The sequence below is a fragment of the Manis pentadactyla genome, chromosome 14 (assembly GCF_030020395.1).
Source record: "Manis pentadactyla isolate mManPen7 chromosome 14, mManPen7.hap1, whole genome shotgun sequence".
Taxonomy (NCBI): Eukaryota; Metazoa; Chordata; class Mammalia; order Pholidota; family Manidae; genus Manis; species Manis pentadactyla.
Window position 1 is genome coordinate 38,393,948 of NC_080032.1, and position 144,179 is coordinate 38,538,126.

The 144,179-nt window shown below is 39.4% G+C and overlaps 2 long non-coding RNA genes across 3 annotated transcripts; both read left to right on the forward strand.

Annotated features, from left to right (window-relative positions):
• The first annotated feature begins 23,147 nt into the window (after positions 1 to 23,147).
• On the forward strand, positions 23,148 to 84,563 carry LOC118912735 (uncharacterized). 2 transcript variants are annotated; one of them, XR_008993689.1, is made up of 5 exons: positions 23,148 to 23,303; positions 39,544 to 39,604; positions 72,302 to 72,403; positions 81,863 to 82,012; positions 82,478 to 84,563. It is a non-coding gene; the product is annotated as an uncharacterized LOC118912735 (long non-coding RNA). The 2 variants fall into 2 exon arrangements; XR_008993690.1 differs by lacking the exon at positions 81,863 to 82,012 and having other exon boundaries at positions 72,302 to 72,499.
• Positions 84,564 to 88,064: 3,501 nt separating this feature from the next.
• Positions 88,065 to 89,488, forward strand: LOC130680654 (uncharacterized). The gene is made up of 2 exons (XR_008993691.1): positions 88,065 to 88,411; positions 88,531 to 89,488. It is a non-coding gene; the product is annotated as an uncharacterized LOC130680654 (long non-coding RNA).
• Positions 89,489 to 144,179: the final 54,691 nt, after the last annotated feature.

Sequence of the window (144,179 nt, forward strand, 5' to 3'; positions counted from 1 at the left end):
GTGCTCAACTTCTAGCAAAAGCTTTAATAGCCATTGCATTTTCTTTCTTCTACCTTGCACCTGTCTGGATAGGAGTTGTTCATTTAGTCTGGGTCCTGAGATGAAGAAAGTATGTAGCTGAACCTCAGCATGGTTAGAATGAGAAAGAAATGAAATGTGTGATTATGAGCCTCAGAATCTTTAAGGTCTTTTTTTGTACAGCAGCATGGCTGACCCATTCTGACAAATACCTGTATGTAAAAGTAAGCTGTTGAGGGGAAACAACAAATAAACAATATATGTGGTACTGACTTTGTGTCTGGGCAGAGAATAGCAGGGAAACTGTTCCTGTGGCCACAAAGATGGCATCCAATTTCTGCAGCAGTGGGACATTTGATGAAATGGTAAGCAATAGTTTGAAAGGCAGAGTCCAAAATGGTGGTGTAGGAAGATTCTGAATTTACCTCCTCCCGTGGACACACCAAAGCTTCAGCTACTTACAGAACAATTCCCTCTGAAAAAGACCTGAAAATGAGCTGAACAGCTCACCTACAACAAAAGCCAGGTAAGAGAGGAGGGGAGCCAGTGTCATCCCAAATCCCACCCCTGGTGTGGTGACCCACAATCAGAAGGGATCTCACAAAGCAGGCGCTTCTCCTCAGGAGTGAGGGGTTTGTGCCCCACAGCGGGCACCCCGACCCTTGGGACTTGCATCAGAAAGACAAGCCCTCAAAGCATCTAGCTTTGAAAAGGAGTGGGTGATGTCCAGGAGACCCAAAATGCTATAAGGAAGTGACTTTGCTCTTAAAGGGCTCCCCCATGACCCTGGGCAAAAATAATAGTTTGAAAAGTGTCTAGACTATTTATGAAGGAGATCCATTTCCTAATCTTCGAGCATCTGCCAGAAGGCCAAGAGTCTGTTGGGGGACTCTCCCAGGGAGAGAGGCATCTACGGGAGCCATTCTGCACTCTCCCTCTACTCTGCTAACTCAGGTGGGCATGTACGGCTCGTTCCCTCTCCCACTGACCTGCTATAGCCATGGGGTCTGCACTGCACCCTCCAGCTGCCTTGATAAGCCACTGGGCACACACAGACCACACAGGGACTGTTGCTGATTGCCCAGCTCCGGTGGTCAGGGACACTTATGTTTCTGAGTCCTGTGATACTATAATAATTGGACAGACATTTCTCAGCAGGCTACCATCCAATGCCCTATTCAGACAGCAGATTGAAACATACCCCCTGTCTTCTTGTGAAAAAGGTGTATTACTTGTTCTGGAGCTTCAGGACAGACTGTGGGGCAGACTTCTGGTGTTCCCACTCTCAGGGAACACAAGCTGTAGAATGCCATCTTTGTGCTCTCCCTGGGTCTCGCTACAGCTCACTGGTACCTTCCAGAAAGGAGCTTAAATACTCATTTGGTGCCCTGATTTTTGCAACTGCTGCTCAGGATACCTCCAGATTACCTGGTCTGCAGCCCATCAGGATTTACGATTATGGTACCATAGCACTGTATATGTTGGCATACTTGAAAAGCTGTGGCCTGAGAGTTTGGTTTCCCATCAGCCTAAAATTAGGTGCTTACTAAGAACTACCCTTTGAAACACTTATAAGTCTTGCACACCCTCTATAACTGGGGCCTATCAATAATATATCAGGCTGCTTAGATAATCACAAAGGTTTCAGAGGCAACAAAGAGTTAGGGCAAGGTTGAATGACAAGTTTTATTTCTTACACAAACCTACTTCATCAAGACTGGAAGAGGTGGCTGTTTCACCTAATACGTAGGAACGAAGAGAGTCAAACAAAATGAGGAAACAGAAGAAGAGGTTCCAAATGAGAAAGCAAGATAAAATCTTAGAAAAAAGTCTTAATGAAACAGAGATAACTAATTAACCTGATAAAGAGTTCAAAGTTATGGTCATAAAGATGCTTACTGTACCTGGGAGAGGCATGGATGAACACAGTGAGAACTTCAATGATGAAATAGAAAATATAAGAAAATACCAAACAGAAGTCACAGAGTTGAACTGAAAAATACACTAGAGGGCTTCAATAGCAGACTAGATAAGCAGAAGACAGGATCAGTGAACTCAGAGACAGGGCTGTGGAACTAAGTTAAACAGAGCAGCAAAGTGAAAAAAAAAATTTTTTTTAAGTGAAGATAGTTGAAGGGCTCCATGAGACAACATCAAGCAGAATAAAATTTACATTATCTCAGAATGATGAGAGAAAGATAAGGGCAGAAAATATATTGAAAAAATAATGGCTGAAAACTTCCCTAACCTGGGGAAGGAAATAGATAGATACCCAGGCCCTGGAAGCTCAGAGACCTCCAAATAAGATGAACCCAGAGAATATCCACACCAAGACATTATAATTAAAATGTTAAAGTTGAAGATAAAGAGAGAATCTTAAAAGCAACAAGAGGAAAACAACTTGTTACATAAAAGGGATCCCCCTCCATAAAAATATCAAGGTTTGAAGCAGAAACTTTGCTGACAGAAGGGAGTTGGCATGATAAATTCAAAGGGCTGAAAGGTAAAAATTTCCAGCTAAGAATATTCTTTCAGCCAAGGTTATTGTTCAGAATGAAGGAGAGGTAAAGAACTTTCCAGATAAATAAAAGCTAAAGGAGCTCATCACTAAGCTAAACTTAGTTTATTAACACCCGGCCTGAAAAGGAATGTTAAAGGAAACTTCTTTAAACTGAAAAGCAAGGTACTAATTAGTAACAAGAAAACATATGAAAGTTTGAAAGTATAAATACCACTGATAACAGTGAATATGTAATAAACATAGTGGGTGAACCACTTTTAAGGCTAATATGAAGGTTAAAAGGCAAAAGTAGTAAAAATATAACTTCACATAATTAGTTAAGGGATGCACAAAATAAAAATGTAAAATGTGACAATGAAAACATAAAACATGGGGATTGGAGAGTAAAGATGTAGAGTTTTAGAATGGGTTCAAATTTAAGTTGCTATCAACTAAAAATAGACTGTTACATATATATAGGTTGTTATTTGTGAGCCTCATGGCAAAGCAAAACAAAAACCTACAGTAGATACACGAAAGATAATGAGAAAGAAATCTAAGCATAACACTAAAGAACTAAGGTCTGGAAGCTCAGAGACCTCCAAATAAGATGAATCCAGAGAATATCCACACCAAGGTCCTGGAAGCTCCTTGAGTAGAGAGCAAGAAAGGAAGTAAGGAACAGAGTGAAACTGAAAAATGACCAAAAAACATTTAATAAGACATTAATAAGTACACATATATCATTAATGACTTTAAATGTAAATGGACTAAATTCTCCAATCAAAAGACAGAGTGGCTGAATGGATAGGGGAATAAAAAAAGATCCATCTATATGCTGCCGACAAGAGACTCACTTCATATGTAAGGACACACACAGATTGAAAGCAAAAGGAAGAAGGTGTTCCATGCAAAGGAAACCAAATGATTTGGAAAGCAGATAGGCTAAATGAACTTGTGGCTTTAAGTGAAGAAGATGGCAAATAAAATATTAATAGCCTGACTTGGTACTATTGGCTGAATTCATTATAAAGAGGTGAACTCAGAAAAATCATCAGCTGGTTTGCAAGTAGGAATGGAAGGGGGAAAAAAAAAGGCCAGAAATCTCAGGACTTGCAGTGCTGAAAAACCTTGCTTTATAATGACAGAAAGAGAGGACCCTTATCTTCAAATGGTACTCTGAAGCTACCATAGCTTCCCTGACTATTTAATTCAGAGTTATTTTACACGGAAAAGGAGAGCAAATTTTATCGTTTTAAAGTTACTGGAATTTCTGGTCTATTACTAATATCTGGGAATGCAGTATTAAAGCAGATATATAACAGTCAGAAGACTCAAAGGACTGTTTGTTCCAGGGCACTCTGACAACTCTGGTGAGCATGGTCTGGATTTGATCAATGTTCATTCACTAGGGAGGGTCTAGAGTCAGGGTGGCGTTGGGCTGAGAGATGGAACATGCACCCCCACGACAGCACATGCCGCACAACAGCTTAAGGAAGGGGCAGGAACAAGAAACTGACAGCTGGGCTACCAATGGGCAGAAACACCTGCCATTCGTCATTTTTATGCTTGCCTAATAATGTCACATGTAGGGCTCTGGTGGAGGAAGTTTCATTGTCTGCCAATCAGTCTAAGAGACCCTTCAGCACTAAGGGTTATTCTCCTTGTCATTTTCATAGCAATCCTCCCTGTGATTATTTGTAGCAAAATATGAGATAAGAGCTCACTTTTGTTATTATCCATCGCTTCCTTCTGCTCTTCCCCAAGGGAAGTCAATTTGAATGCATTTTAACAGAAATCGGATGAAAATCATGGAACCCCATAACAGAACTTGGTGACGATCAGCTTCATGTTCTGGACAAAGGAATGCTTGCCCCGCACACCCGTAGGCCTGATTTAGGGCACGTATGGATTCCTTCACTGATGCTGAAGTTCAGCTTTCCCTGAATGAACACCTCCTTTAGCAGCGAGACTGACAGGGCTGTAAAAGCATTAACATGCTTGTCCAAATGTACAATAAACCTTCTTTTTCCAGGGTTCATTAATCATTTGCAAAGAATGACCATGTTTGCTTCATAAAGAAAACCTCAATAAATCCCCAGTAGCAGAAATTCTAAAACCAATCCTGTCTGGCTATTTAGTATTCAGACTTCAAAATGTTTGAATTAAATTTTTACAACAAGTAAATGTCAGGGGGAAAAAGTGAAGGGGCTACTTCTGTAGACTAAAAAGACTTAATAACCAAAAATAAAGAACTAATCTTGTTTACATTCTGATTTAAACAACCAGATTGTTAAAAGATATTTTTGAGACAGTCGGGCCAAATTAATTATGGATTAAGAATTAGGTAGCACCAAGGAATTCTCATGGATTTTGCTGGGTGATAATGGCACTGATTCTTCCTTCCATAACTTAAATGCTCCTAATATGAGACTCATAAGAGAAAGCTTGTTGAGTGGTGGGCAGAAGATTTGGCTACTGTGGATGATCAGTCACAGCCTGGCCCTTATCACGTCGCCAGCCCCATCTGGGACCATCATAATGGTGTATGTACTAGTCAGGGAGCTGCCCTTGAAATTCCTCACACACTGACCTCTTTCAGAATTCCATACCTTTGCAAAAGCTGTTCCCAGGACTTTGTGTGCAACCTTGCAGCCCTTCACCTGGAAAAAATATTCTGTAAGATTCAGCTGGAAAATTGCCTTTTTGTATTCTTCTCTCAGCAAATGTGGCACACATGTCCTGTGTTAACATATTTTTATAACACTTAGACTGTGTTGATTTCTTGGAACATCTGTCTTTCCCCACTGTGCCCTGTATATCCCTCCAGATGTCACCTTTGTCTGTCCATTTCTTTCAAAAGAGAATGGTCTCTGTTTACTGTCTTCATTTTCCTACCTTCCTTTTCTCCACAATTTATTTTAATCTTGCTTCCCCTCCCAACATTCGGGTGAATTAATGAACAGTAATCTCCACATTTCCTAATCTTGCATGACCTCTATGTGGTCTTTGAAAGTGTTCACCAATATTTTCTTACTTATTTGTGGGTTTTTAAAATTGCTTCACTATAGGGGTATGTGGGAGGGACTTGGTGAAGGGGGGAGCCTAGTAAACATAATGTTCTTCATGTACTTGTAGATTAATGATACCAAAATAAAAAAATAAAACATAAAAAATAAATTAAAGGAAAAAAAATTGCTTCACTATGACATGTTATAACATAGCTTCCTCCTAAAAGCAGATGATGAAACAAAGGCTTGTGGGCCAGGAGTTCATGTTAGGGAATGATGCCAAGAAACATGGGAGTGATTTGGAAGAACGAAAACAAAGGAGAAAAAGCTGACCCAAACACCTTGACTAAAGAAACCATGGGACTCCATCTTGGCCAAAACAATCTAAGGAGCTGTGAAAATGCATTTGAGAATGTTTCTCCTAGGGTTTGGGAGAGGAGAACATTTGTAAAGCATTTCCCATCCCCCACTGGTCAAGGGTGGTCCACAAGTGGTCGGCAACTTTGTGCTTCCGCATTTGCACGAGTGGGAGAATAGCTGAGTGGACTCCTGCAGGTGCCCGTGTTGATGGCAGCAAATCCCAAAAGCAAACATCTCCAGTTACTTGGTGCAGTTGTGACAAGATACTTTCAGATTATATTGGAGCTCAACTGGTTGTTTCAAAATGACAAGATTAAGAAACTGCAGGATGTGAAGCAGGACACACAAGATGTTCAATACTCTGTTTTCATTCCTGGGTCCTTTTCTTCTACAGTTCACTTAAATATCGGTGCTCCCCAAGGCTAGTCCTCATCCAAATTCTACATATTCATTCACTCATTTAGGAAATATTTATTGAGTTCTTATTTTCTAGGCACTTGGGATTCATCAAGCAACAGATGAAGATCTACACCTTTGGGCTCAACTTTAGATTGTTACATAATAAATAAGCAAGTTAACTAGTGTATTAGAAGTGTTATAGAAAAAAATTAAAAGAAGATAAGAGAAATCAGCAGCTCTGGGGGCAGGGGTGGGTTTTCCAGGGTAGATTGCAATGAGGAGGGGATATTTGAGCAAAGGCTTAAAGGAGGCTACTGAATGATCAGTCAAGAAATCTGGAGGAAGAACTTCCCTGAAAGAGGGATGAGCTAGTTCAGCAGCATGACTGGCATATCTGAAGATTAGTAAGGAAGCCAGTGTGCGTGGAGCAGACTGAGTAATGGAGAAAGTGATGAGAGACAAGACCAGAGACATAATAGGGGCTGGGTCAGGCAGAGCGTGGAAAGTCACTGCAGGACTTTGGCTTTGACTCAGGGTGAAGTATGAGCTATTGCAGCGTTTTTAGGAGAGGGGTGACATAACCTGACTTACAAAAAACCACTCCAGCTTCTGTGTTGACAACAGGCTGCCAGAGACCAAATATGGTAGCAGGTTAACCAGAGAAGAGGCTGTGGCAGGCAGGCTTCTAAGAAAGCCCTAAATTATTCCCACTTCCTAGAATTCACAGTTTTGGTGGCATCCCTTCCCTGATGAATGGACTATGGCAAAATAATGGACGTCACTTCCCAGATTAGGTTATAAATAATGGTGATTTCTGCTTTGCTCACACATTTTTCTTTGGTTCTTCTCACGTGCTCTGGTGAAGCAAGATGACATATTGTGAGCCACCCAATAGAGGGGTTCATGTGACAAGGAACTGAGGAGGCTTTTTCTCCATAGACCTTGAGAAACTGAATCTTGCTGGCAACCTTATGAATAAGCTCAGAAGTGGATCCTTCCACCATTGTGCTGTGATGGTGGTCCCAATTGACACAAGCCTGTGAGAGACTCTGTAAGTCTGGGAAGAGGAAATCCCAGGGCAAAATACATCTAAAAACCGAAATCAGTCAAAGGGAGAAATAAAGTTTAAAATCCATTTATTGTTCACAAAGTGCAGTCCTGGGCCGTCTCTCCTTCCTGCTCCAGCAGAAGCAAAACTGGCCCTCCCCTCACCTCTCGGGTACTGGTAAGCCCTCCTTGCCCAGGTAATTATCCACTGATGTGGAGACGAACTTTTCTCCACCCATGAGGAATGATGCAAATGCACTAAAGCCATACTTCTTTCTACCTCTGAACACCTTTTGATATGCAGATGTACTAAAGCCAGGCGAGATATTCTGAAATGTTACAATTTTATCCACAGACTCAAAGTCGCGATATCAGCTAAGCTACATCTGTATTCCTGACCTACAAAAACTATGAGATGATAAATGTTACTGTTTCAAGCCATTAGAGTTTGGGGAAATTTGTTATACAGCAATAGGTAACGAATACAAATGTTACACTATATTCCAACAAATAAGAGGTGATCATGGCTTAGATCAGGATGGTAGCAGTGGGGGTGATGAGAAGTGGTCAATATGGCTTTGGAGGAAGAGTCAGGAGGGTATGGGGTATGATGAGTAAAAGAGGCAAGAGTGATATGCAAAGAGTCAAGTGGCATCAGTGACAAGACCACTAAGGCATGCGGGGTCCCTGTTGCTGGGTGGTCTGGGGACGGATGTGTTGGGGTGGGGAAGCAGCTGGATTGGCTCTAAGAGAAGCACCTCTCTCTCCTCTCACCCTCCGTTGTACAAGGCAAGAGTGAGGACAGTCTTGTCAGTGAGGATAAATGGATCCCTTAGGCATCAAACAGTCTGATTCTAGGTCACAGATGTTTACAAAAACTTGCTTGAAGGCCGACTGCTAACATCTGACAAGGTTAAGGGAAGCTGAGTTTGGGTGTGATCCATTTTACTCCATGAGAGTGGATCAAAAAAGGTTGGAAAATGGAAGAAATAACAGGTTTTCCAATGACAGGATCCAGTAGAGGGGAAAAATCTGATAAGAAAAAGGAGAATTGCTGGAACCAAGTCCATGAATAGGGAATGGGGATGGGATATGGTACTGGGCTTGGTTTTAGATAGGCATGCACACTATTTCAACATTTTCATTCGACGTGCTCTCTCCTGGTAATGCAGCAGCAAGGAAATCAGACTAAATGCATCCGTGAGACTGTGGTTTGCAGGAGAAAACCCACGTTGCCTGTAAGAGTCACTTTTTAGACAGTCTAAGCTCCAGCCAATTGTTGACAGCTCAGGAATGTAGAGAAGCACTTCTAGGTCTTCTAATTTTCAAAAGCCTATAACCCTGATTTTATGTGAAAGCTTCCAATTTTTAAATGCTCACAAGTAATGCAGAATTAAATTTCAAAAAAAGGACTCGCAGGCCAGAGCACATTAGCAGGTCAAATTGAATTGTGGTGTTTGCCCTAGGTAATCACACCCTGGTTCACTATTTTAATTAACATCTCATTCTCCACAACAGTAGCTGGGGTGAGTTTTTAAAGTACAAATCTGATTGTATCACTACCTTGTGAAAACCCTTAAGTGGCTTTCTCTTGCACACTGGATAAAGTTGAAACTATAGAACAGCTTTTACCATGAACATGGCTGAGCTAAGCATCCCCTGCTCCGCTCTTGCCAGTCCCTCCTGCACTTGACACTCCAGCCAGTGGAACCTCCCTCTACCCCTCAAGAGTGCCTTGCTGCCTGGTTACTGTACGTTCAGCTTCTGCTGCTTGGAAAGTTCTTCTCTTCTCTTTTCTACTAACTCTTCAGTTTCTATTTACTCCTAGGTCTTATCTTCATTTCTTTGTTTTCTAGGCTGCTTGTCTACTCCCCCAACTCCCTGGGCCACCTCAGGACCATGTCTTTGTCTTGAGCTTCCTCTCTGCTCTCCTTACACCTGCACTTCCTCCAAGAGCCCTGAGTATTCTGTATACATTTTTCCTCTTTGTAAATCCCATGGATTCTAAAAACTTTAAAAAAGGAACTTTTCCGTCTTGTCCACTCAGTCTAGCTTAGTGACTCTTATGTAGAAGGCTTTATTTTAAATCAGTAGGTGACAGAATTTGATGCTATGTATATCTTGACATTGGCTGTCTCTCCTAAAAGCTCTTTATAGAGACTCCAAATAATTATCTCTGGTTATTTGGATGTCTACCAGCCTCTCAACTTCAGCATACCCCTCTTCTTATTCTCATCAGCTGATGACACCCAAATCCCCTTAGTTATGTGAGCCAGAGGATTGACATCACTTCCAGCTCTCGCTTCAGTCACTACCGTAATGGTGGTGTTTGTTTAGTGAATGTGTCTGTGAATGTCTAGTGAATGTTTCTGGAACATCTCTTAAGTTAAGCTGTTTCCTGTCTTACTACTGCCTTAGGTAAAATCCTCTTTATTTCTCATCTGTACTGTTCTTATATACTCAAAAACAACTCCCTGTATCTGTCATCCACTCATCTTTGCCTTCTCACCGCTCAGCCCTGCTTCCCAGCCCAGATGGATTTCCTCTCCTCCAAATGTTTCATCACTCCTAATGGGCACCAAGGTCTAGATCAAAGGCTGGGAGACAGTCTGACTATTAAATGGCTACTCCTTCATGATCTACCCTAGCTTATATTTTTTGTGGCCTCTCCCTTACACATTATGTCCCATCTTACACATTATGCTCTGAAAATACTAGGTCTCTTATAGTATCCTAAGCATAGTTTCCACACCATGCTCTAAGTGTATTCACACATATTGTTATGTCTGCCAAAATTCTATTTCATTTCTCTAGAGGGACTGTTATTCATCTTCTCATTTCAGCTCAAGTATCTCCCTTTCCAAGAATTGCTTCTTCAGTACCTCCCTCTAAGAGTTACTCACTTCCTATGACCTACTGTTGATCCTTGTTTTATATTTCTATTGTACTTACTTATACACCTGCTTCTTCTAGACTGAGTTCTTTAAGAACAGAAACTGGACTTCACTCAGCTCCATTGACCCAATGATGAGCACCGCACCTGATGAACTGTAGTTGGGTATATACATTGTTTGAATGAATAAATAGTGGCCATTCTTTATCACATGCAGCTCAAATACACCACTGATTCTGAGCATGTTAAGTAACCTGGTTTGTAGTTAAACCATTTTCCAAAGTATTTGGTTTTTAACTCACAAGGAAATAAGTAAACAGAAAGGAACCTGTTGCTCTGATCTCAAAGTCAAGAAGCATTTGCTGTTCACATCTGCGGCAGAGTAGCCAGACCAGTCCAAGTGAAAATGTGAGGAAATTGAAGTCGCTGTTGATATCTTCCCAGCTTCCTTTCAGAGGTAATTCTTTCCTTCTGAAAAGTTTTTGTCTTCTAACCTTCTTCCTTCCCCACATCATGCTCACTCCATTTCCTACTCCTAAGGCACTTTATTTTCTGGTTTTTATCAGAATCACACTGGTTAGTAATAATCTTTAGAGTACATCGAGATTCTTTTGTGAACACCTGGTCTAATAAGAATGACATTACTGAGGAGAGCAAAGGAATAGAATGTTTAAAATGGAGTCACTTCCAGCAGATGGATAATTTTTTTGCTGTGTAACCAGAGATGACTTCACTTCACAGTTCTTTTTGTGGATGAGAAAGACAAAGCCCTCAGACACCACCCACCACCACGTGGCCACTCACAAATTCTCCTCAGGTGTTAGCACAGAAGAGCAGAGTTTTTTGGCTACATTCCCAGAGGACACTCTTGACGTGAGAATACCACATAGGACTTAGAAAAATAAATCTGTAATTCTTTATACAAGCTGAGGGAACACCGCATGTTGTTTAATCACAGGTGTATTATTTTTATTGAATCACAGATTCTGTACGGTATGTAGAAAAATACAAAATCACACTGACTTTCCATACTTTCCCTGTTTGGAATCTCAGGACTGAAAGAGTGAGCACACAAAAGGTGTTCTTGTTTTCATGTAGATTAATTTGTGAAGACACATTAAAGGAAATCCCTGTGGTCACTAGAATTGATCTGGGAGGTTTCTTTCTTCCCTTTAGATGAACAACAGATATTGAGGGTATCCTTTGAAGAAGACAACAATGGAAGGTTCTCCTACAGCTGATGCCTGAGATGCTACAGATGAGAGAAAAAAGCTGACAAGAATTTGAAGTTGTGGCTAATCTACAGGTCTGGCCTTGATAACTGTAGTGAGTGTCAAGCTGTAGATTTTACTGATCGTATCCCCTGTCTGGGAACCACACACTCTGTCTCATATTTAGTGGTAACAGTATTAATAATCCTAACAAACACCTTCCTCCAACTTTTTTTTCTTTTTAACTTCAGTAGGTATTTTTCCCATGTTTTCTCTCTAGAGTTGGAGTTAGATAACATAAATGATCAACACCAAATACCAGTTAGATGCTAGGCACCGTGAAATGCATATTATTTCACTTCATTATTAAATAAGCTACCCTAAAGCCCACACCCCATCTACAGATATAGAGGCTGAGGCAAATAGAGTTCACCTAATTTGCCAGAGGTCACAACAACTGGTAAGCATGGTCCAATGGACCACAGTGCACATCTTTGGCAAGTTATTTTTTGGTGGGGATAGAGGTGTATAGTGGGTAGAAGCCCCATTTCACAAATGGAGATGTGCAAGAAACATCAGCCATTTTCCACAGGGAACACAACTTCCATTATAAACCTCCATCTGGCCAGTTGGTGGAAACCTGAGCTCAGGCCATTCTGTGTTCCTCCCCTTGCCCTTGCCTTGGAGTGGTGGGAATTTATTTTGGTCTGTTCCTCTTCCCTTGCTCCTTCCCTGGGGTGGTGTTTAAGTTCTGGTGGGCTTCTGTAATGATGTCAAGGCTCCAGGAGAAGCAAGCAGGCCGGGCCATCAGTGCTCCATGCTGACACCCACTGGGGTGTCCTCATTCCTGCCTGCCTTTAGTGCTGACCCAGGCAGGTGCTTCCTGGGTTGGTCCCAGTAACCAGGCTTCACCCCAAAAGCTAGGTTCCTTTGGATCAAGCTCATTGGAATTATTCTCCAAATATGGGTCACATTATGACTAGGAAACTTGGTTTGATCTCCTCTGAACCCCCCTTTATCCTTTCCATGTTCCTTTGGATGTGGGCATACTACTATGGCTCCTGTGTCACACTGGGTCAGTGGGTAACTGTGAGGCTGTCTGAAAGTTGTGTACCTGAACATAGCACACTGTCATTTCTATTCTGATATCGTTCCATTTCTCTGGGGCCTGCCGATGAGAGCGAGCATAGATTTCCCCTGTACTGGAATCTCCAAAATTATCTAAAGTTCCTGTTATATCTTTGTACTCCCAACTAAAGCCCGAGGGGCAGGTTCCAGCACAATTCATATCTCAGTAGTCTACACTGCCACTCCATCCCTTGATAATTCTTTCAATCCTCTCTTCCACAACATCAAGGTGGTTTTGGTTTGGGGAGGGTAATGTATCCTGAGTCTTCATCTCCTAAAACCTGCATTTTCTCCCAATACTTCTGTATATTTGATGCATATCAATTTTCCTCTTGAAAATCTAGATCTTTGAAAGAAAGAATATATTTCTTTATTTAATCTTTTTTAGCATTCCCATCCCTTCCTTGAGGCAAGGACCATAGACCTTTCTAACATCTGTCTAAACATCTCCAAGAGATGGAAAAGCACATTTGTTAATCTTTCAAAAATATTATTGTACCATGTCCCAACATAAAGGAACTAGCCATAAGGAGCTAAGACTGGACTGTGGTGGGAATGGAAGGGAACTACAGGCATATGACACAAATAAAATTAAAATAGATTCTAGAGAACAGTATATGTAAACCTAGAGACATAGGGGTGGGGACATGGCCCACAAAAACAATGAAGCCCAAGTATGTGTGGGCCTGCTACCACTTAAGCACCTATTTTAGGTCATGCTCAATGCTATGTACTTTTTAAAAAATTACCTTTTATCCCCTTCACAAATATACTAGGCAGGTTTCATTATCTCCATTTTGCAGTTGAGGGAGATTGAAATCTAGAGAGAGAAAATTAGTTGTTCAAACTCACCCTGCATAATATCACCAGAGCTAGAAGAGTTTAGAGGAGCAGATACTCGTCACATACAAATTCTTCCAAAAATAAGAATAAAAGGAAAATTACCCCTTTCAAGAAGCTAGAATTCCAAGACAGGCTAAGAGTAAAAGACATAAAATGATCAGTTCACTTCACTTACAATAATGTATGTAAACATTTTTTAAGAGAACACTGAGTCTAATGGAGTATTAAAAATGCATCACAATCAATGAGGGCTTATTCAAGGAGAGGAAAGAAAGTTGAACATTAGAACATGTGTCCATGTTAATCACCTTCATGTTGGGACTGCAGCATCTAGAGGCACTCAAAGCTGAGCGCCTCCTTACATTTTGTGTCCTATGCACTTCACTTGCCTAGGGAATGAAGGAAACATTCACATGAATACCTCATCTGCTATATAAACAATGTTAAACTTTGACATCTATTTATATGAGAAACTCTCAGAAAATGATGATCAAAAGGGATGTACTTTTCATTCATAAAAGCCATACATCCAGAACTTAGACAAATATCAAACACCACAGAGAAATGTTAGAAGTATTTTCTTTTAGAATCCAGAAGAAGACAAAGACTTTTGTCTTTACTTTACACTACTAATGCTCAACACGGTTTTGGAGACTCAGTCCAATTAAATTACTAAATGTTACGAGCATGGGAAAGGGAAAGACAAAAATATTATTAATTTTTAGATGACTTAATCATCTACATAGAACACTGCAAAACCAAGAACTTATTAGAATTAATAAGGGAGTTAGCAAGGTTGCAGTAGATAAGTCAGAAACTAACAGTGTTCTTTTTATAGTAATAATAATAATCAACAGGAAGTTATAAATGAAAATAATATACCATTCTTAATACTAACAAAAGCATTACAGTATTTAGGAATTAACTTAAAGATAACAAAAGAAGTATAGGGAGGAAATTCATACGCTTTACAGTAAGACATTGATGAGTAACTTGAATGAATGTAGAGCTATACATTGTTTACATTTGCAATGACTTAACACTATCAAGATGTCAAGTCTCCAAAATCGGTCTATAAATTCAGTAAAATCCCAACAAGATTTTTTTCAAAGAAAATGATAGGCTTATTTTGAAATTCATATGGAAGAATTGAGCCTAACAATTTGAAAAATAAGAACAAAGAATAGGGGCTCATCTGACCAAGGTCTTGGTGACAGCATGGTATGAAAGGATTTCATAAGGAAACACTGCCTTCCCTGTAACAAATTACAGAGAAAAATTTGATTAACTTGATTTCATGAAAACTAAAAGTTTATGTTCAATAAGGGATACAACAAATACAGTTGACAGGAAGACAGTTGACATACTGAGAGATGATATTGGCAAAAAATGACAGTAAGTAGTCAGAATATATCAAGAATATTTCTAATCGACAGGAGGAAGGCAAAGAAAGGCTAGTGGAGATGTGAGCAAAGGATTAGAATGGGCAGTTGGCCAAAGGTTGAATAAGGACACAATATTGGAAGACAGCATTGCCTGGGGAGAAAAAGCCAAAGAGAGTAGGATCTAAAGGCATAAATTTAATTTGTCTTGAAACTCTGACATGTAGCTGGCATATAAAGGTTTTAATGATTAATGTTTGCAGCTGTTTCCCCATAGCATGCACTACTGGGGCAGCAGTTGAAAGCAACCCTTACCTTGACAGGGGGGTCTAATTTGGAATGCATAGACCGGGCAACACTGAACTTACCCTCCCACCACAAGGGGTCCGTTTATATTTACTTACATTTGTGTCTCCCATGTGGATGAGGGATTTCGCTAAGAGAGGGGACTACCATTTACACTTATAATTCTACCAAGAACCTAGTATTTTCCACAATGTGTTTGTGCATGTAGTTTGAAAAACCATAAAATTCCATATTGATTAAAGATGAAGAAAGGACCCCTTCAGAATGGCCTTTGATTTTGTACTTATTATACATCACTTACTAACAAAATAAATAATTTTGCATTTTTCCCTTAAGTAGCAACATGCTCTATTCCATTTTTTTTTACATTGAAATAGAGTTGATATACAACACTGTATTGGTTTTGGGTGTATAATATCATGATTTAACAATTATACACATTACTAAAAGCTCACCGCCAAAAGTGTAGTTACCGTCTGTCACTATACAAAGAAATGACAATATTCTTGGTTATATTCCCTATGCTGTACTTCCATCCTTGTGACTAATTTATTTTATAACTTGAAGCCTGTACCTCTTTAACTCCTTCACCTGCTTCACCCACCTCCCACCCCTTCCCCTTTGGCAACTACCAGTCCTTTTTGAATGGACATATACCAGGCTAAACAGTTACGTGAAGTACTAATGTAACACATTCTCTGAAATAATCTAACAGTTCCACCTGCTGTATATTTATTTACTTTGCAAAGCTGTGTAAGAGTATGTTAATATTATCATGAGCTATTTTAAGTTAAAATATTAAGATTTACATGCATTTAAAATAGTTTTGTACCCTTTATTTCATGAAGTTTATTTGTAGATTATAAATCTCCTGAAGAAAGTATATCACATAATTATGTATATGGACATATACCTAAACACATAATATATAGTATTAAATTATAACAGTTGTGTATGCAATATGTTACTAAATACTCAAATGTATACAAATATGTCTATATACCTACACATATTTTTTTCTTTTTTCCTTCAGCTCCCAATATAATAATGAACCAGGAATCATTGAATATATTGATTGAGTTCCTCTAGGGTGAAACACTAACCAGGTTAACAGCTCCTTTTAGGACCTAAGTCTTCTATTTTTACTTTTTTAGATTAAGTGCCTGATATGCCCTGCCCATGAAACCATAGATGGTCTTGAGCAAAGGGTGAAGCTGTGCTCACAATAAATATTTTTATGCTCAAGTCCATGCCAGTTCATGTGGCAAACAATGTGAGGGGAACATAATTAACATTCTTGGTTTCATATCAATGCCTAGGTCATTGTCCTGGGAGGGAAGATGGTCTATGTGGCAAAGTCGTTATGAAATCACTTTTGAAAAGTTGAAAAGACTAAGAAGCAAAACCAAAAGCAGGGCAAAAGCAGTATTTCAGTGGCTAGTGGAGTCTGAAAACAAATTTGCATTCAGCACTGTTGCAAGTAGCCTGTTGAGTACTGAATATACAGAGAACGGTATTAACGTATATCCCACTTCCCCACCCATGTTAACCACACAGCCTAACAAATGCAGAATTAGAAGTGAAATAGCTGAAGCCTTAACAATGCATGAAGCAAGCAATCACGCCATTGTAAAAACCCTTGTGATTTTAAGAGATGACCAAATCTCTTAGCTCTGTCTTAGCTCTGCTGTCTGAAAGGGCTGGAACACCCTGGGTGTGGCTTACTCCCTTCCAAAATAAAGAAAACAAAAACTTAAAAAACAATTTACATGAATAGGCCATATTTTCTTCAAGATAAACATGTGGTTTATCAACCCTATTTCATTATATTTACAAATAGTTTCACTTTTCTTCAAAGACAGGATGCACTGAATGTCAGTGTGGGATAGGAAGAACAAAGCAAGAAGTATTTTCCAGCAATTCTATACTTTTTGTTCTCCAATAAATGTTTTAATATTTCTCATTTGTCAAAGAGGGAGTATTTTCAGCTATGATGGATTTTGAAGATTTCTATCTGGAAAGCTACACTAAGGACAAGTATTTAGGAAGTTTGGTACAATCTAAACTGAAACAGTGGGGTCCTGACTCTCCACAAATCCACTCCACCAGGCAACATTTGTCACTTGTTACCCAGGTAGAATTCTAGATCATGTCGCTTGTCCCTCTGTGGTCACTGAATTGCCTAAGATAAGGTGACTGGCTTATTTTCCATGTCTTTTTTAAAAATTAAAATAAAGTTTATATACAGTATTATATTGGTTTCAGAAGAACTTAGTGATTCATTAATTATATACATTACTAAATGTTCACCATGATAAGTATAGTTATCATACAAAGATATTACAATATTATGAGCTATATCCCCTATGCTATACTTTCATCCCTGTGACTAAATTATTTCGTAATTTGAAGTTTCTACCTTTTTATCCCCTTCACTTATTGCAGCTATTCTCCTCAACTCCATCTTACCCAACCACCCATTCTCTGTGTTTATGAATCTATTTCGCTTTTGTTTGTTTGTTCATTTGTTTTGTTTGTTAGCATCCACACATAAGTGAAGCCATAAAGTATTCCTCTTTCTCTGACTGGCTTATTCCACTTAGCATAATACCCTCTAGTTCTACCCATGTTGTTGGTGTTGGCAAGATTTCTTTCTTTTTTATGGCTGAATAATATTCAAGTATATGTATGTACTGCATCTTCTTTACCCATTCATCTATTGATGGACTCCTTGGTTGCTTCCGTATTGTGGCTATTGTGAATAATGCTGCAATAAACAGAGAGGTGCATATATCTATTAGAATTAAAGATTTCATTTTCTTTGGGTAGATTCCCAGAAGTGGAATTGCTGGGTTGTATGGTATTTCTATTTTTAGTTTTTGAGAAACCTCTGTATTGTTTTCCATAGTGACTGAATAAATTTGCAGCCCCACTAGCAGTGCACAGGGTTCCCTTTTCTGCACATCCTTACCAACACTTGTTATTTCTTGTCTTATTGACAGTAGCCATTTTGACTGGTGTGAAGTGATAGTTCATTGTGGTTTTGATTTCCATTTCCCTCATGATTAGTGATATTGAACATTTTTTCATATGCCTATTGGCCATCTGTATGTCCTCTGGAAAAATGCCTATTTAGGTCCTCTGCCTATTTTATAGTCTGAGTATTTGTTTTTTTTTTGGTGTTGAGTTGTATGAGTTCTTTATATATTTTGGATATAGGTATAGTTTTAAAAGTTTCATATATATATATATATATATATATATATAATTTGCAAATATATTCTCCCATACAGTATGTTGCCTTGTTGTTTTATTGATGGTTTCCTTTGCTGTGAAGAATCTTTTTAGTTTGATGTGGTCCCACTTGTTTGTATTTGCTTTTTTTTTGCTTTGCCTGGAGAGACATATCCAGAAAAAAAATTCTAATGTTGATGTTCAAGAGTTTACTGCATATATTTTTCTCCTACTAGTGTTATGGTTTCAGGTTTTATATTTAGGTCTTTAATCCATTTTGAGTTTATTTTTGTGTATGATGTAAGACAATGACCCAGTTTCATTCTTAGGCACATGGTTGTCCTGCTGTATCTTTATAATGAGTATTTCTGCCAGAATAATCGTGAGGCATCCAATATTGGGTAATGTTTTTCTACTTGTAGTATGGGTTTCAAAACAACTTCCCCCCCTCCAAATTCTTTAGCAACTAATGAAATATTTCTCCCACCTTTTCACTCATTTTAAGTATAAAAGCAATCTGATATGTAGCCCAAATACCAGTACTAGGAAAGGAACCTTTTCTAATTAGGGAAAATAATAGTAATCTGGACAGTCAGACTTGAATTTTACCCTGAGTGGTCCTCTTATTAGCTGTGTGACCTTGACCAACACACTTTTCAGATTTCTGATTTTTTTTTTTTTCACTCTAAACACTGCAAAGCTTATAACTAGCTGTAATTGAGTATTGGCTTAGACCCGTTCTTACTACTCCCTTCTGTCTTCACCTCTCATCCAGTAGATGTTTCCCCATTTAAAAAAATTAATTAATTGATCACTCTAGTGACATACTGTTAAAGGAAATTTTCTTAGACAAAGTGATCTCAAGCCCAAATCAAAAGTCAGGGCTCATTAACAGGGAACTGGTGAATATTCAAAAGAAGGAGAGGAAACAGATGTGTACCTAGATGATAGAATGTTTATACACATCACTGGACAGTTAAACATAGATACTAGTTTATTTCACAGAGCTGTAAAACCACCATTTCTTTTATAATTGACATGGATTCGTATTTGGGACATGTGTGATCTGGAGCCATACATAGATGTAAATGAACCATTTATCAGCAAAAAAAAAGTAATCCATCTGAGATGTAATGATAAATAAATTGGTCTGTGGCTGGTAATTTGGAATATCAAGCAACAGAGATGTATCCCTGGGACAGTGATACATATGCATTCCAAATAATGTGAAATGAAGTTCAGTTGACAAAAGCATAGGGTCCTGATATTTCTCAACCAACTATCAGAATTTTCTCCGGCAGCCAATTAAATTTGTCAAGCCCAGTTTGATTATGCTCAGTTCAGATTTGAATATATTTTTACAACATCTATCACCCCAGAAATCTATCTGTATTTCTGTGTTTCTCATATTTGTATGAAAACATGAAATTATACTGAAAAGTGGGCAAAGAAGTACACGACTCATTGAGTTTCTACAAATGGAGCACACCCGTGTAAAAAATGGGTTACTTGTACTCCAGAAGTCTTGCTCCCTTTGTGTTCCTTCCAGACATGCCACACTCCCACGTTAACCATTATCATGATTTTAAATACCTTTGATTGCGTCTGCTTGTTCTTTGAGCTTCGTATACATGGAATCATAAAACAAATCTTTTTATGTCTAGTTTCCCTCACATATCATATCGGATTCAATCCTAGTTTCAAGTGTAGCTGTAAATTTTCTGTTTCCATTCATATTTCATCACATAAAAACACCACAATTTATTTATGCATTCTACTGTCAGCAGACTCTTGGGTCGTTTCCAGTAGAGGGCTATTATAAACAGTGTCTCCATAAATATTCTTGTACATTGTTTTAGGTGTACAAATGAGTGCATATCTGCTGAGGGTCCTGTATTCCTAGAGTCTTAAGAGGGTTCCCGTGGGCTAAGTTATGCAGACCCCCACGATCCACTTCCAGGGGCTGCCCTCATAATCCTGTTTGAGGCAGACATTGCCTCAGCCTTAAAGTGTCCTTGAATTGTGCTCCTAAGGGTGTCCCTGCTCTTCTGATGTCCTGCCTGCCAGGACCCTCTTCACTGTCTTGATCCCAGCCATCCGCACACTCTCTCTCACCTGCCTGCTTGCTGGCTCTGCTGCACTCATGACATTAGCAATTAGTTGCTAAGCCCTGCCCTTCTCCTGTCCTCGTTTGTCATCTTTGGCTATAGGACTCCTGTGCCGTCAATGGTCCCAAGTCAGTTCTTTAGACTTTGGCATGTTAGAAGTTAAAATGACTACTGTGTCATGCTCTAGTCATGTGGGAGACTGGAGAACACAGAAGCTAAAAGCACAGGCTTGGAAGTCAGATTTCCTGGGTGTAGGTACTGGTTGCCATTTGCCAGCTGCAAAATAGTGGCAAATTTTCTCTGTGATTAAATTTTCATATGGGAACAGGATGGGAACTTCTTCCCAGTCACGGCTGTAGTAAACTTCTCTTTTCTGTAACCTACTTTTATTTTTCTTGGCTCTATCTTGCCTTTCTGGTTGTTTTATATTAATAACTCTTCTTCTATCTTGCTTACCTAATGTTGTGTTCACCTCATTTCTTTTTACAGGAATATCTCAATTAACATTATCCTGCATAACCATCCCTTCAGGCTTGTTAACCAAAAAAGCATCTGTTTTGTGAACAATACCACACCATACCATGTGCTGCCCAATTTAGGGCATATTGGCTATATTTGTTTCCTGTTTCTTCTATAACAAATTGCTGCACACATAAAGGCTTAAAACCACAGAATGTATTATCTCACAGTTCTTCAAGTTGTATGTGCCAAAGAAGTCTCAGGGACATAACATCAAGGTGTCAGAAGAGGTGCGTTCCTTCTGGAATCCCTTGGAAGAATCTGTTTCTTTGCCTCTTCCAGCTTCTAGAGGCATCTGGAATGCCCTAGCTTGTGGCCTCTCCCTTCATCTTCAAAGCTCATCACCCAACCTGTGTTTATGTCATTACATCTCTCTCTGACCTTGATTCTTCTGACTGCTTCCTCTGAGGACCCCTGTGATTGCATTAGGTCCACCTGGATAATTCAGGATAATCTTCCTATATCAAGAGCCTTAATTTAGTCACCTCAGCAAAGTCCTTTTTTTCACCAAAGATGATATATTTATAGGTTTTGGGGACTAGGACATAGATGTCTTTGGGCCAGGTGTGGGGGCATTATTCAGTCTGCCAACTTGTCAAACCATTTGTTTTATTTACCTAAGGTAGTGTTCATGTTACATCCTTCCCCTCAGGACAGTCTTAGATTCACAGAAAATTATTTGCTTTTCAAAGAATAAAAAACTAGTAATATGGCATTATTTCAATGACTAAAGTGTTTGCTAGATATTAAAATTTAATTATTGCTACAATCTGGCAGGTGAGCATCAGGAGAATGTAGGTTATGCTCTAGGCCTGGCTGTGCCCACCACTTGAGTAATACTAACCAATGGGCAGATTATAAAGACATCAGCCAGCAAGCATTTGATTCCCTATGTTATGAATTGAGCATGTGGGAACCCATAAGGTTTACATCATGATGCCTCTACTAGCCTTATTCAGTTAACTCCACACAAAGCCCCACAGCTGAATGAGAGGGGCCTGTGTCTTTTTGCTCTGTTTACTGTATACAGTCATAACTTTTAGGAACATCTTTTAGGAAATTTGATTGCCCCAGAAGGCCCAGGATGAGATAATCTCCACGCATTTTCCCATTTGTGGAATCTATTCCTTTTTTTATTTTAGAGCATGTTTTTGGCCAAGGCACCAAAAAGAAAAATGTAACTAATTCCTCCCTAACTCCACCTCTGCTTCATCTGAGACTAGGCTTCTTGATTCCTGCTATTTAATAAAGAACTCCAGAAGATCTCTTAGACCACTGATCTGACCCAGGTTTTTGATGTACATCTGGTGGCTTCCAGGAAATAAGCATTAGAGAAAGTATCTAACAAATGAACTAAGTTATTGAAATATGGACTGCAGACAGAATAACTTCTTGCTCACTTTTTTCCTGGGGACCTAGAAAACTTTTCTCTGAATTTGTAGAGACACAAGGTTTTCCAGGGAAGCCAGTTGCATGAAGTATGGTGCTCACTTTTGTATAATACCTGGTCCAGAGGATGGGGTTTGAGACGTGATATTGGGAAATAAGAGAACAGAAAAATACCTATTTCTGCCACAAGCCAACCCTTTAGATTATCTACATGGAAAGAGCGGAATAGAAAGACTTCAGTAATTAATAAGAAGATTCAATTACAAAACTTGATAATCACATGTGATCTAAAAAAACAAACCTAACTCGCAGATACAGAGAACAGATAGGTGGCTGCCAGAGCTGCAGGATGGGGTGGGCAAAACTGGTGAAGAGGGTCAAAAATACAAACCTCCAGTTATATACAAATAAATATATATAAAAAAAGTAAAATAAATAAAACTGAATGCCTATATGAAAGCTGCTAAGGAGTACATCCTAAAAGTTCTCATCACAAGAGAAAAAAATGTGTAACTGTGTGCTGATGGATGTTAACTAGACTTAACTATGATCATTTCACAGTATATATTGTAGAGAAAATGGAAGTTGCCATGGCCAGGATCCTCACCTGAACTTAATCTACTTGATGATATAATTGGCCTACTGCTAGGCTAATGCTTACACACCCACAGGCAAAAGCCAATATTGCCTGAGCTGCTGTATAAAGAGCCCCTCCCAATGCTTGGGGCAGAACAGAGGCTGGAGGTGAAGACAGGCCCTCCAGACCCTTGGAGCAGAGAGCAGAACCTGGAGCAGGGCCAAGCCTGGAGGAGAGAGCACGGGAGAGCCAGGAGCGGAGGCAAGGGCTGCAAAGCTCCGAGAGGCCTGGAGGCAGAGACCAGCTTGCTGCCTGCAGACTGCTCTGGAGGTGGATGGGACTCTATCTAGCTCTTGACCTGCCATCATGAGAATAAAGGTTGGTATGAACCCTTTTACCCCCATGATTCCTTGTCATTTTCCAGTCTCATTGAATCCAGAGTGAACTTGCCCAGGATTGAAACCCTCAGGAGAGACAATATCAGTATTGAATCATTAAGTTATACACCTGAAATTTATATAATGTTATATGTCAGGGATATCTCAATTTTTTAAAAATGTGATTTTTAGATTTTTTCCCCCAACATTTTCTATTTCAGAAAATTGTACTCAAGTGTGAGGTGTCAGCAGCACTATAATAAGAATGATATGGGAGTACTTGTGAAAAAGGAAGCTTCCTGGTTCAAGGCACCTGTACTTCTGGAAGCAGGTGTGGGGAATTTTAAGTTATTCTGACTCAAGTTAAAGTTTGACATGCCCTGGTTTAAGGGAAGTTGTGTGGTTGTGAAGGTAGACAACTGAGCTTGAATTTTTTATTAAATGATGATTTCCTCACCTGCTTCAGTGAAATATTTGTGAAATTTGTACAACAAAAACAGTTGTTAAATAATGGTAATGTTTCCACTTCAGATAAAATCCTTAATTGCCACAATTTATGTCAGCACCGAAGATGGTTTTCCCAGTTTGAAATAACCTCAGTAATTCTCTACGAACATATCAAATCAATCTGTTAGGGTCTACTGAATGTGAACCCAATAGAAAATAGGATAAAAATATGGAAAACATAAAAAACAAGGTAATTTAAAAAGCACTTTATAATTCATTAGTGTTTACATAATACTACCAATACTGATAATAATGGCATTCATTAGTAATGATATTTATTTGCCTATAGATTATTAATCATTTTCTAGCTTTACCTTATGTAGTTCTTACAAACTCAGGAGGTAAAAAGTATCAATACCAACATTTTTATAAAGAAATTAAATCTAAAGGATTGTAACTAAATTCTCAGTGTCCCGTAACTGCTAATTCATGGAGCTTATATTAAAATCCAGACGTATGTGACTCCAGATTCTATAGTCTTACCCAGTGCATTGGACAGTTCCAGATAAATTTCCATTTTTGAGAGCCACATGACATATATTAAGGCTCTACCTTTGGTGGGGACAGACTGAGGAACAGGAGTCCCTGTTGAAAAATGAGTACCCTAAGGCCAGGTGGTTTGGAATTCAGGACAAGTTTGATAGTGATTAAGTCGAATCTAGAATTACGATGACATTATAATACATCAAGTTGAAAGCTTAATGTAAGGACCCAGATAGGAACAAAAAATGAGATCAGAAGTCGGGAGCATAAAAATACTAATTAGAATGGGACAAAGATGTGAAGAATGGGTTGGAGCTCAGGGCTCAGATGAAAGGCTGTATTCTCTGAGAACTACAAAAGAGTTAAATAGTAGCCCTGGGCTAGACTATGTAGACCTGAATGATGGGGAAAAGTCTTGGGCTTCAGAGTTATTACAGAATGAGGTTGTTTTTACCTGGGTGTTTGCTTATTCTCTATTTGCTCAGGTAATGAGAAGAAGAGAGGTCTATTTTGAAAACTGATTATTATTGTTAGAGTCACACTGTATCTTTCCTTCTCACCTCAGACTTTCCTTCTTTTTAATGCTCTCCAGAGCACTGATGTCCTGCAGTTTGGAGGGCTGTCTCTGTGTAACTGGAATTAGAAACAAACCGGTGTGGAGCATCTTATTAAGTATGGCAAGAAGTTAGAGAATCCACTGTTCTGTATGGAAGTGATTGAACTGTGTAGGTTTACAGCCCAACATAAGGTCATGTCTGAAAATCAAACACTGCTGTTCACATTCCAAATGAGAGTGTTATTCAGTAGATTATCCAAAGATGAAAATTAAAACAGCTTTGTGGCTTTTTTGCTGCAAATGCACATGAAGCTGTTAGAAGTGGTGGGTAACCAAGGCTGTTTGGGCAGGGGTCTCCCCCAGTTGTTTTGCACATCTTCAGTCATTGGGGTGTGACAGGTGGACCTTAAAAAAATCACGGGAAATGAAGAGGAATAAACTAATTTTTCCTCGTTGTATAAATAGGTACAAAACAAGTAAAAAGGCATAATAACAAGTAAATAGCACATATCCACATGCAGAGAAGTTGAGCTTTATAGAGTGACTACTCAACAGCTCATTCCAAATGACTTGCGATTTTTTACAAAGATTTAAGAATTTGTTTTAACTACCTTAAATTCATACACAAGCAGGTAGAGGATACAATAATGAATTAAATACAAAACAAAAAAAAACCTGAGTCTGAGAGAAGACTTCGTACACTCTGCTGCCCTGGCTGGGAACCCCCTCCCTGTTCTACCCCCACTGCTTCTCTTCCAAATCTCACTCTCCATTTAGATGTTTCTGACTCCAGGATGGCTTCTGGACTCTCTGGGCATTGGTAGGTTTTTTCCCCCACTTGTATTGTGCAATTACATATTTACAGGTACAGATAAATATGTATACACAAATAATGCATAATGTAGTATATATAATACATATTATAAATAACATGTATTATTACATATGTAATATATGAAATATACATAGCATCTCGGCTTATCTCCCACTAGACCTTGGGGAGCAGGTGGCCCCAGGGCTTCCATCCCCAAGTCCTGTTCACAATGATACCCTTTAACACTCAGTACAGACCTAAACTATAGGAGCTGCTCCAGAAATATCCAATAAATATGGGAAGGAAACCAGATCATTTCCCTCTTTTATTGGTTAAAGAAAATGAGATAAGAAGTCACACTGTATCTGAAGACAGTAGGAGAGATTGTCAGAACAAATAAAGGAACAGAGGTACACGTTTTCAGAAAAGGGTAAAAGGAAAAAAAATCTAGCAGAAGAGCTGTGGCTGCTATTAGCTCTTATAAAATTTCATTTCCCATTATGTAACACTGGTCAGTGTGCTCAATGATGTCGTTGCCTCCAAGTGAGAGGCTCCGCATGTTACCGAGTGGAGGCAATGACCTTGAGAGAAGCTCTATGGACGGCAACAGAGAGCGTTCCACAGCTCCCTGAGCGTGCCACACCGCCCGTGCACAGAGAGTCCTGCTGCCCTCCTTGTCATCCAGCAGGGATATTTTCCTCTTCCGGAGCTTGGGGGCTTAAAAATGTGCTCAAGATTTCAGGCAGGTCAGTTTGCAAATGATGTTTCAACATAACCACATCAATGTCTAAAAATAACATTCATCTAAAGCTGGACAATATTGGAATGAGTGAAAAGAAGTTGAAACATGAGAATCAAGGGCAAATAATGATTTGGGAACATCAAATTACAGAGCTGATACCCGGGCCCTGGGTTTCCTGTCGGCTGGGTGGATTCATCAAGGAATTTACATTTACGTGGTTTGGAAATCATTACAGCTATCTCCTCTCTCTCAATTTTGATATTTACTTTCTATGAATTGAATAACTAGGAGACTTGGTCTTTGAATTAGGGGAAAAAACTAAGTTAGCATCTTTGTGATAGTTTTTAAAACTGTCCACAGATTTTTTTGACTCTGTTCTCATCAAGAATAAGGACCCGTGTTTCCTCTCCTTAACTCCGGCGGGCTATGGCTGCCTCAACCAACGGAGCATGGTTTCTCAAGCTGGGCGCTATTGACATATTGGGCCACAGATTCTTCTCTGTGGAGGGCAATTCTGTGCGTTGTGCAGTATATCGCAGCATCCGTGGGCCAGTAGGCCCCCAGCCCCCAGCTGTGCAAAGCAGAATTGTGTTCAGACACCACCAAACAAATTGCAGCAACCAAAATTGCCCCTAGTTGAGAACCACTGCAAAAGGCTGGAAATGAGGCTACAGGACTCCTGGAACCGGGTCGTTAAAGGCCACTCAGCATTTTTTTGTTTCTCTCCAGACACTCATCCTGGAAGAAATCAATTGCTATGAAAACCCAACTATCCTCAAACTGCCGTGCTGGAGAGGCCATATTCTGGGTGACAATTCCAGCAGAGCCCAGGTGATGGCCCCAGCTGAATCGTACGCAAATTCTTGACCCAAAAAAGCTGTGAAATAATAAAATTGTTCTTTCACCCCATGACTTTTGGGGGAGAGGGCATATTAACACAGAACGGTAATTGAAACAGAATCACTGGAAAATGGGGAAGAATAAAGTTTACTGAAGACACAGGTTTTATTTAAGTTGTATATATATTTAAGTTTGTCCAATGAGCAGCAGATACACAAGCATCCATGACCCTGAATGCTCAGCACTCTGTTATTTGAGTGTGTTCTCGTGGTATGCTGAGAAAATAAGAACTGGCATCCTAAATTTGTTCGAACCACACCCCCTCCCTTTTTTTTTCCTCAAGAGAAAATATTTTAAAGATGTAAGAGTTAAAGAAAACATCTGGTTTATGGGAAAATTATAAGAACATGCTTTTTCCTCCACCTCCTACTGCTCCCTCTGTGCAGCATTAGCCGCTTCTCAGACCTTAGCAACGAGATCAATAACAACAGGCTAACACAATTTCTCTTCAGGGAGGGCAGCTTGTGTCGGCTTTTACTTTATTAAGAAAGAACAACATGTGTGAAAGGATAGCATCCTGCAAGGAGGGAAGAGTTGGGGGAATGCAGGAAAGAGGGCAAGGCAGTTTCGTAAACATGCTGAATTGAAGGAATTAGGATCACACCCCGAAATGGCAAGAAAATGAATGTTTGCTTTTTCTGGCTTATTACTTACTTAGTGATACTTCAGCACTTTCTGAAAGATAAATGCCTTGGCTATGGTTCTATCAGTCTCTGCTTTATATAATTTTACAAAGAGGAATGCCCAGATGTTAAAATATTTGTTCTCTTTTCATGTACAACTTATTTCATTTTCGACTCAAAATGGAATGACCCTCCAAGGGAAGCTTTGAAGCCCAGAGATTGCTTGGTGTTTGTCCCGGCACTGGCTCTGTGATAAGTTCTTGGAGTATTTTCATTATTTTACGAAACGGCCCCCTCGGTATTTTGAAATGAAATAATTTGTCCCCTTTCACCTTGTTCAAGAGGGTCAAGATGAAATATTTGCAACCTCAAATCTTCCACACTGGCCCATTTTCCCTTCAGTTTCCAAAACTGAAGGGAAAAAGCAACTCATGCTGGGAGTGGGCTGGTCATTTGCCCGTTGACCCTCGGATGCATTTCTGACCTTCCCCTGCTTTGCCCACTACTGCAGGGCTGACCCTGCCAAGATACCTTTTCCACGCTCCTTTGCCACCTGCTCTGGCGTAAACCAGCCAGCAGGAGGCACTGGAAAGATTGACCGATGGGAGGAGGGAGGAAGGAGCCAGAGAACCTTCTGGACTTTGCTTTGGAGGCATTTCCTGCGTGGTCCCAGCTGTCCAGGCAGCCCTAGCCATGGATCAGGTTTCAATCTAGCTCTGCTAAATCTCTCCTCCTATGGCGCTTGCAGCCCCTGGGCTAGTAGTGGCTCATATTTCCAACATTAAATTTCATCTAATGAACATGGCGTAGATTTTGTTTTTCTCCCGGGACCTTTGTTAATGCAGGGAGAACCTAGTTCCAAGTGAAACCCAGCTTGAGATCTAGATATCATATGCTATTTTGATAGAAGCAAAAAAAGCAGAAAAACCTTTGTATGTTTCTTTTTATTGATTAACTTTACAGTTTAGGTCAGAGAGCTTTTAGGTTAATATAACATAAAATTCTAAAGAAAAGAAAAGCTAATTTATAATGAGGGAAAGCAGGTCAGTGATTGCCTTGGGCCAGAGATGGGTGAGATTAACTGCAAAGGGCCATGCTGGAACTTTTTCTTTTTTCTTTTTTCTTTTTTTTTTTTTTTTTGAGAGTTTTATTTCTTCTTTTTCTTTTTTTTTTCTTTTTTTTTTTTTTAATAATTATTTTTTATTGAAGGGTAGTTGACACACAGTATTACATTACATGAGTTTCAAGTGTACAACACAGTGGTAGAACATTTATATACATAATTCTAAGTTCCAGCTATCACCCTACCAGGCTGTTACAATATCTTGACTATATTCCTTATGCTATACATTACATCCCGGTTACTAATTTATTTTACCATTGGAAGTCTGTCCTTTTTTTTTTTTTTTTTTTTTTTTTTGTGAGGGCATCTCTCATATTTATTGATCAAATGGTTGTTAACGACAATAAAATTCTGTATAGGGGAGTCAATGCTCAATGCACAATCATTATTCCACCCCAAGCCTAATTTTTGTCAGTCTCCAATCTTCTGAGTCATAACAAACAAGTTTTTACATGTAGAACAAATTCTTACATAATGAATAAGTTACATAGTGAACAGTACAAGGGCAGTCATCACAGAAACTTTCGGTTTTGCTCATGCATTATGAACTATAAACAGTCAGTTCAAATATGAATACTCATTTGGTTTTTATACTTGATTTATATGTGGATACCACATTTCTCTCTTTATTATTATTATTTTTAATAAAATGCTGAAGTGGTAGGTAGATACAAGATAAAGGTAGAAAACATAGTTTAGTGTTGTAAGAGAGCACATGTAGATGATCAGGTGTGTGCCTGTAGACTATGTGTTAATCCAAGCTAGACCAGGGCAATAAAACATCCACGTATGCAGAAGATTTCTCTCAGAACGGGGGGGTGAGGTTCTAAGCCTCACCTCTGTTGATCCCCAATTTCTCACCTGATGGCCCCCCTGCGACTGTGCCTGTCTTAGGTTGTTCCTCCCTTGAGGAATCTTACCCGTCTCTGGCTAACCAGTCATCTTCCGGGGCCATACAGGGAAATGTGAAGTTGGTAAGTGAGAGAGAAGCCTTATTGTTTGAAAAGGTTAGCTTTTTACTTCTTTGCATATTTATGCCCTGTGGCTTCTATGCCCAGCATTTGTCTTGAGGTATCTTTACCACTTGGAAGAATTATGATACTCGGTAAATTTGATATGAGGCACGAATTCTATTTAAGGGTTGTAATTAGGAAGGAAGAAGAAAAGCTATAGAAGTAGCAGGCGGAAGAAAACATGGGAAGATTGATTATTTCTTTGATATATCTTCTTGTAGAGTAACTTCAGCATGTATAGGTTTTAAGCTACTACTTAAATTGCACACACACATTAACATAATAGGAGTATAGATACATAACCAAAGCATATCTGTAATTACCAGCCATCTGCAGTGTAACCAAGAAAACCAGTTAGGCACCTTAGGCATTTGTGAAAACTTATCTATGATATGGTGGATATTGTCCAAATGAACTTGAACAGTCTGAGAGAAATCAGACAAATTAAAACAACCCATTCCTGGGGACTGTTCACATGCCATATGTTCTTTTAACAATAAATAGTTTGTAGTTGTAAGACTTTGGAGCGCTACAATTTGCACTTCTCCAAATTCTTGGTTGAGTTCCAACAGTATAGATCCAGTCCAATTTTGTTGTTTTACTGTATGCACAGGCCAGCTTAGATATCTCCTTCCTCATTCCCATGGCAGGTCCAGGAACTGGTGGGATGAGTGCATCTACAGCTGTAGCAGTGCGTGGATCTTTGTTGGGGTTTTTTGATGATCATCTTCTGGCATGAGTCTTCCAGAGGGTGCAGATGTTGGAAGTTCTTTTTCATATCGTATCTTAGTTCATTTTCGGGGTAGCCCAATTAGGCTTTGATCCTCTGTATAAACACAAACAGACCCTTTGCCTACACTTTTATATGCCCTTTATACCCTTGTGTAGAACTCGTTGGAGGTTACCACACAGGAACTGCCCTTTTTTTTTTTTTTTTTTTTTTTTTTTGCTATCACTAATCTACACTTACATGACGAATATTATGTTTACTAGGCTCTCCCCTATACCAGGTCTCCCCTATAAACCCCTTTACAGTCACTGTCCATCAGCATAGCAAAATGTTGTAGAATCACTACTTGCCTTCTCTGTGTTGTACAGCCCTCCCTTTTCTCCTACTCCCCCATGCATGTTAATCTTAATACCCCCCTACTTCTCCCCCCCTTATCCCTCCCTACCCACCCATCCTCCCCAGTCCCTTTCCCTTTGGTACCTGTTAGTCCATTCTTGAGTTCTGTGATTCTGCTGCTGTTTTGTTCCTTCAGTTTTTCCTTTGTTCTTATATTCCACAGATAAGTGAAATCATTTGGTATTTCTCTTTCTCCGCTTGGCTTGTTTCACTGAGCATAATACCCTCCAGCTCCATCCATGTTGCTGCAAATGATTGGATTTGCCCTTTTCTTATAGCTGAGTAGTATTCCATTGTGTATATGTACCACATCTTCTTTATCCATTCATCTATTGATGGACATTTAGGTTGCTTCCAATTCTTGGCTATTGTAAATAGTGCTGCAATAAACATAGGGGTGCATCTGTCTTTCTCAAACTTGATTGCTGCATTCTTAGGATAAATTCCTAGGAGTGGAATTCCTGGGTCAAATGGTAAGTCTGTTTTGAGCATTTTGATGTACCTCCATACTGCTTTCCACAATGGTTGAACTAACTTACATTCCCACCAGCAGTGTAGGAGGGTTCCCCTTTCTCCACAGCCTCGCCAACATTTGTTGTTGTTTGTCTTTTGGATGGCAGCCATCCTTACTGGTGTGAGGTGATACCTCATTGTAGTTTTAATTTGCATTTCTCTGATAATTAGCGATGTGGAGCATCTTTTCATGTGTCTGTTGGCCATCTGTATTTCTTTTTTGGAGAACTGTCTGTTCAGTTCCTCTGCCCATTTTTTAATTGGGTTATTTGTTTTTTGTTTGTTGAGGCGTGAGAGCTCCTTATATATTCTGGACGTCAAGCCTTTATCGGATGTGTCATTTTCAAATATATTCTCCCATACTGTAGGGATCCTTCTTGTTCTATTGATGGTGTCTTTTGCTGTACAGAAGCTTTTCAGCTTAATATAGTCCCACTTACTCATTTTTGCTGTTGTTTTCCTTGCCCGGGGAGATATGTTCAAGAAGAGGTCACTCATGTTTATGTCTAAGAGGTTTTCGCCTATGTTTTCTTCCAAGAGTTTAATGGTTTCATGGCTTACATTCAGGTCTTTGATCCATTTTGAGTTTACTTTTGTATATGGGGTTAGACAATGGTCCAGTTTCATTCTCCTACATGTAGCTGTCCAGTTTTGCCAGCACCACCTGTTGAAGAGACTGTCATTTCGCCATTGTATGTCCATGGCTCCTTTATCAAATATTAATTGACCATATATGTCTGGGTTAATGTCTGGATTGTCTAGTCTGTTCCATTGGTCTGTGGCTCTGCTCTTGTGCCAGTACCAAATTGTCTTGATTACTATGGCTTTATAGTAGAGCTTGAAGTTGGGGAGTGAGATCCCCCCTACTTTATTCTTCTTTCTCAGGATTGCTTTGGCTATTCGGGGTCTTTGGTGTTTCCATATGAATTTTTGAATTATTTGTTCCAGTTCATTGAAGAATGTTGCTGGTAGTCTCATAGGGATTGCATCAAATCTGTATATTGCTTTGGGCAGGATGGCCATTTTAACGATATTAATTCTTCCTAGCCACGAGCATGGGATGAGTTTCCATCTGTTAGTGTCCCCTTTAATTTCTCTTAAGAGTGACTTGTAGTTTTCAGAGTATAAGTCTTTCACTTCTTTGGTTAGGTTTATTCCTAGGTATTTTATTTTTTTTGATGCAATTGTGAATGGAGTTGTTTTCCTGATTTCTCTCTCTGTTGGTTCATTGTTAGTATATAGGAAAGCCACAGATTTCTGTGTGTTGATTTTGTATCCTGCAACTTTGCTGTATTCCGATATCAGTTCTAGTAGTTTTGGGGTGGAGTCTTTAGGGTTTTTTATGTACAGTATCATGTCATCTGCAAATAGTGACAGTTTAACTTCTTCTTTACCAATCTGGATTCCTTGTATTTCTTTATTTTGTCTGATTGCCGTGGCTAGGACCTCCAGTACTATGTTAAATAACAGTGGAGAGAGTGGGCATCCCTGTCTAGTTCCCGATCTCAGAGGAAATGCTTTCAGCTTCTCGCTGTTCAATATAATGTTGGCTGTGGGTTTATCATAGATGGCCTTTATTATGTTGAGGTACTTGCCCTCTATTCCCATTTTGCTGAGAGTTTTTAACATGAATGGATGTTGAACTTTGTCAAATGCTTTTTCAGCATCTATGGAGATGATCATGTGGTTTTTGTCTTTCTTTTTGTTGATGTGGTGGATGATGTTGATGGACTTTCGAATGTTGTACCATCCTTGCATCCCTGGAATGAATCCCACTTGGTCATGGTGTATGATCCTTTTGATGTATTTTTGAATTCGGTTTGCTAATATTTTGTTGAGTATTTTTGCATCTACGTTCATCAGGGATATTGGTCTGTAGTTTTCTTTTTTGGTGGGGTCTTTGCCTGGTTTTGGTATTAGGGTGATGTTAGCTTCATAGAATGAGTTTGGGAGTATCCCCTCCTCCTCTATTTTTTGGAAAACTTTAAGGAGAATGGGTATTATGTCTTCCCTGTATGTCTGATAAAATTCCGAGGTAAATCCATCTGGCCCGGGGGTTTTGTTCTTTGGTAGTTTTTTGATTACCTCTTCAATTTCATTGCTGGTAATTGGTCTGTTTAGATTTTCTGTTTCTTCCTGGGTCAATCTTGGAAGATTATATTTTTCTAGGAAGTTGTCCATTTCTCCTAGGTTTCCCAGCTTGTTAGCATATAGGTTTTCATAGTATTCTCCAATAATTCTTTGCATTTCCGTGGGGTCCGTCGTGATTTTTCCTTTCTCGTTTCTGATACTGTTGATTTGTGTTGACTCTCTTTTCTTCTTAATAAGTCTGGCTAGAGGCTTATCTATTTTGTTTATTTTCTCGAAGAACCAGCTCTTGGTTTCATTGATTTTTGCTATTGTTTTATTCTTCTCCATTTTATTTATTTCTTCTCTGATCTTTATTATGTCCCTCCTTCTGCTGACCTTTGGCCTCATCTGTTCTTCTTTTTCCAATTTCGATAATTGTGACATTAGACCATTCATTTGGGATTGCTCTTCCTTTTTTAAATATGCTTGGATTGCTATATACTTTCCTCTTAAGACTGCTTTTGCTGTGTCCCACAGAAGTTGGGGCTTAGTGTTGTTGTTGTCATTTGTTTCCATATATTGCTGGATCTCCATTTTGATTTGGTCATTAATCCATTGATTATTTAGGAGCGTGTTGTTAAGCCTCCATGTGTTCGTGAGCCTCTTTGCTTTCTTTGTACAGTTTATTTCTAGTTTTATGCCTTTGTGGTCTGAAAAGTTGGTTGGTAGGATTTCAATCTTTTGGAATTTTCTGAGGCTCTTTTTGTGGCCTAGTATGTGGTCTATTCTGGAGAATGTTCCATGTGCACTTGAGAAGAATGTATATCCCGCTGCTTTTGGATGTAGAGTTCTATAGATGTCTATTAGGTCCATCTGCTCTACTGTGTTGTTCAGTGCTTCCGTGTCCTTACTTATTTTCTGCCCAGTGGATCTATCCTTTGGGGTGAGTGGTGTGTTGAAGTCTCCTAGAATGAATGCATTGCAGTCTATATCCCCCTTTAGTTCTGTTAGTATTTGTTTCACATATGCTGGTGCTCCTGTGTTGGGTGCATATATATTTAGAATGGTTATATCCTCTTGTTTGACTGAGCCCTTTATCATTATGTAGTGTCCTTCTTTATCTCTTGTTACTTTCTTTGTTTTGAAGTCTATTTTGTCTGATATTAGTACTGCAACCCCTGCTTTCTTCTCACTGTTGTTTGCTTGAAATATGTTTTTCCATCCCTTGACTTTTAGTCTGTACATGTCTTTGGGTTTGAGGTGAGTTTCTTGTAAGCAGCATATAGATGGGTCTTGCTTTTTTATCCATTCTGTTACTCTGTGTCTTTTGATTGGTGCATTCAACCCATTAACATTTAGGGTGACTATTGAAAGATATGTACTTATTGCCATTGCAGGCTTTAAATTCGTGGTTACCAAAGGTTCAAGGTTAGCCTCTTTAGTATCTTACTGCCTAACTTAGCTTGCTTATTGAGCTGTTATATACACTGTCTGGAGATTCTTTTCTTCTCTCCCTTCTTGTTCCTCCTCCTCGATTCTTCATATGTTGGGTGTTTTGTGCTGTGCTCTTTCTAGGAGTGCTCCCATCTAGAGCAGTCCCTGTAAGATGTTCTGTAGAGGTGGTTTGTGGAAAGCAAATTCCCTCAGCTTTTGTTTGTCTGGGAATTGTTTAATCCCACCGTCATATTTGAATGATAGTCGTGCTGGATACAGTATCCTTGGTTCAAGGCCCTTCTGTTTCATTGTATTAAATATATCATGCCATTCTCTTCTGGCCTGTAGGGTTTCTGTTGAGAAATCTGACGTTAGCCTGATGGGTTTCCCTTTATAGGTGACCTTTTTCTCTCTAGCTGCCTTTAACACTCTTTCCTTGTCCTTGATCTTTGCCATTTTAATTATTATGTGTCTTGGTGTTGCCCTTCTTGGATCCTTTCTGTTGGGGGTTCTGTGTATTTCCGTGGTCTGTTTGATTACTTCCTCCCCCAGTGTGGGGAAGTTTTCAGCAATTATTTCTTCTAAGATACTTTCCATCTCTTTGCCTCTCTCTTCTTCTTCTGGGACCCCTATAATACGGATATTGCTCCTTTTAGATTGGTCACACAGTTCTCTTAATATTGTTTCATTCCTGGAGATCCTTTTGTCTCTCTCTATGTCAGCTTCTATGCGTTCCTGTTCTCTGATTTCAATTCCATCAATGGCCTCTTGCATCCTATCCATTCTGCTTATAAACCCTTCCAGAGTTTGTTTCATTTCTGCGATCTCCTTTCTGGCATCTGTGATCTCTTTCCGGACTTCATCCCATTTTTCTTGCGTGTTTCTCTGCATCTCTGTCAGCATGTTTATGATTCTTATTTTGAATTCTTTGTCAGGAAGACTGGTTAGGTCTGTCTCCTTCTCTGGTGTTGTCTCTGTGATCTTTGTCTGCCTGTAGCTTTGCCTTTTCATGGTGATAGGAATAGTCTGCAGAACTGGGACGAGTGACGGCTGGAAGGACTTCCTTTCTTGTTGGTTTGTGGCCCTCCTCTCCTGGGAGAACAGCGGCCTCTAGTGGCTTGTGCTGCGCAGCTGCGCGCAGACAGGGTTTCTGCTTCCTGCCCGGCTGCTATGGAGTTAATCTCCGCTGTTGCTGTGGGCGTGGCCTGGCTCGGGCAGCTACTCCAAAATGGTGGAGTCGCGTTGGAGCAGGAGCTGCTGGGAGGCTATTTATCTCCGTAAGGGGCCTCCCTGCTCCCTGCAGCCCAGGGGTTAGGGTGCCCAGAGATCCCGGATTCCCTACCTCTGGATTAAGTGGCCCGCCCTGCCCCTTTAAGACTTCCAAAAAGCACCCGCCAAAACAAAACAACGACCACAAAAAAAAAACAAGAAAAAAAATTTTTTTAATTAAAAAAAAAAAAAAAATTTTAATTAAAAAAAAAAAAAGGTGGTCGTTCGTTTTTCTTTATTCTCCGGTGCCAGCCTCAGGCCTCTGCTCACCGGTCTTTCTGCCCTGTTTCCCTAATATTGGGGTCCCTGTCCCTTTAAGACTTCCAAAAAGCACTCGCCAAAACAAAGCAGCAAAAAAGCAAAAAAAAAAAAAAATGGTCTTGCGCTTTTCTTATGTCCTCTGTCGCCCAGCCTCCAGTGCCTGCTCACTGTTCTTGCTGCCCTGTTTTCCCAGTATCGAGGGCCCTGCACTCTGGCCCGGATGGCTGGGGCTGGGTGTTCGGCAGCCCTGGGCTCCGTCTCCCTCCCGCTCTGCCTGCTCTTCTCCCGCCGGGAGCTGGGGGGAGGGGCGCTTGGCTCCCGCGGGGCCGGGGCTTGTATCTTACCCCCTTCGCGAGGCGCTGGGTTCTCTCAGGTGTGGATGTGGTCTGGATATTGTCCTGTGTCCTCTGGTCTTTATTCTAGGAAGGGTTGTCTTTGTTATATTTTCATAGATATATGTGGTTTTGGGAGGAGATTTCCGCTGCTCTACTCACGCCGCCATCTTCCGCCCCCACCTCTGGAACTTTTTCTTATGAAAGGGATATCCAAATCATGAATCTTGTGGTGGTTATGTAGGTATATATATATATATATATACATTTGTCAAAAGTCATCAGTCTTTTCATTATACATGAAATGGGGCATTTTATTATGTGCAAATTATACTAGGGCTAATAGCAGCTAATATTGCCAAGATGTTGTCTGTGTATCATTTATTTCTAAGGCATTTCCCTAATCATTTCCTTTCTCTTACATTTATTAATTTGAGTACTACTGAAGAAGAACTATCTTTTCTCCCATATTTATTTATTTATTCCATTAGTTACCTACACCAGTATGGGCTCTGGGATGTTTATTTGTGGGTTAGAATCCAATTCTGTTGTAACATTTTTTTCCAGTTTTGGCCATTAAAAGCTCCTTCAGGTGGGCTCCTGTATTTTTTTACCAAGGCTCCCTGGCCTTTTTGAGCCCTTTCTTACTCTCTGGCCCCCCATGCTGTTCCTGGCTCACTTTATATGTATGGCGCCCAACTCTAGAATTATTCATTCCTGGAGGGGACCCTAGTTCTTTAGTTTGAATGTAGTGTTTTCATTATATTCAGTGAAATATAATGAAATAACATATTCGAGATAGTATCTGGGTAATAGGTATTCTCATTGTATTTAGGATGTCACTGCTCTGACCCTCAAAACACAGACTTAGATATTTTATGTATATATACTAATCTATATATATACACATATTGGTATTTTTTTAATCTACATGGACATATATTAAAAATCATGAGTTAATACTGCTGCCTTTCATTCTAATTTGATACTGTGGGCTTTATTTTATGCTTCCCTTTTTCTTTATTTATAAATCCCTTTCTAACACTGAGAAATGCTGCCTCTCATTATCTACAATCTGTTCACTTTTTGTTCAAGTACAGTGTAAACATAGTTTCAGAATTATTCAACATTACTCTTGCTTAAAAGCAAAAACAAAAATGTTCACTAACTAGATTACAATTTTTTGTACAGTTATTTTTGTCTTTAGTCTTATAGTATCCAGCCAAGATATAGTTTTCCAAGGTTACTTTGGGTAATTCTTTTTTGCCATACCTTCAATGTGGTTATGTTATTTATTTGTAACAGAGGTTCGGTGGCTAGTGTTTATATTCCATTTTGAGTTACCCTCCTGTCCCTGTTACTTTTAATTATTTGCTTAATTGGGAGGTATATGAAGGAAATATGAAACATGACTATGATTAGAAGACTCAGAGTTATATCAAAAGTTATGTTCAAGGAAGTGCTACCCCTTGTTGATTCCTGCTATCCTCTTCCCTTATCTCCATATTCCCAATTTTGTCCCAAAAACCCCTGTAGGTAACCAATATCTTAGTTTCTAGTTTATCTTTCTTGAATTTCTCCTTCAGGAACAAATAAAAAAGAAAATCATTAGTAGGCAAATGAGCAGGTATTTTATATTCCTTTCATATATAACATGTCACATACTATAGGCAATTTTGTACGCTTGACATTTTTTCACTTAAGAGTATGTTCTGGAAAGCACTCCATATTAGTACAAAGAGATCTTCCTCATCTTTAAAATTTTTCATAGCTGTTTAGCATTCTATTACATTATGCCTGGTAATTTTTATTGATTTTCATCTGCTGTAAAATTTACCTTGCTAGAGCCAGGTATTTTACTATTCCCATAAATGTTCTTGAGCTTCATACTGGGATGCAATTAAGTTACTCAGAAACAGTTTGGTCCTTTAGAATCTTGCTTTCAAGATTTGTTGGGCAGGAAGACTAAAGACAGACACTATTGGGCCAAGATCCATTGAGCATCTACCTAACAGCCAGGAAACATGGGCATGAACTGGCACAATTTCAGAACCAGTGGAGTCCTGGGAACTTTTACCTCTCACTGTTTCTGTGGTTCTCTCTTGGGATCTGGTAGTTTCCTTGCCTACATGCACTGAGCAGTGATCCTACTCTATGCCCAATGGAGGCACTGCAGGAACCCCATATTCTCTCTCTACACAGGTCTCTCCTCTTCATTTGCCATCCTGCCAATTCTGTCTTGGTTTCCCTAGACTCTTAACACCACCACCTCAGCTCAGGGTCTACCAGCCTTTGCCTATGCTCCCCTCTGTTCACCACAGCCTGAAAGCCCTCACACAGCAGTGAGATGAAGCAATTACATGGCTACCTTGTTTGTTGTCCATCTCTCAGGAATCATTGTCTTTCTTCATCTTTTGTCTAATACCTTGACTTTGTTTCATTTATTTTGTTCATTTTTTTTTTGTATTGTTTCAGGCAGAAGGGTAAATCTGGTCCCTGCTATTTCATCTTGGCTGGAAGTGATGTCTCCACTATTGTAAGTGAAATTGTTTTATTTTTAAAATTCCAATTGTTCATTGTGGCTCTCTATAAATAATTTAAATTTTTGTGAATTGACTATTCATTTGCAAAATAGCTAAACTTATTTAGCTGCAGTAGCTTTTAAATTTTTTCTTTGTAGATTTTCTTAAAGCTTTCTAAATAGATCTTCATGTTGTCTGTAAATAAAGACAGTTTTATTTCTTTCATTTACTTTTCTTGCCTTATCTGTGCTCTCTAGTACAGTGGTTAATAGAAATGGTGAGAGTGGATATCCTTGCCTTGTTCTTGATTTTTTGAAGAAAGCATCAGCATTTCACTTTCAAGTAAGATATTATCTGCAGTTCCCTTTCTTAGATTTTCTTTATCAGGTTGAGCTTCAAATTCTAGTTTTCTGTGAGGTTTTACCATGAATGGGGGATGAATTTTTCTGGATACTTCTTATTCATCTTTTAAGATAATCACGAGTTTTTTTTTCCTGTTAATTTGGTGATTTATGCTAAATGAAATTTTTATAATAGCTTTATTGAGGTATCATTCACATTCCACTGAAGTTCATAACTTTCCAGTGCACAATTCAGTGGGCTTTGGTATATTCATTATGTGGTGTGACCATTACCAGTAGGTAATTTCAAACTACTTTCCACTAATTGATTTATGAATGTTAACCCAACTTTGAATTCCTGAAAAAAAATTCACTTGGTCATGATGCATTATTGAATTTATAAATTGATTCGATTTGTTAATACTTCCTTAAGCATATTTGAATTTATCCTCATGAGAGATATTAGTCTATGACTTTCTTTTCATTTCGGTCCTAGCTATGGTATCTGAGTCATTCTGGCTTTGTAGAGTGAGTTTGGAAGTGTTTCTTTCTATTTTCTGAAATTGTTTGTGTGAAATTGGTATAGTATGTTCTTTCCTTTGAGAAATTTGATGGAATTCACTGATGCAAGTCATCAGAGCCTGAAGTTTCTTTGTGGGAATATTTTAATTACAGGTTCAACTGCTTTAATAGGTATCAGGCTCTTTGGTTACTCTCTTCCTTCTTGTGCCAGCTGTGCTTGTGGGTGTCTTCTGAGGAATTTGTATTTTCACATTTCAATTATCCCAAATATGTCACCATAAAATAATCCCTAATTGTGTTAGTCATTGAATACTGTGTTTTTAAAAAATTACCTCAAAACCTAGTGGGTTAAAATAGCAGTAATCACTATGTATCTACCTCTAATGGTTTCTGCAGCCCAAGAATTCAGGAGGGGCGTGGCTAGTTCTGGTTCAGGGTTTTCCCCCAGGTTGTGGCTGGATGTGGCTGGTCCTACAGTCACCTGATGTGGCACCGGGTTGGAGGCTCTGTTTCTGATGTGCTCACCCACACGGCTGGTGAGCTGGTGCTGTCTGGGCAGGAGGCCTCAGCTACTGCCTATCTTGGCCTCTTCACACACCTGCTTTGAGTTTCCTCAATATTGCAGTTGGCTTTCTTTAGAGACAGAGATTTAAGAGACTACGGTGGAAACTCTAATGTCTTTTTGGTCTAGCCTTAGGAGTCAAACACTGTCCCTTCTACATTTTACTATTAGGTCAGCCTGCGAGCTAAGCTGTGATTTGAAATATTGTCAAAAGGAGTCTTAGGCTTTATTCTTAAGTGTTAAATACTTAAGAATCAGCTTGATCCTTTGGAAATTTCCAGTTGTTTAATGTTAATGTTGCTGTTGTGAGTCTAAAGCTGTGGCTCACATGTTGCTGTTAGCCTCATGTGACTGTTTAAATTTAAGTTAGTTAATATTAAATACAATTAAAATTGGTTTTTTTTCAGTTCTCACCAGCCACTCTTTGAGTCCTGAAAGGCCACATGTGGCTTGTGGCTACTGTATTTGCATGATGCAAATGCAAAACTTTGCTGTAATTGCATCAAGTTCTATGGGACAGAGCTGGTCTAAAGGAGCCTTTACTCTAGGGCTAGTTTAGTCTTATTACTACACTGTCATCTTTCCTGGGTCTCTACTGAATGCCCTGGCACTCACGAAGGACTCTTCTCATTGGCTTGCCAGAACTCACCCCTGTCCCAGCAATGTGAGATCACTGGAAAATGACAAGTTTACAGATCTCCAATCTCTTTTGTCCAGCCTCATAGATTTTTGCTGTACATGTATGTGGCTTAGAATTCAGCTCAGACTCAAGAACCTAAGGTAGATTTGTGGAGTTATTTCTCTGCTTAGCTTCCTCCTTTCCAGAATTCTGCTCTCTGACCTCTGTTTTCTTGGCTCAGTCTGTCTCGGATTTCCCTCCCTGCACTGTGGTCTGGAATGTGCTTCTAGGCTGAAAGCTGGGGTGATTCCTTATCTCAAGAACCATGTCTTGCTATTTCCTATTGCCCAATATTTGAAAGTTGTTTCATGTATTTTTTTCTAGTTTTCTAGTTTTTATGGTGGGCAGACAAGTCCTGTCCCATGTACTCCAGCATGGCTAACCTCAGAAGTTTGTTCTTTCTTTTTGAAAATCATGGTAAAATAATATATATATATATATATATATATATATATATATATATATATATTTCATTTACTCTATTTTTAGATTTTTGGCATGTTGACATAATTGCACTTGGCTTATTTTTCAGCTTTCCTAACTGTTACTCTATAAAATACACTGTTTTATGATAATTGTTTTGCTTTTATTGCAGTAGAATGCTTGCATTTTGAGGACATTTTTATGTATGATCTTTTTTTGTTTATTTAAGTTTTTGAATTTGTAACATGTTAAACTCTGTCAAAACTCAACACCTTTTACAAGGAATTCAGTGAAATCTTTCACCCTTATCTGCTTCTGTTCACCCGCTTCCCGACCTCCAAGCAGGTCCCTAGTGTTCTTAGTTACTTCTGTATCTTTCTGGAGATACTTTATGTTTATTAAAGGTAATAAAAATATAGGGTCTTAATATTCTTTCTAAGTAGAATGTCTTGGAGATCTTTCTGTATGAGAAGATAATATAGAATGAGAAGCAGAAGCATTAAAATGATTCTAGGAAGAATGCTTTCCAGTAACTTTTCTCCTAAGTTACTCAAGTAATCCCTAAAGGGGAAAAGTGGAAATTTTAAATTTGAAAGACTGTGATAAATTGAGGAAAAGCTGTAGCATCTTTGAAACTTAAGAGACCATGATAAATTTGATATACAGGATACAGCTTCTCCACTCCTCCCTTGTCCTGACCCATTCCACCATCCCGATCAACAGGGTGGTGCTTCTAAAACACAAGAACACTGAGTGACCAAACCAGTGATGGAGGCAGTTCATCTCTTAGTAACTATATATGTCTCCTTGTTCCAGACATTTTTTCAGGTAACAATGTCACACAATAGTGGGATTAAAAAGTAGACCAAAGAACAGACAGAAAATAGAGCTGAGGTTAAAGTGTAGGTAGGGATGAAATGAAAAATGCAACTTGAGAAATCACCAGCATGGGTCAGAAATCTGGCTTTGCATATTTTGAAAAATGTTATTTGAGCATTTTTCAGCTCCTTAAGGTAAAACAGACCAGTGGCTCAGGAGATATGTAGCTGACTTTGGAGCAAAGCTATGACAGGAATTCCTCCTTAGGGTGCTACTTAAAGAAACACCTGACAGTAATGACCAATGTCTTTGTCAGCAGGCTTCACAAATCTACCTCTTTGGCCTTAGTAGGCATGGCTGGCTAATGACTGTCCTGTGTTTAATAATTAGCCTTTTGAAGTTGACATTTTTGCCTTCTGCTGAGTGCTGACTATCAAAAAGCCATTTAAAGGAAGAAGATCTGTTGATGGTAACATTGTGAAGGCACAGCACATGTCCAGTATTAGGGATCAGCTCCCAACAAGAGCAGGAGGTCCTAAAGGAGAGGATGAGAATGGATGATGTTTGGAAACCATAAACGGGACCCCTTTTCAGGTGAAAGCATATTTCAAATCAATCTGACCTGTTTACTGTGGCATGGGAAGAGAATTTTGAGAAGCATGTAATGAGGTGATAAAGGAAGGTTATTGTGCTTTGGGAAAATGACTGGAAAACTTTTATCTAGGGTAATTAAAATACAGACACATAAACACCATATGTTCACAAATTCAGCCTAAGTACAGAGGCATGATTGACACACACCAGGGTCAATAAGCTCACTCTTTGATTGAAGAGTGAGACCAGAATATGAGTAAAATAATGAAAACTGTTCTTCATGTAGATTTGAGTTTGAAGGAGGAATTCTATATGATTAGTGTTATGGTGAAGCAGAAAATGTCATTAATGTCAAAGAGATATCGATTGTGGTATAATCATACCATGGTAAACTACACAGCCACAAGTCACAGTGTGGACGCATCTCACAAATATCATGTCAAATGAAAGAAAGAAGCCAGATATGAAAGAATACAGATTTTAAAATTCCACCTATATGAAGATTAAGACTAAGTAAAACTTAACAAGAATATGAGAAATTAGGATCATGGCTAACTTTGAGGAGAAGGCTAGGTGTTTTGACTGATAAAAACACACAAATAGTATTTCTGGGGCTATGGGTAATATTCTCTTTCTAGATGTTGGTGGTGTTTCCTTTGAGAAATTCATTGTGTGACCCACTGAACTGCACAATTACGTTCTGTGTACATTTTTGTATGTGTGTTTTACTTAAAAACTAACCGGAAAGCTTTATTTTAAAAAGCAAATGGTCAAAAATATTATAAAACTCAGACTTTAAAATTTAACCTTTTCTTTACTTAAAAATAAAATATACAGTCATCCTACTGACAATGGGAAGCAAAGTTAACTATTTAACTGGAACTTTGAAGAATGGTCTACCAACATCCTCTTCCCCTAAAACAGGTATTATGAACAGAATGCCAACTACAAATAGTTTCTGGCTATAAATTGAGTCATTTCATTTTACTTGTATAGTTTTATGTATTTATGGGAAACTAGGTGTACTTCCAGAGTAAACATTAAGAGATGTATTTAGGACCCTTCATAAATGAAGAGGTTTTAGCTTTTGCTTATTGCTGTGTCTCCAGTGCTTAGAACAGTGCCTGGGAGGTAACAAGTGTTATGTAAATATCTGTTGATGACTGGCTTTGGAGGAAGACTAAATGCGTATTTGAATGTTTGGCTCTCCGAGAAGAAGATTATGATCTTACTAGGGTGCGGTCAACCCTCTTACTTCATGTCTATTAAATGCAGTGTTGCAATTGTAAATAAGTCTTAGCCTACTGTGTATTTTGTCACTCCAGTTGCCTTGGGAACTGAGATGAGGCAGGAAAAACAATATGAGCAAAGGCAAGGGTGTGGGATAGCATGGTAGTGTGGGGAAGAGTGAGTAAGGAGTTCCTTTTGGCTGGGAAGTGGGAATAATGGTGGGTGATAGCAGAAATCATAGAGTTAGTCTAAGACCAATTGGTGATATTTGAACATCAAAACATGACTCTGCGTTTTCATTTGAAATGACCTGGCCCCATGGTATTGTTTGTACAATTTTCCCCAAACCTGCAGTTTTCTCTAAATGTACCTGAGTATCTAGAAATATCTGAGAAAAAAAGTATCTGATTGCTGTTGTATGCTACTAAATGCTTGACAGTATGATTCAATCATTCATTCAAAACAACTCTACTTTTCACTGGCTAAATGACTGAAGGTGGTGGGTACCTGGAGATTCAGCCATAGCCTGGTCATCCCTCCAAATTTCAAGGCCTTTGAGTCAGCGTGGCCATGCTCTAGCTGGCCTGGCATAGTCTTTTCCAGGAGTCTTAACAACTCTAAAAAACAACCCATAACTGTAGGGTGCCCCCTGGAATGCCTTGATTTATGCATAGTGATGAAATGAATCATATACCCTTAAGCCAAAGATTTAAAAAATGTAAAGCAAGCAGTACAGGCCCAAATGGTCTTGCTTCCTTGGAGCAATGCTGAATGCACGATTACATTTTGAACAGTAGGTATTCATAAATCAGGCAGAATGCTCAGGAGAACACAGTCCACTAATTAAATAAAAGCAGAACCAGTGTTTCCTGTTGCAGGGATTCTTGCTGAGATTAAAGGATTGTTTTCTTGCCCCGCACACGCAGTGAGGGACCTGGCTGCCAGCTTTAGAGGTCTGCAGCCCCCATGCGGAGACAACCAAGCCCTGAGAGCTCCCCAGCTCACAGAGTGGGAGGGCTAAGACAGACCTGGACCATCGCACCCCCTTTGCTGCAGCTCTCATCGCCAGGGCCCCATGTAGCACTCTACGTCTGAGCCCTCAATAAAGGTGCTGGGAATGCGAAAGGGGCAGGAATCCAGTCCACGGGCTAGTGCCAAGCTGTGCCCCTCGGCACAGGGCTGTGTGCCAAAACAGTGCCTTGTTCTAATTCACTTTAAAATGCTCTGTGAACTTGCCCCTTCACACTCCTCGTTCTCTGGGGTTAGGGGTCCTCCTGTTTGCCCCAAGGCCCAGGGCCACAGCTTGTAGTACTCAGGGCCAGACCCTCTGAAGTGGTGATTTGTATTCCTTCAAAGCCTGAGCCCAGCACCCGTCACCGATTATCTTCTGCCTGAACACCCCTTTCTCCTGCTCTTGGAACCTACTGACCACTCCCGGGGTCCCCCTACACTCATTTCTCCCCAGTTGATTCCATGTACTGATACTGGCTAAGCTGGATGATGGGTTCCTCATAGGCATGGAGTGTCATAATGTAAGCATTTAAAACAAAAATCCAACTATTAGAGGTCAGCAGAGAAAAAGAAAAAGCAAATGAGGCAGAAAGCTGATTTTTCGCTAGCTACTCCTTTGAATCAGTGTAAGGCCCAGGATGAGCCCTCTTCCCATAGTGTGAATATCTTGTCCAAACTATGATTCTGGTTTTAAAAATAATATGCATGTTTACATATAACATGGCCCCTAAATGCAAGCCAACTATCTCTTCTGCCATTCAACTAAAAGAAGGATGATTTCTTCCAATGCTGGGGATAAAAGGGGAGCAGCTGTTGTGTTTATACCACATTGGAAGCTATGGAAAGTTCTGAGTATTTTCTAATGTTCATTTGACTACACATGATTCTTGTCATATACTTTAGAGCCTACCCCTTGGTATAAAATATGAATCTGCTGAAAATACCTCTAGGTTTTCCCTTGCCCTGCTCCCTGAGGGTTCCTGTGACCTTGCCCCTACCACTCCTAGGTGTGGTGTGGGCATGGAGTGACAGTTCCGTTTTCCTCTCAGGATCCTCCTCTCTCCCTGTAGTTCATGTCATAGAGCTCCACTCAGCAGGATGGAATGTGCATAGGTTTCTCATAAAACACCAAGGGATGTTTTCCTCAAATCACTTTCTCTGGGCTCAAGGTGGTGGCCTTGTGTCAAGCTCTGCATCCAGGATGGGTCAGAAGCCTGGTGATCTGGGACTACAGTAAACCCCAGAGGGGAAGTACAAGTCAGAGAAGCAGAAAACAATGGAGATGAATTCATCAGGCCGTGCACAGGATTCCACGGAGAGGACAATCTAGCTTAGCCCAAATTATTCTCGACACAAGAAAATGACCAACCACAGCTAATTCAAGCTGTATTAAGTTCAACAAACTAAATTAACAATAAATTAAATTTAATGGTTGACAGCCTGCTGTATACCACAAACTCTTCTTACTTTCAGAAATCCATAGACAAGTACCCTTGTCCTACCTTGTCATTTTAGAAATAAGGACCCTGAAGCCCAAGGTGGCCCAGACTTACCCAGTTATACATAGGACACCCATGCACAACCGAAAGCAAATCCTTCACTTATAGAAAGATAATTGTATTTTTATATTTCTTCAGTTCAGTATCATCAAGTATTCTCCCTTAACACCATATTTTAAGACTTTTTAAAGAGCAATTTTAGGTTCCCAGTGTGATTGAGAGGAAAGTATAGAGATTTTCCCACTATCCCATTCCCCACACAGGCACAGCCTTCCCCACAGCTCGTATCAGACTGGGACATTTGTTATAATTGATGGACTTAACACTGGCAACGTTCACAGTTCACAAGAGGATTCACACTTGTGCTGTATATTCTATTGCTTTGGTCAAATGTCCAATGATATGCACCCACCATTACAGCACCATGCTGATGTTTCTCACCACCCTAAAAATCCTCAGTGTTCTGCCCATTCATCCTTCCCTCCTCCCTAACCCCTGGACAACCACTGATCTTTTTATTGTCTCTATAGTTCTGCCTTATTCAGAATGTCATGACCGTATCTTTTTTTAATCCTTAAATAATAAGATAAAGTGCTCTCAGTGCTTGGAAGCATACTCAAGTGACAGCATGCCAGTTCATCCAGAAACACAGCATTCCTACCCCTTTTAAGAAGAGGTGTGTAAATAAGCATGCATGTTTAATGGCCAGAAATAGTGGAAAGTAATCAAAGAGTATTTAAGTGTTCTACAATATGCTGCCTCGCATAGAGCTACTTTGAAAACACTGTTCCTTAGGAATCCCTATTGAGGACATTTTATAATAGACACAGAAAGTCATCAAGGGCTGTTTCAAAGAGGCCCCTCCCCATGCCCAGTCAGGCATGTCAGAAGAGGAGAACCTCACTGCTCATAAAACAAATAAATCAAGCTCCAGCTTCATGTCCCAAGGTCCTCTAAGACTGCCAAGGAAAGTCCACTTTTAGATCAGAAGAACACTTGGTTCTCACAAAGTAGGTCAGCTGCCGAGAGGCAGACTGTCTGCCCCCCTAGCTGGGCGGGGGAGGCGTCCTGGAGCTCAGGGAACTGGGCTCAGCTCTCTCCTGAAGGGGCTGCACATGCACAGCTCGGGGCACATATGTTGGGAGAGGCTTGCAGGACGCCTGCAGCTCACGGTCTCCAGCTGCCATGAAAGGTCAAGCTCGGCTTGGGAAGTGGAGCCAAGAATAGTTAGATGCTGTTCCACTGGGAGCCTAGGTCCCCAGAGAGGATTGTTCTGAGAGGGGATGCATCGTTTACAGCATCCGGGCAATGGGGGCTGAGTAATGACTGACGATAACCCAGATGCCAAGGCAGGAACTGTGTCCTATTTATGTAAGTACCCTTAGAGTCTCACTTAGCACCTACGACACAGTAGGTTCTCAGCAGATGCTTTTTGAGTGACTGAGTAAAAAACCAAACTTAGTTAATCTCCAAATAGAGATATTCTCTAAATGCTCAAAATCTTTCTCTGTACAGAGCCCTTAATATAGTCAGTCATAGAGCCTGCTTCTCTGGTCTGGCCATCAGCAAAACAGGGCCTATTATTAGCGTGGTTGCATATCATTTCACCTGGCACAGAGTTGGCACACTGTGGACCTTTAACTCATTTCAGATGATAGCCACAGGCAATAGTGTGCCTGCTCTCACACACAGAAGGATGTGCTCAGGGCAGTGTTTCTCTGTGTGTGTACACTTTAATTTTTTTTCCAAGTAGGATTTTTAAATTCAAAGCACGTGACTTCAATTAAAAATTTAATAAATAATATTCTCTCTCTTGCTCTGTTTTCTATAAGCATAAAGCCCTAAGATTATTTTTGTCTAGGAACAGAGTCACTCTACTACTATTAGGGTTAAAGCTGTAGAAGCCCTTTTGCCTTTTTTGTTGGTGGTTCTGTAACTGGATCATGGGATATTAACCGTGGGAGACTCTTCAGATTGTGTGTGGGAATGCAATTACAGTCACAATTAGGAGGGCATAAGTAGGTGCATGGAAATTGGGATAGCTTTTAACATAATTTTTGAGCAATTACAGCCCTATTGCATTTGCTGAGGAGGCTTTGTTTCACTTCTTGTTTCAGATATGCTGAGTGGGCTTCCTTAAGCCAGATTTGACAAATCTTTTCTGTAAAGGGCTTGATGGTAAAGATTGTATGCTTTGCAAGCTATAGAGTCTCCACTTCAACTACCCAACACTTGCATGAGAGCATAGGCAATACGTAAATGAATAAGCGTGACTATTTTTCAATAAAACTTTATTGATGAACACTAATACTGGGATTTCATATAATTTGCATGTGTTACAAAATAATATTCTTCCTTCAATTTTTTAAAAATATGGAACCATTTTAAACTCATGGGCTATACAAAAACAGGTGGCAGGCTAGATGATGCCTGCAGGCTGTAACTGATTGAACCTGCATTGGACTTCCTTGACATTGTAAACAATTAGTCTCATTCACTTGCTTTTCCTTGGTGGTTGACTGATTCCATTCAGATCTGTCCATGGCAAGTTCCACCATCTGGGCCTGGCACCTATTGCACTGCCCTTCCCTGCTACTGTACAGTTGGCACTACAAGTCACATACCTGAAATTTCCATCTCTTCTCATTTTTAGAATAGGGTAGATCACACACACACACACACACACACACACACACACACACACACACACACACACTTTAGGGAAATCTGGCATCACAGAGGCCATCAAAGGAACCAGACCATACAAGCCAAATGCACAGAAGTCAACTTCCAGTGGGGAAAAGTTGGACCAATGAGGAACAGAAGAGAAGAAGGAGCCAGTCTCTCTCTTCTTCCTGTTCATGGTAATACAGTTTCTTATCTAAAATGTTCTGCTGGGTGGAGCCAAGATGGCAGCGTGAGTAGAGCAGTGAAAATCTCCTCCCAAAACCACATATATCTATGAAAATATAACAAAGACAACTCTTCCTAGAATAGAGACCAGAGGACACAGGACAACATCCAGACCACATCCACACCTGTGAGAACCCAGCACCTTGCGAAGGGGGTAAGATACAAGCCCTGGCCCGGCGGGACCCAAGCGGCCCTCCCCCAAGCTCCCCGCGGGAGGAGAGGAGTCGGAGTGGGAGGGAGAGGGAGCCCAGGACTGCTGAACACCCAGCCCCAGCCATCCAGACCAGAGCGCAGACACAGTGCATGCGCGGGGGTCTGGATACTAGGGAAACAGGGCAGCAGGACCGGTGAGCAGGTGCCTGAGGCTGGCGCCGGAGAACAAAGAAACGCGAGTGGCCATTTTTTTTTCTTCTTATTTTGGCGAGTGCTTTTTGGAAGTCTTAAAGGGACAGGGACCCCAATACTAGGGAAACAGGGCAGCAAGACTAGTGAGCGGGTGCCTGAGGCCGGCGCCTGAGGACAAAGAAAAGCGAGAGGTTTCTTTTTTTTTTTAATTACTTAATTTTTTGTTCTTGTTGTTGTTGTTTTGTTTTGGCAAGTGCTTTTTGGAAGTCTTAAAGGGGCAGGGTGGGACACTTAGTCCAGAGGTAGGGAATCTGGGGATCTCTGGGCACTCTAATCCCCTGTGCAGCAGGGAGCAGGGAGGCCCCTTACAGAGACAAATAGCCTCCCGGCCACCCCCTCTCCAATGGGGCTCCACCATTTTGGAGCGGCAGCCCGAGCCAGGCCACGCCCACAGCAACAGTGGAGATAAACACCATAGCAGTCCGGCAGGAAGCAGAAGCCTGTCTGCGCGCAGCTGCCCAGTAAAAGCCACTAGAGGTCGCTGTTCTCCCAGGAGAGGAGGGCCACAAACCAACAAGAAGGGAAGATCTTCCAGCCGTCACTTGTTCCAGCTCTCCAAACTATTTCTATCACCATGAAAAGGCAAAATTACAGGTAAACCAAGATCACAGAGGCAACACCAGAGAAGGAGAGAGACCTAACCAGTCTTCCTGACAAAGAATTCAAAATAAAAATCATAAACATGCTGATGAAGATGCAGACAAAAATGCAAGAGCAATGGGATGAACTCCGGAGGGAGACCACAGATGCCAGGAAGGAGATTACAGAAGTAAAACAAACTCTGGAAGGACTTATAAGCAGAATGGATAAGATGCAAGAGGCCATTGAAGGAATAGAAACCAGAGAACAGGAACGCATAGAAGCTGACATAGAGAGAGATAAAAGGATCTCCAGGAATGAAACAATATTAAGAGAACTGTGTGACCAATCCAAAAGGAACAATATCCATATTATAGGGGTACCAGAAGAAGAAGAGAGAGGAAAAGAGATAGAAAATGTCTTTGAAGAAATAATTGCTGAAAACTTCCCCAAACTGGGGGAGGAAATAATCGAACAGACCACGGAAATACACAGAACCCCCAACAGAAAGGATCCAAGGAGGACAACACCAAGACACATAGTAATTAAAATGGCAAAGATCAAGGACAAGGAAAGAGTTTTAAAGGCAGCTAGAGAGAAAAAGCTCACCTATAAAGGAAAACCCATCAGGCTAACATCAGACTTCTCGACAGAAACCCTACAGGCCAGAAGAGAATGGCATGATACATTTAATGCAATGAAACAGAAGGGCCTTGAACCAAGGATACTGTATCTAGCACAACTATCATTTAAATATAATGGTGGGATAAAACAATTCCCAGTCAAGCAAAAGCTGAGGGAATTTGCTTCCCACAAACCACCTCTACAGGGCATCTTACAGGGACTGCTCTAGATGGGAGCACTCCTAAAAAGAGCACAGAACAAAACACCCAACATATGAAGAAAGGAGGAGGAGGAATAAGAAGGGAGAGAAGAAAAGAATCTCCAGACAGTGTATATAACAGCTCAATAAGCGAGCTAAGTTAGGCAGTAAGATACTAAAGAGGCTAACCTTGAACCTTTGGTAACCACGAATTTAAAGCCTGCAATGGCAATAAGTGCATATCTCTCAATACTCACCCTAAATGTAAATGGACTTAAATGCACCAATCAAAAGACACAGAGTAATAGAATGGATAAAAAAGCAAGACCCATCTATATGCTGCTTACAAGAAACTCACCTCAAACCCAAAGACATGCATAGACTAAAAGTCAAGGAATGGAAAAACATATTTCAGGCAAACAACAGAGAGAAGAAAGCAGGGGTTGCAGTACTAATATCAGACAAAATAGACTTCAAAACAAAGAAAGTAACAAGAGAAAAAGAAGGACACTACATAATGATAAAGGGCTCAGTCCAACAAGAGGATATAACCATTCTAAATATACATGCACCCAACACAGGAGCACCAGCATATGTGAAACAAATACTAACAGAACTAAAGGAGGAAATAGACTGCAATGCATTCATTTTAGGAGACTTCAACACACCACTCACCCCAAAGGATAGATCCACCAGGCAGAAATAAGTAAGGACACAGAGGCACTGAAGAACACAGTAGAACAGATGGACCTAATAGACATCTATAGAACTCTACATCCAAAAGCAACAGGATATACATTCTTCTCAAGTGCACATGGAACATTCTCCACAATAGACCACATACTACCCCACAAAAAGAGCCCCAGTAAATTCCAAAATATTGAAATTCTACCAACAAATTTTTCAGACCACAAAGGTATAAAACTAGAAATAAATTCTACAAAGAAAACAAAAAGGCTCACAAACACATGGAGGCTTAAAAACATGCTCCTAAATAATCAATGGATCAATGAACAAATCAAAATAGAGATCAAGGAATATATAGAAACAAATGACAACAACAACACAAAGCCCCAACTTCTGTGGGATGCAGCAAAAGCAGTCTTAAGAGGAAAGTATATAGCGATCCAGGCACACTTGAGGAAGGAAGAACAATCCCAAATGAATAGTATAACATCACAATTATTGAAACTGGAAAAAGAAGAACAAATGAAGCCTAAAGTCAGCAGAAGGAGGGACATAGTAAAGATTAGAGAAGAAATAAACAAAATTGAGAAGAATAAAACAATAGCAAAAATCAACGAAACCAAGAGCTGGTTCTTTGATAAAATAAACAAAATAGATAAGCCTCTAGCCAAACTTATTAAGAGAAAAAGAGAATCACAAATGAGAACGGAAAAATCATGACAGACTCCACAGAAATACAAAGAATTATTAAAGACTACTATGAAAACCTATATGCCAACAAGCTGGAAAACCTAGAAGAAATGGACAACTTCCTAGAAAAATACAACCTTCCAAGACTGACCAAGGAAGAAACACAAAAGTTAAACAAACCAATTACAAGCAAAGAAATTGAAACAGTAATCAAAAAACTACCCAAGAACAAAACCCCCGGGCTGGACGGATTTACCTCTGAATTTTATCAGACACACAGAGAAGACATAATACCCATTCTCCTTAAAGTTTTCCAAAAAATAGAAGAGGAGGGAATACTCCGAAACTCATTCTATGAAGCCAACATCACCCTAATACCAAAACCAGGCAAAGTCCCCACCAAAAAAGAAAATTACGGACCAATATCCCTGATGAATGTAGATGAAAAAATACTCAATAAAATATTAGCAAACCAAATTCAACAGTACATCAAAAGGATCATACACCATGACCAAGTGGGATTCATCCCAGGGATGCAAGGATGGTACAACATTCGAAAATCCATCAACATCATCCACCACATCAACAAAAAGAAAGGCAAAAACCACATGATCATCTCCATAGATGCTGAAAAAGCATTTGACAAAATTCAACATCCATTCATGATAAAAACTCTCAGCAAAATGGGAATAGAGGGCAAGTACCTCAACATAATAAAGGCCATATATGACAAACCCACAGTCAACATTATACTGAACAGTGAGAAGCTGAAAGCTTTTTGAGATCGGGAACAAGACAGGGATGTCCACTCTCCCCACTGTTATTTAACATAGTACTGGAGGTCCTAGCCATGGCAATCAGACAAAACAAAGAAATACAAGGAATCCAGATTCGTAAAGAAGAAGTTAAACTGTCACTATTTGCAGATGATATGATATTGTACATAAAAAACCCTAAAGACTCCACTCCAAAACTACTAGAACTGATATCGGAATACAGCAAAGTTGCAGGATACAAAATTAACACACAGAAATCTGTAGCTTTCCTATACACTAACAATGAACCAATAGAAAGAGAAATCAGGAAAACAATTCCATTCACAATTGCTTCAAAAAGAATAAAATACCTAGGAATAAACCTAACCAAAGAAGTGAAAGACCTATACCCTGAAAACTACAAGTCACTCTTAAGAGAAATTAAAGGGGACACGAACAAATGGAAACTCATCCCATGCTCATGGCTAGGAAGAATTAATATTGTCAAAATGGCCATCCTGCCCAAAGCAATATACAGATTTGTTGCAATCCCTATCAAATTACCAGCAACATTCTTCAATGAACTGGAACAAATAATTCAAAAATTCATATGGAAACACCAAAGACCCTGAATAGCCAAAGCAATCCTGAGAAAGAAGAATGAAGTAGGGGGGATCTCACTCCCCAACTTCAAGCTCTACTACAAAGCCATAGTAATCAAGATAATTTGGTACTTGCACAAGAACAGAACCACAGACCAGTGGAACAGATTAGAGACTCCAGACATTAACCCAAACATATATGGTCAATTAATATTTGATAAAGGAGCCATGGACATACAATGGCAAAATAACAGTCTCTTCAACAGATGGTGCTGGCAAAACTGGACAGCTACATGTAGGAGAATGAAACTGGACCATTGTCTAACCCCATACACAAAAGTAAATTCAAAATGGATCAAAGACCTGAATGTAAGTCATGAAACCATAAAACTCTTAAAAAAAACATAGGCAAAAAGCAAAAGCCTTTTAGACATAAACATGAGTGACCTCTTCTTGAACATATCTCCCCGGGCAAGGAAAACAACAGCAAAAATGAACAAGTGGGACTATATTAAGCTGAAAATCTTCTGTACAGCAAAAGACACCATCAATAGAACAAAAAGGAACCCTACAGTATGGGAGAATGTATTTGAAAATGATAGATCCGATAAAGGCTTGACATCCAAAATATATAAAGAGCTTACCCACCTCAACAAACAAAAAACAAACAATCCACTTAAAAAATGGGCAGAGGAACTGAACAGACAGTTCTCCAAAAAAGAAATACTGATAGCCAACAGACACATGAAAAGATGTTCCACATCGCTAATTATCAGAGAAATGCAAATTAAAACTACAATGAGATATCACCTCACACCAGTAAGGATGGCTACCATCCAAAAGACAAATAACAACAAATGTTGGCGAGGCTGTGGAGAAAGGGGAACCCTCCTACACTGCTGGTAGGAATGTAAGTTAGTTCAGCCATTGTGGAAAGCACTATGGAGGTTCCTCAAAATGCTCAAAATAAACTTACCATTTGACCCAGGAATTCCACTCCTAGGAATTTACCCTAAGAATGCAGCACTGAAGTTTGAAAAAGACAGATGCACCCCTATGTTTATCACAACACTATTTATAATAGCCAAGAATTGGAAGCAACCTAAGTGTCCATCAGTAGATGATTGGATAAAGAAGTTGTGGTACATATACACAATGGAATATTACTCAGCCATAAGAAGAAAACAAATCCTACCATTTGCAACAACATGGATGGAGCTACAGGGTATTATACTCAGTGAAATAAGCCAAGCGGAGAAAGAGAAATACCAAATGATTTCACTCATCTGTGGAGTATAAGAACAAAGGAAAAACTGAAGGAACAAAACAGCAGCAGAATCACAGAACCCAAGAATGGACTAACAGGTACCAAAGGGAAAGGGACTGGGGAGGACGGGTGGGTAGGGAGGGATAAGGGGGGGGAAGATGAAGGGGGTTATTAAGATTAGCATGCATAAAGGGGGGGTGGGAGAAAGGGGAGGGCTGTACTATACAGAGAAGACAAGTATTGATTCTACAGCATTTTGCTGTGCTGATGGACAGTGACTGTAAAGGGGTTTATAGGGGGGACCTGGTATAGGGGAGAGCCTAGTAAACATAATATTCTTCATGTAATTGTAGATTAATGATAAGATAACAAAAAAAAAGAAAAGAAAGGGGGATTACTCCCTGATAGGATAAAACTAACTGTAAATCAACTATTAATGCATGCTTTAAATATCCTTAATTTTGATCATTATAGGGTGTCAGATTATCAGCTATTTAAGTACATTTTTCTGATAAAATTCCTCTAAAAAAAAAAAAGCAGTTCCTGTGTGGTGACCTCCAATAAGTTCTTCACAATGGTATAAAGGGCATATCAAACTGGGCAAAGGGTCTGTTTGTGTTTATACAGAGGATCAAAGCCTAATTTGACTACCCAGAAAACGAACTAAGATACGATATGAAGACGAAGTTCCAACATCAACATACTCTGGAAGAGTCATTCCAGAAGATGATCATCAAAAAACGTCAACAAAGATCCGATCCTGGCACTGTTGCAGTTGTAGCTGCATTCATCCCACTGGTTCCTGGAATTGCCATTGGAATGAAGAAGGAGATATCTAAGCTGGCCTGTGCATACAGTAAAACAACAAATTTGACTGGATCTATACTGTTGGAACTCAACCAAGAATTAGGAGAAGTGCAAGTTGCAGCGCTCCAAAATCTTGAGACTACAGACTATCTACTGTTAAAAGAACATATGGGATGTGAACAGTTCCCAGGAATGTGTTATTTTAAATTGTCTGATTTTTCTCAAACTCTTCAAATTCAGTTAGACAATATCCATCATATCGTAGATAAGTTTTCACAAATGCTTAGGGTGCCTAACTGGTTTTCTTGGTTTCACTGGAGATGGCTGGTAATTGTAGGTCTGCTTTTGTTATGTAACTGTATTCCTATTATGTTAATGTGTGTGTGCAATTTAATTAGTAGTTTAAAACCTATACATGCTTAGTTACTCTACAAGAAGATATTTCAAAGAAATAACCAATCTTCCCATGTTTTCTTCCATCTGCTACTTCTATAGCTTTTCTTCTTCCTTCCTAAATTACAACCCTTAAATAGAATTTGTGCCTCATATAGAATTTACCAAGTATCATAATTCTTCCAAGTGGTAAAGATACCTCAAGACAAATGCTGGGCATAGAAGCCACAGGGCATAAATCTGCAAAGAAGTAAAAAGCTAACCTTTTCAAACAATATTGCTTCTCTCTCACTTACCAACTTTACATTTCCCTGTATGGCCCCGGAAGATGACTGGTTAGCCAGAGACGGGTAAGATTCCTCAAGGGAGGAACAACCTAAGACAGGCACAGTCACAGGGGGGCCATCAGGTGAGAAATTGGGGATCAACAGAGGTGAGGCTTAGAACCTCACCCCCCCCTGTTTTGAGAGAAATCTTCTGCATCCGTGGATGTTTTCTTGCCCTTGTCTAGCTTGGATTAACACATAGTCTACAGGCACACACCTGATCATCTACATTTGCTTTCTTATAGCACTAAACTATGTTTTCTACCTTTGTCTTGCATCTACCTACCACTTCAGCATTTTATTAAAAATAATAATAATAATAATAATAATAAGGGAGAAATGTGGGATTCACATATAAATCAAGTATAAAAATCAAACAAATATTCATGTCTGACCTGATTGTTTATAGTTCATAATGCGTGATCAAAACCGAAAGTTTCTGCGATGACTGCCCTTGTACTGTTCACCATGTAACTTATTCACTATGTAAGAATTTGTTCACCATGTGAGAACTTGTTCATTGTGCTTCAGAAGATCAGAGACTGATGAGAATTAGGCTTGGGGTGGATTAATGATTGTGCGTTGAGTCCCCTGTATAGAATTTTATTGTTGTTAACTGTTAACAACCATTTGATCAATAAATATGAGAGATGCCCTCTCAAAAAAAAAAGAAATATTTCTTAAATGGTGTTGAATGAGTGAAGAATAAATTATTAAGGGACTTTCAAAAAAAAAATGTTCTGAGACATCCTACCTAACTGAATGTTTGCACATGCTAAGTGGAGTGCCATGCGCACCATCATTATACATCTCCTAGCAGTTGCTCCTTATGATGTCCCATCTCACTTTCCTCTTTATGTATTCCTGTTGCCCTAGGTTTGTACCTCCCAAATAAAGCAATAGCACTTAATCCTTGCCTCAGGCTCTATTCTCTAGGGAAGCCAACTAAAACACTCTTAAGAACATATACAAACATTCACTAAAAAGTTCCCAGTCAAGAAAAAAAACAAAGAAGTACAAAATTCTACCAGTCAGTGGTACTCCAAATACATGGCCACTAGGGACAAATATTTAATGTTAATACATGAGACAGTAAGAAGTGGTGGCAAACTGGAGACCCAGGTTTCATCTAACCAGGGGAGATAAAATTCAGTTTCAGTGATGATAATGGCATCATCACATTATCAGCCCACAAGGAAAGTGGGCTCAGTAGTCCTAGATATTTCTGTTTTTCAAGAGTAGCTGTCAACCAAGAATCTTGCATGGATTTTCCTTCTTTTTAAGTCATAGAAACTGACTTTAAAACTTTGAACTCCATGTAGTGTTAATATATCTACCTGTGGGCTGGAACTGGTTCAGATAACTTCTGGCTTATAATCTAGGGAGGGAGAGTACATGGGAAATATTGTAAAATGTAGAAGCAATCAAGGAGAATGAGGTAGGTGCCACTGAGCAATAGGTGTGTCTCAGGTATGGCTGTTTGTCTCATGTCAGTTTCCCCCGGAAAATGCAAGGACTTTAGTACTCACACTTCAGTCTCTTTTTGGCTTCTGAAACTACATGGACACAACCCATGATTTTTGGAAAAAGCATGTATTACCTGTCCCTGGATGGTATTTATGATATAGATCAAGGCAGGAAACAACCCATGACATCATCATTTTCCAGCTTCACACCCGGTGTTTGCTCTTCTCATCCCCAACAAGGAGACATCTCACTTGCTTGAATACCTATGCTCAAAACCACTCACAACATTTTATTTCATGTTTATGTTTGTCTGGATATGAATACTACACTAGCTTACATTTATTTCTCTGCCTTTAGCTCTTTGACTTTATATTTATCCCCAGGTAATACATTTCAAATTTGCCCTCATCTATGTAGGCATTATTTATATTGAAAACAGTTATTCTGTCTCATAAAACCTTTTTTCTTTCAGAGTAAAAACCTCTCAGCTCCTTCAGTTGTTCTTCCCAGGCATTATTTCAAGTCTTCTCACTAATTTGTGAACCTCAACCGAACACATTCCTTATTGTCTAAATCGTTTAGGACTGGAACTGTAAACTAATTAAATACTATAGCAAAGACCTGATTAGTATAAAGTAAAATTGAATGATAGGTTTCCACATACAGGATACTAAATCTTGATTAAGTTTGTCTGGTATACTAGTATTTTAGACCTCCATGTCACATTGGTGGTACCTTTTATGCTCAACTGCACAGTAATTAGTTGTATGCATTCTTTTGAATTTGTAAATTTTTCTGAATTTACTTCATATACTTGCTATTTGATATTTCTAGCTATATTTTCTTTTGCTCCACATTCATCATCTACTTCTTTTATATTATTTTAACATACAGATTTTGCAAGCTGCCTCAAATACTTTTGTAAATGAGATGGAGTGTAAAAAACTAATATATAAAACACTACAACCAGTAATTTTTATTTCTCAGAGTTATAAAGAACAATGTTGTTTTCTCCAAACCAGTCTGGATTAAAGATTCACATTTCAGTATTCCTTTGGCAGTCTATCAATTCATATTTGTTTACAGAAATGAGTCCCTTGGAGCTGTCTGCTAGGAAACATGTTGTTTGTCTTTCTATATATACATATGTATACACACTTCTATATGTATATGTAAATATATATACATAGGTGTATATAGAAAAGTGAACAGACATCCCTTGAAATATTATCTAATACAGAATTCTCAGGGTTTCCAACTGTAATTTTTATTGTTTTAGAATGAGTGTTTATTGCAATCTGTTCCTGTCCCATTCTTCACCTCTACAGTTACATGTTCATGACTAATATTATCAGAAACTTCAGGAGCTCCATCTCGCCTCTTTCAAATCACCTGGCTAGTAACTGGGTTGACCCTGACATCAAGAACACTGGCAGTTCTCGTCTGGGATTTAGATGGTATCAGGCAGGGTTTGACCAGAGAAACAGAACCACCAGACGTGATACAGAATAATGACTTTCCACGGCTATTGGACCTTGGCAGGTACAGGGGGTGATGAAGCATTTATGTGTTCCTGTTGTTTCTAACTTCGGTGCTGAAGTCAGGTCAGCAGGTCAGGTGGTCATGAAGGAGACACAGAAGTGAAGTGGAAGAGAAGAGGAAACGATTCCAGGGGGATAGGCTGGAACCCACAGGTAAACCGCAACCCCTGTCAGCCTCTGTCTTGAAACCTCCAACTTCAATGATCTGAGAGACCTGCAGGAGAAATTAGCATGCTTCATCACTAACTGGTTGCTGACCCTGAGCCCGGTTGGGAGCTGGGAAGCTGAAGGAGGCCATGCCGGTGGAGGGAGCTGGAGAACTGCGTGCCTGGCTTCTGCCCTTGTCCACAAGGCCAGCCAGGAAGCTGCAGGCACTTACGTGAGCTGCTGTTCGCCTCATGCCCTGCCCTTGTGCACGCACTGACCTTCAGAGCTCTAAAAGGATTTGGTTTATGTTTAACTTCCAAATCCCCGCCATATATGCTTCTCATGGCCCATGCTAACCTGGGTTTATGCTGGAGGAAATGCTGATACACACAGCTCCTGCCTTGCTTAGCTATACTGACACAGTACAAATCCGCCACTCGAATTCATTTCTTTTCCTGAAGACAGTCCGAATTGAGAGTTCTATAGTTTTTCTTCCTGTTCTAAATCCTTGTCCAGTTCCTCCGGCCCACTTCCAAGTTCTGTCCTGGGGTGAGCAGGCATAAATAAGGGCTTGTCCTTCAGTGTTGCAGTCTCGGTTGCAGAAACAGATGGCGTAGTGGAGGATGGGAGAAGATTATGCCATGTCAGAATCACAGGCTTTCCCAGGTTTGGTTGTTTCTCCCTCCCCCCCTTGGACTTGGGGCTGCAGCATAGTTCTCATGGTGGCTCTCAAGTAAACAGCCCTAACTTCCTGGCTTTCTCTAATCAGGGCGGCAAGGGGCTGTGTCGACCTCTGCGGCAGCCTTGCTGTATTGACAACACTGTTTGTTCTTCCCATCTCCCTAGGGAGCAGCCGCCTTATCTTTTCTGTGCAACATATTTGGGAAAAACACATTTTTCTCTCTTAAAGGAATTGATTATTGTGCTTCTTGAGACTAAAAAGAAAAGCCTTTCTGGACCCAAACATTGACTTAAACAAACAATCTGAACTGCTCTTAAATAGCAGGAGAAAGCGCTATTAAGGCGGTGAGTGGTGGTACATATTGGATCACCCTTGCACACTCCATCTACAGCGTGTGTCCTTGTATGAATGTGTGTGTTAGGGTGCGGTGGGGTGGAGGAGGGTAGAAAGAGAATTTGAAATATTTTTCAGGCACCTGATCTAAATTTCTTGTTTTAAATAGCCTGGGAATTTGTAGGTTTGGTTGAAGGGCTCAGAGTTTTGATGTTAAACTTTAATTGGCATTTAAATGCAATTGAATTAAAAATTATCTCTGACAGGAATTATTTTTGTGAGGAGGTCCTGGGCTCAGGCCTACTGGTTTGTGACAACGATCTTTTTGAGAAAGAAGTTCATATATATATATATATGTATTTGAAGTTGCAAGGAAATTTATATTGTATGTTTGAAATTGCAAAGAAACTTGTCATTCACTCTGTGTTTCAGTTCTCTTTTTCAGGTGGATTGTGATCTTTCCTTTCACTCATACCTGAGGACAACAAAGAAATAATACAGGAGTTTCCCCTCAATAACACAATTCTATGTGCAGGACTATTGGTCTTTTTTCCTTCTTTGATCTTTTCTATGAGGTTGATTAAGGTTTCAAAATTGAAGAGAGAGTAGAGCTGGCTCCGGGTCTTTCGCTGATTAGAATAATGCATTTCTTCCCTACAAAAATCACATGGTATGCTGAGACCGTATTTTCATTTTTGAGAGAAGTAGTGAACCCCAAACAGGTGTGTGTATATGTGTTTGTTCAGTGTCTTACTGTCCATGAAAATGTTTTCTGGTCTTAATGTTAATTAAATAGATATTAATGAATTAAGGGATGAATTGGAAGCATTAGGCTCTATTTAGTATCAGAGATGAGTCCTTAAGAATTTCCTAAATAGGCTGGTGAGAGGGTCACGTGATGAACCACAGGACTCAGCAGAAAGTGCCAGGGGCTGCAAGCAGGGGTAAACACAATGTGTTTTGAGAATTTAGAGAAAGAAGGAATGAATTCCCTGATCTTTGGTGCTGGAGTTTTATTAGGGTCCGAGTTGAGCCTTGAAGAAAAAGTATAAAGGAGATAGAAGATAAGAAATGGATAAACTGGTTTAAAGGAATCCGTGTTAACATTGGCTGGACCAAGAGCTCTTGTTTCTTTTTTAATAGACATTTCTTCATCATATTCTTTCTTGACAGGAGCACTTTTTGTGGGGTGGGAGGCTGGGGTGTTGTAAGCCAATCTATACATTAGAGCACAGAATGATAGTGACGCCCAAGATCTAAGACTCAGAGCTAATGAACATTGGACACGTACTGTCTGCCAAGCACTTGCATGAAACTTCCCATTTAACCTTTGCAACTAACCTGTGAGGAAGATGCTGTTAATATATGCATTTGAGGCTTCAAAGGATCAAGTAACTTGCAAAAGACATGGTCGGTAGGTGGTGGAACAGGATTCAAATCCTGCCAGTCTAAATCTGAAGACTGAACTCTTAATATACTTCTAGATGGCCTTAACAGACATGTGATGCCCTATTCCTCTACTGTAGGTGGACCTGACATTTGCTGTGACCCGCAGTATGACTGCTCATGTTTCCTGGGGTGGCTGTGTAGTCCAGGAAGTCACCTTATCCTCTCTTATCCCCTCTATGCCCTTCATCGTCAAGGCTGCCCCTTCTCTCCTCTTGCTCTAAGTACCATAAGAACTTCTTTCTTGATCTGGCTGTTCCCCTCAAAGACTCCCACTGTTTTTTCCTTTCTGAGTCATATTAGGAATCACCTGAGATGAATATTCCAGTGATTTTTATTTCAAGTTTTATTTTCCAATTTACAGAAACATACAAATGCAACGATCCACAAATTCACAATGAGTATGGGAGCTATGTTGCAGTGAGAATGACAACCAGTGTACCTCATAATCCCAGAAAGATCTTCTTATGTTCTCTTTCAGAATAACATAACCTGCCGTTATAAACCTGTGCTTTCTGAAAGGGGAAGTGGATCTGACCAAGGCCTCAGTTATTAATTTCCTAGGACCTGACCTTCACTTGCTTGCTTTTGCTTCCTGGATCTTGAGTATATTAAGAAAAAGCATGATACTAACATCAAGCAATCTATGCTCAAATCCTGAGTCTGCTACTTATCAATGGGCTAACATCTTCAAGACAGGGTCAGAATGTAGGTCAGTCTACTCCAAAGCCTATGTTCCTTCTACTAAACTTACTCCACTGAACTTGCACTTACTTTGGAAGGACCACACACTGCATTCTTCAAAGGACCCAAGCAAGAACATGGGTTTCTCTTTCTGTTGAGAAAAATCTTTATTGATGATCCCAGGATGATCTGACTCCATCTAAACATAATGGACTGAGGCTTGAATATATATATATATATATATATTTTTTACAAAATAGCATTGGCCTAGGCACCTGACCTGGCCATATAGTTCACTTCCTTTGGTGTCACTATCCATGTTTTTGGCAGGTGGACAATTTTATGAGTATTAATAGAGTCTTGGGCCAGCTAATGAGGTACACTTGAGCCCTCCTAGTGGGACTAGGGCCTAATTGCATTTGCAAGCAGCCACCTGCAGGCATAAATTGTTAGTTCAACACTGCATTTGGAGTGTGACAGCCATGTTTCTAATACTATTCAGAAGTCCCTATGGACAGGCAATTTGGTTGAATTGAAAAGAACATTGAATGTGTGTAGGAACATGCCTGAGTCCTTGACTTGTATGTACAAGTCTGGGAATGTGGAAGAGATAGCCAATCATCTTTATTTCAGCCTAGCCATATAATTCAAGCTCTTTGAAAGTATATCTTTTAAAACCACTACAAATGCATGCTTCCACTGTAATATCCTAGTTGTAGTCTCTTCCTTAGAGAAGTTTGGAACTAAGTTATATACCTAAAGATTGGCATCGGCTTACCCAGGACTGGACATGCTGTGACTGGTGTAAGCAGTGTGCTGGCTTCTTGAGTTTCTTGGAAAGTCATTCACTATGCAGCTAGTTTAGTAAATACGAGACTAGATGAAAGAATGGTGAGAATGTTCCTTTATTTGCGTATTTTCCTGTGCTCTATCCTTTAAGAGAAACTTGTTCCACTTTGGAAAATAAAGTGGCATCCCCCCACCCCTCAATTTGATTTTATTTTTATGAACTGAATTGTAGTACTAACTAGAGATTTGAGGAGTATTTCTTGGTAAAACGTCTTGGGAAAGAATAAAACTGGAACAGAACAACTGAGCAGGGTAAAATAATGGTGACCCAATTAGCTGAACACATTCAAAGTGACCTGTAACCCCAAGAATGGACACTGGCCTCCTATGAGAATTGAATTTTCTCTAAATAATAATAGTAATAAAAATCTCTAGTGTTCTGTAATTGACAGGAGAGGTTATGTATTACAATGCAAGAGAATAAAAAAGAGAGTCTGTTTCATAATTTCAGTTTGAATTTGACTGATTAAATTCTGGCCCCCAGTGAAGAGAATACCTCCAATAAGGTCTATCATAGGAAATCAATATGATTCTTTTCAACTTCTGCCCTTTACTTCATCTCTTGATCTACTTTTTAATAACTTTTCCCATCTAAGAGTTTCTTCCTCTTGCTCTCGGCAGCATAGGAACTCTGTAGAGCTCTGATGATAGAACTGAGAAACCTCCTTGTCTGCAGTTTAAGCCAGAAATCTCTGGACTTAAACAAAGACAGCTGGGCCTGATGACTGCCCCTCCCACCTGCTGGGCTGTGACATTAACACCAGGCAAAACACCCAACCTTTCTGGCATCAATTTCATCACTGGTAAAATGATAAATGAAAATGAATAGTGGTATGAAAAAATGAATATTGATAAATCCAACTTCGTGAAGTTGTTGAAAGAATTCAGTGTGTGAATTATAAGACAATTCACTAGTATAGTGCCTGGCACACTGGAACTGCTGGATTTTTGGTTACTACTTTCAAGACACCAAATGAACACTTTCTTCTTTAACAAAATGGTAGCCTCTAAGCTATTGGGAGGCTTTACTTTAGGGAATAGATATGTGTTACAGTGTTTGTAATTTTTTGTTAAGACATAATTACATACAGTTAAATGCACTTAAGTGTTCAGTGTGATTAATTATGTATTATATATGTACATACATATAACATGCATATGTATATGTATATGCGTGTATTGCTATGGTTCTGACTGTTTGTGTCCCTCCCTGCATTCAGATGTTTAAATCCTAACCTGCAAAGATGATGGCATTAGGAGGTGAGGATTTGGGGGGGTGATAAGGTCCTGAGGCTGGAGTCCTCATGACTAGGATTAAGGATTAGTGATAAGGAGACCTCACAGAGCTCCCTAGCTCCCCCCACCTTCCAGGATACAACAAGCAGCCTGCAACCTGGAAGAGGGCCCTTACCCCACCAGGGTGGCTCTTTGATCTCAGACTTCCAGCCTCCAAACTCTGAGCAATAACTTTCTTGTTATTTATATGCCACCCCAGTCTGTGGTGTTTCATTATAGCAGCCTGAACAGACTAAGACACACATATATATGCAAATAGATAAACAGGTAGATAGAGAGATAAATAGATAGTTGGAGATAGCCATACAAACAGCACTCAAATCAAGATATAGAGTATTGTCATCACCGTAGAAAATCTACCTATGTTTCTTTCTAGGCTGTGATCTTCTCCTCCAATGTCAACCACAATTCTGATTTTTGTCCCCATAGTCTACTTTGCCTATTCGATGGAATCATATAGTAAGTACTTTTTTTTTCTTTTGTTCTGGAGTTTTAGTTCTAAGTTGTGTTTTTGAGATTCAACCATATTGTTGCAGGTGTTTGTCCTCTATTTCTTTTCATTCCTGGGATATTCCATTATAGGAACATACCACATTTTATCTGTCCTCTTGCTGATGGACACTTGGGTTATTTCCAGTGTTGTTTGTAATTTAAAGCACTTCAAGAGAGTTGGCGTGGTGTACATACTTTTGCATTAATTAGCTTTATCCTACATTTTAGGATATGTGGCACTGTATGGGAATCCCCACCTGTGTATGAATAGGGTACAAGAATCCAATAAATTTAGACTGTATGCTTCACAATGGAACTTTATATTCTGAAAGATAGACAATAGATTCCAGAATGTCCTATGGACAACCATAGATTCCTAGGTTTCTGCGTGACCTGCCTCCTGCCAGTAAAACGTCATGCATTTGTACTGAGTGTAGCTTTCCTAGAGCATGCTGTCACAGCACCGAAAAGAACAGAGAGCTGGCCCTTCTTGAGCCCACTCACCAGTTTACAAACTGTTACACCCATTTGTAATAAATGTTTGTAATTGTGAAAGTAGTTGGTCTCAGACTTGTTTCATCACAACCTGGTTGCGATAACAGAGAAAGAGACCAATAGTCCTCATGGGCCACCACCAACTGGAAGTTACTGATAGTTACCAAAAGAGGCGTGAGGATTGTGAATGACACAGTTAACTTAATACAAAAACAATATTATTTTAGGAAATTTAATTGTAAGACAATCATTATAAAGCAAATTTCCTACCATCTGCCTACATACCTAACCATCTTCTGTTGGCACCAAGTCAGAGTTTTTTTAACTGGGTTTTATGGTTTATATTAATATATGCACCTTAAAATTCAACTCCCCATTTCCAAGTCAGAGGAATTCAGCTGAGTCATATATGAACCCAGATACTCTTAGAGGCCTGGCTGATACTCTTAGAGGCCTGATCTTGCCTCTTACCTGCTTCCATACACTTGTTTGTTTGCTTTCCATTTCCTGCCTGAAGAATGTCTTGAGGTTCCCTCTGACCCTATTGTAAGTTTAGAACCATGTCTTTCATGGGTTTTGGTTCTTTTTTGATTTGTTGTTATTTGTTGGCTATTTTGCATGCTTATTTTTATTTTGTTTCCTTTTTTATCTTATTTTGGGTTTTTTGGTTTTTTTTTTTTTTTGAGCCTTTAAGAATAAGTGGGTTTGTTAGTTGAATTATATGGGGCTGCATTTACACATCTTATCACTGCATTTCCTTCAAATGAAAGTTTGCCATTCACATGCCCTTTACTTCCTAATGACCTCATTCAGACCAGAATTGGAACGTGGAATCTGAGGCCCGGATTTTTCTCTGACTCAGTTTCCTGTGTTCTGAAAGAAATTCCTTTTCCTTGTATTAATTGTCGTTCTTCTTTTGTTAAGACTTAAGCTAAGGTAAATTCTCATGTTATCCTCTATTGCCAACCTTTTAAAATATTGGAAGTACTCCCACCAAATGAATTGCGTTCCCACAATTTCCTAGCATCATTCATTGCTTTCATTTCAGAGAGGCAAACACAAAAACACATCCTTTTGTACATAACAATCATAAATACTTTCCCAAGGTCAGGGATGTTTGTTTCAGGAAAGCCTTATTTTACCAAAGAACAGGATGTTCTGAAACACTCAATATTCTGCGAATTATCATCTATGCCTATTGAGGTTCCCACTGTGGAGACTTCTACTCTCCTTCCCCTGAGAAAGAGGTAAACCTTTAATCTGTCCACACACACTGTCTCTGCCCAGGCCCCAAGATTGGCTTGACAACTCACAGAAGTGGAGATGAAGATTTACAGTATAAGGGAAAAGGGATGCTTTTATGATTGAGGGTTTTTAAGATTGTTCCATTGTGCAATCCCAGGGCTTTGAGCCTAGTTTTGTTTTGATTTTGCTTTTGATTTTCATCTTGATGTTTGGCTTTGTCAACTCTAGAATTTCTGGTTTTCATTACTGGCTGGACTGTGGTGTTAGTTTTTGGCTGACCCAAGACTTCGGTTGATAAGTATATCTCATGTGTTTACCTAAGAGTGCTCTTACTTTGTGAGAAATTAGTAGGTATTTTTTTGAGGAAAAACAATGCCTGTTTGTTTCCTACTACAATAATCTAAATATATGGATATATATTTCTAAATATATATATATGAGAATTATTAAGCCTGTGTGCATAGTTCTTATTACACCATAACTGGTCTTTCCAAATGATAAGAAAGCCAGGAAGTTGCAAATAGTTGATGTGATTATAGCATTATGGCTCCATTATGCCCAGAAAAGATTATCTGACTGTGGATTTTTCTATAATTCAGAATCTGGCCCCAATGCCTGGTATACCTACTAAGAGTGACTCGTTAGTGACTCTTAGACTCAGAAGACTGTAGCATGCAGGGGGTTGAGCCCCAGAGGCTTTGGAGTCAAACATACTAGTCTAAGGTTTTTGCCCAGCTGAGAGATATCCTGAGTGCATTCCTTACGTGTTTGAAATTTGGTTATTTCCTTTCTAAATGTGGATCGAAGTATTTGCCTCATAACGTAGTTGTAGAGACTTAGCTGTCTAAGGTGTTTCATAGACATAGCAGATAAGATGGGATAAAAGTGGTAGCTACGATTACCTGGAAAATGGTTATAAACCAAAATTTATAGTAACAGACATATTTGCTAAGAATCTCAGATATATATAGGTTGTAACTCACATAAGCCAAATTATATTTAGAAATTTTGTTGGGCAAACACAAGAGAAGGAGAGGCCATCAAATCTAGTATGCAAAATTTAAATGCCAGGTTAAATAAGCTAATGTTCCATCTCACAAGGCAACTATACCTGCCTCCATGACCACACAGGGGAGGTGGTAAGGGGTGGTGTCCTTGACCAGAGCTAGGTGTCCTCAGAGTTCCCTCTCCATTATCTGGGTACCCCTTGTTGCAGTCACATTCTTCAGTTATGATAGGACTTCCAGTCTGGATCTGGGCATGTCCTACTAGTTTTAGAATTATTCTCCCTCCTTAAGATAGTGGTGTATTTCTTTTCCAATCTTTTTTTCAGAAAGAACACTTCTGTTCACACTTATGTGCTAATATTGTTGGGAGGCTTGGGATGGCTATTAGAGGTCCTATTACTCACATATCAAAAAGTGCAATGATTTGAAGGTTCTCAAATCACATCTACATAAGCAGGAAGGAGCAACATGATTAAGTGATGGGTGGATGAGGACATATCAGGGCTTAGGCTGGTGGCTGAGGGCTGAGTATCTGTTGACACTGCTTTAGATCCTACACTATTGCCTGGACACTTAACAAAAATAGTACAAATCTGATCATTATTTGTCAAAACCTTTTTCTTGTAAAAGTAGAAGGCCAAATATGCATCCTCTCCAGTTTTTTGGGCTTCTGTCTCCAAACTCATCCATTATCAGCTTTCTTTGTACATTCAGAAGCAAGCCAATTCCTAGAAGCTGACTCACTGAATGACAATTTTGCCAAAGGCAAATGTGTTCAATGACCAGTGTACCAAATTTCCATTTTCAAAAACTAATTTTGGTGGGGTACTTTTCATTTCTGTGTTTATAATAGCATGCTAAGGAACCTTCAGTATATTTCTACCTCTGTGGCTGTCAGCTGGGGAATGTGACAATGAGAGGCAGAGACACAGGAGACCGGGATATATGGAAGATATGTCACAGGGGTAATTATTGAATATGAAAATGGCTATGAATATATTATTATGCATAAGGAGATTATATGGATAAGAATTCTTCACATATTCACTACCTACACATTCTGGAATATTTTCTTGATTATCAAGAAGTATTATTATAATGTCTGCTTACAGGCTTAATAATACATTCTTAAAAAATATATTCATAAGATTGCTCTATATTTGAGAATACAGTCTTATTATTATATCCCTCTCACCTCTGCAGTGTCTCCCCTCCAGCTCACAGCTGCCCCTCCTCAGTTCCCACTTCAGTGTGCTCTCTTCAGCGTCTCTCTCTCTTTACTTTTTAGTTCCAGCTGGAGCACAGGAGGCTGGGATGGAAACGAATTAAACACTCCTTAAAATGCTGTAATGAGTACAAAATCAAAACCCATCAACCACAGCTAAATAATTGGAAGGTATAAGTAAATTTGATGAACTAGTTATCTGGAGTCTTGGCCTCCCACTAACTGACTTCAGGCAAGTTGCCCACTCAGCACACTGACCTCTGGTGAATCCACCTAGACACTGCGTCTTTGGGGAAGAGGTGGATTGGTGAGAATGCGGATCTTGGAAGAGATTCCTTTTTTGTATGTAAATTGCTTTGGGTTAAAAAAAACTACAATAAAATGTAATTCTGTGGGGGGAACAGGGACCTGATTCAGCTGATCATTAGCCTGGAAATGTAGATGCTGTAGTTCTGTCCAGCACTGATGATTAAACATGACTTCATATCTTTGAGTTCACCGGGATCCTTATCAATTTTATTGAATTTAGGAAATAAGGAGAATGTTCCCGGCAAAGTTTATGTGATGTATCTGACCAAAATCACTTTTAAAGTGATTGGCAACAGAGGTGATTAAAGTGCCTAATTACTATGCTTGGCATATTTTGAATTGATGAGGCATCGAATGATTTGTTTAGTAGTCATTGTTGAAATCCCATTGCTACATCAGCTCAGAAGAGTTACCATGTGTAAACCATTTTATTTGGTCCTAGTATTTAATCACCACGACAGCTCTGGGAAGTGCACAGTATTACTAATCTCCGTTTACAAGGGAAAACAACTTAGTGAAGTTGATTTCTTCATAGTCTTTCTGTTAGGAAGTGGGGCTTCAGAATTTGAACTAAGTAGCAATTCTCAATCTAGACCAGTTCTGTCCCATAAAAATATAATGTGAGCCACATGTATAATTTTATATTTTCTAGTAGCCATATTTAAAAAGTAAAAAGTGAAAGTGATTTAATAGTATATTTTATTTAATTCAATATTACCTACTCAATATTTCAATATGAAATCTATATAAAATATTAATGAAATATTTTTAATTTTTTCTTAATACTAAAGCTTTTATGTCCACTGTGTATTTTATGCTTACTGCACAGTACATCTCAATTAAGACCAACCACCTTTCAAATGTTGGCTATGTCATATATAGTAGGTGACAAAGGTATTGATAATGAAAGTCTAAACCCTTGATCCTCAAGGAGTGGTCCATGGACCAGCAGTGTAACTATTACCTGCCTGCTTTTCAGAAATGCAAGCTCTCAGGTCCACCTCGTTTCTGTTGAATCAGAGTATTCATTTTAATTAGATACACATTTAATTAGATGCATTTACTCAGATGCACATTAAAATTTGAGAAGACCTGCTTAAGAGCCCATATTCTTCACCATTTTACCGTTGCTGGTCCAATGTGCTTATTTGCTACCTCATTGCACAAAAATGTCTCATACAAGGCAACCTTCTTTGCAAGGTAGCAGTGATGGCATGTTACATTGGGAAAAATCCATCGGCTTTGGGACAAGGCAGATCACTAGTTACAGTATTTTGTGCACAGTTACTTAACAATGAGCCTTACTGTCTGCATCTGCAACCTGGAGATGGCATCAACGTCGATTGCCTGTTAAATATCATCCTCCCCTTTCTTGGTTATAGACTCTCAATTTTTAGATGAGAGAACTGTCTCCAGAGATGAATATGTATTTCTCAGTCTTCTTAGGACTAAGTTTTCCCTGATGAGATGTTAGCCTAAGTGTTCTTTCTAATTTCTGGAAAAGGTTTTTTCAAGCTTCTGAAGCAGTTAAGAGTTATGCCCCCTTTCCCTTCTTTTCTCTTGCAGCCTGGAGTATGAACATGGTAGCTGGACCTGAACAGCCATACTGAACCAGGAGGTGATTTTGAGAGGAAGTCCCTGGCAAATCCACTTTATACTACTAGGATGGTAAAGCAGAAAGATAGAATGCTCCCAGATTCCTGGTTACGGTAGAGCCGCCCTACAAGTCTAATTGCCTTTGTATTTCTTTTTTGGGTTGAACAGGTAAAATAAGTTAGTATATGTTTAGAGACTTAATAGGCACTAAATTTTTTTTAACAGATCTGAGAGACATGGTGCTGGCCTTAAAGAGCTCAAAATAGATAAAATTTTCTAACAAATATTTATCTGGCATGCCATGGATTATTTATTACCTTGGGCATACACATATAAGTGCACATATCCTGACTTAAAATGCATAATACTATAATGTAGTTAATGCTAAATAATGTTTATGTCTAGATAAGATTCCTTTCTTGAATCGGTAATGAGATAATTGCCAGTAGTAATAACGTTACTTAGTTAAATCTGTCTCTATTGAATTGCCTTAAAATTTTTATGTAGTGTCCACTACCTTGACATTGCCAAGATCTCAAGACTATGGAATCACTCACTCTGGATTGCTTCTGGTCATTTAGGAGGAAATATGTCTATTTTTAAATGCTCTTTGGCCATAGAACAAGGACACAGAGACTTTCTTTAGGCATACTTATCATCTAGGAGTTTATTTTGAGATGAAGGCTAGAACTTGGATGGAATCCACACTTGCATTCATGGAAACATTAGGAAAGATTTTTAGATCATGAAGGAGCCTTATATTAAGTTCATCTAACCATGTTACATTACAGATGAAGAAACCAAGATCCATAGAGGAAAAAGGGTTTATTTGTGTCCATGGCAAGCTGCTTATAAAGAGTAGAGCTGGCAATAGGACATGGTATCCCTGGTACCTAGTTCACTGTGCTTTCCAGAGCACCAGTCTATACAGACATGCATACGTACAAATGTACATACATATATGCATATGGTGGTGATGACTATTCTACATGCAGCAGTGAGTTACAGCTTAACAAAGGGCTTTCAAAAACATTATCACGTGAGGCTTTTTCAATAAACCTGAGAAGTAGACATTCTTTCCCCATTCTACAGATAAGGAAACATAGATTGAGAAACTTGCGTCACTGCCGAAGGTTGTCATACACCATGCACAGCTGGATTGCCAGGAGCTGTCCTCAAATAAGGAAATGGAGCTTTGAATTCTGTGCAGCATGTAACTGTGCTTTCTGAAGATATTTCCAAAATTCTCAAATCCCACTTTTTAATATATACATGCACCATCATCCTACCTAATTCTCTATCACTGTGACTTGGATAAGGCACTCACTAAAGGAATGCCTAGAAGTATGTGCTGGGGTATGACATAGAGAAAAGGATATATTTCATAAATTCTCAGAAATTTTGGATGAGGAAGCATGTTAGTATTTTAAGGGCAAATATTTGTAGTTTTAAGGTATATATTCAAAATATTTGAAAAAATATGCAATGCCCCCCAAATGTTTTCATAATATAAAATAGCAAGGACATAATAGAAAATATAAAATATCTTCCTGATAGAGAGTCAGAGAAGATACAATGATTTTGAAACAAGAATGTGGCCCTTTTAGGAGGCCTTATCACAATATTTGAAGAAGAAGTTCTGAGTTCTTTTTGAATTGGGGAAATAGGTGAAGACAGTTGAAGTATTGAAATAATGTTTTGTGGCTTCAAAAATGGAAAATTTGAAAAATGCCAATGAACCAAAAGTTCATCTGTCTTCTCCCCAAGAAAACCCCATTGATGTTGGCAGTTTGGGAGTATGAACATGTGGAGTCACACAACTGCAGGGGGCACCACGCACATCACAGTGTGGGTGAACAGGGCTTCCAGGAAGTAGTGCAGTACATAGTACACAGCCTGCACTGTGTAGGTAGCATCTCCAGGCATCTAAGGGTACTTTGTTCTACACACAGACTAAGAACACAAGTCTTAATAAATGACTTGCACAAGAGTCCATGTCTCAGAAGCTGCTTCTAGAGAATTGGATCTGCCCACAACCATCCACTTAGGAGAGGCATGTTTCAAGTCGCCCTGTGGCTGGTATGATTAGCGTAGGGTGATCTCACTAAGAATCCCATGTTGGAGACTGTTGGACAAATCAAAGGCAGTTTCAAAACAAAGCCCATTCTCCTACAAAATCTTGATGCTTTCACAACATTTGATTCACTCTCCAGATTACTAATTCAGGGATCTCTGTACAAAGTGACAGAATTGTGCAATTCAAATGTCATCTGGATCCCTTTTTCTGCATGAGGAAATTATGTGAAACATGGTTCGAACCCAATTCCAAGTCCTGTGGTTGTGAATCCCAGCCTGTGTCAGTCTCCACATCCATGTGCTTCTCCACTTCCCTTCCACCCATACCATTCACCTCTTCCTGCTAGCAGCTGTAACACCCTCAGCGGTTTTTGAATTAGCAGAGAAAATAGAGTTATAAGCTTTGTGGAATACCTCTTACCTTGCAGACTTAAAAGAAGACCACAGCCTAGAATAGAATCATGGAGCAAGAGAGCTAAGAGCACGTCTTGGTGGGAGCAGAGATGGCAATGTTCTGCATGTAGCTTTGTTTTATCTATGAATATTTGTAAATTGCAAGTGATTAAGCACAGACATATTTTATGTAAAAATAGAAGAACCCCAAATCAACTTAATGAGTGCATATTATATGTATCATATCTACTTATATGTATGCATATGTGTGTCTATGTATGTGCATTCCAAATAGAGGTGCCTCTGAGTTTTGGGGTTCTAGGTGATTTAAAATTTTTCCTTTTGATTGAGGTAGACTATCCATAAAGTGCATAAGTGTACCACTTAATTCAGTTTTTCAAACATGTGTTCCCTATGTCACCATCATCCAGATCAAGATGCAAAATGACCCAGAAGGTTCCATTGTGTCTCTTTTTAGCTGACACCACACCTTTCCCCTCTACAGCCCTGCTGAGTTGGCTCCTCTTCAGACTTCCAGCATACAGGCAATTTTGTACCTCTATATACTTGTGTTCATATTTTCAGATTTTCCAGAATCAACATGGACTGCTTGAATAATTACTAAAAAAAAGCAAAGTAGACAAAAGGATAGCTTTATGCAACAAGCCTGAGTATCTCATATTAATGAAGAAAATGATTTCCAGAAATTCCAAAGCAGAGGCCATTACCAAGGAGAGGCGCAGGGTATATAGCAGGATACATTTGCCATCAGGGTAAAGAGTGAAAGGGGATCATAACTGGGGGTGCAGTGTGCTGACTTTCAGCTCCAATACTTTCTGTGATGAAGAGGGGTCTCAGGGCTGCAGCCGATGGTTTCATTGCTCTACTAGTCCTTTTGCTTTCTAAGTAGTAAAATGGGATTACAGGTTTCAAGAATCGGATTCTCACTGATCTGTTTCAGACCCATAGATTTCAAGCCCATCATTATTCAATTGAAGGATTTGATGTCTCTGAGGAGAGGCAAATTATTGCATCTGAAGAGCTTTTCTGGAAGAAAGGGAAAAATATCACCCGCTACAGTGGTTTGCTAATTATGTTCAAGTCCACGCTAGAGTCAAAAGCAGCAAGACTGTGAGAATTTCCTTCACATCTCAAGCCCTTCTCTTTGGAAGGGGGTCTCTAACAACCTCATTACAATTGAAGAGAAATTACTATTCTTCAAAGCACCTTCTCTTGAAGTTTGAAGGTTTCAAACTGGTGGAGAATTTCTTAGACACTGAGGTCAGATTTAAAAAGAAGTTCTTTTTGTTGGGCTCCTCTGACAATTCTTAAACAGTAGTTCTTGTTTAAGAACTGACTAGGGGGCACTTTACATGAATTGCTCATCTGTTCCCAAATTGTGGAGGCAGAATTGGAAAAGTACATCTTCCCATATGGCAAGGAAGTAAGCTAGTAAATCTGATGTTAACCCCTTAGCCTTAGAAATTGCATGTCGTAGCTTGAAATTCAGCGCTGTCCTTTTTAAGATGATGTGAAACCCTATTTAATAGTGAGAATAAACAAGAGATATGGATTTATGTAAGACCCAGTTCAAATCACATGGAAAATTTTTTTGGACAACTTGCATGTAGTCAACACTTCAGACTTACAGGTTTATTTTTTTTTCACCTGTAAATTAGGAATAATACTATTTTCTCACAGGATTATGGTGGGGATTAAATTTTAAAAACAGAGAAAAAGCTAAAGCATCATATAGACTCTCTAGAAATATTGGTTTCCTCCTCCTCTCTGTTTAATGAGATCTCCTCAGGTAGGGCTATCCGGGGAAGTGTAAGACTGATAAAGTTAGGAGCACACATTTTTGAATTAGGCACAAATAATTTCAAGTCATGGATCTTTCCTGTACTTGCTGTGTAACCCTGGACAGATTACTTAGCATCTCTGATTTATGGTATCCTCGTTTTAAAAACAGAATTGGGAGTAATTGCTAACTCGGAGGTTGTTAAAAGAATTCAATGTCATAAACAGCTATACTGTTCTTAGCACAATACCACACAGTTAGAAAAAAAATCAATAAAAAGGAGATTTTGTTATTTAAACTAGACCTTAGCTGCTACTATATTATCCACAAAAGTAAAGAGGTGATACTAATATTTTCAGTTGTATTAAATGAAACCTCTCATATAGAAATATGGTGGTTTTTCTTAATCTGAAAATAGTTAGGATGGTGCTAGAACTCAAGTGGGCCACAGAAGTCAATATCCTTGCCCATAGTTGACCCCAGCAACTCCCTAGACTTTAATTTCTTTCTTAATTTCAGTGTTGTCTACTAAGAATCACTTATGTGGATAAGAACATGGAATTCTTAACATTATCTAGACAAATAATAGCATATCCTATGGAACCATACTCCTTATAATTATTTTGTATTTGTAAGTCTGTAACTGGTCCAGTCTTTAGGAGAGGAAACCCATGTATTGATAAACCATGGAGAGAAATTAAAGGTCTAGTGATGAAGACAATGGTGACAATATCCAGTTCCAAGAACATGACAAGCCCTGTGTCTGTTACTCTCTTGAAATGCCTTTTTTTAAAGGAGGGTTCATTCATACACCCACTATTATTCATCAGAATCAATTTATCTCTTGGCAAACCATGTAGTATTTTCTACAATTAAAAAAAAATACTTTTTATCCCCTCCTTGGGCACAAATCAATTCATGATCTAAGAGAATGAGCATTTCAATAACATTTCTACTCTCATAATTTATTTTCTTTTGTTTTAATTAGATTTTATTTTTTAGAGCATATTTAGGTTCATGGCAATGTTGAGTAGGAAGGACAGAAACTTCCCCTTCAGCCCTTGTCCCCCCCTGCCACACACAGCCTGCCCTATTATTGACATCTGCAGTGACACATTCGTTACTATCTATGAACTAGTCTGGCATGTCACTGTCAAGCTGTCCATCATTACATTAGAGTTCACTCTTGCTGTTACATATTCCATGGGTTTTGCACATGTATAATGACCTAGATACACTATTGTAGTATCACCCCGAGTAAGTTTCACTGCTCTAAAAATCCCGTGTTCTGCCTAATCATCCCTTGAACTCTTGTCAATCACTGATATTCTTACTGTCACCATAGTTTACCTTTTCCAGAACTTCATATAGTTGGAATTGTACAGTAAGTAGCCTTTTCAGACTGGCTTCTTTCACTTAGTCATATGTATTCAGTTCCTCCTATGGCTTTTCATGGCTGGACAGATCAATCCTGTTTAGCACGGCCTAATGTCTGGATGTCCCAGTGTATCAGCTCACCTACTGTAGGACATCTGGGTTGCTTCCAAGTATTGGCGATTAGGAACAAAGATTTTAGCAAACATTCAGGTGCAAGTTTTTGTATGGACATAAGTTCTCAACTTTTTTGGACAAATACCAAGGAGTGAAATGGCTGGGTTTTATGATAAAAGCATTTTTGATTTGTAAGAAATTGCCAAACTATCTTCGAAAGTGACTGTACTGTTTTGCTTTCCCTACATGAATTAGAGTTCTAGCTGCTCTATGTCCTTGTGAGCATTTGGTGTTCTCAGTACTTCTCTTGGGCATGTCTTCATGTCAGTTGTTTATATCAATTTTCCTTTTGATTTGCTTATTTAGTTTTCTATTAATTTCAAGAATGTATTGTGACATTGATGACATTTTCCCTTTCGTTTTAAGGGGTTTTCTTCTCTAAGAACACCAGTTATCTTTTTGGTGGATACCTTTGTCTGCCATATTTATTTTATTTTCTGTTACTAATTTATTAATATTAGTCTTTATTCCCTCTGGATTCTATTTTCTATCTTTAGCTTTTTCTTCTTGTCAGCAGTTAGGTCACCATCCATGTTTATTTATTTAGGTGTTTGCATAAAAATATTTATTAATTTGTAATTGTGATGTCTTTGCAATTTATTTATTTAACACTGAAAGCTACATTTTTATATCATTTTGTTTATTTTTCTTACTCTGTATTTTTATCTTATCTTTGAATCCTTGTTTCTTAAAGTCTGGTCTTACTTCGTTTATTTATAGCCTGAAGCATTTCTAAGAACTTTTTCTTTTTCTGAAGGCTTATATTTTCTTCTACAAAGGATTCTTCGCCTATTACTGCCATTCTGTAGCTGTTTTTTCTCTTATTATTTTACTGCACATGCTCAGAGAGATGCGTTTTGTCTCCATGTCTTTTTTTCTCTCTCTTTTATGCTGGATACACCAAACTGAGCACTGGTGATCAGGTTTAAAGCAGACTGGGTGAATTCTCATTGACTCCCTCTCCAATCCAGTTGAGAATTATTTTTCTTTTTTATAATTTAAAACTTAAAGGTATTCTGTATGTAGCATGAGGGGTAGAATTGAATGGGAAGCAGTAGGGTGATGTAGCCTGCTCATACTAGCACATGAAAGTGGGTTATTTTCTCAGTAGTACTGCATTTTCAGTAGTTTTGTGAGCCGGCTGTTAAAAATAAAATAAATATTTACAAATTATTAAAAATTAAATTATATGAATTTACAAATAAATATATTATATTAGAAACAAAAGGAATGCATCCTCAAAACTTCCTCTTTCCTAATGGCTTTATTTTACTATGATCTATGTATGCTGCTGAGGTTATTTAGGCCAGTTTTGGTGCATTCAATGATACCACATTCACTGCCTGAAATTGGCCATGGTGAGAATTTTTATGTCATGGAAATTGGCAAATGTTACAAATCAGGACTTGACTTATTGTTTTGTTGATGATCTAGACTCAGTGACATGATGGAGAAAATATTACTAATTCAGGTTAAACTGAAATGTGCTCTGCTTTTTGCCATTATATTGTGATTAGCACAGAAAATTGAGAAAATATGTTTTCAGTACTTGCACATGACTTCCCAATTCAGAAAGAAGCTGTTCACTTCATTTAGAAGTGACAAACATCTTTGTGGTGTCACTTAATTCTTATTTGGTAAAATAGAAACAAGTATCAATGAACACTCATGTTGGAATTATACCCGTCTATCAGTTGAACCATCGTTTGGCCATGTACAAGAGTTCTGCAAAAAGCAATAAAAATACTCTGCAAGAATCAACTGACTATTTGGAATGTGTTGCATGTTTTATTTTTACTTGAAAATAATATTTGTAAATTTATTAATTTTAAGGATGTGTGCTATACATCCTTCATATCAGTGCAAATTTTATAAATAAAAATCTATGTATATATACATATATAAAGCATGTATGAAAAATAATGCATGTGTATGTATGTATATACATATATATTTACACACACACACACACACACACACACACACACACACACACATCATTTTTCTCCCAGGGAGCTGGCTGTTAAAACACTTACCAGTATTCCACAGGTAGAAAGCATTAGGTGGGATTAGATGCACCTTTTTTTAGCGAACTTAAATGTTGTTTTCATATCTCATGGCCAAGTTTATTCCCCTTTACTGGAATGTACTGGGGTACTATGCAAATATTTAATAAACTTAAAGACAGGCACTCAATAATTAAAATTGAACCACTGGAGATTAGCCATAGTATCCTGTTCCCATGAAAGAACACTTTTAGGACTGAAATAATTTTGCTAATTTAACTTGAGGTGCTGGAGCTTTCCATTCAGTTAGTGAGTCAGCAAGATTCTTGTTTGATCCTGCTTTTGATCCTCTGTGCTCAGCAGTCCTGAGCACCCCCTCCCTGGCCCTGCTCCCCCACCAGTGGGAAGGGCTGCGCCTGTGTCTGTTCCCCCTGCTGCCCTCTCCTCTGAAGAGCTTCACTTATTTTTCTTCTTTGTATTGTGTGAGTCTCTCTTTGTTTGAATCCCTACACATTGCGGAAGACAATCAGATTGGGAAGTTAATATTTTCTCTTTCCTTCTGTTCCTCCCTTTCCTCTAAAATTAAAAGCTCTAAAGCTTTTCCTTGGCTTTGCCTGGACGCAGAGGTGGCCAGGGCAGTTTTCAGTGGAAATTTTTTCTTTTCTGGAACTGACCCCAGGAACTGAACTACCACCACCTTCCCAGTTGGACATGTGCTGTAAGAGTGATGTGTGTCTGTGTGATTGTGTGTGGGGTTGGGGGAGTCTGTATGATTGTGTGTGTATGTGTGTATGAGGGGAGTCTGTGTGATTGTGTGTGAGTGTGTGTGTGGGGGAGTGTGTGTGATTGTGTGGGTGACTGTGTGTATGTCGGGGGGGGGGTTGAGTGTGTGTGTGTGTGTGTGTGGCGGGGAGTGGTTTCCTTTCTCTTTGCATTGCCCCTTACAGAACATTTGGCAAAAATATATCCTTTATGAAAATATGTATTTTATGTCTTTTAATGTATCTATCCCCCAAAGAATCTACTTAGGAATGTGTGCATGTTTAGCTCTGCCCTAGATATTTGGTTAAATGTGCTCTTTGGCTTCAGCTTCAGCTTGGCATTTGAAAGAATCATGCTGAAGCTTCATGGGCAGTTTCAGACCTTCTCTGGTATCCTTAACCTTGTGATGGTCCGAGTCATACGATGGTAAAGGTGTCATCACACCAAAACAGCACAACCTGGTCAGCAAATTGGACAAGGCATTTCACCCCAATCCATTGTTCATATGTGAATATTCATTTTCAAATTATATATACACATTCTAGAGGTGCCTTGAAGTGAAAAATCTTACTGCTTTACATGTGATGAATATCAGCAATTATTGGAATATAAATGTACATGTCCTAATTCAAACCTAAAATGCTTCAATAATTAATAATGATTTTGGAAATTGCTGAGGTTGTATACCAAATACTGTTGTATTTTAAATGAATGGGGGGATGATTGGCAGAAAATACTCACACTGTGAGAGAGTGTGTTAGCTACATAAGGTAGGAAGATCTTACATTCTTCTAATTAGAAACATTAATAATAACACAAGACAGATAAAGAGAGTTTACATTAGACCATCCTTCTAATCTTTACAGGATTAGTTGGCATATGAGTATTGCCTACATTTAACAAGATAGCTTTTAAGGACTGTATTTAATTTTCATTGTTTAGTTATACTTTGGCCATGAGTCTGTCAAGAAGTCCTATTGAGGCATCCTTCCCATTGTATGAGAATGAGTCAGAAGAAGAATGTGAACTTTCCCAACTTTTTATAGAATGGAAAAGTCAGAAAACTGTCATGCAATTGCCATTGACAACGGGGTAAATATGAAGGCTTCAAATGATTCAGGCATCACAAGCATTCAATTTGTTCACACTCTCAGCTGCTCGCTTGGAAAGTAATTACAGCAGTGTGTAATAGAACAGATTTACTGGCTGTGAGCAGAAAGATAGTCACCATGCCCTCATTCTCTTTAAGCCATAGAAAAGCTCCATGACCTACTAGAGATGTTGAAAATTTCTTGTCTGCACTTTCACAAAATGTTCAAACAACATAGAATAGCAACTATTACAAGCTTAAAACAAAAACTGCTTGGCATACAGAAAGCCTACATACTGAACTTTGCCAATAAGAAAACCAAGTTAACATGTGACAGTTTGAAAAGCATAGTTTAATTATTGCAATCTCCTAAAGAATAAAACCAGTTCATGTTTCTCAAGAGTGGAAGCATTTCTTACATGTACCATATAAGAATAAACACTAATCATTTCATTATTCTATTCTAGGGAAGGTGCTTGGGTTGAGGACAACTTTATGGAGAACCAGAGCAGTCAGTCCCAAGCGATGTGCCAAGCTTTATGCCATTGTCTCCATGAAATTGGGGTTGTTTCCCAATGAGAATTCATTCTTCTGTTCTTACAAAGTTATCCCTCATGATCATGTATGCAGTGATCTGTCCAATTAGTTATTTAGCATAGGAACAAACACATTTCTGATTGATTGGCAGGATCTGCTAATTATGGATTAGGAAGGGACACTTGGAAATTTTAGAGTAGGCAAATATTATTTTCATAAACAAGTTATTACAATAAAAAGCATTTCCCTAAGTGCTCAGGAATGTCTTGTGTCTATTTGTTCACTGACACTTGCTTCAGAGAGCTGCACAACACAACAGAGATCCCAAGAAAAGTCAGTGACCTTATGTTCTCTGTCAAATTAAAAGGAATTCTTCATCTTGAAAAGTCTAAGTTTTAGCACAGTTCAATTGGTTACAATTCAACCTTCCATTTTGTAATGAGTAAGAACAAATCAGCAAGGAGAGGGGTGTCTACAATGACACATAGTGACACATGTCAGACTTTGAATTATTAAACATTTGGATTGGAATCCTAGCTCTGCCACTTCATGGTGATGTGACCTTCAGACTTTCTGAACCTGTTTTCTCTTCTATAAAATGAGAAGAATAATAGAATCTATTGTGTAAGATTATTATGAGGATTAAATAAACTAATCTTCATAAAATGCTTATAAATTAACTATTACATCATAACAAACAACCTAATATTCATGGATTAAAATTAGAGAATTCTTATTTCTCCTGAGTCTGGGTCAGCTCAACCTCGCTGGTGCCTGTCCTGGGCTTGGTTGATGTCACTTGATTCACTGGAGTATTCACAGGCCAGGAGAGTTACCAGATGTTGGCTGGCTATTAAAGTGACTGAGGGAACTGGGCCACACATCTCCCATCTTCCAGGGGTCTGGCCCAGGTTTATTCTCATAGCAGAGGTACAGGTCCAAGAATTAAAGTGAATATATTCAAGGCTTCTTAAGGCCTAGGCTTGGAAGTGGCACGTCATTGTTTGCACCACATCCTATTAATGAAAGCAAGCCACATGGCCAAACCCCACATCAATGGAGCAGGAGGGAAGTGCAACATCACATGGCAAAGGTCATGGAAACCATGGAAACCTGGAGGTGTGAACAGTTGTGGCTATTGATGCAACCTACTACCATGCACAGCACAATGGTTAGCTCATGGTAGGCATTCAAGAAGCAGCGACTCATATTTTTATTGTGGAGTAGGTGGGAGGGGAGGGGGTCAGGGAGGTAGTCCAGGGGGCAGGATGCTGGCTTAGGAATGAGCGTGTCGTTGAGAAACTGTAATGGTTGATGCTCTGGCCTTTCATAGGCAACACTGAACTGGACACCAGCTACCCATGTATCTTTTAACTGATCAAGGTCACCAAATAGGATGTTTATATCATTCTTTTCAACTATAGGACCCTGTTCAAATATTAAGAAATCCTCAAATTCTTACTCTGTAGCTGAACAGAAAATGAATAATCCTGTCTTCCTTGAGGAGCCTTCTTTGTCACAATGGCAAAGTGATTCATCCACCCAAGGTCACTGGTAAATTGAAATCTGAGCCAGGACTTTGAAGGAGTTACTATCTCACAGCTAAGTGTTTTGACAAGGTGGGATGAGCCAGGTTAATAGAAAAAACCACTTATAAAGGGGATATTTTTTATCCACACACTTTGCTGGAAACCTTAACATGAAGATTGATAGCAAGTTGGAAAAATTGCACAGGAAAAAAGAAAGGCATTACTGAGTGTAAGGAGTGTAATTTGGTTTTGAAATACCTCATGAGCTATCAATGGGAGCTAAGAAGGGCCAGAGGGCATTGCAATGGAATTGAGCAAATGGAAGAGTTATTTTAGGAAAAGCGAAACAGGGAAGAAAATTTGGGCTAGGAAAATTCATTACAAACATGTCATTCATTATAAATGAAGAGAAACATTGCAATCCTCTATCAGCCAAGCCCGAAGCAGGCTTATATCTAACCCCTGTTCACACACACATTAAGGTACACATCCAGATTTCATTTTTTTAATGCCAAATAAGACCCCTCCTCCTCTCTTCATCATATCCCTTGATGAGGTATTTCATGGACCTTTGTTTTCTTGCCCACAATCATAGTGTATTTAAGGAGGCATAGTAGAGTCCAGAGTGTGAATGCTGCAGGACTGTCCTTCTGACTTCTATTTCGCCTCAGAAAATTTGGACCCCAGCAAAACCTCTAAGCCTCCTAATTCTCTACCATTCATGACCTCAGGATGTTTATTAGACTTGAGACCACCAGAAATAATATCAATCTGCCTTTTATACGAATTTCCTTCAAGCAGCAGATTGCCATGATCTCTTGGCCATGTGCTTGCTCAGGTCTCAATGCTCAAAGGCTCTATGCATAGAGAAGCACCCCAGCTCCCAGCATTCTTTCCCACCCCACCTTCCATGTCTTATTTTTTCCATGGCACTTATCACCAACCATCACACATATTTTACTAAGTTTTATTTACTAGGTTATGTGTTTATTGTGTTGCTATTCTCTCTGAATGTAAGTTCAATGAAGTAGGTACATTTTGCTATATTCTTAATGGGTAGGACAGGGTGTGGCTTATAGGAGGCTTCAATAATTATTTCTCGAACTAGTAAATGTCAGTGCTCCCCCCCCCCCCCCGGTGTATTTAGATTTAGGGTGTAAAACACCTATGAGGCACATTATGATACTGACATGCCCACATTATGTAACTATGAATGCTGGTAGAAAGATAATGGATATTGGACTCAGAGAGAAATAGGTTCCAATCCTGATAATGAAATGTGAGTGAAAATGGTTTATATCACTTCTGGATTAAGTATGTTAAAGAAAGTAGGAGAAGTTGTAATACTCTTCTCAATCCATGGAGGTAAAAATGGGCCCCCTACCAGCTTAGCTCCTTGAGAACTAAGAAGGCAGAGACCCCTGTTGGCATACACTGAACATATAACATGTGAACAAGAAAAACATGAATGTTTTATTAAGTCATTGAGATGTGGGGCTTGTTTGTTACTGAAGCATAACCTGACCTACTCTGACTGACTCATATACTCTGTGGCTTAGGAAGTTACTATGATAATAATGATGCTATGTTATAGAAATAATGAGGCTTCCCCATAATACTGTAATCATATCACATATATAAAACATTTAGCATGACCTTTGATTCGTAGTCTGTCTTCAGTAACATTTAAAATGATAACTATTATATACAGAAGAGATCAAAACATCCGCCACCTGTCACCAAGTTTTTCAGCTTCTTGAAGTCATTCCTTCATTCAATACCCAAGGAAGATAGTTATAGTCTTTATACTACAGTGGATCAACATGCAATGCCTTCCCTGATATTCTTGTGGGGAAATAGGAATGGGAGAGATTGCACAATGATTACATTCTTCTGGTTGCTCTTTGTCATTGCTGCCTCCAAAGTAACACTTTTGCAACTGCTCTGGTCCCCTCTGTTCACCTCCTTTCTGATTTCAACACATGGAAGAGGCCTTCGCTCCTTCTGTGGCACAACTGCTAAAATCAGTACCCTCAACATGTCAAAGTACTAATCACTCAGAGAGGTAAGATGCATCTTTCTCTGTCTTTTGAAAATCCTACAAAAGTATTAAGCACATGGCAAACTTTAAATAATTCTTTGTTGCTTGCTTACTTGCATGCTATGTTCTTCTTTTCACTTAAGTTGGAGGTTAGCAAGTGTTTTTTTATATCAAGGGCCAGACATTAAATGTTTTTGGCTTTGTGGCCCATAAAGTCCCTGTCACAATCACTCAACTGATGCTGTGGTGTGACAGTGACCACTGACATCAAATAAACAGATAAGTCTGGCTTTGTTCCAATAAAACTTGGAAAAAATATAGGCAGCTCCTGGATTTAGTTCTCAGGTTGTAGTTTGCTGACCTCTGACTAAGTTATTCCAATTGCCTTCATCAGACCAGAGAATATGTACATTTCAGACATTTCCAGAGATAATTTCTTCAATTTTTTAAAACTTTTGTTTATTCAATAGCTTTATTGGCTATCTGCTCTGCCCTAGGCTTTGTAACATTCTGACCTTACAAAACAATAGCTAATAGTCCTGCCTTCTGGGATGTCTTCATCCAGGGGGAGAATAGAGGTGGAAACACAGATAACAACACAATTTAGGGTAAGAAACTCTATCATAAAACTTTCTCAAAATGAGCAAAAATGAACAAGTGGGACTATATTAAGCTGAAAAGCTTCTGTACAGCAAAAGACACCATCAATAGAACAAAAATGAACCCTACAGTATGGAAGAATATATTTGAAAATGACAGATCTGATAAAGACTTGACGTCCAAAATATATAAAGAGCTCACCCACCTCAACAAACAAAAAACAAACAATCCACTTAAAAAATGGGCAGAGGAACTGAACAGACAGTTCTCCAAAAAAGAAATACAGATAGCCAACAGACACATGAAAAGATGCTCCACATTGCTAATTATCAGAGAAATGCAAATTAAAACCACAATGAGATATCACCTCACACCAGTAAGGATGGCTACCATCCAAAAGACAAATAACAACAAATGTTGGCGAGAATGTGGAGAAAGGGGAACTATCCTACACTGCTGGTGGGAATGTAAGTTAGTTCAACCATTGTGGAAAGCAGTATGGAGGTTCCTCAAAATGCTCAAAATAAACTTACCATTTGATTCCACTCTTAGGAATTTACCCTAACAATGCAGCACTGAAGTTTGAAAAAGACAGATGCACCCCTATGTTTATTGCAGCACTATTTACAATAGCCAAGAATTGGAAGCAACCTAAGTTGTCCATCAGTAGATGATTGGATAAAGAAGATGTGGTACATATACACAATGGAATATTACTCAGGCATAAGAAAACAAATCCTACCATTTGCAGCAACATGGATGGAGCTAGAGGGTATTATGCTCAGTGAAATAGGCCAAGCGGAGAAAGAGAAATACCCAATGATTTCACTCATCTGTGGAGTATAAGAACAAAGGAAAAACTGAAGGAACAAAACAGCAGCAGAATCACAGAACCCAAGAATGGACTAACAGGTACAAAAGGGAAAGGGACTGGGGAGGATGGGTGGGTAGGGAGGGATAAGTGGGGGGAAGACGTAGGGGGGTATTAAGATTAGCATGCATAAAGGGGAGGTGGGAGAAAGGGGAGGGCTGTACAACACAGAGAAGTATTGATTCTACAGCATTTTGCTATGCTGATGGACAGTGACTGTAAAGGGGTTTATAGGGGGGACCTGGTATAGGGGAGAGCCTAGTAAACATAATATTCTTCATGTAATTGTAGATTAATGATAACAAAAAAAAAAAGAAAGGGGGATTATTCCCTGATAGGATAAAACTAACTGTAAATCAATGATTAATGCATGCTTTAAATATCCTTAATTTTGATCATTTAAAGGGTGTCAGATGATCAGCTATGGAAGTACATTTTTCTGATAATATTCCTTTCTCTTAAAAAAAAAAAAAACTTTCTCAAAATGGAGACAAGTGGATATTGTCCTGGAAAGTTTATTTCAACCTTTAAGTTTCCTGGAATAAGTGATGCACATCAGGTGGCTGATTTCACAAGTATAATTCTCTCTGGCAGGAATTCTAGGAAGCCATCATTTTCATCTTAGGCAGAAACTGAGATTTTTGTTTTCTTTTAATTAGTGTTTGTTTCTTCCCTTAGAAAAACAGGACATAAAAGGAACCAGGAAACAGTTCCAAACAGAATCCCTTTCCACGCTTGCAGGCTGTATTTAAGTGATGAAACCCAGGGATGGAAGTTCCTATCAGACGGAACAACTGTGGCTATGAGATTCAAGCAGGCCAGTGTCAGCCCCAATGATTCTCACAGTCATCGCAACATTATCTCATCAGCGATTTTAACGCGAGCAGTTTATAAGCAAGAGACACTCTTTAAGGTACTTCCTCCTTTATTTCCCATTTGTAGAGACAGAAGCAAGCACTTCACAAGGGTGAAGAAACTGTATGCTGTTCTTCAGGCGTAGGAACACTCAGGTAACCCTTTGGGAAACGTGGAGTAAACTGAGAAGGGGGTCAGAACTGGAGTCACGCCAGGCCCTGGCACGGCTCCTTGATGGCCATACCAGATGTCTGAATCAACTTCAGCAGAAAGGACAGGTGCTCTTTCAAATCTGAAAATACAAGCAGAGACATAAGCTGATTCTTGGTCTTCTTTGAAGGGAAGGTAATTAAGAAGGAAGGCATTTAGAGGATAAAGAAGCAGAAGCCGAGGACCTGCCTTGGATGAAAACTTCTCAGCTAAATACCCACTAGGAAGTCATTTTCTTTTCCTACTCAGAGATAGTAATGGCCCCAGGGTGTCAGACCTCCTCGCTCTTTTCTTGACCACAGAGAAGTCCTCAGCTGATCAAAGTGGAGAAACCATCCATGGAGGCAGCTTTGTCTACCTGAGTGAGGACGTCCACACCTCCCTGAAGGACTGACTGTCCTCTGGACTTTCCCTAGTGGCATGATAGCACCTTCAAAATGTCTGCACTTAAGGCAAAACAACCTTCAGGTTGGTGTCAAGGAAGGAAGAAGACAGGTTAACCCAAATTATACCCACTAGGGATGTCGCCAGTGGGCAAGTGTGCTTTTCACAAGCCCACAAACATAAACAACAAATTATGTTGGTGCCCTTTGACTGGATTAGAAGCAAGGACACTGCAAAGGCATTTTCCAAAGTTGGCTTTGAATAAGCCCACTCTCCTTCCAACAGATTTCTCTGTCTGTTAAATAAATTCTCCCAAGGATTAGGTATTCTAAGTTTTTTATTATTTTAAAGGTCCTCAGCCAGGCAAATTCTTTTGGCCCCAGTGAGCATTCTATAGATGACATACTGCAGGGATTGGCAAAAAGCCTGCAAAATACATCTCCTGGAAATGGTACTTCATCATATGCTTTCTTGTAGTAGTGATTCTGCTTGTGAATAAAGAATTTCTGTAACTTTATTGCATTCACCTCCAAGAAGGGGCAAACAGGGAGGTGTGCACAAAGGCCCCTGGGTGACTAAGGTCATGGATCTCAGAATGAAGTCACTAAAGAAATGTGGTTCAGGAGGAGGGGCGGAAGATGGCGGCGTGAGTAGAGCAGCGGAAATCTCCTCCCAAAACAACATATATCTATGAAAATATAACAAAGACAACCCTTCCTAGAATAAAGACCAGAGGACACAGGACAATATCCAGACCACATCCACACCTGAGAGAACCCAGCGCCTCGCGAAGGGGGTAAGATACAAGCAACAGCCCCGCGGGAGCCGAGCGCTCCTCCCCCCAGCTCCCGGCGGGAGAAGAGCAGGCAGAGCGGGAGGGAGACGGAGCCCAGGACTGCCGAACACCCAGCCCCCGCCATCCGGGCCAGAGTGCAAGGCGCTTGATACTAGGAAAACAGGGCAGCAAGAACAATGAGCGGGCACTGGAGGCTGGGCGACAGAGGACATAAGAAAAGCGCGCGACCATTTTTTTTTTTGCTTTTTTGCTGTTTTGTTTTGGCGAGCGCTTTTTGGAAGTCTTAAAGGGGTAGGGACCCAAATACTAGGGAAACAGGGCAGCAAGACCGGTGAGCAGAGGCCTGAGGCTGGCACCGCAGAATAAAGAAAAACGAACGACCACCTTTTTTTTTTTTTTTTTTTTTTTTATTTAAAAACTTCTTTTTTTTTTTTTTAATTAAAAAATTTTTTTTTCTTTTTTTTTTTGGTGGGCATTGTTTTGTTTTGGCGGATGCTTTTTGGAAGTCTTAAAGGGTCAGGGCGGGTCACTTAATCCAGAAGTAGGGAATCCGGGATCTCTGGGCACCCTAACCCCTGGGCTGCAGGGAGCAGGAAGGCCCCTTACGGAGATAAATAGCCTCCCAGCAGCTCCTGCTCCAACGCGACTCTACCATTTTGGAGGAGCTGCCCGAGCCAGGCCACGCCCACAGCAACAGCGGAGATTAACTCCATAGCAGCCGGGCAGGAAGCAGAAACCCTGTCTGCGCGCAGCTGCGCAGCACAAGCCGCTAGAGGCCGCTGTTCTCCCAGGAGAGGAGGGCCACCAACCAACAAGAAAGGAAGTCCTTCCAGCCGTCACTCGTCCCAGTTCTGCAGACTATTCCTATCACCATGAAAAGGCAAAGCTACAGGCAGACAAAGATCACAGAGACAACACCAGAGAAGGAGACAGACCTAACCAGTCTCCCTGAAAAAGAATTCAAAATAAGAATCATAAACATGTTGACAGAGATGCAGAGAAATACGCAAGAGAAATGGGATGAAGTCCGGAAGGAGATCACAGATGTCAGAAAGGAGATCGCAGAAATGAAACAAACTCTGGAAGGGTTTATAAGCAGAATGGATAGAATGCAAGAGGCCATTGATGGAATTGAAATCAGAGAACAGGAACGCATAGAAGCTGACACAGAGAGAGACAAAAGGATCTCCAGGAATGAAACAATATTAAGAGAACTGTGTGACCAATCCAAAAGGAACAATATCCGTATTATAGGGGTCCCAGAAGAAGAAGAGAGAGGAAAAGAGATGGAAAGTATCTTAGAAGAAATAATTGCTGAAAACTTCCCCACACTGGGGGAGGAAGTAATCGAACAGACCACGGAAATACACAGAACCCCCAACAGAAAGGATCCAAGAAGGACAACACCAAGACACATAATAATTAAAATGGCAAAGATCAAGGACAAGGAAAGAGTGTTAAAGGCAGCTAGAGAGAAAAAGGTCACCTAAAAAGGGAAACCCATCAGGCTAACGTCAGATTTCTCAACAGAAACCCTACAGGCCAGAAGAGAATGGCATGATATATTTAATACAATGAAACAGAAGGGCCTTGAACCAAGGATACTGTATCCAGCACGACTATCATTCAAATATGATGGTGGGATAAAACAATTCCCAGACAAACAAAAGCTGAGGGAATTTGCTTTCCACAAACCACCTCTACAGAACATCTTACAGGAACTGCTCTAGATGGGGGCACTCCTAGAAAGAGCACAGCACAAAACACCCAACATATGAAGAATCGAGGAGGAGGGACAAGAAGGGAGAGAAGAAAAGAATCTCCAGACAGTCTATATAAAAGCTCAATAAGTGAGCTAAGTTAGGCAGTAAGATACTAAAGAGGCTAACCTTGAACCTTTGGTAACCACGAATTTAAAGCCTGCAATGGCAATAAGTACATATCTTTCAATAGTCACCCTAAATGTTAATGGGTTGAATGCACCAATCAAAAGACACAGAGTAACAGAATGGATAAAAAAGCAAGACCCATCTATATGCTGCCTACAAGAAACTCACCTCAAACCCAAAGACATGTACAGACTAAAAGTCAAGGGATGGAAAAACATATTTCAAGCAAACAACAGTGAGAAGAAAGCAGGGATTGCAGTACTAATATCAGACAAAATAGACTTCAAAACAAAGAAAGTAACAAGAGATAAAGAAGGACACTACATAATGATAAAGGGCTCAGTCAAACAAGAGGATATAACCATTCTAAATATATATGCACCCAACACAGGAGCACCAGCATATGTGAAACAAATACTAACAGAACTAAAGGGGGATATAGACTGCAATGCATTCATTCGAGGAGACTTCAACACACCACTCACCCCAAAGGATAGATCCACTGGGCAGAAAATAAGTAAGGACACGGAAGCACTGAACAACACAGTAGAGCAGATGGACCTAATAGACATCTATAGAACTCTACATCCAAAAGCAGCGGGATATACATTCTTCTCAAGTGCACATGGAACATTCTCCAGAATAGACCACATACTAGGCCACAAAAAGAGCTTCAGAAAATTCCAAAAGATTGAAATCCTACCAACCAACTTTTCAGACCACAAAGGCATAAAACTAGAAATAAACTGTACAAAGAAAGCAAAGAGGCTCACAAACACATGGAGGCTTAACAACACGCTCCTAAATAATCAATGGATCAATGACCAAATCAAAATGGAGATCCAGCAATATATGGAAACAAATGACAACAACAACACTAAGCCCCAACTTCTGTGGGACACAGCAAAAGCAGTCTTAAGAGGAAAGTATATAGCAATCCAAGCATATTTTAAAAAGGAAGAGCAATCCCAAATGAATGGTCTAATGTCACAATTATCGAAACTGGAAAAAGAAGAACAGATGAGGCCTAAGGTCAGCAGAAGGAGGGACATAATAAAGATCAGAGAAGAAATAAATAAAATTGAGAAGAATAAAACAATAGCAAAAATCAATGAAACCAAGAGCTGGTTCTTCGAGAAAATAAACAAAATAGATAAGCCTCTAGCCAGACTTATTAAGAAGAAAAGAGAGTCAACACAAATCAACAGTATCAGAAACGAGAAAGGAAAAATCACGACGGACCCAAGGAAATGCAAAGAATTACTGGAGAATACTATGAAAACCTATATGCTAACAAGCTGGGAAACCTAGGAGAAATGGACAACTTCCTAGAAAAATATAACCTTCCAAGACTGACCCAGGAAGAAACAGAAAATCTAAACAGACCAATTACCAGCAACGAAATTGAAGCGGTAATCAAAAAACTACCAAAGAACAAAACCCCCGGGCCAGATGGATTTACCTCAGAATTTTATCAGACATACAGGGAAGACATAATACACATTCTCCTTAAAGTTTTCCAAAAAATAGAGGAGGAGGGGATACTCCCAAACTCATTCTATGAAGCTAACATCACCCTAATACCAAAAGCAGGCAAAGACCCCACCAAAAAAGAAAACTACAGACCAATATCCCTGATGAACGTAGATGCAAAAATACTCAACAAAATATTAGCAAACCGAATTCAAAAATACATCAAAAGGATCATACACCATGAACAAGTGGGATTCATCCCAGGGATGCAAGGATGGTACAACATTCGAAAGTCCATCAACATCATCCACCACATCAACAAAAAGAAAGACAAAAACCACATGATCATCTCCATAGATGCTGAAAAAGCATTTGACAAAGTTCAACATCCATTCATGTTAAAAACTCTCAGCAAAATGGGAATAGAGGGCAAGTACCTCAACATAATAAAGGCCATCTATGATAAACCCACAGCCAACATTATATTGAACAGCGAGAAGCTGAAAGCATTTCCTCTGAGATCGGGAACTAGACAGGGATGCCCACTCTCTCCACTGTTATTTAACATAGTACTGGAGGTCCTAGCCACGGCAATCAGACAAAATAAAGAAATACAAGGAATCCAGATTGGTAAAGAAGAAGTTAAACTGTCACTATTTGCAGATGACATGATACGGTACATAAAAAACCCTAAAGACTCCACCCCAAAACTACTAGAACTGATATCGGAATACAGCAAAGTTGCAGGATACAAAATCAACACACAGAAATCTGTGGCTTTCCTATATACTAACAATGAACCAACAGAAAGAGAAATCAGGAAAACAACTCCATTCACAATTGCATCCAAAAAAATAAAATACCTAGGAATAAACCTAACCAAAGAAGTGAAAGACTTATACTCTGAAAACTACAAGTCACTCTTAAGAGAAATTAAAGGGGACACTAACAGATGGAAACTCATCCCATGCTCATGGCTAGGAAGAATTAATATCGTTAAAATGGCCATCCTGCCCAAAGCAATATACAGATTTGATGCAATCCCTATGAAACTACCAGCAACATTCTTCAATGAACTGGAACAAATAACTCAAAAATTCATATGGAACCACCAAAGACCCCGAATAGCCAAAGCAATCCTGAGAAAGAAGAATAAAGTAGGGGGGATCTCACTCCCCAACTTCAAGCTCTACTATAAAGCCATAGTAATCAAGACAATTTGGTACTGGCACAAGAACAGAGCCACAGACCAATGGAACAGACTAGAGAATCCAGACATTAACCCAGACATATATGGTCAATTAATATTTGATAAAGGAGCCATGGACATACAATGGCGAAATGACAGTCTCTTCAACAGGTGGTGCTGGCAAAACTGGACAGCTACATGTAGGAGAATGAAACTGGACCATTGTCTAACCCCATATACAAAAGAAACTCAAAATGGATCAAAGACCTGAATGTAAGTCATGAAACCATTAAACTCTTGGAAGAAAACATAGGCAAAAACCTCTTAGACATTAACATGAGTGACCTCTTCTTGAACATATCTCCCCGGGCAAGGAAAACAACAGCAAAAATGAGTAAGTGGGACTATATTAAGCTGAAAAGCTTCTGTACAGCAAAAGACACCATCAATAGAACAAGAAGGATCCCTACAGTATGGGAGAATATATTTGAAAATGACACATCCGATAAAGGCTTGACGTCCAGAATATATAAGGAGCTCACACACCTCAACAAACAAAAAACAAATAACCCAATTAAAAAATGGGCAGAGGAACTGAACAGACAGTTCTCCAAAAAAGAAATACAGATGGCCAACAGACACATGAAAAGATGCTCCACATCGCTAATTATCAGAGAAATGCAAATTAAAACTACAATGAGGTATCACCTCACACCAGTAAGGATGGCTGCCATCCAAAAGACAAACAACAACAAATGTTGGCGAGAATGTGGAGAAAGGGGAACCCTCCTACACTGCTGGTGGGAATGTAAGTTAGTTCAACCATTGTGGAAAGCAGTATGGGGGTACATCAAAATGCTCAAAACAGACTTACCATTTGACCCAGGAATTCCACTCCTAGGAATTTACCCTAAGAACGCAGCAATCAAGTTTGAGAAAGACAGATGCACCCCTATGTTTATTGCAGCACTATTTACAATAGCCAAGAATTGGAAGCAACCTAAATGTCCATCAATAGATGAATGGATAAAGAAGATGTGGTACATATACACAATGGAATACTACTCAGCCATAAGAAAAGGGCAAATCCAATCATTTGCAGCAACATGGATGGAGCTGGAGGGTATTATGCTCAGTGAAACAAGCCAAGCGGAGAAAGAGAAATACCAAATGATTTCATTTATCTGTGGAATATAAGAACAAAGGAAAATCTGAAGGAACAAAACAGCAGCAGAATCACAGAACTCAAGAATGGACTAACAGGTACCAAAGGGAAAGGGACTGGGGAGGATGGGTGGGTAGGGAGGGATAAGGGGGGGAGAAGTAGGGGGGTATTAAGATTAACATGCATGGGGGGTAGGAGAAAAGGGAGGGCTGTACAACACAGAGAAGGCAAGTAGTGATTCTACAACATTTTGCTATGCTGATGGACAGTGACTGTAAAGGGGTTTATAGGGGAGACCTGGTATAGGGGAGAGCCTAGTAAACATAATATTCGTCATGTAAGTGTAGATTAGTGATACCAAAAACAAAGAAAAAAAAAAAAGGGCAGTTCCTGTGTGGTAACCTCCAACGAGTTCTACACAAGGGTATAAAGGGCATATAAAAGTGTAGGCAAAGGGTCTGTTTGTGTTTATACAGAGGATCAAAGCCTAATTGGGCTACCTCGAAAAAGAACTAAGATACGATATGAAAAAGAACTTCCAACATCTGCACTCTCTGGAAGACTCATGCCAGAAGATGATCATCAAAAAACCCCAACAAAGATCCACGCACTGCTACAGCTGTAGATGCACTCATCCCACCAGTTCCTGGACTTGCCATGGGAATGAGGAAGGAGATATCTAAGCTGGCCTGTGCATACAGTAAAACAACAAATTTGACTGGATCTATACTGTTGGAACTCAACCAAGAATTTGGAGAAGTGCAAATTGTAGCGCTCCAAAGTCTTACAACTACAGACTATTTACTGTTAAAAGAACATATGGCATGTGAACAGTCCCCAGGAATGGGTTGTTTTAATTTGTCTGATTTCTCTCAGACTGCTCAAGTTCAGTTGGACAATATCCACCATGTCATAGATAAGTTTTCACAAATGCCTAAGGTGCCTAACTGGTTTACTTGGTTTCACTGGAGATGGCTGGTAATTACAGATATGCTTTGGTTATGTAACTATACTCCTATTATGTTAATGTGTGTGTGCAATTTAAGTAGTAGCTTAAAACCTATTCATGCTGAAGTACTCTACAAGAAGATATGCCAAAGAAATAATCAATCTTCCCATGTTTTCTTCCGCCTGCTACTTCTATAGCTTTTCTTCTTCCTTCCTAATTATAACGAATTCTTAAATAGAATTCGTGCCTCATATCAAATTTACCGAGTATCATAACTCCTCCAAGTGGTAAAGATACCTCAAGACAAATGCTGGGCATAGAAGCCACAGGGCATAAATCTGCAAAGAAGTAAAAAGCTAACCTTTCCAAACAATAAGGCTTCTCTTTCACTTACCAACTTTACATTTCCCTGTATGGCCCCGGAAGATGACTGGTTAGCCAGAGACGGGTAAGATTCCTCAAGGGAGGAACAACCTAAGACAGGCACAGTCGCAGGGGGGCCATCAGGTGAGAAATTGGGGATCAACAGAGGTGAGGCTTAGAACCTCACCCCCCCTGTTCTGAGAGAAATCTTCTGCATACGTGGATGTTTTATTGCCCTGGTCTAGCTTGGATTAACACATAGTCTACAGGCACACACCTGATCATCTACATTTACTCTCTTACAACACTAAACTATGTTTCTACCTTTATCTTGTATCTACCTACCACTTCAGCATTTTATTAAAAATAATAATAATAAAGAGAGAAATGTGGTATCCACATATAAATCAAGTATAAAAACCAAATGAGTATTCATATTTGAACTGACTGTTTATAGTTCATAATGCATGAGCAAAACCGAAAGTTTCTGTGATGTCTGCCCTTGTACTGTTCACTATGTAACTTATTCATTATGTAAGAATTTGTTTTCCATGTAAGAACTTGTTTGTTATGCCTCAGAAGATTGGAGACTGACGAAAATTAGGCTTGGGGTGGATTAATGATTGTGCATTGAGCATTGACTCCCCTATACAGAATTTTATTGTCGTTAACAACCATTTGATCAATAAATATGAGAGATGCCCTCACAAAAAAAAAAAAAAAAAAAAAAAAAAAGGACAGACTTCCAATGGTAAAATAAATAAGTAACCGGGATGTAATGTATAGCATAAGGAATATAGTCAAGATATTGTAACAGCTTGGTAGGGTGATAGCTGGAACCTCGAATTATGTATATAAATGTTCTACCACTGTGTTGTACACTTGAAACTAATGTAATGTAATACTGTGCATCAACTACCCTTCAATAAAAAATAATTATTTAAAAAAAAAAAAAAAAGAAATGTGGTTCATTACTTTTTGTTCAAATCGGCACAGTGACCTTAACTACCCCCATCCAACCCATAGACTTGTCCTCAAATACCTCAAAGAGCCTCTTTCTGGGACCTCCACACCCTACATGCAGTTTGTTACTTGTCCTGTGCTGGTAGCCATGTTTAGGGAATAACTCTTGCTCTCTGTCCCTATGTTTAGATTTGACCTTTCCAAATCTCCTTTGCTTTTGCTTATCAGCAGGGTTGTAGAAGTCAGTTCCCCTTTTCTCCACCCTATAGATGAGAGTTGGCTCTTTCAGTTTGGCCAGACTGACTGAGGAGAAGACAGCCAGAAAATACAGAGACTCCTACCTGCTTGGGTGAAAGGTGGGGGTCTATATTCTATCCAGCGGTGCTGGACGGTCTTCCTTCCTGAAGGACTGAGTAGGTAACCCAGCAGGACAGAGCTTAGCCTGGGTCCTCAGGCCCAGGAGAACAGGATGCTGGCATGGCTGAGATTCATTTCAAGTCAGAAACTTGGGAAAAATGATAGGAAGCAGAGCTGTGTAGAGATACACAGAAACACTCAGAGGAGGACACACCCCCTGCGAGAATCCACCCTCCCTGACAGGGGAGCCCCAGGGCAGGGGCTCATAGGATTCCTTTGGATTTGCAGTTGGAAAGAACAGTTTGCATCTACTAAGAGCCAGGACAGACCCAGACTGCTCAGACTTAGGGCCTGTTTCTATTCTCAGACACAAAATTAACTGATTTGTCATTTATTTGCTTTACTCCCAGCTGTGGGATGGCCAATTATCACCCATTTTGCATGACTGGGTAGTAATTTGAACATAAAGTTAGGGAGACCCGAGGAAAGGAGCTAATAGTATTCTAAGTACCCTAGCCAACGTGGCACCCCTGATGCCCTCTCCACTCAAGAGTTACACTCTCCCAAAATGACTTTGAAAAGTTTACTCTACCTCTCTAAGCCCAGTTTTATCGTCTGTAATATGAAGATCATAACACCTATTTTCCAAGGCTGTTTAAGGCTATGACAGAATAAATATAAAGCACTTGCTCTAGGCTCTGCCTCTTCCCTCTGGTCCTGATCAGGCAGCTCTGCTCCAGTGTCTTAGGTTCTGATGCTTTGAACCTAGTTTTGTCTGTCAGCCTAGGCCCTGTAGGCTGTCCATTTGTCTGTCCTGTTTGGCCTACCTATCCTCTCCTTTCACCAGATGTACTGGCTTGACTCTGTGTTTAGTCCCGTGGACCCAGTCCCTCCTGCCTATGGCCTCACCCCCAGATCCTGGACAGTTGTGGCCTCTTGCATGCACTGTGGCCAGGTTGCTTATGGTCTGATATGTCAGCATGACAACTTTGGCTGTGGATGGATATAACCAGACAAAGCAGAAAGTGCTCACTGTGCAGGGTCGTGAGCGAGGTGGTGGCCTGGGGAGCTGGGTGGTAAATCCCAAAAGCACAGGACTCCTAACAGAACCTCTTATAGGCTGCATGGGGCATATGTATGTACATTCATTTTTCTAATACCATTTGGGATTTCTTAATATACTAGGGGCCTCAGAAAAGGGAAGGGGCTGAGGCCTCTCTTGGTCTTTGAGAAGCACCAGCGCTAAGCTGGCTTTGTAAATTGGGTCACAGATTTGTCCTCTTACAGTAACCAGTTAGGCTTTCTCAAAGGCCATCTGAGTATCAGTGTGGTGCTGGCAGAGCATCTCAGTTTGGTTAAAGTGATCAATAATCTTGTCGTATTTACTATGTAATTCTTATTTTTAGGGTAGCATATTGTGGTAGACTATTCTCTAAAATATCAGATTCTAATCCCTGAAATCTGTGAATGTTATCTGGTATTATCAAATGTTTCCTTGTAAAAAATAAAAAAGGTTTTTGCAGCTAGGATTAAGTTAAGAATCTTAAAATGAGGAGACTATCCGGGATTATCCTAGTGGGCTCTAAACATAAATACAAAGGTCCATGTGACAGAGAGGGAGATTGTTTCTACAGACAGAAGAGGAGTAGACAATGGAGGCAGAGATGTGGTGACAAGCCCCTCTTCTCCATTTTTGTTTGTTTAAGTCCTAATCAAGACTCACTTGGGTTTTATTTTGACTGTGGTAGACATTATGTGAACTCATAAGTGTGATAACATTTCATAAAACTATATATAATAAGGTCATAAAATCTGAGTAAGGTCATAGTTTACTTAATAACATTGCTGTCAATCTATAATTATTTCAAAATTAAAAATTAAAAAAAAATAACTTGAGTCATTGCAACAGCCTCCCTGGGAGTCTTTCTGTTTCTCATCCTCTTGTCTGTCTCTCCAACTCTTCTCACCTTGGCCAGAGGGATCCTTCTGGTTTCATCCTGTCTTCTCCACCGTGGTTCTCCCACATTGCCCATTGCCCTGAAGGATGAAGTCTGTATTCCTTAATGCTTATAAAGATCTGGCCCCTGGTGAGCTCTCTAATTCTCGCCCAGGCCAGGCCCCGCATTTAATACTGCATTTCCATACTACAGTCCCAGCAGATGCACGTTTTCTTCCCTGAATGTATCCTGGATTCCTTGCTCTGGGACTTTGCTCCTCCTTTTCCTCATGACTGGACACCCTTCCCAGCATCCCTGATGTGCTAATGCTACTTCATCCTCCAAGATGAGGAGGAGCTCAGAACTGCCTTCTCCATGACTGTTCCCGAGCACCTCCCTTTCCCAGCTGAGCTGAGTTATACCCCTCTAAGGGCCTCCCATCACCTAACACACAGTCTGCCTGGGCATTCCCTACGCCGTACCACATCCATCCCTAACCATCTGTGTTTGGGTGCACTCCCTGAGGACTAAAATAAATCTACCTCGTATATAATACCCCACCACATAATGGGGCCTTAGCAAGAGTGCTTATTGAATGAAAAGATAATGAATGGATCCCGGCTTGACCACTTTCTATTTTGTCAAAGGTCTTCATTCACAAAACATTAATTCAAACATCTTTTTTGTCACCAAACAATTCTATACTGCCCTCCTCAAAAGCCACACTTTACTTTTTCTTTTTAAGAAAAATATCGAGTGATGTTTGAAGGAATTCCTAAATGAACAGAAATAATTTCAAAAGCCATCAGTTTACAGGAAAATCAAAAGTGTATAGTGTTGCTTTGGTTTTGAACATTTCTACAGGGAAATACATTTCATTCATATTCATGTTATCATCCCAGGCTGACTGTGCTCTACCATTCTCTCTCTTGCCAAGGCTGCTTTTTAGGCTAAACAGAGCATATAGCTTTAAGTTCTTTAAATTCCAATGTAACCTTAAGGCTTTAAATATTTGGAATTTTCCATTTGCTTTGTCATGTTTACAATTTAGAGAAATCAATACACTCTCATTTTAATTTTCCAGGTATCACATAGCAGAATCTATTTAGGAAAAGAGAACTCACCAGTTTGAGGTTTGCCTTCTCTTTGCTTCATAAGGTATAACCTTTATTGGTTGGATGTGGCCAGAAATCACCACTAACAAAAGGTCTGAAATCCTTGCATATACAGAGGCAGTAATAATTAATGGGGTTTTTTTGACCATTTCCTTTCTTTGAAAGAGAAGTCTATGCTTTCTGCGCTGGTGTGCTCTTAAAAATACAACTGTGATGCTAGGTCTCCTAAAAAGTTTCTGGGTAGATTAAGTCATGTATAAACTGAACTCCTATAGCATTGGCAATGAGAACAAACCATACTAGACACAGGTGCTCTTCTAAGCACAGTATATATAGCACATTATTTAATCATCGAAGCAGCCGTTTGAGGTAGATATAGCATTATCATCAACCTCATTTATCAGATGGGGAAACTGAGGTCCAGAGAGTCACACAGCTAATACATAACCATAGGAATAAATCCAGGCAATGTGACAGCAGACCACCTGTTCTTTATTACCATGTTACTCTGTTTCCATTTGATTGGTGCCTCCACCAGGGTGCTGGCCTTGCCAGAATATAGTTCCTGTCTGTGGATGTCTCCTTTAATGACTGCAATGCCTTTACCTTGTTCATTCGTACATCCTGGATGCCAACAAAGGACTGCCCACTGTTGGCTACATAAATAGTTGTTAAATTAGTAAATGCCCATTCTATTGATCCAATCCTTTGAATGATTGGTAAGACATATATATATATAAGAAAAGAAATAAGGAAAAGATGAACTTGCATAAAGCATTATCATGTTCAATAAAAAGCAGCATATTCAAAGAGCCTGTGGCAGGAAGGAACATGGCGAGCAAGGAGCAAGGAATAAAAGAAGGATTCGGGTTATCCTGGAATTTCACTGGCTCTATGTCTCTATCCTGTGTTCATGGATAATTTGCAATTGACTGCAATTGACCATTTTCAGGTGAATGCATTCTTTGAAATAAATTACATCACATTCTCTTCATGGTACTAAAATCATATTCCAAATGACTCTCAATTTCTCTCCTCAAAGAGAGACCAGTCAGGCAATGGAGGGACTTTGAAAGATCAAATAGCCTGTCTTTCATATTTTCATACCATTCTGAATTGAAAACTCAGAAAATTAAGAAATCTCGGAAATCGAGTGACCTTAACAATAGTACTCAAGTCTAAGGAGTGACAACTGCTGGATCACTGAGCTACCAGAAAGAGAATATTTTTTGAGAGAAAAAAAAGTGATAATCATTTCTTTTGGAAATTCAAAAAAGCTGGAATGCAGAGCTACTTTATGCTCTATGTTAACACTGCACTGAGAGAATCCCCATGGAATCCTTAGAAGGAGGGACAGATCTCATTTTTTCCTTAGCTTTTAAAAATAGGTCAGAACATCAGAAATGAAGCACATGTTTATCCTGGTGTCCCAATTTATTCTATTCTATTTTAGTCTTCTCTGCTTGTGTGTACCTCTTTCAAAGAACCCCATGGAAAACAAATGTCTGGTGGCCAGTTTTTCCTCCAAAATAAAAATGTAAAGGTAAAATGTCTCCCTCAGTAAACTTATTGCCGAGAGACATGGGGTAGGAAGGGAGCTTTCAAACATGTTATTCTAGAAATGCAGATGAACTGTGAGGATAATTGGTGTTGCCACTTGAGGGAAGTCATAAAATGCCATCATGTTGAAATGAATGAAGGATTAAATGATTGCAGAGGGCACAGGCATTTCCTGTGCATGTTACTGTACGATTGGCAGGTTCAGAGTTGCAGATGGCTCTGTTTTCGAGGGAGAGGTGTGAGAAGATGGCAGTGATGGGTTGTGGATCCCTGGTGGGTTTTCTAAAGACAACCGAGATGATTAAAATGCCCAGTAACTAGGAAAAAAGCACTGGTCATTAGTATGTGACACAGATGAGAGTGCCTAGGTGTGGCTTGCAAACTGGGTTGCTTTTCTTTGGTATACTCTTTGGTATGGTAAGTAAGGAGATTAAATGATGTCTGGAATTGTGTTCCAAACAAAATTTATTTGAAAGGCTTTGCACTTTATTTTATTTTGTATTTTATCTTATTTTATTGGTGGCAATTGGGAAGACTAGGTTTGGATTTTGAAGTTATTTAGATCTTAACCAGGATCTACTGAGCTGAGTTGATGTGTTTTGAAGATAACTGAGCTTTGGTGTAAGGTGTTATCTAATGCGTTCATACTGAGGACTTTGCCTGTGGGCCCCAATCACCACTGTTCCTCACCATTTTAAGTGGTCACGGGTCATTGTGATTTAAAATCTTATCTGGCATTTTTAAAAAAAATTTAAATTTTGAAGTAATTTCAAACTAATGACAAAACTTCAATAATAGTACAAAGAATTACTGTTTATTCCCTACTCAGGCTCCCCCAGATGTTAACCTTTGTCAAATTCGTTAATTATTTTCTCTCTCTCACTGAACTGCGGACACTCTCTGGTGATACCTCAGACTATTTAAACATCAGTTTTTTAAGCTGCTTCTAAAAGTCTTTATTGCCCATTAGTTTTCATGACCCAAAAACATCATACCCAAAATGAGGTAAGTTAGCAATTTTCAGAGAACTAAATATAATGCAATCATCATTTGCTTATACAAAAAATATAATTAAAAAACCAGGGTAGACTAAAGAATTTTAGAAGAAGGTCTATTGAGAAGCAAGGGTAGGAAAAAGGTGAACCTAATTCTTGCTTTTTCAAGTTTGGGTTTCATAGATACCTTATTTCCAAGGAGTACCCTGAGCATATTGACGGTATGTAGATACATATGTCCCCTTAGCCCAGGGAAGTGAGGGGCAAGTAGGAGGCAGGCGACTGAGCAGGCAGAATATAAATTTAGTAAGTGTAGTTGAAATCAATACTGATAGAGGAGAATAAATAGAGTTTTGATTAATGTAATTATTTTTTGAAATCCATTTGCAAAATAACTATATGTGAAGCTAGGACTGACATATAAAATTCCAGCTCCACACCCTATCAGCTTTGTGTTCTGTGGGCTCTGGCATCACAAGCTGTGAGTGATATCATACATGTGTGTATGAAATAAGTTTCTTAATTTCATGGAAAAAATTAGGATATGAGGAATATGAGTACAGTCTGTATTCCTTCCTAGATTAAGCAGTTTTTGCATTTTTAATGAACTGTTGATATCCAGGTCACTTCATGGATAGGGACCATTTGTTGTATCTTTTAGTATTGTCAAAAATCAGGAAAGAGCTCCCATTCATTACATTGTCATCATTATTTTTTTCATAATTAAATATTCAAAAAAATGTCTTCGCTTAACTAATTTGCTATGTTGATATATTGCCACCAGTGGTTAGAGTTATCTGGGGAAAGATCATCTGTATGGTTTTACTGACATCAAGATAAACTTCCTTCCTTTTAAAAGGTCTCCTTATTAAGCCTACCATTTTTTAAAAAAGTAAATAATACAGCAGCAAATGTCATTTGTTAAGCACCTATTATGTCCCAAAGAGCGTGCAAGTCACATTACATACCTCATTTTATTTATTCTTTACAATAAATTACTAATGAGGACACTATTATTTCAATATTATGGTTGAAGTGACCCAGGCTCAGAGGAGGCAGTAAAAGGTCACTGAAGTATTGGGTGATAAATTCAGGATTTATCCTGTTGTGTCCAGGCCCATGTCTTTAATCATGTTGTTTAATTGCCTCTCAAGCTAATTAAAAGAGAATGAATGGGTAAAGAAAGTATCAAAATGCAATAGATCTTACCCAGCAAACTTTATCAATTTATTTCAAGTCTCACTAAAAGCAGGGTTTACAGTTGCATGGTTTGTGCACCGCACAAAGGTGCCCACCAGGAGGACAGCGTCACGGACCCACAGCCTTTGCTTCCCAATCTGGATTCTTCCTTGTCCACTCAGAGGAACCACCTTTTTCTGATGCGGAGAATCAACTGGAGCAGATGCTGGCACTCACACAGGGTTCCTGATGAGCTCTTTCCCTTATTCGTTAGATCTCTATCAGAATGTCTCTTGGCAACTCATTTTGGTGTTTTAAACTGACAGACTTTATCTTTTGTAAGTTTCCAGCTGGCTTGTTTTAGAAACTTAAAAATAAGTCCCAGTGACAACATTACGCTCTGTCTTCAGCTAATGGGAAGTATTGCTGTAATCCGCTGTGTGTTCTGTCCATATTTTTATTTTCCATCCTTACCTCAAAGGGAAGTCTAACTATGTGATCTGCAATCACAAGGGTGTGTGTCCACGATCACATGTACCGCTACAAATATATTTGTTCAGACCAAAACAATGTTTACTATTAACTTCGCCTTTCAAGGAAGCACTAGAGAATCCATCTGCTGTGTTATTTGAAATGTGCACTGAATGACTCTCAGTACCTGCAAATGATGACTACTCACAATCAAATTTTATGGCCTGGATGTTAACAATAACAACAAAATAGACTTTATAACTTACTCTAAAGATTTTGTATCCCTCTACATTCCAGTAAGACTTAACCAAATTTAGAAACTTTAAGTGATTCCTCCACAGTCAGAAAAATGAGTGACTTCTTTCCTTTAGTTATAGAGCATTTAAATAATTTGCAGGTGACAAGGAGATGAACATGCACAGTTGGGGATGAGGAGCTAGAGAAAATAGTAGGAGGGGTTTCTGGAGCACATACTGTTAAAGCCCAGAGCTAGTAAGGAAATGCAAAATTACAATTTGCTTGTTGCCTCTTCTATCTCGTCTCCCCATTTTATTTTATCATTTATTCCTTTAGTAAATGTATATTGAGATCTATTGCATTCTCAGCAGCAGGATTAAAACAACAAACCAGAAAAGCAGTACCAAACCTTATGAAATGCACAGACTACTGGGCAGAAACATGAAACATAATTAGGGACATAAATAATTAGTTGTGATGCTGCTAATAAGGAAAACATGGGATGTGTGGTAGATAAGAAATTGTAGATTGAGGTCAGTCTTCAACCCAGGAGAACTTTGCTCCCCTCTTATCTGCTCTGGAATATTACCAGTTACATTTCAGAAATGGTGTGAAGATGTCATTTGCAAGTATGGAACATTGTACGTGAAATTGTCAAGTTGAAATACATTGGTAGTCTTCTGAATGCACACACACAGACACAGACACTCTTCATTTCTTCAAACTGTGTCAAAGAGAGACAGAGAAGGGTACAGGCTAAAAATGCTAAGCCTGAATTGGACTGAGAGTGTGCCCGTAGGCATCGTTGTTCGCAGCCAGGAGCCCCGTGGGGAACCTCGCACACAGTTAGGAACTGATAATTGCCCCAAGGACCACTTCCCTCCTGTGGTTTCATGAACTCCTTACTCATCTTATTCACAGACAAGCCCAGGAAAGCTGTTGGATTTGTGGACTCATCTGTGGCCAATTCCAGTCTTGGAGCTTTTTGCCCTTTTTCCATTCCTGTTCTCCTTGCTTTGTTCTCGAGGGAACTGGAATTTGGAAAAGGCCACCAAAGGCCTGTGAGGAATCTGAGTGCTCCTGCTCTTCTGCTCTTTATTCCTGGTTCCCACTAGTTCTGGGACAATACTGTCCATTATTAAGCAAACAATTAGACACCTTAATTAGACTTTTAGAAACTTAAACATAAAACATATGGCCCTTTGAAAATATTCCCATGGCCTGGGAGGTCAGGATGAAATGAGACTTAATCGGAAACTTAGGAGCTGGTGAGAATTAGCCGGATCAGAGAGAGGGAGGGAGAGCCTTCCAGGCAGGGGGAATAGATCCATGAACATACATTGTGTTAAGTTGTGGGAAGCTGACTGCAGTCCTTAGAGGAACTGAAAGAGAGTGTGGCTGGAGCATGGCAGGGTGGGGACACACATTTCAGCCACGAGCTAGGCTGGGGCTACAATCTACAAGTCCTTGAGAGCAGCCTGAAACAGTTTGGACCATATTCTAGAATAATGGGAAGCTTTTCAAAAGCTTTACTGAAAAGTAATCAAGCAACTCAAGAAGAAAAAGCAACTCAAGCCAATTGGAGCACAATCAACAAAGTGAGGTAGGAGATTCTTGCCTTCTGTTGTCACATGAAAGAAATGCTGACATCCAGATCAATGCTGCAGGGCCTTTACACTTGAACTTCCTCCACACACAATCCAGATAAACCATAGGTATCCTTAAACCACCGGCATCTCTTCAGCACTCACCCACAATTCAGGGCATTCATATAAGAGAGTTTTCAACCCATTGACAAAAAGACAAGAAACAGTAACTCATGTTTCAAAGCCATGAATAATTGGGTGAGATACCCAGTAATTTTCAGCCAAAATAATGATGCGTCCATATTTTGTGGGACACATTATAAAATTCAATTGGAATTTCAAAAGCATAGTCTATTTAGGGAAAAGTTTTCACATCTTTACAAATTTATTTTTTTAAAGTAAATGTAAATTGTCATTTAGATTTAAGTGCTTTTCCATCAAAATATATAATGAGCTTGGCTGAGGTTATTTCAGAACATCAGTGTGAACATAATCAACACATGGAAATGTATGAAAAATGATCATGAGAAGAACAGAATTAAGTAATGGGAGCTTGTAATGTAGTGTGGGTTACAACAGTTTGGCAATCATAATATTCCCCATTTTCAAGGCAACACTATCACTGAATATGAAAATGATTTAGCATAACCTTGCAACTTTAGGCCAAAGTCATTGATAAAATGTCACTCATTTGCTTATTTTAGGTAAGTGAATATTAACACTGACTTCCCATTCTTACTTATTTGCCCATGACCTAGACCACTAGCATAAGCAGTGCTAAATTTGACTATGGACTCCCAATGCGACCAGTCTCTTAATCTTTTCAACATATAAGATAACAAGTACTTTTTAAACAATTGCAGTTAACACAGGACTATGCCCAGACTTTTGCTAGGTGTTCTGGGAACACAAAACATGCAGAAAACACTGTCTTTGCTTTCCAGGCATTTACAGTGTATTTGAACACAGTGCCTGGGGAGAGTGGCCACAATGTGGGAGGTGAGGGGGAGAAAAACATGTTCTGAAATCATAAACCTAGATAAGGAAAATTTTAGATTAAAGATCAAAGCTATATTAATGTTAAAACCTTGCATTTACCTAGCATTTTATCATCCTTTCATTTAGCAATTAGTTATTTTGCATTGACAACTCTGGGGTTTGTTCTTTAGATCTCATTTACCATTGTGACTAAGGTTCAATGTCATATATCCAGGAAGAGCAGAATGGAATTAAAACTTATTTCCACCCTCCTCCAATTTTTTTTTTTCCTACCTAGAGAGTGGTTATTTGGTGTCTTATATGGCCCCAAACAACAATTTTTTTCTGCTTGGGCAGCTGCTTCTCGTCCAGTGTGATTCTGTAAGGAGTTTTAATTCCAGTGCTACAGACCCCGATCATAAGCATAGGCACATGGCCTAGCCTGAACCAGTCACTGTGACCATCCCAAGCACACTCTAATTGTTTCAGAAATGGTTATGCAACTAAATCAGGATCATAATAATAGCCTTTTCCCAGGCAGTTTCCAGGAGGAGGCAGGGAAGCCTTCCGTTTGCCTCGTCATGCAAGTGTAAGAGGACACTGAACCACCTGTGGCTGTGGGTTCAGACTGTGGGAAAGGATGGAGAGAACAAAGCTTACATGTGCCAAGAAATAGATCAGGGATGGAGGTGAGAGGGAAGGGTAGACGGACTGAGGTTGGGAAGAAGCCCTAACTACCCAGCATATCCATTGGCACTAGTTGTTTCTGGGACTAGAACTTTCTACTTCCCATGACTTGCTTCATGAAATTAATACATTCCCTATTTTTGCTTAAACTAATTTGAAAAATTACACATCCTGGCGCATATATCACTGGGACTCCTGTTGCAATCCTGGCCTAGATGGTCACTAGCTGACTGAACTTGGGGAAGTTACTTAGCTTCTGGGAACTTCAGTCTTCTCATCTGCAAAATGGGGTTAAAATGTTTCTAGCCTGTGTTACAGAAAGGATTATGCAATGTAGCATGCATGTTACATTGGATAAAGTGACTTCTGAAAAGAATGGTTAATGGAATGATCAATGATCTTTTTTTTTCTTTACAGCCCCTCATATCTTTTTTTTGTGCCCCTCCAGCTTCCCACCATTCTCCCAACTAGCATTCTTGAGGAGTGTCTGTTTGATTGGAACTTACAGAGTGATCTTAAATGTTTTCTGCTCCAGTGATGACTCTGCAGCTTTCCCTAATTCGGACCACATGTGGCACAGATCAGCTGCACACACAAAACCACCCTGTGATGTTCCCTCCACACCTTCTTTCCTGTTTGTCTCTCTTCTCTGACTATCTGGGAAAATTTTACAGGAAACTCAACCAGGAAATCCAACTGAATAAAGAAAATATTTCTGACAATGTGATTTAACTACCATAGACCTATAAACTTAGAGAATATTGCCAACCAATGCTCAGTTATTTCACAACTGCCGAAGGATGGGCAAGAAGGAAGGGAGAAAAACACCAAGCTGAATCTTTAGAAAGCCTCCTGCATTCACCTCCTCATCATGAGAAATCAGTTAGTAGCTGTTGGGGGTGGGTATGGAAACTGAGGGGCAGAGAAGAAAGGTCGTCTGCCTGTGAACACCATGGTCGCCTTAGCCAAAGAGTTGAATTTATTTTGCTCTTATCACCCTCCTTCTCTGTTTTAAAGCCATAATAAAAAATAACAATAATTCCACTTAAGTTTAAGGAATAACACTCTCTCTGTGTTGCGTTAAACGACTACGATATGTGGCTGGAGTTTCAAAGGAGCTGTGCAAAATGTGGCCACATGAAAGGTCTGTTCTAAGTACACTCTTTCTGAGCCTTGCACTTGCTTTCCACACGTAAGTTTTTCTTCTTTTTCAGTCGCTGATGTCCTATTGTAATGTCAGCTTCTATGAAAAGAATTAATTCATTCAAGCAACTGGAGTGGGGGACGGTAGTGGAGACCCTTGAAAGCAAAGAACTAGATGTTTATCTTTTAGTTTTGCCTCCCTTCTGTCTCCTTTGACCAATGCCCACGCCCCCACGCTTTGCTAACAATAACTAACAGTTTGATTATGCAAATTCTCCAGTGTCATTGGGCATTTTTCTTGGAATCTATTTTTCAGCATTGTCTTCCTCTTTGTGGATAATTTTCCTTACATCGACTTGTAACTGGAATGTTACGTGCATATCCCAAGCCAGAATTTCATCTTGCTCTGCAAATTGAAATGTACTGTCCATTGATTTAATCTTGCTAACAGAAATCAGCAGCAGCAGCATTTGGATGCTTTTAGAATGCAGCATTGTATTTATGTATTTTTGAAACAGATTATTATTTTTTGTTTTCAGTTGGCACAATGCTTTAAAAGCTTAGTCTCTGGAGTCAGGATTTCCTGGGTTTGAATCCTCACTTTGCCCCTTTTAGCTGTGAGTTGTCGGGCTAATTACTTAATTGCCTTAATCCTCAGTTTCCTCACCTCTAAATCAGGAAAATAGTAGTACCAGTCTCCCAAGACTATTGGGAGAGTTAAATGAAGCTATGAATGGAACATACTGGCAAAATGGATGGAACATAATACAAAACTCTCTTTCATCATCTTCATCATCATTATAATGTGGTATTTTAATAAAAGAGCTAGATAACATAAAAGAATGATATGTACAAATAATTTTAAGGAGAGTTTTTCAATACTGACTTTTCAAGTAATTTAAAGCAGTCAAGGTGTCTTGTCAATGGGTTTTAGCCCCAGACAAGTTCACTATGGATTCAATGTGACCAAAGAAATGACAGTAGAATGTTCTTGGGGTGAAAGGATTTATACCCAACTTTATTTCCATGGTGGCAGGTCAAGCACTAGAATCCCGTCCACTCAGGGCCTCTCTGCCACAACAGCCATCTCAGTCTCTGTCCTCGGCGCTGCCACCACTCAAGTCTGTGCTCTCCTGCAGCCTTGCAGCCATGCCACAGCACCGCCCAGAGCACTGGGCAGGGCTCTTTATATAGAGTCAATAACAATGCATTGCCCACATGTTTGTAGTGAGCCAGCCAACCAGGGCCACATGAGTATCCTGGCCATAAGGAACCTTCATTTTATCCATACCCCCTATTAAGAAGGCAGAATCTAACCTACCCTGGAGGGATCATTCCAGCCAGTGGGAATAGCAGTGGTACTAATGAGTGAAAGAATCTTCTACATTTTGGAAACTGCCTCAGTGATTGGAATGTTGGGCTAAAATCAGGGCTCTGTCTGACAGAAAGTCGGAGAGGCGTTATGTTATGATTCAGAGATGCAGTGAGCACCTTACCAAAACATCAACACTTGAGTTTCTTCTCAACCTTTCTTGCCTGCTTAAACTCTAGTTATGGAAAGAGTTTTGCTTCTCAGGGCAACCATCCCTCACGTTAGCCCTTAAAATTATACCCACAATTGAAGAGGAGGGCTCCTTGCAGCAACGAGGCTAGTAACTGGCTCTTAAAACTTGCTGTTCTGCTGAATGGGTCAGCTGGGAAATCACGGGAAGTGAATCATTGAAAACAGCTGTGTGGGTTGACCATACTCTGGCAGTGGGCCATTGTTTGCCAGTAAAACTAGCAGCAGAAATCAACCTGCACTGAATGTTACTCACACATTTGGCTCAACCTACGGTGAATTTCTTGAAAGCTGATTTAAAAATCTTCCTGAATTTCACTGTTAGTATGAAAGCTTTACTCTTATGCCACAGAGAGTTATTTTTTTTTAATAACTATTGATTTGCAGTATTTAGGTCAACTTTTCTGTCTTCTGAGTTTGCAGCTTTAGCAATTAAGAAAATGATGCGAGGAAGCAAAGCACACATTCTCTTTTGTGCATTTTTGTCTGTTCACGTTTTCTAAACCAAAAGTTTGGTCATTGTGATGTGTCAAACATGAGCCTCCCTTGAGTTGGGGTGCGAGGTGGGCCTAAGGCAGTAAATTTGAAATCGAGCCTGGTCCAGGAAAGTTCTGAACATATATTCACCACCCTTTAGGCTAATCTGGGATTTAGTAATAATAATCATGTTACAAGATATTGAAATAATTCTCTGACTGACACCCAATTACTTTACTTCAATTTCCACTGAGACCTTTTAACCTTTACAAATAGCAAAAATCCCTCCACTGAATATTTGCAATTTGGATTCAAAAACCTATCTTTAGGTTTGGTTCCTATAATCTAACATGGCTGAGATCTGTGACACCCTCTGAGTTGTCTATATTTCAGTAACATTTGGAGAAGCAGGAATCCCAGAATTGCTAAATGCAGGCCATCACACAGGTACCATGTAATCATGCTCAGATGTGATATGCATTCTTCTGGGTCTTATTAGGATCACTTTAATTAATTAAAGCATGACAGATGTCATTGCTGAATTCTTGGTCCCTTATAATTAAGGCTTTGTTTTCAGAGCATGGCACCATCTGAGGGAAAATGATCCATTAATACCCTGTTAAACAGACGAATAAAAATAAAATTTAACAGGAAGAACCGAGCCTCACTGTGATTCAGAAGTGAAACTAAATCCAGTCCAGTCTGAGCTGCAGAGGTCTCCAGTCTGGGTGGGCACCCCAGCTTTCCCAGTGCAAGCAGCCCTCCTGGAGCCACCCCCACACGCATTACTTAGATGTTAGCACTGTAGCCAACTTCCCCTTCACTATCACAGTGGGAACCTTCCTCCAGTTCAGGTTCAAGTGGGCAGATGAGTCTCCATTAGTCCTTCTGTGATATTGAAGGTGCTCAAGGTATTTTAAAAAGAACATCACAGAGTCATGGAAACTGGGACTGGAGGGATCCATGTTTCTTCCCTCAGAAAAGATGAAGCCACACAGTGACTACATTTTTTTTAAGCAGGAATAACTTCAATAGCTATCAAATTCTGAAAATTAAAGGATCTGCTCCTCACAGTCCCATAGGCAGCATATGGAATTTCTTGTCCTCCCTGGATTGCTTTTGTCAGGAACAGAGGATAATGATGAAGTTAATAAAGCTTAAACTTTAAGACTTTTCCAAAAACATGGGAAAGATTTTAGAAAAGCTACGTCTTCATATCATGTTTTGGAACATGACTCTAAAAGTATTCTATTTTCACTAAAGCTAGACCACTGTCTCTTCCTGCTCTGACATCCCCTCCTCATACTATTCCTTATGTCAGGTGGCCACAGATATTTTGGGATCTCAGCTAAAAGGATGTTCAATAAAACATATTTATATAATTTGCTAACATAATTATTTATTGATAGTTGCCCCATTATAGGAATGGCTTCTAGAAATACTCCTAGTTCAACTGTGCCCACTCACTCTCCCAGAGCTGTGGCACGCAGGTGCAGTGATTCCCAAGGTGTGTTTTGAAATGAAGCTATCACACAGCACCTTGCACAAGAAATATGTAAGTACTGGAAGAGAGACGAGACTTAAAATGTTCAGAGCCAGTAACTCATCTATATAAAGAAGGCTTCCAAATCTTACAGCTCATACAAGAAAGAAACTTTATAGATGTTTTCTCAAATTTGACATTCTAAAATTTTATGACATTACCAATAAAAAGTTGTCAAGCTGAGGAAAAGCTTACCTAAACTATCAGAAATAAAGATAAATTTTGACCAAATAGGCTAGATAGGAGTCTACATTATTTTTACATTTTACCTATAAAAAGATATGTTGTAAAATCATTGTCATAAAAAGAAATGATAGAAGATTATACTGTCAAAAACATAGGGATAAAGTACTAAAGAGTTATGTCTGGCAGTTAATTAGTAAAAATGTTTATTTTTCTAGATTTTGTCATTATGATAGTTGTCCATTTTATTAGATTTGTAGTTTGTTGGAATTTATTTTCTCATTCTGAATAATTATTTACTTTTGTACTTACTTTGTGATTTTTGTATTCTTTTACTTTGAGGGCCAAACATCAGGGTGTTTGGACTCACAGACACTCAATTAAGTCACACCTCGCTTCTGACCCACAGAAACTGTGAACTAATAAATACTGTTTGGAGTAGCTAAGTTTTAGAGTAATTTCTTATGTACCAATAGATGATTAATATATTGGGGAAGGATAAAGATAATTTAATCAACTTGCTGAATCCTTCCTCTCAGAGAGCAAGAAAGGAATATTGTCTTAATGAAATATCATTTCCTAATAGTGTTGAACATCCATTTCTTTGTTTCTCTTTATGTTCCAATACTACAGGGTTCTTGTAATACTTGTGGATTAGCATAATACTGACAGTGGTTGCCCTCAGTGGTTGACCAACAATTCATAAGGTTAAATAATTTGTGTAATTCTTAAAACTATACGTGTATAGGTTTAGGGGAAACATATATGAAATGTAATAAGCTTGTTTTCATCGAAAACTATGCAGGTATTGAATGTTAGACTTATGAAGTTTTAATGTTTGGAAATGATCTTAAAAGATTGAGTTATGTTTTCAATACATTTTTTAATTCAGCTTGAAATAAATTTCAGTGTAAAATCAATATTTGCAAATTATAATTGAATTTTTCTTTTTAAATTAATATATAAGTTGGACTATTTTAGAATAAAATATGTTATTTAAAGCTTATGCATAATAATTTTATTTTAGTTTTAAATTCCTTTTAATGTACCTTTTTGATGAAATAATTTTTAAACTTGTTTATTTGGAATGCAATTACATTTTATTTTTGATCTTATAGATGATTAAACAAAATTATGTCAAAAATTTGATTACTTACCTAGAGATTTTGCTTAAAGAAATATAATACATTTCATGGAATAAATACATAAAATGTTATGAATTTATATATTTTATATATATATCAATTATATATATATTAATTATTTATGTCTTTATTTGATTATTCACTTAAACATGGCTGATTCATCAACATAACACTAAGAAATACATTAACAATAAACTTAGTAATGTTTGATATTTTCTGTCATATAAGAGTCATAACTTTATTCATAATTTTCAACCAAGATAATGGGATATATTTTAATTAAAAGTTCATTTTGATTTATAATTTTAGAATATTTAGATATATGGCATGTGGACTCCATTGTTATTCTTGCTCCAGGTCTTGCAAATATTAGGGACATGGGTGTCCTTTCTCAGAACCTTATTTAAAATTTCAATGTCATCCACACCCTCCATGAACACTTCTTTCCCCTTCCCACATTTACTTTCCTTTAAAGCCCTTATCAATATTTTACAGGCTATATACATTTTACTTTTTTTTATTGCCTCTTATTCTTTCACAAAAATGTAAGTTTAATAGGAGCTGGGATTTTTGTTTGTTCTGTCCACTGCTTTATTTCTAGCACCTACAACAATGTCTGGCATATAGTTGGTGTTCAAGAAATTCATTTATTGACTGATTCTTCAATCCCAAAAATATTTCTTGAACAACCTTTGTGTTCTAGACACTGTTGAATTCTATTGATTGGTACTTGAAAAATACAGATAAAAAAGGAAATGAGAGGGCCCATTATATTTTCAATTAGAGAAATAAATTAGTGGAGCTCCCTCATCCCAGGCTGTGCAATTTTCTTGAAGCGGAATGTAAGCCACAACCCCTTCCACTTCCCTCTAGGGCATTCCCTTCAGCCTCTGCTGCTTTCAATTTAAAATTCACAACATTGTTTCTTTGTCACCTGTTTTAGAATACAAGAAAATGACTCATAAATTCTTTAATCCCTCCTGGCAGCAAGGTTGTCTCCAGGTCGGCATAGTTAATTGTAGCCTCAGGAATCATTCCAGAGTAAAGATGGATGTGAACCAGATTTAAATGGTTAGTCTCACTGGTTCAGACTGCAAAGACTTTTATGTGGCTAGATTCATTTTCCCCTACAAAGGGAATTCACACACACCCTGCAGACATCAAAGCCTATTTGCAATTAAGCCAGGTCTTAGTGTAAGGCTGCTCCTGTGCTTCTGTCAAACAGAATATAACCAGAGCTTGGTTCTGAAGTTAAGTACAGTATTGTCATCAACACCTGTCTTTATAGCAATATAAGAAGCACTACCTTTTAGAACAACAGACTAGAATCCTGAATTTTACCTTCTGCTTTGCCACTATTAGCCATGTGCCCTTGGGAAAGTTCCTAGAGATTATGTATGCAAAATGGCTGACTATAAATGGTAAAGAAGTTTCAAGAACTTTCAAACTTGAAACGTATTTATAATTTAATCTATAGTTGATACTAAATATAGTATATATTCAATATATTTATAATCCAATATATTTAGAATTTATATTCAATGTATTTATTTTACATATATTTCCTTTTGCAGGATTTTTGTGTAAAGAAAGGAATGAGGGAAGAGATGCAGAAAGCAAAGTCTACTTAAAAAATGAGACTCCATTGTTTAATCTATTTTGATTGATAGTAAATCAAACAGATGAGAGGAAAAAAGCCAATCTAATTCTGCATTTAATTGGCCATTTAGTTTTGTCAAATACCATTTAACCCCACGCATGGACACACAGAAGACCATCTGCCATGAGGTCTGTTGAATTCCCTGATTGCTAGTCGGGCTGGGCAACAGCCTCTGCCTAAGGACAGAGATATGTGCAAAGACGGGATCTGAGAGTCTGCTAGTTAACCAAAGGCCCAGATGGGTGTGCAAGGGTTTTCAATTCGGATTGCTTACAATAGCAAGAAATAGGAAAGAAAGCAAATACCTATTGAACAAATTAGTTAAAAACAATGTTACAACGAGACAGGTCCATACAGGATGATATTAAGAATGATGTGATGTAATCCTGGGTGATAGGGGGGCAGATATTTTCCCAGCCCAGGACAAAAATACCTTTGAAACTGAAATCAGTCAGAGGGAGAAATAAAGTGGGAGAAACCCGTTTATTGCTTACAGTCATCCACTTCTGCTCGCCTGTGTCTCTCATGACTCGGCTGCAGGAAAGTGCCCCACCCAACCTCTCAGGACCGGATATGCCCTCGCTCCCCCTTGTAATTACCTATTACTTCTCTCCACCCCTTGGAAACTCCTACTGGAATGGAGATGCACTAAGGCCAGGGGAGAGATTCTGGAAATACTACAATTTTGCCCACAGATAGAAATAAATGTGTTTAGATGGAAAGATGCTTCTGTCATATTACATGAAAAATTAAAGTTAACAGGGGTATAGTTGACAGGACCCCATTCTTCATAGTAAAAATCATGGTATATGAATACACACAAATACATTCCCTTTCTCCTCTCTTCGAAATTTTCCTCTACCTCTCTTTTTTCTTTCTTTGTGTGTGTTACATATATACACACACCTATAGAGATACAGCAAAGTCTTTATAGCAGTTATTTTGGGAAGGTGGGATTATGGATGATTTTAACTTTCCTTCTTATGTCTATGCTCATCTTAAAAATTCTTATATAATGAAAATGATTGATTTTGTACTAATATTTAAATAGTAAACAAATAATAAGAGCTGTCTATTGCTCTGTTGTCAAGCTTTGAAACTTGAGAAATCATAAGAGTTTTCTAGATCAAGACTTGTGCCCCTAACAGAGAACTGCTGATTCATCCCTTCTTGCTAATAGGGTGTGACCACTTAGGGATTCTCCTGGCAACCCAATTATTGGAGTCTTTCAGTGCTGGCTCTGTAATAATTATCCCTTAGCTTGATATCTTGTTGATTCATTCAGAACACTCATCCCTGCCTCATTCCTTGAATCAGAAGGCAAATATTTATTGAACATCAAGCATGTATTTTATTATTATCCTTTTATTTATTATTTTATTAATTATGTAGTAGATATGAATGATATAGTGTTATGATTATTATTGTTCATTATCAGATATTAAACACAAACACAAGCTTAGCTCTGTGTTTGGCAATAGGGTTATAAGGGGTGAAAGAAAAATAAAAGGTGGGCATAGTCCTCTCTTCCATGGGAAGCTAAAAACAGCCATTCCCTATTTTGAAAATGAGTAAACTATAGCACAGAAAGTGTAGACAATTTGCTGTTAAATTTCTGAGCATTAACTAGACCACAGCTCCTTTAAATTTAATGCCAGGGCATCTTTCTGTATTCCACACTTAAAGAAAACCAACACAACCAAGACAAAACACAAATAGTCCATCTTGTCCTACTGTAAATTGGAACAAAATTAGGAAAAGAAGAAGAAGAAAAAGAATTCTCATTCACAAGTTCATCACCATAAGCTAACTACTATTAACAAGTTTCCAGCATGCCAGAAATGTTTGTATACTTCCATATAGACAGTGTACTTTTATAAAAACACAAACAACTAATTTATTATTGTACAAGGAAAGACATATCGATTTCACCCTGTTGACATTAATATAAGACTATGTCTTTTTCACAGATAATCCACTTAGTCTTAAAAATGTAATGAATCGTGAATAGTTCAATAAAAGAAGTTTCATATATAAGCTATTAAATGTATTCATCACAATACTCTTATTATAATAGGGTGAAACAGACGAGTACTACCTGTAAACAATATAGTACCTTCCATATCCTTGGCACCGTGTTTCTCTCTACATTCTTAATGTTAACAGGGTCATGGCATTTTCATTCTTTACAGAACCAACTTATTTTCTAAGAAAGGAGCCATGATAGTCAAAAAAATTAAAACAAACCGGTTGCTGTCTCCTCTCTTCCTTCTGTCATCTGGTGTTTCCTCAGTGCCAAAGATTGACAAGTGAGTTTGCCTCACATCAAATTTACGAGCCAAAGGTAGACAGATGCATGATAATTCAGGGAAAGTGACTAAAAATGCAACCCTTACTATATAGGAGTATGTGTAATGCATATTTATTTTTAAATGCCATCAATATATAGTATGTATCTTTATGAGAGTTTTCTTAAAGAAAAAAGATTTGCCATGATGGTAGAAGATGTCTGTTAAGGCTCACACATACACACATATGCCAGGCTTCATTTATAGTCTCACAGCTCCTATAGCCTGCAGATCCCTGGACCTCATAGGCTGTCTCTGTCCCCTCATATCCATCTCAACTTCACATTTCCTTTTTGTCCCCATGTCAAAAAAAAACACCCTACACATCAAACTACTAATGAAACTAATGGAATTTTCCTGAACTGGGGAAGAAGAACATAGAACACAAGAGTAAGGAACTGTTTTTCAGCGAAAAACAACTCTTCAAGGAACAAGTAGGTATCTGTCCTCCACAGTGGAATCTTACTGACTCTGCCCAGTCCTGCCTCTCTTCATCTGTGGGCTCCTCTCAGCTTTGCTCCTCAATCCCTGCCTCTTGCATTGCTCAGGAGCTCAAATTACATCTGTTATTACACAGAGCATCCATTCCCATCCCACCTCTGTGGGCTTGGTATCTGGCCATCCCCACTGTCCCGTTTCATTGAGGATTATCGAGACATTTCCCGGATGAAGATAGATGATCTCCTAGAAGACTTCTGTTGTGCATTATTTTTAAAAACCTCTGCATAGCCTTCTTTTCTCCCTTTTTATTCTAATATGCACAGCTCTCCTTGTGTTTGAGCTTTCCTGAAATCCAGATATGCATATATATACATATATATGTAGTAATAGTGAACCACTTTGACAATGAAAGGAATATGGATCTGGGCTGGAAGGTAGTATTGATGACTCAAATAACATTTTTCAAAAGAAAAATGTTTGCTTTGTCCTCTCTACCTCCAGTGGCCAATGTGGTTTGTCAACAGAGCCAGGCTGTTTTCCCATGGGCCAGAGGGCTGTTACTTTTTACTTTAGAGGGCAATTAATGGTAGTCTTATCTGTTGCTGGGTCTTGAGTTCTGGTGAGTCTTTGGTGGCTTCTGTATCTGCACATGCATGTTCAAACACTATGGCTTGATGAAAATATGGGCCCACTCAGACTATAGGTTCAGTGTTCCAGCTGCAAAATAATACAGGTTTTTACATGCACCTCAATGTGGTAGTTTCACAGAAGAAAAGCCAATATGTGAATGAACTTCAGGACATTGAAGCTTTTGTAAAACTGCCATAAATTAATGGTGCAGAAACTCATTTTGAAGATGCCCAACTAGGATGTGCAATCCTGTTTGAGATTGAGAGGACATGACAACGACTGCCGCTCTGGCAGCTTCTTGGCCCCTCCCATGTCCTTGGAATGTACCTCTGCCCACTGTCCTCACAGTGGGAGCCAGTTTCAAGGATGCAGCCTTGAGAGAGTAAGGTGTTGAGAACATCTGGGCAGCATATGTAACTAGACCCAGTTAAACATAAACTTTTAAGATTCTGGCATCAGATACAGAGATCTACTCATCTCTTAGCCACCTAAGATGAGTCTCACAAATAAGTTTCCTTGCTTGTTAAACCTGCCCCCTACTGATCTGGAGTGGCCTGCCTCTAACATCCATCTTTCCCCACTGTCTTGCCTGAGGTTTCCAGCCCTGGGAAAATTCACTATGGGTTGAGTGAGACTGAGAAATGACAATGCAAAGTTCTTGGGGTAAAAGGGTTTATACCTGGCTTTATTCTCATGATGGTAGGTAGGTCAAGCACTAGATTTAGGTCTGCATCCAGCAATCTGCAGGTCTGTAATCCACCTCTGTCTCTGCCTCCACCCAGAGCACTGGGCAGAGCTCTTTATATAGTGACTCTGTCAATAATAGCTCATTGCCTATGGGTGTGGAAGCACTAGCCTAGCAGTAGGCCAATTACATCATCAAGTAGTTCAGGATCAGGTGAGGATCCTGGCCACAGGAACTTCCATTTTCCCCATACTCACCTCCTGTGTAGGTGGCCAATTTGTGAACAATAGGTCTAGAGCTACTACAAAAATATTTTGATTCTTTATTGCCAGAAGTGGCCCCCAGGCAGCTAATGATACCATTTGTAACACAGAAAACTAGTCATGATATGACCATTTGGAGTAAGGAGATGGAAAACTGAGGGATGAATGCTCATAATGTAAGAAAGTTTTGTAAGTGGTGAGAAGGATATTTGCTGTATCCTCTGCAGTGAAGGTGGATGGCTTGACTTTATGGACCCATATGTCAAAGGCCACCAGTGCTCCAGCCACATCCCTGGGCCCTTTCAGTTGGCTCATGCTGATGTCCATCAGCCTGTGATTGCATCTCTGTGCAGAGGCCTTATTTTCTCAAAACCACGTAACATTGTTCTGTCTAGAAGCATGAGTAGCAAGCTAGAAATGCCAGGAAATTAAAAACCTTTGGGAACAGTCCATAACCAATAGCTCTCTGTAGTAAGTGTACAAATATCCAGGCTCCCTTACTCAGACGGGATAATTCCAAGGTATGTGTGCTCTACTCCCCAGTGTCTCCCCCATGGAATTAAGCTCCAGTTGCCCACGTGATCAATGACTCAATGTCCACCCCTTCCCTCTCTCACTTTTCCACCCTCTTGCTATTGTTTCCTGTAACTCCCAGATAACTATTACACTGAATCCTTATTTCAGGTCTGCTTCTGGGGAACAAAACTTCTGGGAAATTTTGGTCTCTGTACATACAGTATTCTTTTTTTAAACAGATGAACATTATCATCATTAATATTCTTTGTAGATGATCCTACTGCTAAAAGGGATGTGTTATTAGTCTTTGCAATGCCCATGTGCAACATCAGACAACCATGTTATGAAGAAGTGAAGGGGAAATTAGCAGATGACATTTTTTGTTGTTGTTGCATTATTTGTACTTCACATTTGGGTTTGTCCATTAACTTTGTTGAGACTTCTATGTTTAAACATACTCATTTTTCACTACTTATTTCAATGTCTGTAGATTTACAACTTTGACAAGTGATTAGTGTTTCTTTTTAATGGTCAATGTCCATTTTAATGTTAAAATTTAGAATGTTGACACAGTTACATTGTATAAAACCTGATCATTAACTTATAACCAAAGTATAATCTCATGTTATTATTTCTCCCTTCTTACTGAAAAAAAAACTAAGTTTTTATTATTTCCCCCATACAAGAAGTTAGACTTTTGGATGAGATAAAAAATAATATGTAGTAATAAAGTCATAGTGAATTTTTTACCTGAGAAGCTATTATTTCTGTGGTGTTCTTATAATCAATGATGTCTTAAAATTAAGGAAATGTATGCATACATTATACTAGCAACATGTGCTTATCATAAAGTTTTCTAAAATAAAACCCAAAAACCATAAATAAAAATAAATTTATTGAAGTTTAGTTTATATACAATACTATATCAGTTTTAGGTGTACAATAGTTATCTACATTAATAAATGCTCATCTCAATAAAAATAGTTACTATCTGTCAACATAGAATGATAATATTATTTACTATATTCCCTATGCTGTACTTTCATCCTCATGACTAATTTATAATTGGGATTTCATGCCCCTAACCTCTTCACTCATTTCACCAACCCTAACCCCAACACTCAAATACAAATACTACCAATATTTAAAAATGTATTTCCAAACTTCTCATTCTCTGTTCATAGTCATATATAGGTATAAATAAGATCATATAACATATTGTTATAAACTGCTATTCTTACATGATAATGCTTCATGAATGTTTCTCTACCTAGTCTTGTTCAAAATGACACCTCTTCTGACCAGAACAGATGCTCTGCAGAGAATGAGTAGAAGATCATTGTATAGCACTCACTGAGAGTATTTCCTGCTTTGAAGTAGCATCCTCTGCAACAGTATTTGAAATGTCCATCATTATATTAATTAGTTTAGTTGCTACTTTTTTTGTAGCGGGAAATTATCCAAGGATGTATATATATACAACTAGTACCTAAAAAGGTGTCTCTAATTCTAATGCATCTATTCTGATGAACAGAGCAGACTTGTAGAGAAGTAAAACAAACTTGCCCTGCTCTCAGCAAACCAGGTTCAGGCAGATTCCCCAAAAGTGGAGGATCTAGAACAGATGGGGAACATGAAAAAAGCCAAAGTGGGACCATTCTTACCCTCACTTACTGTGTAAGCCTCGGCAAGGTTCTTGAGTTCTCTGTGCTTTATGTTCATCCCTTGTACCTGGGGGAGGTTGGGTCTTCTTTATGATCATTTTGCTTGCCAAGATTTCATAAGTTAATCAGTTTTTGGATTCTAGCTCATTATAATGGACATGTATGGTTTCTTTCACCTATTGACATAACCTGTCTTCCTTTTAGGGAACCACACCTTCCCCATTGTCTACCAGGTAGCTTGTGTGGGTTAGACCCTACCCTGGCTCCAGGGCAGTGCATGTCAATCACCTCTGGCTAATCAGAATACCAAATCCCTTTGATCACATAATTGGTTCAGGGATTGACAGGTGACTCAAGTCAGCCAATGAGAACCCTGCTTGGGAAAAAGTCTGTCCACTCAAGTTGCAAATCTGGGAGAAGGTAAGTCTGGAGTTGCTGATTGGCTATCCACTATCCATGCTATTCCCTGGGGAGATCTTCTGGAGAATAAAATAAAAAGTAAACACACAAGAAAGCAGGATCTGCAGATTTAGATCCTTTTGGTCAGTACTTGTATCTGAAAATTTTTCAACAGGACAAGGTCCCCAGGAGCAACAGTGACTCATAAACCATGCCCTGGCAGTTATACAAGGAGGTTAGTAGCCTTCAGGGAGGCAAGATCTTTGGCAAGAAGATTCCAGCTTTATGGATAATTCCTGTATTTCAAGATTGTCACAGAAGCAGAGATCTGCCACTGTGGGCTTGGAAAATAAGGATGTCAATGCATTTGAGAACTAGTATTAGAAGTCCAGCTCTTGATGTCCTATCCCAAACCTACTGGATTCTGGTGTGACCTTGTCAGAAGGGGAAAACTCTAAAATGATTGCATTTTACATTTCCCATTTCAGGAAAGGCTTGATGTTAGACTTCCGTTAAACATTTCAACCCATTTCAGGAAAAGCCTGATGACTTCAATTAAAATTTAAAAACTATAAAAAAACAAAACCAGACATGTGCTATTTCCTGCACCCCTGAATTATTTACCTTCAAACTGTGCCAACTGCGAGCCTTACTATTGTTAGGAGCACACTGCTAGGAGGGTAGAGCCATGAGGGGTGACAAAGCCAGGGTTCCTGCCTGAGAGGAAAAGGGGGGTAATGTTTGACTATTTCTGGAAGCATTCTGAAGCACTGTGGATTCTTCCACCAGCACAGTGGAAGGAGACTCCGCCCGCGAGGAGTCACAACCCTGAAAGGTCCCTCCCTCCTGGGATATGGAGTTGACCTCATATGCCAATGTGAGTAGAGCTGAGAAAAGAGAGGTGGGAAGTTTTAAAGGGTCTTGAAAGTTAGGAAAGATTATGAACTTCATTCCATAGGTAACTGGAGTCCATGGGAAGTTCCTAAGGAGGGAGTTCCATGAATAATCTTGGTTCAAAAAAATCTGATCATACTGTTTAGGGTGATGGTTCATAAAAAAATGTGTGATCTCCTGACCAGCAACATCAGCATTGCCTGGGAACTTGTTTGAAATGCAAATTCCTGGGCCCCACCCCAGACCTACTAAAGGAGAAACAGCAATTGGTGTGTTTAATTAGCCCTTCAGGTGATTATGGAGCACACTCAAGAATTAGTGGAAGAGAAGGGGAAAGTGCCTTTCCTATGAGTCACCTGATGAAACATGCATTTATTGCCTTCAGATGTTTTAAGCCAAAGGTAATGCAGCCAGCAGTATGTTAACAGATTGCCCACCCCATAAACAGAGAAAGTAGAATTTGTTCAAGTAAGGATCATATTAAAGTGCTGCTCTTTTCCCTTCTTTGCCGAATTCCACACAAACTATACAAAACACACCCTAACCTCAACTATTTTGCGGAGAAATAAAGTAGGGGAAAAGGAGCTGAAGCTAACATTAAGCCACAGGTTCCTCTCCTCCCTCGGACTCGCCTGGTTTCTGTCAGAAGACGTTCATCCTATTGGCCCCTGCTCTGGAGGCAGGTGGACCCTCCGAGATAGTGTTTCTTCATGTGAATCTCGCACTCAGAGAGACATCAGCTTTACGTTGGATTTCTTCGGGGCTGGTTTCAAAGCTGTTTCTCAAACATTCTTGATTTCATGCCAGTGAAATACTGTCAAGGAGTCGGCTGGCATGGTCAGGAATGCAAAGGCCTCAGGCAGGCCGGCAAGAATAGCAGAAAACCTTTCTTTGAGTACTATCAAGTCTTAAATATGCTCTTTGATGCACCACATTGTGGTTTTAGACGCACAGCCCAGAAGTCTTCCTATGCCAGGGGAGCATCCTGTGCTGTGGGGCAGGACCCAGCAGGAGAGAGCCTCTCTTCTCCAGGTAACAGTCAACCAGCACAAGGGCTTCAGAAAAATGCAAAGCCTCTGACCACTGGTGTTCAACAGACTGGCTCATGTACATCTTGGTTCAGAGACTTTTTGTGAATGCAATCAGATACTCCTGGGATTTAGAGGGAACTCACTAGGCACTGAAGAACTCCCCTCACTTTCTTGCCAGAGAGATGCTCCTGTAGTCTCTTGAACACTTCTGGAGACGAGTCACACACTACTCTGAAGAATTCAAAGCATTGGTGTGACTGTGACAGATACTACCACATTCTAAGTATGGTGTTGGAGCACCACCAAGGAGGGGCTGCAAAGGGCTTACTGACAACCAGTCTTGAGACTCTTAGCACATCATCCATCTCCCCCTCTAAAAGGGGTCAGAGATGACCAGAATGAGCTTGAACAATGGGAAGCATTTCTTCTGAGAGGATTGGTGTGGCTAGGCTGTAGGTCCCATTTCCCTTTGTAAAACAACAAAATATTAATGTCATTGTGGGTGGGGATTCTTTGCAGAGTCAATTACATTATGTATCTAGACCAGGGTTTTAGAACCTCAGCACTAATGACATTTTGGGCTGGATAGTTCTCTGTCGTTAGGGCTATGTGTGCACTGTAGGATATCTAGCAGCATCCCTGGCCTCTATTCTAGATGCTAATAGGACCCACCCTCAATTGTGACAATCAAAGATGCCTCTGGACAGTGCCAATGTCTCCTGAGATGCAAATTTATCTCTGGTTGAGAACAATTAATCTAGACTCCACTGTCACTGAAAATTATTGTGGGCATGCGTGTGGTGTGTGTGTGTGTGTGTGTGTGTGTGTGTGTGTGACATATCTCGACCTTGCATGACTGAAAGACTGAAAAGCTGGTTGCTGGGGTGGAGTGTCAAAGATCACTTTGCTTTGCCTTCTGTAGTGACCCCTGGACCCCAAGCCCCCTCTCTGTGTATTACTCTAGAGTAAATTCAGACATTTAGAACCACACCGTGGGGGTCATAGGGTTTTGCAATCTATAGATTAGACCCATGGGAGTGGGAGGGAAGGACACAGTTTGAGAGGCCAGACTAATTCTGGGCATTAGAGAATGGTTTTCTCTAAAGTGAGGACCGATATTCACATTATAGAAGTTTTTAAAAGGAGACATTCTAAGAAAACAAAGTTGAATGTTCCTCCATTCAAGGGTCAGATACTGGGAGCCTGGTGAAGAATTTAATTTACTTTTTGCTGAAGTATTTCTCTTGACTGTGGGAACTGTCAACTTTGAGGTAAACAGTAAATGTCTGTACTTTAATTCTGGTTGGTGGACCCCATTCTCTTAGCCCCATTACCCATATAGGGCCTGCCTGGTGGTGCTGTGGGGGACTAAGGGGTAGAGTGGAAAGGGGGGTGCTGGTTAATGAAGCCATCGTCTCTCAGCTTCCTGTGTGACACTAGGCTGGAGACACCTTATCTCTGCTTTGCCAGCTGGTTCTTTGTCAGCCTCAGTAATAGATGGTAGGGAGTCAGGGAGACCACAGGGCTGGAGAGGGGAGGAAGGGCTTGCTTCCTTTCTGCTGGGTCATCTGGGCAGTGGTTCACCATCGGTAGCAGCATTTGGCTCCAGTCTGCAATCTTTTCCTTCTTCCCTGAACCAGCATTATGGCAATAACACATCCCTGCCAGAGACACCAGTACCAGCTGGTGGGTGCTGCCTCCTTGGAGATCTCTGTTTTGTTCTGCAGAGGATCCCCGCCAAGCTCCTAAGGCCCTGGTGGCAGCCAGCAGCACCCCCTCTTCAGAGCTTTGAGTTCCAGGTCTTCCAGCTCCAGCTTCTCCCTCTCTTGGTCCCCCAGTCATAGGGGTAGCAGTGCTGACCACAGTTACTGTATCTGTGTTATTCTGGTTTTCCGCTTTTGGCTATTTTGTCCTCTCATGCGTATTTAACCAACTCCTTATATTACATTCTCTGTGTTGAATTAATTACTGGTATGGTTTCTGTTTCGCTGGCTGGACCTCGACAGAAATAAGGAAGTGGGGTTTATCTATATCATCTCTCTGATAAGAGCAGCACCGTGACAGCCATTCTGCTTCAAGGGATTCGGTGACCCACGGTGTTTCCTGCACAACCAAAAACAGTGCTAGCAAAAGACTTGAGAAAGCCTGAGAGTGGCTGGAAGGAACATGTGGTGCCAAGAAACAACAGCCCAAATGGGGGCGCCTATGTGAAAACCTCCTTCTATCCCGATCTGCAGGTAAGTGTCAATTAGCTCCTGTTTTCCTCATAACAAAGTAGAATCTAATCAGACAGAGAAGAAAATATCATAGTATATCACATATAATAAGGAAAGATATTATCTATGAAACCTTTGGTTTTTTTATATGTGCATGCATGTATGTACTGGTATATTACATAAAATGCCTTTGTCACTGTGGAAAAAAATTAAAAAACAGGAGAAGGGAGGCTAACATTTAAAATTTATGTAAACTCACAAGACTTCTGTGCCTGTTTTTAATTTCAAGAAAAATGACCTGGGCAAATGGCTGTACAGTCATTCTGTCTTAGGGCTCTTCATTCATGGAGAGGGCCCTCACTGGGAAATCCCAGGGCCCTCCCAAACCTGAGACATGGAGGACCCAGGAGAGCCAGAGGACACTTGGCCTGCCCTTGGTCCCTGGACCCTGCCTACCATTTCCCATGGGAGTTGCTGTACCAGCCCCAGCTTTCCCATTCTTGTTCTACATTTGAATCCTCATAAGCTCATCCTTTCCCCATGCACTAAAAAGAGAGAAGGGTCAGAATCTACCACCTTAAATGAGGCAAAATTATATCAGCTTTTCAATTTATAGACATGTCATTTGAAATGTTTTAGGTCCTGTATTAAGCATTATCGGACTTTGCCCAATCCAGTGTCCCCTGGACTTTTGGGACTAGTTTTCTCTTTCTCAAACTTTGTCTATCACTACACACGCACACACACACACCTTTAATTAAAATCCCAGGTGACAGGTGTCTCAGTTTAGGATGCTGACCCCTCAGATACCATCACCAGCTGGGCAGCAACCCCCACCCAGGGAATGTGGGTCTTGCTTAAAATGTCTATTCACAGATTGGTCACTTAGGGAAGAAAACTGAGAGAGAAGTGTCAGAGCTCATTAAGAATAGAAAAGGCCTAGAGCACCCTAAATATTGAGAATCAGCCATTCTTCTGGAGCTTATTTTAGAAGAATAATCCTATTGCAAAAAAGCAAATGGCAAATTTATCTGCTTCTTGGGATCCAGGTTTCTGCTGTTGTATAATTTTTCACTAACAAGCTCCTCCCCCAGGCCACCTACCACAACTTGCCAGCATCTGGCCTTGTGATTATACTGTGAATTCCTTGGAGTACTTAAGCAAGTCCTTGGCATTCACTCATGCATACTTCATTCTGGCACTGAGCTGGACTGCATTGCTGAGATTTTAGAAGCTCTTTCATGTTAGGGATAAGAAAGGAAATAGTATCTTAAGTGTAATTAAAGAAGAGCTCAGATTCCATTCACAAAAGAATGCAGGGGTGGGGAAGATATTATTTGGCTGTGAATTCACTTTGTTCTTCCAGACTCTATAAATCTTTAATAACTTTTAAAATTCCAATTGTGTGCTGAAATTTGGATGAGACACATACAGATTACCCAATCTAACATTGCAGGCAAAAAAAATAAGAACCAAGGAATTTAAATGACTTATTTGAGCTCATTTAACTGGTGATCAGCAAAGCTATTGGGCATAGCATTGATTTCCAATAGATAATTTGTCTTAGGAATGTCAAATATAATTCATTGTCAAGCAGAACACCATATGGCTGGAGGGCTGCTATTTCACAAGCATTTTCTTGGCACTGAAAATTTAATTTAAAAGTTTGCATCAACTAGAAAGCCCTTAATGGAATATCTGGCTCAAACTTTCAGTGGCTGACTCCCACAAATACGCCATGCTAATGAAAAGGGACATATTACCCGAACAAGTAGAGACAAACAGCCTTATTTCCTTGCTTAGAAGAGTATATGGGCAACTGTGGATGTGGTTGTATTTATACCAAAAATAGAATTTTTGAGAAGTGAAGATGAAGTTACAGACCTTAAGCCCTTATAATATCTAAAGAAATGGCAGGATCTCACCTGCTCTGTTGGCATTTAACACACATGATTTCAAATGTCATTGTGTGTTAATATATTGTTCTGTAAGATAAAGGGGATGGTGTACTTTTGAGTCACTAGTAGAGTGCTCCTTAAACTTTAGTGTTAACCGGAGATCTTGTTAAAAATACAGGTTTGGATGGACCTAACAGACATCTGTAGAACAGTCCACCCAAAGCATCAGGATACACATTCTTCTCAAGTGCACTTGGAACATTTTTCCAGAATAGACAACATACTAGGCCACAAAAAGAGCCTCAGCAAATTCAAAAAGATTGAAATTGTACCAAACAACTTTTCAGATCACAAAAGTATGAAACTAGAAATGCATTGTGCAAAGAAAACAAAAAGGCTCAGAAACACATAGAGGCTTAACAACATGCTCCTAAATAATGAATGGATCAATGACCAAATTAAAACAGAGATCAAGCAATATATGAAGACATATGAAAATGACAGCTCAACACCCCAACTTCTGTGGGATGTAGCGAAGGCAGTTCTAATAGGAAAGTATATAGCAATTCAGACCTATTTAAAGAAGGAAAAACAATCCAAAATGAACAGTCTAAATTCACTGTTATTGAAATTGGAAAAAGAAGAAAAAATGAGGCCCAAAATCAGTAGAAGGAGGGGCATAATAAGGATAAGAGAAGAAATAAATAAAATTGAGAAGAATAAAACAATAGAAAGAATTAATGAAACCAAGAGCTGGTGCTTTGAGAAAATAAACAAAATAGATAAACCCCCAGCCAGACTTATCAAGAAAAAAATAAAATCTACACACATAAACAGATATGAGAAAGGGAAAATGACTACAGACACCACCAAAATACAAAGAATTATTAGAGAATAATATGAAAAATTATATGCTAACAAATTGGATAACCTAGAAGAAATGGACAACTTTCTAGAAAAATACAACTTTTCAAGACTGATCCAGAAAGAAACAGAAAATCTGAACAGACCAGTTACCAGCAATGAAATTGAATTGGTAATCAAAATACTACCCAAGAAAAAAACTCCCAGACCAGATGGCTTAAACACTGAATTTTATCACACATTTAGAGAAGACCTAATACCCATTCTCTTTAAAGTTTTCCAAAAAATTCATTCTATGAAGCCAGCAACACTCTAATCCCAAACCAGGCAAAGACACCACAGAAAAAGAAAATTACAGACCAATAACCCTGATGAACATACATGCAAATATATTCAAAAAAATAATGGCAAACCAAATTCAAAAATATGTCAAGAGGATCATGCACCATGATCAAGTGGGATTCATCACAGGGATGCAAGGATGGTACAACATTCGAAAATCTATCAACATTGTCCACCACATCAACAAAAAGAAGGACAAAAACCACATGATCATCTCCATAGATGCTGAAAGAGCATTTGACAAAATTCAACATCCATTCATGATAAAAACTCTCAACAAAATTGTCATAGAGGACAAGTACCTTAACATTATAAAGGCCATATATGACAAACCCACAGCCAACATCTGTTTCAAAAGCTAAAAGCTTTTCTTTTAAGATCTGGAACAAGACAAGGATGCCCACACTCGCCACTTTTATTCAACATAGTTCTGGAGGTCCTAGCCATGGCAATCCAACACAAAGAAATAAAAGGCACCCAGATTGGTAAGGAAGAAGTTCAACTGTCCCTGTTTGCAGATGGCATGATATTATATATAAAGAACCATAAAGAATCCACTCCAAATTATTAGAACTAATAACTCAACTCAGCAAAGTTGCAGAATACAAAATTAGTACACAGGAATCTGTGGCATTCCTATATACTCATGATGAACTAGCAGAAAGAGAAATCAGGAAAACAATCCCATTCACAATTGAATCAAGAAGAATAAAATACCTGGGAATAAACCTAACCAAGGAAGTGAAGGACCTATACCCTGAAAACTAGAAGACACTCTTGAGAGAAAGAAGACACTAATAAATGGAAACTCATCCCATGCTCTTGGGTAGGAAGAATTAATATTGTCAAAGTGGCCATCCTGCCTAAAGCAATCTATAGATTCAGTGCAATCCCTATCAAAATACCAACAGTATTCTTCAACAAACTAGAACAAATAGTTCTAAAATTCATATAGAACTACAAAAGACCCCAAATAGCCAAAGCAATCCTGAGAAGGAATAATAAAGGGGGGAATTATGCTCCCTGACTTCAAGCTCTACTACAAAGACACAGTAATCAAGACAATTTGGTACTGGCACAAGGACAGAGCCATAGATCAGTGGAATAGAATAGAGAACCTAGATATAACCCCACACATGTATGGCCAATTAATATATGATAAAGGAGCCGTGGGCATTCAATGGGGAAATGACAGCCTCTTCAATAGCTGGTGTTGGCAAAACTGGACAGATACATGCAAGATAATGAAACTGGATTACTGTCTAACTCCATACACAAAAGTAAACTTGAAATAGATCAAAGACCTGAATGCAAGTCATGAAACCATAAAACTCTTAGAAGAAAACATAGGCAAAAATCTCTTGAATATAAACATGAACAACTTTTTCATGAACATATCTCCCTAGGCAAGGGAAACAAAAGCTAAAATGAACAAGTGGGACTACATCAAACTAAAAAACTTCTCTATAGCAAAGGACACCATCAGTAGAACAAAAAGGTATCCTACAGTATGGGAAAATATATTCATAAATGACATATACGATAAGCAGTTGACATCTAAAATATATGAAGAGCTCACATGCCTCAACACCCAAAAAGCAAATAACCCGATTAAAAAATGGGCAGCAGATCTGAACAGACACTTCTCCAAAGAAGAAATTCAGATGGCCAACAGGTACGTGAAAAGATGCTCCACATCACTAATCATCAGAGAAATGCAAATTAAAACCACAATGAGATATCACCTCACACCAGTTAGGATGCCCAACATCCAAAAGACAAGTAACAACAAATGCTGGTGAGGATGTGGAGAAAGGGGAACCCTCCTACACTGCTGGTGGTAATGTAAATTAGTTCAACCATTGTGGAAAGCAGTATGGGGGTTCCTCAAAAAACTAAAAATAGAAATACCATTTGACCCAGGAATTCCACTCCTAGGAATTTACCCTAAGAAAACAGGATCACAGATTCAAAAAGACATATGCACCCCTGTGTTTATCGCAGCACTATTTACAATAGCCAAGAAATGGAAGCAACTTAAGTGTCCATCAGTAGATGAATGGATAAAGAAGATGTGGTACATATATACAATGGAATATTATTCAACCATAAGAAGAAAACAAATCCTACCATTTATAACAACACTGATGGAGCTAGAGGGTATTATGCTCAGTGAAATAAACCAGGAGGAGAAAGACAAGTAACAGATGATTTCACTCATCTGTAACAACAAAGCAAAAACTGAAGGAACAAAACAGCAGCAGACTCATAGAACCCAAGAATGGACTAACAGTTACCAAAGGGAAAGGGGCTGGGTAGGGTGGGTGGGAAGGGAGGGACAAGGGAATTAAAGGGTATTATGATTAGCGCACATATATAGGGGAGCAAGGGGAAGTATAGCACAGAGAAGACAAGTAGTGGCTGTATAACATCGTCCTATGGTGATGGACAGTGACTGTAATGGGTTATGTGGTGGGGACTCAATAATAGGGGGAATGGAGTAACCACAGTGTTGCACTTGTGAAACCTGAGCATAAGATTGTGTATCAATGATACCTTAGTTAAAAAAGTAATTTAATAACAAAAAAAGTTCAGGTTTGGATTCAGTAGATATTGGTGGGGCCTGAGATTCTGCCTTTGTAACAAGTACTCAGGTGATATGATTGGTGCTGGTCCATGGACCACACTTTGAGTAGCAAAGATCTGGTAGGTTGTATATGAAGATGAGTAGTGGAAAGATTATAGACCCTGGAGGCAGAACTCTAGGCACCTTGTTTCTACCACTCATTAAGTGAATAACCTCGGGAAAATCCTTGAACCATTTTGAACAGCAGTTTTCTAATGAATAAAATGAGTTAATAATAATATTACTTGTTCCAAGCAAGTGAGGAAATACACAGGCAAGTGGTTTTGAAAAATCAGGCTGTACAAACAAATGCTAGCTAGGGATATGATCCTGCTTATGTCCCCTAGTCGGAAATCTTGAGAGAAAATACTTTATGGTTAGTAGTTGAGGAAAAGTTCCTCAATAAAACTCAGGGAGTGGGTTTCTCTTTATCTGTGCTTTATAATCAGATTTCCAGTTCCTTGGTGGAAAGGTCCTGCAGGAAGTGGCTAATGTGCCGACAAGTACAAGAACATATTTAACTATCATGCAACGTGTTTGGTCTTGTTGAGATGTAATTCAACTAGTGACATTCATAAGCTGTGCTGTAAAAACAGAGCCTGACAGTAATGACTGTGCACACTGTTTACTTTATTACAGACTCAGGACTTTGGAGGGCCTTCCAGATGATGGTGGGTCTTGCAAAGATGCCACTGTGGGCTGTGCAAACACACAGTGTGCAGGGGCAAACTTCCATTTGGTTAATGGAAACCTCACAGCTGAGCAAACCAAAGAGCTGTTTTTGTCAGGTCTTCCTTCCCCTCCAGGGCAAACCAAGCAGGAAAATGAATTCCTCTGGGATAACCCACAGGATGCCTCTCTTAGGTAAATAGCAGATTTGTAAAAGCTTTCTGTCCACTATAAACTACTTATGTCACAGATGGCTTTCCTGGAGCATTTTCACAGCCAGTGAATGCTCATGTGAGGGACAGTTTTATCTGTTAGACTGTGGGCCCATTTCTCCCCACTTCCCACCCACCTTCCACCTCTGACTAAACGCTGGGATTTCATCTCAATAGAGACAATAAAATCACTTCAATCTGCAATCTGTCCTATTTGAATAGAGTGGGAATGATTTCATAATAGCAGCTTTTAACAATCCATGTAACTAATAGAAATGAGGCCATACTTTATTCTGAGTGTCCAAGAAACATTTTTTCCACTTACAAAACAATATCTTAGTGATGGGAACTAATACTCAGTGTTTATGCTATAGAACCACATTAAGATGAGAAACAAGAATAATAATCTCTCTTGAATTAATAGAGATTACATACAGCACGTGCTTTACCAACAATTGCTCTTAAACCTACCTTAATGGTCTAGCAGGCAGCCATAGAATTAGGCTTTCTCTTTAAACTCTAGCTCTACCTCTTTCTAGGTGTGGATCTTGGACAATTTACTTAACTTGTTAAACCTCAGTCTCTTCAGATGTAAAGTGAGAGTAATGATAGCACTCACGGAGTCATTGTGAAGCTTAAATAAGATACTACACATGTGCAATATTCAACACAGGACTTAGTACATAGTAAATGGTCAAAAATACTAATAATTCTTAATATTATTGTCTCCATAATAACCTACTGACTTCATAGAATCACCTACAGCCTCACAGCACACATTTTCTGGGAACAGAAGTCTATAAAAGCAATGTCTAGGGTCTTTTAGATGTTTGGGTTCAGTAGCTATTGATATTCATCATCTTGGTTACCATGAATTGGGCAAGACAGAGCTAAGTGTTTTACATGTAGGGATTCTCAGGGCAATCTTAAGATGTATTATCTTCATAAAACCAAGGTTCAGAAAACCAGGCTGTACAAATAATTGTTAGCTAGGGGTGTCAGGGGATCTACAACCTGGTAGGTTGTAAAATTGAGATTTGAACTCCTGGATATTTAATTGTTTTGTCCCATGATCTGACATGCTAATTATAATTAGCACATGCTAAAACCCAGGGGGCTTATAATCTGCTTAGAGTTCCTCATATCCAACAGCTGTACATTGCTGGAGTATTTGGACACTATATGGGGGAAGCACATTTTTCTCATCAAAAACAATGGATTTGGGGATGTTACAACATTTGCATACATGCAAAGAATGCCTTACTTCTAAAAGGGAGGCTGCTAATAGTCTCTTAGATATGCATTTGTAAGGAGCTGTAAGGAGAAAGATTCACAGGCAGGTTTTATTTTGACAGGGAAGTCATCTCTGTCTCCCTCAAACATTATCTGTCAGTCTTACCTTCCTGTATCTGGGCAAGTGTCAATAGCATGACCTCGGGAGGCTGCCATGGCCACTCAGCTCAGATCTCCTCTACCTGCTCATCTGGGCTCATGTCCCTTCAATGCATACCCATTCTGTCGTCACAGATGATGTTAAACAGAAATATCCCTGCGAAGAGAAGCAAAATCACAGAGGCAGCATTGGTGGAATAAAAAGATTCATGGCTTTTACGTTCAATAGACCTGAGTGTGGGAGCTGGATCAGCACCCAACAAGTGTCTCTCAACTTCTCTAAAACTCTTTAAAATAAGCCTAAAATAATAACCTCATGGACCATTTGCAAAGACTGAATGAAACAGCATTTCTAAAGCACTTACCTCAGCACTCGGGGTGTAGGCAATGCAGTAACAATAGCTACTGTTACTTTCCAGAGAGCAGTTTGGAGTGAAACACAGATCTGGACACGTGTGAGATGTAAGGGATGCTCTGGAGGTGGGGGAGATGGGAAGAGGAGGGAAGGAAGGGAGAGGTAGGTTCTGAAAACAGCTCACCTTCCTCCTGGGGCCACTCAGGTGAGCCCTGCTGTGTATGATTCTCAGCTTTGATGGGGACATTTTCTGAATGTGCAGATCTGATCTCCTGACACAGCTTCTTTAAATGACTGAGACTCACACATCAACCTGTTTAATCAGCAGGAAGTCCAAGTTGCTCATTTTTTGAACTGATATTCTTCAGAAGTATGAGAGGTAAGACAACTTGTTTTACATCTCTATGGTTTTAGAGGAAAATAGAATAAATGGACCTTAAGAAAAATGGTAGGCATGATCCAGCATTTCTTGTACCTTCAAAGAGTGCTTGTGGATTCTTCCCTGTAGCCCATGGCATTCATCAGGTACCTAATAAAGGCTCATGGAATGGGTGAGTACCCTGGTGGGAGACTCAAGGTTGTACTCCACAAGCAGTGATGGGGGAGATACATTTTGGTGTGTTCTCGAACTTACTGTAAAGTTCGTTTCCCAGATGTACACACAGGCAAGTACCTCTCCTTTCAGCTTTTTCAGTAGAAATGTCTTTTCAAATCTTGATTAAAGTGCAAGAATTCCCTGAATAACAACACACAGATCATTCTTGGTTATCGACTTGATTGTTTCTTGGGAGAGTCTGCTAATGTCATGCTGGGACTCGGAGCAAAATGATTTCTGATTAGAAGGCAGGGAACAGCTAAATTAGAGAACATGATCCCAAGTGTTTACAGCGGTGGGGACTGAGGGGGACAAGAGAAAAGGAAAGAAGCAATGTGCAGGCATGGTGTTAAGACCCTCAGACAAGATGCTTCTCAAACTTTAGCTATATAAGAATCACCTGGAAGGCTTGTTAAAATGCAGGTTCCTAGGCACTAGCCTCAGAGATTCTGATTGAGTAGGTCTGGGAGCGGGTCCAAGTGTTTGTACTTGAAAGTGCCCCCAAGTGTTGCTGATTCTGTTTGTCTGAGAACAGCGATTCGAGTGGCCCTGACAAAAGATATTCTGGGGGTATTTGTAGATAGGACTTCTGTTGGGGGAGAATGCAGGATTCCAAAAACTAAAGATTGTATCTAGAATGAGCCTTTAGTAGAATCTGGGGACATACTTAAAAATCCTGTAAAATTAGAGGTGGGAAGCATGCTGTCCAGATGTTTCAGATGCCACATCCTCCACAATCATACCAATAGGTCCTTAACCATGTGCTGAAGCTAATCTTCTTTGTAAGATCTATTCCTCCATCAACTCCATGAACTGTTTTGTGACTAGCCAAGGCCCATCACTGCCACTGGTCAGCAGGTTCCCTTGGCACTTCATCAGCCTCTGTTAACACATTCTACATTGCCATGGAATGTCTTGTATGCATCTATTTTGCTTCAAAACCATGAGCTCAGGAACATTGCAGCATATCATACTTATCTTTGTACCCATAATCATATGTCATGATTACTATGTAGTTAATATGCAGTAAAATTTGTGAAATTACTGGAAACAAGTGACTAACTTGGATTTAAAGAATCATGTATCTTCTCTATTTTATTGAAAATCTCTTCAAATAGTTACCTGTACTCAGACGTCTATTTTCCTTCTATATTCTAGTGAAGCTAGAAAAGCTTTCATCCATATCTCTCCATCAAATTAGTCCTTGAACTGTCACCAACAGTGTCCACATTGCTTATTCCAATGGCCCCTAATGCATTCCCAACTTAGCCTACCAATAGCATTTAATACTTTGATTCCACTGGCTTTAATTGAATCTGTCCTCATATCACCACCTTCCTCTCTGGCTACACATTTTTAGGTATTTGTTGATTCTTCCTTATCTCCTTGATCCCTTAATGTTGGACTGTTCCAGGGCTCAGTCTTCAGACTTCTTTTTCTGTTCTCATTCATTTTCTTGGATGTTGCATCCAGTCTAATTGTTCGAATGCCTGCTCTATGGTGATGACCCCCACTGTACCTCCAGCCTCAGCTTCTCCACTGAATTCCAGACATATTTCTCCATTGAGTGACTAATAGACATTTCAAGTTTAACTTACTTAAAATCCAGCCCTCCTAATCTCCAACACCCCTACACCTTCTTCTCCCACAGACTTTTCTATCAGTAATTGTCAGTCTAGTCTACTAGTTGATCACACCTGAGACTTCAGAGTCATCTTTGCCTTCTCACATTTTATTCCATGGTACCTTCAACAAGTCTCCTCTCTACCTTTGGAACAGAGTCAAATATATCCAGTTCTTCCTACACTCACTGTGTGTACTCCGGCCCATCGCCTCTCCCCTGGAATCTGCAACAGCCTTGCAGTTGGTCTCCTGCTGGAGTCTTGCCCATTTGTAGTATATACTCAGCAAAGCAACACCAATTTGAAACTCCTGACTTTTAAAATTTAGTGTGACTTATCACTCCTTTGCTCAAAACACTTCAATGGCTTCGCATCTCAGCCACAGTCCTTACAATGGTCTACATCTTGGACCTATTCTCGTACCACGCCCAGCCTTGCTCACCCTGCTCTGGCCATCCCAGCCTTCTTACTGTTCTTCTCGCAAGTGAAGGCCTGCCTTAGGGCTGGACTTGCTGCTGCTTCTGTCTGGAATCATCTTTCCTTCAACATTCTTACTGCCTTTGGGTTTCTGTCCAAATATCACCTTATGAGAGAAGCCCTAAGAAATCAAATACACACCCCACCACCCATTAACTCTCTAATCCCTTACATGCCCTTGTTCTTTGGCAAGCATCTGATGTATTCTGTATTTGTTTTTACTTGTTTGTTTGTCTTCTATCTCTCTCCACTAGAACAAAACTTTCCAAGGGCAGAGCCTCCATCTGATTCGTTCACTACTCAATCTCCAGGGCCTAAAACACTGCCAGGCCTAAGAATGAGTGAATGGGTGAGTCAAATAAGGGCATGGGGCACAAACTGGCAAGAGACCTATGGGCCCTATTTCTTGTTCCTGGGACTATGATTAGTTCATTATTTACCAGCACCTAGGTGGTAACCATGACTGGTTCTTACCAAAGGGAAGGGGAGTATAGTTTACTGTTTGATTTTATTAAGGCCATTTTTTGAAAATGACAAAGCCAGTAAATAAAGGAGCCTGTGTCCTTGAACCCGTATGTCGAAGGAGAGCAGCCTCCTGAATCCACTGGACGTGATGTGAGCAAGAAAAACAACACATGCTGTATAAAGCCACTAAAGTGGGAAGCACTTGTTACAGTCGCTCGCCTGTCCTACCTTGAAAAATCCTGCTGAAGCTGAAAGTATTTAGATGAAAACTAATCTAATATGAAAATACTGATGCTCCAAAAAATTATGTATATGTTTTCTCTAAGGAAGATTTGCCAGATAAAGCACAGGATACCCACTTAATTTTAATTTCAGGTAAACAATAAATAGTTTTTAGTATACTATTGCATGGAACATACATATATTAAAAAAGCATTTGTTGTTTATCCAAAATTAAAGTTTATCTGGGCATCTTATATTTTCATTTGCTAAATGAGGCAACCTTAGTCTAAGGGGACTTTGTAACACAGACTTCAATCTAATTTTAATTAATCAATCTAACTTTGCTTGTACAGACATGTCAGAAGGCAAAAAACTCTTGACATTTTCCATCCTCCGTTTGGAAAAATAGTTAACAACATTCAAAAACCTTGAGAAGCCATTTTTCCTGCTCTTTCTCCCAAGAGAGAATTGTGGTTTGAATACAGGATATAGTCTAGGGCCATGTCTAATTCTGTGTCTAATACAGCTCAGTTTTAGTGTTAATATCCAACAACTTTTTATTACCAGTAGAAGTAATTACAACTAGATAATCCCACTGATAATACGATAGGGTCAGTGTAAAGGTTAGCTCTGAAATTTAAAAGTGCTATAAAAAATTCATTTGTTCTTGATGCTCATTTCCCGTCAGAAATCACAAAGCTCAATGAAGCTGTGGTAATCATCTCCATGGCAACTAGTTACCATCTCCATCACAGAATGAGGATTATGAAATTCCCAAGAAACGACCCAGTATTTAAATACGCCGTGCTTTCAAACAAACAAAATCAGAGCAAATAATCACGAAACAGAAAAGTATGTAACTGTAAATCTGAAATTGAATGGCTTTTGAAATCATTGCTATTTTTATAAGGCCGTCATGACAAGAACTAATGTATTGTTTTATGAAACTCAAGAATCCATGTTTTCTATTACAGCAACCTGCACTCATTAAGAACAATTTTAATTAATTATATGTAAAACAGTGTAAAAGGTGATGCATAAATTAACTAACCATCAGATGAGTAAAAGTTTGAAATGACCAAATAGTTCCTAGAAATACATTATGTATTGCAGAACTTTTCATATTGACATCTAAAATGTAAATGTTAAACTTCAGATTTTAAAGGATTTTTTTAAAGCACTGGGCTGTGCTTTAGGCCAGAGGTTGGGACTCTACAGTCGGCAGGCCAAATCTTGTCTACTACCTGTTTTTAAAAATTAAGTTTTTTGATACATAATCATGCCCATTCGTTTCTGCAGCCTCTATAACTGTTTTTTGCTCTAAAATGGCAGAGCCGAGTAGTTCCAACAGACCACAGGGAATGCGAAGCCCTATGTAAAGATATTTGCTATCTTGTTCTTTTCAGAAAATGTTTGCCAGCACCTGCTTTAGACCCCACAGGACCTGTTGCAGATCACTCTCTTCTTGAAAGTGATTTCACTTCAGCATTAAGACCTGTGTTTTTAAGTGACATTAAAAGATATGCCGGAATGCCCAAAAGTGTTCTGAACCTACTAAAGTTGCAGAAACTGTATCACACAATCAAGCCTGTTATAAACTTTTTAGCTAAAATGGGGAAGGGACTTTCCTACTAGGATTCTGAAAATAGATAATTCTGAAATTAAAGACGTGGGAATCACCAAAGGGGGCTGGGAAGAGACAAAAGTGGTAATAAAACAGAACACAAAGGACTGGTCAACCTGGCTCCTCTAGCAGATGGTGCACCATTTGCTTTGCGTAGACTAACATTCCATTAGCCAAAGCAGGTTTCGTGGTTAAGCCTGAGGTCAAACAGTAAGGAAGCAATGGGAGAAAGTGCAAAATTATGTCGCAAAATCAAGGACACTGGGAGAGGAGAAGAAATGAGGGTATTCACTTGGTTTACAATCTAACACAATCTGTTGGCTAGTGAGTTCCATGGATATACCTCTTGCTCAGCTGTCTCCTCGAAAGCTTCTCGCAGTCGGATATGTCAGCTCCTGCGCATCTATCTCTACATCTTCCCAGGTGAGGATCTAGTTTGAGAGAAATACTCTACCTGCTCATGGGAAGATGAATATTCCCGCTGAACTCTTCCTCGCTGGATGGAGGTAGCAACTCTGATCATAAAAGAACAGCTCATCAACTCAGTGCCAACGAATCTGCAAAAGTAAAGTGTTAGATTTAAAGCATTCTTGACATTATTATTTGTTAAGTTTGAAACTAAAAACATTAGGGAAATTTTAGTTTATTCCATCTTTGCCAAGGCTTTAGGAATTCAAGAACTTATTTCGCATGCCCCTCTCGTGCACCTATTCCTTCATCGTTAAGGTTTAAGGATGGATATGTTAGTAGAGGTTACTGCATGAAACATTTTAGATTGGAAAATAGGCCCTGTTCACATGCACCATTCTCCATATTTGTGAAAATGCCATGCTACATGTGCAGGGGGAGCAGGGAGAAGGGAAGGAGAAACAGGAGAGGAAAGGAAGACTTCTTCTGTTGACTTGATTGAAAAATGCTCATTTACATGCCTCCCTGGTAGTAGCAATTTCATGATTTACTGTGATATTCCTGCTGCCCTGGCCAAGTGCCAAATAACTGCAGAATTATGTGGTTATCTTACCAGTTTCTCCCTCCTTTGTGCAGCCCTTCTCCAGCCACAGCCATGCTGCATGGATTCATATTTGGGATCCACCCAAAGGTGATCATCTCTGTCTGTAGGGTTTGTCCAAGTTTTTGCCTTTTTTTGAGCTGAGAGCTCTGTGATCTAAATTATAAGTATTCTGTCTACCCGTCCAGGAGGCATGACACAGACCGCTGGTCTTGGAGTAGAACAAATGGCAGGAAGCCATTGGAGTGACCCTGGGAAAGTGAACCTGAACACCAAGCATCCAGGGTAAATGATTCCTCTGCCTGCTGTCAAGGAAAATGAGTTTTTCTGTTGTCATTTTAAATTACCCGTGTAGTTCAAGCTCAATAAGCCTTTCACTGTCCCTGCATAACCACACTATTCCATGATTTTATTGGCCCTGTGACTGGAATTTAATCAGTTTAACTCTGTTCTTGAACAGCCCTTTGGCAAAAATATTGTTGTTCAAGTGAGCTACAGATACACCTCTTGCTCATCTGTGTCTTCTAAAGCCTTTTACAGTTGGATATGTCCACTCCTGCCCATCTGCTTCTCTATCTCCCCAGGTGATGGGCATTGCTAGACACTACTATGAGTTTTTCTTGAGGTTCAAACAGAATTATGTATTTTTTTCATCACCTCTGTTATCAGAATCTTTGGGATTCAACCACTGAGGCTGACTGACTGCATTACTAGGGGCAAATGAGGTGAGATGCAATTAGTTATTCACTGATTCATTCAAAAACATTCTCCTGGGTGTGGCAGGGGCTGAAATAAAGCTGCTGTTCTGGCCTTGTCTCTGGAGAGCTCATTTTCTAAGGGAGGTGGAATGCATACACATAGAAAGAGAACCAATATTCCAGAGACTGTGAGAAACTAGTGACTGCCCTGGGAAATAACTTTTGGAAGATCTAGATTATGCCAGTGTTTTTCACATACTTGGAATTCTACAACAGTGCTCTCCAAATGTCACCTGATAAGAAAGCACTAGATAAAAAGTAGATGAAAGTGGCTCTCCTGGAAATACCTTTAGCCATGCCCTTCAGAGTTTGAATTAGAGGTGCTCCCCTTCCTGGCTCCAGTATTACTGTGATTTGTCCCATTAGGTAGTTATCCTCAGGGTCGTCAATACATTATGAGCTCCAAGGAGACCAGTGTTTTCATTCATCCTGTACTTCCAGGGTGGAGATACAGCAAATATGAGGCACAGGAGCTCAGCTCACCCCTCCCTCATCAGCAACAGATGTTGCTTAGTGCTCACATACCTCTTATAGTTGAGTTTAGACTTAGCATGAAAACCCTCAGCTGAGTACTCCAGGCTGCCATCACCAGTGTACTGTGTTGACAAAGGATAATAAATGGACTTGCCTTTCTTATCCTATCTTTTAATACAGTTCTGGAATATGGTAGGTGCCTGGCAAATGTTAGATAAAGTGATTTTTATATAGTTACATGGTTTTGTGCCATGTGGCCTTGAAAAATCTTAAATAACTTGCATTACTAGAAAGATAAGTAAAAGATAGCCACAAATTTATAAAATATCTAATGTGATAAGAAATGAACACAAAACATTTCTATGTTCTGACATTCTCGCTGCCCTTAAAATCTTCTCTATCATTCAGATCATTTCCCTTAATGCTGGGAATTGGAATCACGTGGCTATATTGAAGGATGACTGTTCCCTAAATGCTGTTTCACTTAAATGTGCTCAGCAGCCATTATGAGCTGCTTTGATTAGCTGCTATTGTGCATAACTTCTTTTTTCACTATTAAATCCAAAACTCTGTCAAAATACCAAAGCATGGTATTTTGGTTTTGGAGTTCAATGGGTTTCTATCTGCTCTTGGGTAACAAACAACAGTTGGACGTTTATATCACTCTTCAGTTTGTAACAGACAGCTAAGAGCTCAGACCCAACCAACACCAATTTATTGAGCAAGTATTCAGTGCTGGGCACTTCGCAAGTTTTTATCAAATGAGTAAGTGGAAGAATAAATTATATCCAAGTTGCACATAGAGTGGTCTACACAGTAGTGATGGGCCAAGGGACAAGTGAGGTTTAAA